Consider the following 144,179-nt stretch of genomic DNA (forward strand, 5'->3'; position numbering starts at 1 on the left):
CCGCCCAGCCAACTTCAGTGCCGACTAACTATAAGTGCAGATTTAACTACAACACATACATATGTATATATGTAGTACAGACAATGTTCTCGAGTTCTATACGTGAACTTTTATATTTTATTTATTTTTGCAAATAGTTTTTGACATTCTTTTTATTTTGTTTCTTCGTTAAGTCATTCCATATTAACTGCGTTGCTAAAGAGAGAGAGAGAGAGAGAGAGAGAGTGAAGTTCTTGCCTTGTTTGCTGCTTACACTTATATAACAATTGGTGTGAATGGGTTAAAAAGTAGAAACTTTAGACTGTCTGCTGCCAATTCAGCAATGCGTTCATACAAACATAACGCATATTCATATCTACGTGCATGTGTATATGTGTACATGTAGTCTGCAGCGCTTGAAGGCATAATGAGACCGCCTTCGCACCTTTTCCTTGAGTCAAATACCATTTTTGTTGCATTAGCCAATACATTGCGCGACTTTAAGCGGTGTTTTATTGTTATATTGTTGATGTCGCACTTGTTCGCGTGACGCTTGTTGCTTTCTCTTTAAAGGGTTGCATACTTAACAGTTGAATTTTATTTAGTGAATGGTTAAGGGCGTGCAGATGCATATGTATGAGCATACATATTTATGTAATCATAAACATAAATACAGTACGAACTCGGTAATCGCAACTAATAGAAATCTCGGTAGTTGCACTTATTGAGGTTGTTGCACCCAGCGAGGAAAAATATTTAACAAGAAATATGACAAATGAAAATAGTTTTATGATATAGAAAGCTTATTTTTTTATTAAAAATTTTATTTTTTTAACATATCGGGTATTGTTGTCTGCACTTTCTTCTTATTAAGGGTATTTATTGTAGCCCTTTCACGAAGCTCCTTCAGAAATATAGTGTCTTTTATTGGAATATCGTTTTCCTCAGCCCACTGAATGCATGTGTTAAAAGATTGCATAGCAACTGATCCTTTCATTTTAGGAGGTGGAATAACATCCGCTCCGCTATTATCAGAATTTTCAATTTCTACGGCTTTTTTATCCACTTCTTTATAAGCAACACTTTCGTGCATCCATTCATTTAGCTCTTCATTTGTGAACGAATCATTTGGTGCAAGTTCTTGGAGCATTGATGCAAGGATTGCGCGTTCATATTAAATTTATCTTTTTAGAATGCTGAAAGGAATATCGTCCTCTTCACTCCACTCAACATCTGGTTTAATTAACATATTTCAGCACTTGCGCATGGAGCTTGCTGACACTTTTTCCCATGAACTTGCAAGAAGACAGATAGCATGTCTTAAGTTGAATTCCTTTAACTTTTCTTCCAGATGAGTGGTTTTATTCCAACCAAAAGACTTTTTTGTAATCTACTTTTGTTAAGTTAATAGCGTTTCGGTCCATTGGTTGGAGAATCGCGGTACAGTTAGGTGGAAGACACATAACGGTTATTATTCCATCATCACTTATCATCTCATTGTCTTTAGGATGACACGGGGCGTTATCCAAGACCAATAGGGCTTTTTTAGGAAGTCCCTTGGATTCTAGAAATTCGCGTACCTATAACAATCCAAATAACAATACAAAAACTCAATACATTTCGTATTTTTCACCTCAGAAACAAACGTATGATGAAACCAGTCTTCGAAAAACAAATAAGTCATCCACGAGTTCTTGTTAGCTTTGTAGACAACGGGCATTTTTTGAAAATTTTTGACTGCTCTAGGGTTTTTTGCTTTTCCAATGACAAAGAGCTTAATTTTGTGCGTACCTAAAGCATTTGTGCATGCGAGAAATGTTACTCTCTTCTTACAAGCTCCTTGATTTTATGTCTAAAACGTATTACAAATGGGTCGACGGACGCTGTCTTATTGGAAGGCTTCTCTCCACAAATTTTCAAGTGGCGGAGGCCATATCGCTTTTTGAAATTGGAAACCCAACCATTGGAGCTTGCGAGCTTTTGCTTTGACGATATCGATGGATATAGGCACATTTTCACTCCTTTGTTTCAAAAACCACTTGTAGAAAGCCTTTTCCATTCTTGGGTATTCACAAGATTTTAAGGTTTGCCGTTGTCCTGGCCCAGCTTCCATATTTGTGGCATATTTAAGTACACAATCTTTTTTCTTCTTTATTTTCGTTATTGTCGACTTGTGAACTTTATAATCAATACAAAGAGCTTTTGTCGATAATTGTAAGTTTTATAAATTTTTTTGTGACCACCATGACTTTTACACGTAAAACACAACTGGCGTGTTGCAAAATAAACTGATAATGAAAGTCATTTGTTGACAATTGCTCTTAACACACACACAAAAACAGCAAAGTCGACAGAGCAACGGTAAAATAACGATCAGTTTGTGAATACATAACAAAAGAAATGTCATAAGAAGAAAACGACAAAAAAAGAACTGAAGCAAAACATATTTAGATGTAAAGTTGCAGTTATTGAGGTCAATATTTTTGAGTAGTTGCACTTATAAAGTTTACAATGCTATGTTTTATAGTGTTGCAAGAATCGAGGAGTTGCGTGTATCGAGGGTTGCGGTTACCGAGTTTATACTGTACTTATGCCAATTTATTGTATGTATGTATGTATGTACATACACATCCGCTTGCAAGTCAGAAAACAAGGCATTCTTTTTGAATTTGTTAGACAAGGATTTTTTAAACAAATAAATAAAAAATAGTAAATTTTTATAGAACTGTACTTTGAAAATCTCCGATTCATTTCGAAAAATTCGGATTCCTTTGACATCATAGTCAATCTGGAGCAGCATAATTATTCTAAAAAGTTTCTTAAGATTTCTATAGTCTAGGCTCACATTATCGGAAAGACTGAGCCCAAAATATGTCATTGTAGGCATTTTTGACTTATGTAAATGAGTGAGAAAAATTAAAAATATCGTTGCTATCTACCCCAAGAGCCCATATCCTTATTTGTACTGTGAAGAAGAAAGGGGGAGATCTGGGTCAATTCCTCCTATGCTCGGAGGGTCCCGTTCTTAACAATAATTTCTTGCATTTCTTTTTCTCCAATAATTCACTACCCCAATTCCGAGCCCCGGTTTTCTGTCTATGGTCCTATATATGTACATATGTATGTATGTACACTAAATTAAGCCGATAAGCAATTAAATCAGGGTCCAAAATTACTAGCACTTCTAAGGCATTGAAGTACAATGGTTTTAACCGCCCCTGAACCACACCTTCTCAATTTGTAGGTTACGTTACTATCTGTAAATTTCAATTATTTTATTTTTCTTATTTATTTGTTTATTGAGTGAATTGCATATAAAATAATATATACACATATCTCGAAAGCTATGAGTCTGAGGAGGGTATACATATGCGTATACACTTCTTAATTCTGAGGACCTCCTCTATCCATCCGTACCATCAAATCGCGGCGCCAAGAGAATCCTAATATTGCCCATCTTTTCATATTTAATTTATAACAATTTTTTTTTTATTTTTTAACAATATTTTCAAAAATCAATCAAAAAAAATAAAATAGAATAGCAATAGACTAACTTTTTTGTCATCTACCTAAAAAAAAATATCTCACTCACTACAACAAGAAATGGAAAAAAAATATTCTCTTCAAAATCAACATAAATAAGTCGGTTCGTGTAACCGGAAATCGAAATTTATTACGCTAAAACGAAGCACTACTGTCGAACAGCAGCCAAACCAATTGACTATTGATTTCTTTTAATCCGAGCAAATGTAAATGTCTATTAAAATGAATAATGCTCGACATGTTTGGTGACATTTTAAATTTATGCGGGAACATTTTATTTAAAGCTCATTTGCATTTACAACAATTTTAAGCGCGGGTCGGCAAACAAGAAAGAAGAAGAACACACACAGAAGCCTTTGTGGATATATACAGACGTACATATGTACACACATGTATACATACACACGAAGTAATTTCACTCAAAAGAGGAATAGAGTTGGAGCAGAAGAGACAAGAAAATTCAGTGTCAACGCTAAAGCGCAAGCAGACCTCCAGCGTAGATCTTCAACTGTACATGCATATGAATGTACATATGAGTGAAAATATTTGAGCATTAAAGCCATTTTTATTGGAAATAAACGAAAATTGAATAACATCTTTAAATGTTCTTTCAAACTATTTTTGTTTTATTGATTACCTACATACATATGTATATAAAATTGGATTAAGAGTGGCATGTCAGTCCGGTTCAAATTTGATCAGATGGTATGTACAATTTGTATAATTTTGAAATGTTTGTATTGCTCAGGAATCACTTTTGAAGTGAATAACAAATATTCGTGTTGATCGTTTTTTCAGTTCATGTCAATTTTGATCAGACGGCATATGAATTTGTATTTAGCGTGAGCATATTTGTATTGACTTAGAAGTCCATTTTGAAGTTGATAACAAAGATTTGTATTAAGTCCGGGTCAATTTTGATCAGATGAAAATGTACCCTCCAATAAATTATATCCACTTGATGATGGACCTGAAATCCGAACTTAACCTTGTACTTTAAGCAATAAATATTTATGACAAACAAAAAATTTAATAAAATTTAAAAAATATTTGAAAATTGCGTAAAACAAATACAAATCAGCATTACTAATTGTCCACCATACCTATTTGACTAACATACATACATACATATGTACATATAAATAAAAAAATACGATAATTTAAATGAAAAGGCAGCTAAAGCTGTGTAAGGACGACCGAATGACATTTAAATGCTATAATTTAGGGAAAAGTGTCACTATGTCACAATTTAGGAGTTTCGATGGTGGCTCGTTGCAGCGGCGTAAAACTAATCATAGCGCATACCAAGTGCCACACATGAGAATATGAAGGTGCATATAAAGTAGGCGTAAACCCGCATTGTCTGCGCTTGTTTTCCACTCGATAAGCAGACGGACAGTTTAACTAACTAGTTGTTACCGAACACTTGTTGCTGCCACCGACTGCTGGCTACCGACCGAATAGGCCGGCGCACCTGATCCTTTTTTCTCCAACAACATCTACCTTTCAAATGCTACCACAAACAAATAGGAAGGGGCAAATGCTCGGTTGACCCAAAGCAGCAACAGTAGAGCCACTTGTCAGACTCACTGTGGATGCGCTCGCCTTTTTGTGTATTTGGAGGTGATGAAGGCATTTTTGGTTAACTTGCTCCCAGTATCTCTTTTTACATCTTGTCAGTTGTTGTTGTTGCTGCAGCGGGTTTCTATGTCTACGTCAGCAAGGAATGTTGGTTGAAAGGTCAGCAGGTTCAATTACAAGCACACACATTTTCTTTTTACTCTTGATCACATACCACGTGTATGTGCATGTGCGTGCGGGTGCGTGTGTGTACCAGCATCACAGCATGTGCAGCAATTTTTCCTTTATGCCACATGTGTGCCTGTGGTTTATGTGGCACATTTTATCTGTTGCGCTTTAGTCTTTCGTAGATATACATACAATGTATGTCATACATATGTATGTATCTACATATTTTATTGATATGCTTTTTCTATTTCTTGCTTACCAACAAGCAGCAGCGAATAAATTAAGCCATCGTTTTCTAGCTAACGGCGCTTCCTCGAGCACTTGCGGCAGCATTTTTTGACGAATTTTTGTATTTTGCTTTCAATTATTATTTATGCACGTACATATGTTTTTATACATATGTGTATATACTGTTGTGTTTTGTAATTTTTTCTCACGATTTATTCAGGATGCTATGATTAGTTTTGTATATACCAGGGGTGAACGCAGGGGGGGGAGGGGGTTTTGGGGTGTTAAAACCCCCCCCAAAGTAATTGAATTTTTAAATAATTGAATTTAATTCTTCATAGTCATTTGAAAAATTGTAATCTGTTGTTTTCAAAGCAATCTTTCTGCCGACGATGTATGAATATGTAAAATAAATGATTACATTAGTCACTAACAGCGTTGCCGTTTTGATACAATTGTATCTTTTTTGATACTTTTTTTTCTAAGTTTTGTGATTTGATAATTTTTTGTTCAATTTTGTGTTTGATCTTTTTGCTGATAGAATTTTTTTTTGAAACTATGAAGTTTTGTGATTTGATAATTTTTTCAGAAAAATATAAACTGGACAGAGACATTTTTTTAATTTGCTTCAAAGTAATTAGTTTGCCTTATAACTCTGTGGCTGCTGAACTGGATTTTTTTAGATTTCAAGGGAATTGTGATTAGAAAATGGACTTCTTTTGAAAATTAGTTCTGAACTGAAAAGTCACCAATAAGGTTTCTATTATGTTTTTTAGAGTTTATTGTTAATCATAATACAGGAAAAATAAAAACTCATTATGACTTTCAGTTTTCGTTCCATGAGCAAACTGTAGTGAAATAAATTTAAATTAAATAAAATTATGCTATTTGCAAAAAAATACTTGAATGTCTTTACTAAAATGTCTATATTTTTAATAAAAACAACCAGAAAAAACTGGTCTGAATTAGATACACAACTTTACTTATTATTTGTTTTTCAAATGAAAATTTTTAAAACAACGGTTGTGCTTTTGATACTTTTTGATACTTTTTTTGCTTGGCAACGACTTGCAAAATACCTGCTATAAGAAATTGTATTGGCTCCATGAAAGAGACCGTAAATCTTTTTCGGATGTCAACTAAAGTGGACACACTGCTCAAAAATCTTATTCTTGAATCTTTTCCAAACTCAAAGCAAGTGAGGTTACTTAAATTCTGCGAAACACGTTGGGTGGAGCATTTAGAATCTCTTTCTTTATTTAACGATTTATTCCCATTGATCTGTACAGCGTTGGAAGAGCTTGATACTGAAAATTTAAGAAGTGATTTATCAAAGCAACATGCTTTGTTGACTGCAATCCAATCACCTCAATTTGTGATTGCTATGGCGATACTAAAGCCAATTTTTGCATTATCAAAACACATAAGCCTATGTTTGCAGCAAATAGACTGTGATTTGAGCAGCTGCGTTGCTTATGCAAATAATTTGGATGCTGAGATTAGTGAAATGCGTAAGGATTCTGAACAATCGTTTAAACTAATTTTTGAATAAGTTAAAACAATAGCCGCAGAATTAGATTTAGAAATCAAAATTCCGCGTTTGGCGAAACGGCAAACTAATCGCGACAATTATGAAGGCGAACCGGAAGAATATTACCGCAGATCAATTTATATACCGTTTTTAGATTATTTTTTGGACCAAATCAATGAACGGTTTTTAAAACATATAAATACATAAATCTTGACGCTATTGAGATGCTGTTCGTGTTTTAGAAAAGCAATGGTCCGCTGATGTAGAAGATCCCGATGATTTCGTTGCTGAATTTAGAATGTGGAAAAGGTTAAAAATCTTTTCTTCAGATTATATTTTCTAACTAAAATTTTGAATATATTTTCAGGAACTGGTTAAATCAAACAAAGAGATCCAAAACTTTTTTAGACGCGTTGAATTGTTGCGATGCAAAAATTTTCAAAACAGTGCATCGTTTTTTAAAGATTGGAGCAACAATCCCTATATCTGTCGCTTCAAGTGAACGCTCGTTTTCCTCACTTCGCAGGCTTAAAACATATTTAAGAAATAAAACTGGAGAAGCACGCCTTAACGGAATGGCTCTCTTGAATATCCATAGAGATATAGACGTGACGGAGGAAGAGATTTTAAATGTTATGGCCCAAAATAAAAGAAGATTAGACTTCAATTTGTGAATAAAATAATGAAACATTGTCTTTTTACCTAAACCCCCCCAAATTTTTTTCCTGCGTTCGCCACTGGTATATACCTACATACGTATAGTATTTGTATGTATACAACACAAGAGTTTGAGTTATCGAGAACTTTGAGTTATAGAAGTTCAACTGTATTTATTAAATATATTGCCTTGAAAGTTGATTTGAAAAAGAATTTTTATGGCCATGGCCATTAATTTAAATTTATAAATGCTACTTTACTTATTAACTAATAGTAGAAAACATAATATTATCTTAATTATAATGTATGAACTGGTGATTAAATGTATGGAAGCAAAGAAAAAATGTTTCATTAATTTTGAAAATTATTATAAATTTGTTTTTTTAATTTATTTTAAATTATTTACATTTTCAGATATTTTTTATATTGCTTAAGGGGTTGTATCCAATTGGGAAGAAAAATCTATTTTTTGCTTATATATTGAAAATATTCTCCGAAATTTTTTTAAGCAAATTTTGAAGATTTTTTAATGTAGTGTATTCGGCTTCCAAAAAATTCTACGCGTTTTTCGAAACAATGACTACTCTTCGATCAGTTCCTGTATTTTTCTTTAATTTAATAAGGTTTTTTTTTGAGTTTTGGATTTGAGATTGTTTTAAACAGAATAATCTTCTTCATCGCAAGACAGCCTTTTTCGAAGGTAATCCCAGAGATCGCTTACGGGAACAAGGGAATCAGAAAAATTTCAAAATTGTTCGAATTTTAAAGTCCATTAAGTTCTGTAATTGCATAACATACGTTTGGTAAATAAAATCTCTCTTTAAAAATATTACCCAAAAAATTGCATGTGAATATTTCCCTATACAATATTCCTCCTTGGTGCACAGTTAACCGTGCAATGAGACAGACATGTGCAAAAAATCTGATTTTCATATCAAATTCACTATTAGAACAATTTTAAAAAATCATCCGTGCAAAAATAGAATAAATCTATGTATCTATTCGTACTATGAGATTTCATATAGCATTATATATGTACATACATATGTATTACGGTTAAATGAGACAAACCAAAAATATTTTGGGAATGGTAAAATAATAGAGAAATTCAAATTAAATTATTACAATTAAATAGCGTATTCAACCAGTTATAATGCCAGCCCTTATTAGGTTTAAGGAAAACATTTTCACCTTAATTTCATTAAAATATCTCATATATTGACCGACATATTCGAAATAAAGTCAGAAGAAAAACTTTATCTTCGGTTGTATCTAAACTGTAATATCTTTCACAAAGATAAAAGATTCATTACAACAACTTTGATCGATCAGTTTGTTCGGCAGCTTTATAATATAGTAACTCGATCTGAAGAATTTCTGCGCAGATTGCACTTCAGCTTTAAGCATTAAGCTAAATCGACACAGCTCGTCACGCTGATAATTTATATATTGTATACAGTTTATAGGACCTCTGACGTCTCCTTTTGGGAGTTACATACATTGTGGAAACCTAATAGTTTACACTGTTCAGAGTATAAAAAATCCATACCGATTTCCTCTCTGTTTCGTATTAACATAATTAATTCACGGATCGATTCCATTCGACTTCGACGAAAATTAAGATAATAGATTGGGGGCTAATGGAATTTTTTAATAATTTTATTCTTATTTTAGCAATATACCAGTCAGAAGTGAGGGAAAGAAAGACACGAATTATTACACAATGAATAATAAAACTGTTCATAATATGTAATATAATATAAATAATTTTTAATTTCACATATTTAGGAACACAATCGCAGAATTTAATAAACATAACTAAATATTATTATCATGTCAGACTTTGGTCTTCACAAACAAAAGAAAAAATGAAAGTTCCGATTGTAGTTCGTCACAGGATATTTCTCTGACGCGGTAAAAAAGCAATAATCTCCATTTGATGAAGACATTAATGAGTGTAAAAATATACAAAATAAGAAATTTAAAAACCCGAAGAAATAAATACGTGACACACTGTGTTTGAAATCAATAAAAGAGACTTCAAATATTTTTGCTACCAATTGGACATGTTATTGGGTTCGAAATGAGCGCTACAAATTCCATCTTATTAGAAATTAAACACAAAATTTTTTATTACCAAAAAATGTTTTCTAGGCTTTGACTGGTGTGTTAAATTTGTTTCTGTCTAATAACCGAAAAGAACACGTACCACTGCAAAATGGTTTTATAGCCATAAAATATGAGCAATAATTTTTCATTGTTCCGCTGATGAGACTGGAGAAACACATACATACATATGCATATGTACACACAACGATATACAGGCAATATCTATATTAGTACGCGAGCACATGTCCAAAGCATCACTTACCGTTCGCAGTAGTTCATTTTGCCAGTGCCGCTCATCTCATTTTTGACTTATAACATCGACTAATTGCCCGACAGCTAGCCAAGCAGCCAGCCAATCTAACTCTTATGCGTCTAACTGCCAGCGCCACAAAAAAACGAGCGAAATAAAATACAAGGAAAAATTACCTGCTGCACAACCACTCTTTCCTCTGCTGTTGCTTGTGTGTGTGTGTGTACGAGTGTGTGTGCCTTCCACCTTCCTGAATACTCGAGCATGTTACCGCAATAAAGATGTTTAGCCAAGTGACGTTTTGATGGCTCAATTCCCATAAATAATCTGCACTCGAACATTTGTTTTATTTTCATTATTACCGCATTTGTTTTTGTTGTTGGCTACAGGTTTTGTTGCTCTGCTGCTCTCCTCATGGCACTGCATAATAATTCAATATTTCAGCTTAGCGCCCCATGAATTGCCGAGGTCTTTCTTGTTTTGTTTTTATTTTATTGTGGTTGTTTTTGTTTTTGCTTTCAATATTTTTTGTTTTATTTGCTTAGCATTGGCTCATTTGCGTGCTCTTTTGGGGGCAAGTTATGTTTGTATTTCCCAGCATAAGCTCCACATATTACGCTAAAGCAGGCATTAAGCATATTTTTCTTTCAATATTGACTTGGCGTACTTTTTTTATGGCCCTTCTGCCTTCAAGGCAACCCGCACATTCATCACACATACACATACGTATGTATGTATATGTGAGTGTATAAAAATGGGATGGGACGGGCGTTTAGTAGGCTTTAGGCTAGCATGCTGTTCATTGGTTTGACAGCAATATTTGGAATTAATAAAAACGCCTTAAATGAAAATTTCTCTATGCTTGTGTAAATTGCCAAAAAAAAAAGAAAATTTTAATGAAAAGCAAATTTAAAACAACATTTCAAAAAAGTGGCACATGTTGCATTTCGAAAATAGATTTAAAACAAATTGCCAATATGACTGCACCAACCATCGAGACAATAATACATTCCCTCACACACACACATATGTACGTGCATACTCACAAACCGCATTTACATTGTTGCCTAATGCGATTTCATTGGCTCGTAAATCATTCGCTCGCATATAACCTCAATTCGCCGTGTTTACGTGCGTTTTTATTGTTATTGGTAGTGTTGTAGCACTTTTTTATATTTACCTAATGACTTTTGCTGTGTGTGTGTGCAAAAGTCATTAAGTAAATATAATAATATTTATGTATTTTTGTTATATTTTTTATTTTGTCGCCCAGCACCGCTTGTGTTTTACCAGCTTGTTTATTTGTTGGTTTGTTTTCCCTGCTCGACCGACCGTCTCTGTTGGCTCATTATATACAAAATTAATATGTGTACTTATTTACTCGCGACACAATGCCATGTGCTTATTTATGTGTGCATGTATGCACATTTATTTGCATACATTTGGCCGGCAGCTATTTGTCCGATGTTATCTTTTATTTTATATGCCTAATTGGACGTCATAATTTGTCAGTCAAGCGTCTCAATTACTGTTATGCGGTTGTTTATTGAATACGAGCAAAATATACTGTATCCGAGTCACTTGTGTGGCTAAATATACATAGATGAGTTTATAGGTATATTCTCCAGTACTTGGCTAAAAAGATAGAGAGACATGCATGAAGTTATGAAAAGCTTTTAAGGATATTTCTACTGAATCGGTATACATGTATATAGGTACATACATACATGTGGACGGGAAAAAAATTTGTCTTTTTTTCCTAAATACCATGAAAATATCCTCCGAAAGGACGAAAAACAAGAAAAATGTTAACTTCGGTAGCACCAAAGCTATAATCCCCATCACTACTATAAAAGCGATCATTCAGTTTGTATAAGAACGGGTGCAGAGTTTCAGATCGATGACTTAAAAACTGAAAGATTTGAAATATGGCAATGACAGCTTATCATTGTAGGAAATTCAAATATCTACCAAAAAGGTCTAATAAGATTTGTCGACTTGTTCAAAAGTTATTGAAGGTCAAAGTTCAAGATTTACCTGGCTTTAGTCCTTGCAAGTTGCAAACGTATGAAATGTTCGGTTATTCCCGAATTTAGCTCTTCCTTACTTGTTAATATATATTATTTCACAAAATAATACCTCAAATGCTTTTTTTTTGTCAATTCAACAAATCGGAAATTTTGTGTGATTTATAGGCTTCTTTGTCTTCAAATAATTTCTACATATACATACATATGTGTTTATTGCTTGTTAATAATAAATTCATGAATATACCCATTTCAAAGCATACTCATAGGCGCAGTAAATGTTCTTTGCAATTGCCTTGAAATTTGAAGTAAGCAAATCAGAAACATTTTCCCACAGATAGTTTCAGAAACGTTATTGATTATGACGATTGAAACAGAGATTACAGTAAGATGCTCTTTGGAAAATGTTAGAGCTCTGAGAGCGCACTGAGAAAGAGACAACGTGCCGTACGAAGTGTGTTCTGAAAATAGCTGGAATTTTTAAATTTTATACTTCGCGGGTTTGGAAAGTCAAATTGGCAAAATCTTTTTTTATTTTGTTGACATACATGACACTTAAGGGCACAGTAGACCTAAGGTCGCGGTGCAATCCTCGTCTATTTATCTTTGCATGCTACTGAAGTACGATTCAATATTTACCGGTATTCATAGCTTGCTTTGTCCGTAGCAGCCAAAGGTTTGATATGTTTGTATGAGCTTGTTTTTTGCCCCAGCCTCCATATTCGTCAGCGATGACTTCGTGTGACTTCTTCCAATTCTATAAATGAAGGAAAACTTAAAGAGCCGTCCGTTTACAAGATAGATGAAAATCGCCGAATGAGCGACACGCTTTCCCAAAAATCGAGTTTTAGAAGTGTTTCGACGGTTGGAAGAAGCGCTGGCATAAGGGATTATTTATAAGACAAGAACATTAATATTGATTCGCTTTTTGAATAAGTAATTTTTCAAAAAGCGAAATTCGAAAACAATTTGGTTATAGTTGTCGTTAGTTGAAATTGGTTTATTATTTATGGAAGGCTACAGAAACCAGTCTACTTGAATTGACAAATTTTGAAAACACTTTTTGAAGTGTTTGCCAACATTGCCAAGTTTTTGAAAGAAATCGTAAATGGAAACATAAGGAAATCGCAAAATTATGTAACAAATGCTCTTGAGGTGTGACACTTCTTCCAACTATACTAAAGGTTGATGGTATTCGATAATATACACACGACGACTCAATTGGATATTCTCTTCTAAAATAGAAATTGGTATTCTTTCGGCGAACGGCAGCTCGATTTAGATATTTCAATAATTTATTGAAAAAAATTAAATATATTTAGTAGTACTACCTTCTCACTTCTTCATCGCTCATTTTTTTGCCAAAAAGAAATTAAACGCAATTTAAAATTCACTTAATTAATATGTATATATATTTTTATCTCTCTAGTGTATATAAATTAAAATAAATAATTACATTATATTCAATATTTTTTAGATATATATATATTTTTTTTTTGCTTTTTATTTCTTTGTGTAATCATTTTTACCTTTTTATAATTAATTGTCATTATAAGTTGTTGTGTTGTTTTGTTTTTGTTTGCATTATGAATAGCTTTAATTGCATACTTCTTCACTATCATTATTATTTGTATTTTATATTATTTCCATATACTGTTATTAAGTTTTTTCTCATTATGCTCCAATGAGATGATTCCCTTTATTTCTCACATTAGTTTTCTTGTATTTCATCATGATTTCGCACCGATCATTTTTGCGGCTCTTCTTAGTTTTAAGTATACGAGTATTGCAGTTATGTAATTGTGTGTATATACTTGATTTAGGTTCTTATATACGTAAATATGTACTCATATGTATATGTGTGTATAAGTCCACCCGTTGCTCCCTCAACTTGCTTTTGCCTTGATACTAATTTATTTATAGTACTTTTTTCCGTCCGCTTTTTCACTTTTCTTTTAGTTGCTTCCTTGCTTCATCACTTCTTCCCTATTTCCAGCATGTCCACTAATCATCCATCTACATATACATACATACATTCATCAATCACTTAATAACTTATTCAATAACTACAATATTTAGGTTTATTTAATTCTTCTTAGGTAGATAGCAAGGTTAATTAATTAACAGAAAATTTGAGATAGTTAACGAGAACAAAAACAGAAAAGTGCTAACAGTATGGAGTATTTATTTCGATTTGAGTATTCAGTAGTAACTTGACGCCGAGTCACACATACATAGAGACACGCAGGCACACGCACTCATGTATGTGTGCGTGTATGTCGATATTTGTATGTGTGTGTATGTGAGTGTGTAACAATCACTGCCATTTTATTGAAACTTCAGTTGGCATCCATCGATTCTGTGTGGATAGGCAGTTTTTTGTTTGGTTACTTTGTGAAAGGCCCTCAGGGTGTCGAAGGCATAAGATCCCTATAATTTGTGATATCTTCATCTTTTTCACTGCCACTATCGGTTTAGTTATTGTTTTAACGGTTTAACGGCAACTTAAAATTGGCTATGGTTGCATTTTGATTCGATTCGGTTTTATTCTCTTTCTCTCTCTCTCTCTCACACTTACTCATTAACGGTTTGCTGTTGCTAATTTTTGTATTGCTCGTAGTTTGCATGGCAAATTGTCATAAGAATCGTAAATTGTTTAGAAGTAGAAGTTACAGTAGATAATTGAAGATTATGGAGAAAAATATGTGTACTGTTATGTATTGTTCGTTAGTTAGAAATTCGGTAAGCTTACGTTTCACATGTGATTTATTGACTTCCCATATGTATGCGGTATTATGTTCTATCCTACAATTTTCATATAAGAGTTAAAATCATTATGGAATTTTCTTTTTGTTGCTTTTGTTCGTATGACATTAATAATTGATATATCATAGTTTTTTAGTTTTGTATTTCTGGCTATGTGAATGCGTTCCACTAGTGTGCTCTTGTATACTTTCCATGCATTTCGCGTTGTTTCCACTTAATATTGTACATACATACATTTTTGCTATTTATTTATTAACATATACTACATATGTACTTGGCTTGTAGATAACTGTACGAGTATGTAAATTATTGTATTTACATTTAGACATACAAATATTATGTACAATGCATACATACATACATTATACACTGATTTATGGAGGATTTGGTATGCGTGTTGCTTCAAACAAGCGTTCAATCCATGCCAGGTTTCAGAAAACCATGAGACCATTGTTTGTGCGAAGGACAAACAAGGATGTAAATGAAAGTAAAATTTATTAAATCGTTGGAACTAAGAAAAGAAATATCAGCTCAGATTGTTTTCGGTTCAAGCATTAAAACTGAGCAAAAATTAGGTTTACTTAAATTAGCAAGCCGAATTTGGATTTAGTTTTTCAATTAATTTATTATAAATCTCATATATTTCAAATAAAACTGAAACATACATACATCTGCACATATGACGATAAATTATAACGCTTAAAAAATTTTTAGCATTCTAAAAAATTGAAAATTTCTAAATTTTTTTAATTAGTTCACACTGTTGATAATTCACGAAGTTTTTATATACATACATATGTATATTAATTAGGGTAATGATTATTTTAACTACGAAATTTTTAAAATCTATGTTCTCAATACCGATTTGAGATTTGAAAATGCAGTTTTTAATTTAATTGCAGAATCGGAATTAAAAAATTAAAACTTAATGTTTAGAATTTGAAAATTTAATTTTCAATTCCGAATCAGAACTGAAAATTGAAAAATATTTTTTAATCCAAATTTTTTTGTCAAAGTATTTCAAAATGTGGGGTTTTAATATTAAAATTTCATTTTTAATTGCAATATCGGAATTAAAAATTGAAATATTTAAACTTTCAAACCAATATTAGAATTAACAAGTAAGGAAGGGCTAAGTTCGGGTGTCACCGAACATTTTATACTCTCGCATGGTAAAGTGATAATCGAGATTTCATAATACGTCATTTACATATTTTTTAAATACCGTATTTTTGTAAAGTTTTATTCCGCTATCATCATTGGTTCCTAATGTTTATACTCGTATTATACAAAGAAGGCATCAGATGGAATTCAAAATAGCTTTATATTGGAAGAAGGCGTGGTTGTGAACCGATTTCAGCCATATTTCGTACATGTCATCAGGGTGTTAAGAAAACATTATATACCGAATTTCATTGAAATCGGTCTAGTAGCTCCTGAGATATGGTTCTTGGTCCATAAGTGGGCGGCGCCACGCCCATTTTCAATTTTTAAAAAAAGCCTGGGTGCAGCTTCCTTCTGCCACTTCTTCCGTAAAATTTAGTGTTTCTGACGTTTTTTGTTAGTCGGTTAACGCACTTTTAGTGATTTTGAACATAACCTTTGTATGGGAGGTGGGCGTGGTTATTATCCGATTTCTTCCATTTTTGAACTGTATATGGAAATACTTGAAGAAAACGACTCTGTAGAGTTTGGTTGACATATCTATAATAGTTTCCGAGATATGCACAAAAAACTTAGTAGGGGGCGGGGCCACGCCCACTTTTCCAAAAAAATTACTTCAAAATATGTCCCTCCCTAATGCGATCCTTTGTGCCAAATTTCACTTTAATATCTTTATTTATGGCTTAGTTATGACACTTTATAAGTTTTCGGTTTCCGCCATTTTGTGGGCGTGGCAGTGGGCCGATTTTGCCCATCTTCGAACTTAACCTTCTTATGGAGCCAAGGAATACGTGTACCAACGTACGTGTACGGACGGACGGACAGACAGACATCCGGATTTCGACTCTACTCGTCGCCCTGATCACTTTGGTATATATAACCCTATATCTGACTCTTTTAGTTTTAGGACTTACAAACAACCGTTATGTGAACAAAACTATAATACTCTCCTTAGCAACTTTGTTGCGAGAGTATAAAAATCGATAAAATGTAAATCGTTTGAATGTATAAGCTTGCCGACCACTGCTCCAGATTATTGAAAATCGTAGCACATGAAAATATATAAATTCAAAAATAATTTTTAATTCTTAATTATAAACTTGGGATTAACATTAGTTTTTACTTTTAATTTTTTCAATTCAGTATTTGTGACAAAAATTTGTTTTTATTTTTTCAACTTGTCATTTGGAATTACAAATCTGAAAATTATTATTACTTAATATTTTAGGGATTATAAAATAAAAAAAAATAAATAATGTAAATGTTAATTAAATTTTTTTTCGTTGCATTATTTGCAAACCTAATATTAAGGTTAACAAATTACTGAAAAATATTAATTTTTAAGGATAGCAACTCTTGGTATAGGTCTGCCAGTAAAATTTCATTAAGTAAAATTGTGTAAGAAAAAACTTGTTCAGTTTTTTATGGTAATAAAATTTATATGGAAGCTATATTAAGCTCTTTGTATTTCGAAACTCTTCTTGAAAACTAGTTTTCAAAAAATAATGTTGGTTTTTTTAACTTTCTTAAATGATGAGAATTCACAACATTTTCTCATGATTGTTTGTTCTTTTCTTTCACCTGAGAAAAATCCATTGCTTTCAGTACATTAAAAATGCAAAAAATAAAACACAAAGTGTAATAATTTGATAATTTTGAATTACGAAAGGAAATTAATGATAAATGTTTACGTATTTAAGAAAACAACAACTGTTTGAAAAATTATCGATTTCGAATATTGAAATTAAATATATTTGAAACTTATTTTTTTTTGTAATTTTTTAAAATTATGAATGTTTTTTAATTAAAACCGTGATTTCAGAATGTGGGTTTCGGAATTTGAAGAAACTGAACTATATATGTCATAAAAATATTAGTGAAAATTTACATATACATAGATATTTCAATCAAAGTGGGAGAAAATGTAAAATTTCTCGAGTGGAAACATTATGAAATCAATAAATTAAGCATTAATTGTTTTCAAATCGCCAGAACACCAGAAATAAATTACAACTCACGCGTGCCACGCCAAATTTTTCCTGATTGCCTCAATTTAGATAGTATGTAACGCAGTAAAACAACCTGATTAAGTGTAGAAAATGTCAATTGTTTCGAAACTACCTAAAAGTATGCAAGCGAATTTTCAACTTTCTCACATTTTGCTATAATTTAATTCATTAATTTAATTATCAAGTGTGTGTATTTGTTTTCCAATATTAATAGTTTATTTAAATAAATTTCATAGCAATAAACATAAATAATAATAACATATTCACTAATATTGGACTTTCATTGTGTTTTTGTTGCTTTTTTTTTATATACTTGCGTATATATGTATGTTTATATTATTAAATAATTATTTATATGTAATTTTAATTAATATAAATAAAGTATATAGCTTATATGGTAAACTATACGAGTATGTGTAGCTGTCGGTATGCCAATCGGTATGCGAATTTCGTCAGCAGTCGGTTTGGAGCTATTGGTGTCTGTGTTGCCAACTGTGCTTGTTAAACTAAAGAATTTCTACACAGGCAGTCAATCGAAAATTTCATTTATACTTAAAAAAATTAAAAACTTAAAAAGAAAAAAAAAACAACAAAAAAATATTACTTCCTCAACCGCAGCGCACTTTCGGGCGTTTAAATTTAGGCAGGCGTTACCCATGCGGGCGGCAGTTATTCTAAATATAGTCTATCACTTTTTGTTTTCGAAACTATGAAACATTTTTAGAATTCGCATACATTTATAATAATGAATAAAACTTTCAAAGTTTACTTTTTTCGTTTCCCATTTGCCAGATGTGTAAAATTCTTAATAATAATATATTTTAGTTAGAAAACAATCTATAAGCTAGTAATTTTCTTTTGAATAGAATTTATTGTTCTCAACGCGTTTACTGTACATTTATTAAAGCTTTCGTACAACTTACAAACCGTTACACAGGCAACGCCTACGCATTACTTATGAAGCCTACGCATGCACCCTGTATTGCGCTGTAGTTTTGGTGGAGAATTTTTTTTAGCATTTTCCTCGTTTAGTTCATTGGTTTTTAATTGAAAGTTTCGATTTTGATTTGTTTGTGTCTGTTGTAGAAAACTGTGAATGTGTGTGTGTAAGAGTTGTAGTCAGCCGATTCACATACGTACGTTTATGCTCTATGAATTTAGATTTATGTATTACAGGTTTTTGCTTCGTTTTAAGTTTAATTTAGTACACGTTTTCGTCTTTCATTATTTACTAGGTGTTTACACAGCTCCTTCTTCTTCTTCTTTTATGTTAGTCTACCTTTAGGATTATTATTATTATTATTATTATTATGTATAGTAAAATTGTTTACATACTATAAAATTATTATTACTTTATCGTGTAATTATATTTATATATATATATATATGTATATACATATATAAATGAATATACATATATTGTTTAAAAAGACACTGACTGTTTGACTGACTGCTGCGGTTGAATTGGCGTCGTTCAAATTTCGTTTCAGTGCATGCGCACTCGGTAGTCTTCGTCTATTGGATGCGTTCGGGAAATGTGCGTTTAGTACCACTTCAAGAACTTTAAATTCAAGCAATTTTAATTCAGTTTTGTTTATTTTTTAAGGACATGCTGCGTGAAAACTTAAATTTTACTTTGGAATTTAACAAAATTTTTTATAATAAACATAAAAATAATTAATTTTAATTCATTTATATAAAAATAAAACAAAAACACAAAAAACAGTTAAAAAAAAAAATAAATATTTTTTTAATTTTGAAAATCATAGGCATGAATTTTTAATTATTAATTTATCCCCCATACACACTCCCCTCGTTCAAGCGCGCACTGCCAATTTGCAACTCAAGTCAGTCAGTCTCTTTTTATGTGTGTCATTTTCACTTTTTGTTTTTGTTTTTAGCTATGGTTTCGTGTTTTTACCTTGTATTCGTTTTTGCTTGTATGTATGTATGTATTTAATTTTATATTTTTGCATCTTTCAGCAATGGCACGACATATTTCAGTATACGATGTACTCCATTTCGAATTCTTCACCGTTATGCTTGTGGAAGATTCTTAGTTTGTATGATGCAATGCTTTTGAATTGGCTATTGGCTGTTGAAGTTTGTCTTTTTGTGTTCTTTTTTCTCGAAAATTTCCTCCTTGTATATGTATGCCAAAATTGTGTATGTGATTGTTTTCGATTTGCTTTGTTTAATTTTTGTAAAATGGCCCGGAAAATATTTTTCAAAATTTCGCTTTCCTGTCTTATTGCAGCTATCTTTCTTCATCTTGTTGTTGCCTTTCTTTCTTATTTGCTGCTACTGTATGTATATTACTCTGCCTTATGTCTTTGTTTTTCACTAATACGCTCATTTATGTTTAAATTATTGTTTATCTACGCATATGTTTTACTAGGTTAGGGTACTTTTTTTAGCTTAAACTTAGTTTTAGGTTTTGGTATAGCGTCATCGTTTTCATATATCCCTCCAGTTCAGCAGCTTGCAGCGTTGGTCCTCATGCTTGCACTGAATTTGTGGTTTTGCTGTTGTTGTGGATAGTGTCTTGCATTCAGCGCAGTGTCTAGCGTGGCCGGTTGCCTTTGTAGTTGGGATTGGGATGACGTCCTTGCGTGTGCCGTGGAGCAGCTGAAATGTTTTTTATTAGGTTTTAAACAAATTTCGGGTCTTAAAGAAATTATTCGTTTACCTGGTATCATCATGGTTGGATACATGCCAGCTACGGGCGCCATTGCAGGCCGCAACTCGGTCGAGGGCGATCGGCGACTGTTCGGTAGGGCAACTGAGGGCTGAAAGTAGGATAAAAATAGTGATATAGTGAGGAGTTTCCATGAAATAACTTCGTTTTCAACGCTTCGGTTGTATGACAGTTAATACCTAAAACTCTACGTGAACTAGCAAATAAAGGTAGGCAGACTGACAGAGGGACTTTCAAAATAGGAGATTTGCTATTCGAGACGGACGAGGGCACTCAGAGCAACACTATCTCCAGTGGAGTACCGCAAGGCTTGGTTTTAGGCCCGCTGCTATGAAACCTGATCTACGACGGGGTTTTAAGAATACCGCAACCAAAAAATGTGAAAACAATCGCATATGCGGATGACCTCATAGTGGTAGCTGTAGCTAAACATCTGGATGACCTCCGGATCAAAGTGGTTTGTGCCGATGGTTTGCTACCATGAGTCTAGAGCTGGCTGAGTAGAAAACAGTAGTCCTGCTCATAAGCTCCAGGAAAATTAAGCAGAAAATATCGCTGACCATAGGAGAATGTGAGATTACTTCACGTAAAGCAAATAAAATATATAATGCGTTATCTAGAATGATGTCAAATAAAGGCTAGATGCGTTCCAGCCGACGATGTTTAATAGCTAAGGTAATAAGTTCAGTTATCCTGTATGCGGCTCCAGTATGGATACAGGCGCTAGAAATAAAATCATATGCTAGACTAATTAACACAGTGCATAGGCTTTCAGCAATACGCGTGATAAGTACTTTCCGAACTATTCAGAGACGTCTACCACAGCAAAAAGAGAGGAGAGAATTAAAAGCATTGCCATGTGGCAGCAAAGGTGGCAGACTGCAAAGGACGGTGGACCTACCGACTGATTTCGGACATACATTCGTGGATAGGTAGACAACATGGGCACCTGGATTTCCACCTTACCCAAATACTCAGTGGACATGGTTGTTCCAGAAGCTACCTATTCAAATGTCGTCATGACACTTGTCCATACTGTTCGACGTGTACAGAGTGTATAGAAGACTCTGAACACGTGATCTTTTATTACCCTCGGTTTTCAGGTATAAGGGAAAAGCTGAAAACCACCCTTGGAGGTAGTATCGCGGTGGAAAATTTTACAGCACTTTTGTGCGAGTCCTCTGTAAAGTGGAAAGCTGTCAGCGGAGCGGCAAACCTAATTATGACAAGATTGAGACATTTAGAAAAGATTACGCGTCAGTCAGTCCGTACAATAGAGGAGACTTAAATGTCTTCTTCTCTCCCATGAAGTAATACTTTGTCCAGTGGTTCCGTGGGAGAGACATGGGATGGGAGTAGCTTAGGTTTAGTGGATTATAGTCCCGCACTCCGGCTTTCGATGCTTCCTCCTACTATAAAAAAAAGACTGACAGACGGACATGCTTAATATTCAGCTTGTCACTCTGATGTTTTTTACGTGGTATTTAAGACATTTAAATGAGGTTCAAAGTAATATAACCTTTCCATACACACAACTAAGCTGGTCATTTAAAATATATCCTAACCTTATGAACATATAAATTGGCTGTCTCCTCGTAAACTACTAACTAACGGATGCACAGAATTGGCACCGTATGTATGTCTCCGTATTAACTTACATGCGCATAATAGGTTTGACCGTATTTGATGTAGACACCCGATGCACCCGGTTGATAAGCGCTCAATAGCGGCTGGTGATGCGCGACAGTCGCCGCCACGGCGGCAGCAGCCGCATTCGCCACCTCCGCCGCTGCAGCACCACCTAACACCGCGGCTGTCGTGGCTTGTTGAGTGCCCGCGAGACCGGCTGCCGTGCCGCCAGCAGCAGCGGCGGCCGCCACCATACCGCCGTGTTGCAGTTGTGGTGGAATGTGTGCGCCACGCGCTGGTGTAATGTACAATGGTGTGCCGGTTGCGGTTGCAACTGTCTGATGATCACCACCACCGACCATACCGCTGTTGGCTATGCCGATGCCAGTGTTTATGTAGCCGCTCGCTGCTGTGGCGGCATAGCAATTGGGTGTGTTGGCCCCACCACCGCCACTCGAACCGACTATACTATTCGGCGATGTATTGTTGCTATTGTCGTTGCTGCTGGAGTTGCCAGTGCCTGGCGAGTTACGTTGTGAAGCGCTGCGCCTGTATTCATAGGACATACCACCACCGCTACCTTTCTGACGGAACGTGGCTGCGCCTGCATTCAAGCGTATTGGTGGCTTGGCATCAGATGGCGAGTTACTGTGGTGTACGTGGTAGCCGCTGTTGTTGTTGCTGTTTACGGCAGACATGCTTGGTCCGCTGCCGTAACTGGGTGGACCGCTGAGCAATGGCGTTTGTGGCTTATCGCCGCCGCCACCCCGCTTATTCATGCCATGCGGACGTGAGCCTTGGTAGCCGCTATTTGGTGAGGCACGCGTATCGTTATTGCCGCCCAGTAGAGGCGGTTTGCCATTGGCGGTGCCATTGTAGGACGTTGAGTTCTGGCGACTCAATGAATTGCTTGGATACGCTGGCGGTTTTTTGCTGCCACTCATATTTGAATTGTTGTTGCGCTTTTCGTGTTGCACATATGAGTGGCCATGTGGACTGCTCATAAGCGTTGTACCACCATCTGCTCCACCGCTGACCGTGTAGTACTGCGGTGTGGAACTGCCACTGTAGCCACCGTTGTTGTTACCGCCATTTGAGTTCATAATGGGCGGTGTGGAGAAGAGTGGCGGATTGCGCTGTGCAGTTTGAGTAGGTACAGAATGTGGAGTGCTAGGCGCGGACTGTGAAGCGCTACCGCCGCCACTGTAGGCGGGCGTCACGTTGTTTGAACTGTTTGCACCGGTTGGTGTTGGGTGCGAGATGGCCGTCAGTGTGCTGGGGTCGACAATCGGTATGGCAGCTGGTCCAGGCGTGTGTACGGTGGAGCTGCCGTGCGTGGGATGTGCGGCAGCTGTAATGGGCGGGTGATGAGCATAGAATGGGGTGATCACAGCATTTGTTTGTTGTGCATGAGCTGCTGCGCCAGCCATGCTAGCTGCAGCTATTTGTGGCGCAGCCGTTGGCGGAACGCCAGGTGCGTGTACTGATGGTGTGCCGGCCGCAACACCTGCAGCGGCAGCGGCGGCGGCAGCAGCAGTGGCAGGCGCATAGGGAAAGATATTCGCATGCAATAGGGCCGCATGTTGGGGCAGCGTATACATGGCTGTGGCTGGAGCCGCTCCATTGCCAACGTTGAGATCGGTTGTTGTATTCACTGCTGCTGCTGCTGCTGCTGCCGCTGCGGCTGCTGCACTACCTGGTGCCGGCGCCAGCGTGAGTGTGGGCATTGCGTGTCCCAATTGATATGTGGTAGTTGCACTGCCGTTGCTTGGAATGGCGGCCGTTACCAGCTGATGACCGCTGCTCTGATGATTGGTGTAATGTGAAGATGTCGGCCGCTTTACACGCCCCGTACCGAAATACGTTGTACCGCTGTGTGTTTGATAGCTGTTCGTAGCCGCCGTGGTGTTAACAACGTGATGGCCACTAACACCAACATTGCTACCGCCACTGCCTAAAGCTCCAACGGTGGCGTTCGACGACGGTCCAGCCGCCGCCGTGGCTGCTACAAGGCCATTCGCGATGTTGATACCGCTAGTAATGTGTGGTCCTGCCACGGGTTGGGCGGTTGCAGTTGTAGGTGGTTGTGACTGTGGTGGTGCTGGTAGGAGTGGCGTTGCTGCGACAGCGTTCGTGAGCGCTTGCTGTGGCACGTAGTATGTCATCGGTTGACCCCAGTAGCCTGGAAGTAAATTTATAAATAAGTATTTTCTGATATTACGAAAAAGCTTTTGCTTATATTTCGTATAAAAATTAACAGCTTTGCTTTGCATGTACTGTTAGTTTTATATTCACATAACCCCTTCTATTCGACTCCATCTTCATCAATATTTATCAACACTTACTATTATAGGCATATGGATGTCCGATTGGATAGGTGGTCATCGGTATCTGTTGCAGTTGACCATTCGCTGGTGCTGCTGCAGCGACTGTAGCTGCGCCCGTTACAAATTGATCACTCGAATAAATCAATTGACTCGGATAGATGGGCGTACCATTGGCCGTGGCGAATTGTGCGGTTGGATAAGCGGCTGCGACGGGTACCATTGTAGCTGTACTGCCTGCTGCCGCTGCAGCCGGATATATGGCCTGTGCTCCAGCTGGTATGAGACCGGTGGCATCGGTGCGCGGTTGATTCGGATCAAATACAGGCATAAAATAGCTCTGCACTTCGCCCTCCTGTAAAACAGACAACGAATTGAATTGACATTTCAACTGTTTCTGTGGGGCGTGGCTTACAACTGGCGGTGGATAGGCATAGACCATGCCTTGTGGAATGGCATAAACGCTACCATCAGGCTGTGGAGTTTTAAATCAACGTAAATATAATCAGTTTTAAAGTTACAGTTAAACTAGAAAATTCGCGCTTACCCCTTGCTGATATGTCGTGGTGCAGTACGGCGTACCACTCGGTGTGGTGGTGGTGTGAAAGACTGTAGAACCATCGGGTGCCTGGTAGCTTTGCGTGTATGTCCACGTTGTGGGCTTGGATTCTTCGGAAGCGCGATTTTTTGCTTGCGTCGACTCGCTGGTACTGAAGGGTGTTGAGCGCGCCGATTGTGGCGTCTCGCGTTGCACCTGCACATTGACACTACTTGTTGGCGTTTGACTGGGTGGTGGTGGTTGTGCTGGTGGCTGTGTTACCGTTGTCGGCTGCTGTTCACGAACACTTGGCGCATCCAAAGTTGTTGCATTCTGTGGTGTGGAGATAAAGTAACATATTTTATGGGCAATTTTAGCAATATATTGCATTGGCCTACCTCACGCTTCGGCAGCTCATCCTTTTCCGCTGGTATATTCGGACTGGTGGCTTGATTTTTGAACTTTTGTACCTCGATTCGGTCATAACTTTTGGTGGAAGTTGTGGTGGTGATGCTCAAACAACCCGTGGCCGAGTTGTTGTCGCATTCATCAGCACCCGATTGCGTGGATGCTTCTGAAAAGTACGGAAAACATTTAATTTTTTTTTCAACGCATCATCAACACGCTTACCTTCGGTGGCGTTGATCGCCATATCCAAGTCAATGCCGTCGCAGTTGACGTCGCCGCACATGGATACCGTTTGTGTGGAGGATTCAGCCACAGACTCTGCCAGCGGTACGGTGGCGGCGTTTTCATTGCAGGCGACGCTCTTGCAATGCGTCTGCGTTTGGGGTGTTGGCGTAGCTGCTGGCGATTCTGCTGGCGAAGGCGTGGACATTTGTTGTGTGCTTTTATTCTTCTTTGTGGTGCTATCCTGCACTTGTTGATGTTGTTGTTGTGACAACTGTTGTGGCGATTGTTGTTGTGCATAATTGGCGGTGTTGTTGCCCTGATTTGGATGGTATGTGCCCTGTTGGTTGGGTGGCAGATTGGACGGGTCAAAGTGATAAATTGAACTAAAAAAGAATATTAAATATAGGTTAGGTACGGTTAAAGAGGTTATGTACATACTTGTAAAAAGCGTAAGAAGCAGTGTAAATGTTTTTGAAAACTTATATTTTAACAAGGAGAATTCTTTTATGAATTTATTGCATGGCTTAGATTTAGATTCCATTTTTGTTACTATTGCACACACATATAAACAAATACATATATATTGACAAAGACGAGAAGTTGTAGCGGTGCTTGCGAGGCAACTAACACAAATAAATACAGTTATGAATACAAATATGACATAAAATTAAAATGTATTTGCATTCAGAGAATTTAATTACACAATTCTTTAGCTTTATTTCTATAAAATATATATTTATTACATTTTTCTTGTGAACAAAAGTTAAGCTGTAAAATACATTTTAATTTTTTTCTCAATAGGAATGTGTGTGCTTGTTCGATGATGCCTCCAATTTTTGAAATCTTTTTTAAACATATACACAAGAAACTGCCTTATATAAGCCAAATATTTACAAAAAATGCTTTAAAACTTAATTAATATAGTTTAATGTAAGTAAAATATTTTTTATTTTATAAATTTGCATTATTATTTATAACAATTAAATTAACAAAAAAAAATATGCTGCAGTCTGTCTGAAGCGTTGCCGAGTGCTTGCACAGTTAGGATGGTTTTGATGCGTTGGTGTTGACTCTGAGATTAATTTTTGATTACTGTTATTATTGGCAGATAATTTACGAAAACAATTTCAGCATATCAAGTGTAGCTAAGAGTTTATGCAAATTAATTTCGGCAGAGCAGAAATGAGTTTTAATATAGAGTTTGCAAAATGTTTGGAAGCGGTGTGGCATGTGTGGATGATAAGCTTCATAGGCCATGAAAAAAGTAAATAAAAATTCACAACACGAATACAGAGTAGTCTCGAAATTCACAAAGAGCACAAAGTTCGTCCATCAATCAGACGTAAATCAAACAATAACACTGTGTAGCTATCGGCTAGGTATTGGACCAAACCATTTCTTCGAGAGATTCAATCATAAGTTAACAGAAAATTTCTTTGTTTTTCGAAGTTATTCTCCAAAGTATTTGATCTCGAAGTAATATATGGGTTCACTTTTCTATCACTTCTTATTTCAATGAGATCTGGATATTCGAAAATATAAAACTTTATATTTCGAAATTACTTTTTTCTTTATTACTCACTCACTTTCTCGAAAAACTGGTTTGGCGCGATACCCAGAAAATGTCGTTTTGCAGTGTAGTGTTATACTGAATAAACACAACGACAAAATCTGAGAAAACACTTTGATCAATGAATACGAATGAATGTGATTTTCAAAAAAGTGTCAGGTCAAGAAATACCATTTCAGCAAAATATCTTATTTGCAGAATATCAGTTACTTATTTTATATATACATATTGTGATCAAATTGAAAGGTATACATACTTCGCGTGTTTTTCGAATCGGTAAATTTTTTTTCCTGTAAGCTGGTAGTACTGTAAGTGACATCTGTGCTAAATTTCGTCAAAATATTTATTAGCATTTGTGATACGCGTCGTTTTGTGAGGCTCTAAAAGTGAATTCTTCGATTTTTACTGAAATCTCTGAATTATTGAACCAAAAAGTGCGTTAATGCACCATCTCATACTGCGTTTGTTATTCGTGATCATTTCACCACATTTTCAACTAATATCGTGTCGCAACCACCGCATTCGCCTAATTTACCTCTGTGTAAATTCTGGCTTTTCAGCAAATTCACATGACCACTCCGAGGACACCGTTTTGACTCAACTGAGGATATAAAAGCTGAATCGAAGAAGGTTCTGATGGCCATCATGACGAAGGATTTTTCCAAGTGCTATGATGACTGGAAAATTCGTTGGCATAAGTGTATTGCAGCGGGAGGGGATTACTTTGAAGGAGATGAAATGGACAAAATTCACGACTCAATTTGATCACAGAGTATAAGTATATGAAAACAGTTTGTTTATTGCCCTAGGCAAAGTCGAAAGTCGAAAACACAAAGAACGAGTTTATAGAAAAATTTTTCCAAAGTTACTTAAAAATATTTGTTGTTTTAGCAACCGAAATTAAACTCGACTATTATAAGTTTGGGTTATTTTATCTTATTATGTAGTTATTTATTATTCCCTTTTCACGCTTCTTTCATTAGATACAGTCAAACGCTTGCTTATTCCACATAAAACTCATAACGTTCTTATATGGACCTATCCCTTTTTCGATATGTTGAAAATTAGAAAGATGTGCATATGTTTATTTACACAATGAGTATGAATTGCCTTAATTTAGAGCTTTGAAAAATTCCGTTATAAATGTAGCGTGCGCATAAGCTGAGAACATTTTGCAAACTTTACATATTCAACAGAAAGCTGACGCACAATCACAGAAGATTTGAAATGCTTTCTTCTTTATTCTTTCTTTAATTGACTTTCGAGTTCGAAATTGAGAGTGTAACACCAAATTAGAATATTATTTTTAACAGAAAATTTGAAAATGAAAACTCGCTGGCTACATTTTCACCCATATTTACCATATGATCAAATTTGACACGGATAAAAAAAAAAAAAATTAAGTATAATAATACAAATCTTTATTGTCGTTTTGGCTGGACGATGACTTTCGTTTCGTATTTGGCCAAAAAGTCGGCCGTAACCATGCTAGAATGTGACGGCGCGCTTTATAGTGGTGAAAAATTTAGTATAGTAATGAGTTTAGTACTTAATACCCAAACACTGTGTTGGTTGAAGCTGATCGCCTTCAAAATGAGCTTATTTTGAGCTAGCAAAAGCCTTGCTTAATTCAATTTCAGATACACTTCTTAAAAGCTGTTGGACATTTTCTACGTCATATTCATAAATACACGTCTTATCACCAGGAATGATTTTTACTGCGAACTCCATGATTTTCAAGCACTATTTCTTTAATATTTTCAAAGTATCGCCATTAAATTAAAAAAACTGGATGTCGCAAATTTAGTGTGTTGGCTGACTACGACATTTCGTATGATTCCAATGGCCAAATGTACATACATACATATTTTTGATTATTCAAGATAGACAACAAACATAACATAACCTAAAATTCATTAAATTTTTTCATGTGATTTAAAAAAGATAACAAATATATTGATTTCTTTAAGTAAATTAAGAGAGTCCAATTAAAGACTCTTTTGCTCTAACTAAAAGCACAATGTAAACAGGGATGTAGCTAGCGGTACATATACAAGCTGGTGCAATTCGGCACTCAACTATGAGTTTATTTTCGACTGTGATTGTGCGCCCGCGAACATTCCTTCTTGCACAGGAAGGTTAATAATTAAAAAAAAGAATTAAAAACTTCAAATCTTGTTTTGCTTTGTAAATTACCCGTCTTGGTTAACAAAAGGTTGCAATGTTTGCGGATTGATTAGCACGCTGCCCTTGGGCACACTTGAAATGTCGGTGACGGCCCACACCAGACCGCGCCTGGGTAGCGGCATGCCGTCCTCCAGGGATGGCGTCGGCGTTGGCGCCAACGCAGCGTCAGCGCAATGCGCCGGCATAACGCCAGCACTGCACAATAGCGTCGGCTGCAGATGCAGGTGTGGCGGCATATGGTGAACTGGTGATTGCAGATGACACACGGTCATTCTGTCCGTTGTCAATATGTACGGCTCCGTCGCGGCTTGATCCTCACTACAATAACCATTTGGTGAAGGTGTTACCGAATCGGAATACAACGATTGTGTTTGAGTTTTATAACTAAGTTTGTTGTTGTGGCAGTTGTTGGTATAGTTGCAATATATCATATAATATAATACAATAATAATAGTGGTAATAATAATAATCATATAATAATAATTTCAGTACTATAAAGTATGGAGCTCAGAAGCTTTTCAATTTGAGCTTTTACTATTAGCGAAACTTTAACTCCATACGGCGCGTGTATTAAACTTACCCGCTGCTGGATGGTGACAAACGCCATGGCGTGTTTGTGCTGCCAGCCGAATCCTGCTTCGAGAAACAACGGGCGCCACCGCCGCCATTTTTGGCCGAGTTCGCCGAGTCACCGCGCATCATGGGTGGGCCACCACCTTGTGTCGAGCCACCACCGTAATTATTGTAATTGTGTGATTTGGGAACTGCGCCGCCACCGGAACGACCATCACGTGATTCGTTTGACTGCCAAGAAATCAAAGAAATGTTAGTTGAAAGTAATGCCTTGGTCGAAATGTTGCTTTATTTTACATTTTGCATCTTCATCATTTTGCCATTGGGGCGTGGACGATGTTGTTGCTGCTGCTGCTGCTGTTGTTGTTCCACTGACTGCGTCCAGCTGACATTCATGTAGCCATCGTCCATGCCGTCGCCGTTGTCATTTTGGCTGCGATTGAAAATACGACTGCGCGCGCGCTCATAATCCTCCTCGCGCTCTTCGAAGCTCTTGGCTTTGCGGTCAAGCATGCTGCCGCGATCCGGACACAAGTAGCTACTCTGACGCGCCTCATCGAAACTGTGCGTATCGCGCTTCAGTATTGACTTGCGTGAGTCGTCGCGATGATCGCGCACCAGCGACTTGAAGCGTATCTGCAAGTGAGTGGAATTAATGAGAATAACGGAATATAACGGTATTGTTTGCTAGACTTACCTCTGGTATGCGCGTGTTCTTCGTAGCTGCCACAATAACGCACTGTTGCGTTTCGGTGTCGACATTGTGTTCCATGCCGAAGAAGGCCGCTGTGCGATGTATCAACATGCGATTGTATGATGAAGCCGGTGGGAAGCGCAACTCACCGCGACTGTGTAGAGAAATCAAAATTGCATTTAAATGTATAAGAAGTGATTTGGTTAACTCACCTTTTTTCCAACACGAATTCGGTTAGATCCTTTTCCACTTTCAGGAGGAAATGCCGATCCTTTGGATGCTTATTGAGCGTCTCTTTGAAGAAACTGAACAAATCGGTGCCGCCATGATCTGTGAATTGCTCGCTCGAGTTCTCTGAGTTGTTGAAAACTAAAAATTATGAATAGATTAAATTGATTAAATACATTCCCATTACGCACCTCTTGATATGAATCCCGATGTATTGTTGCTAATCGAGTTGCCACCGTCTACGCTGCCCGACGAGGAGCCACCAATATTCTTCAAACGCGGCTTATTGCCTTTCGAATTGGAATTGGTGCGGTGTTTCTTGCCGCCTCCTCCACCGCTGCCACCGCCACCCTGTCGCTCATAATGTTGCTGTTGCTGTTGTTGCGCATCGTCATCGTGCATATTCGACATGCTGCTATTCTGGCTGTCATTGCGTGGGCAACGATTTTCCTTGTCGTAGGCGATCTGGTGATGCGACTGCTGTGGGCTGTCGTTGGCGTTCAGCTGATAGTTCATGCCGGAATTGTGTAGCGTTGCGCCAGCTCCGCCGCCACCACCGCTGCCACCGCCACGCGCCGCGCTCTCGCCAACGCTCAGCGCCTGATGCAGTGCGTTGCTTGCATTGTATTGCTGATGTTTGTTGTTGCTATTGTTATTATTATTTGTGGCTGCACTCTTGGTTGAATCATAGTTGGTCGCGCCACCGCCACACCCACCGCCGCCGCCATTGCTGTTTGCAATTTTTCTTCCATTATTGTTGTTATATTCCAGTTTGTTGTTGCCATCGGTTACACCGTTGCTATTATTGCTATTGTTGTTGCTGTTGTTATTATTGCTGTTTCTTTGGCCAGCGCCTCCACCGCCGAGACCACCTTTAGTCGACTTCGGCGGTGTCAGTTTGGGGAACTCAGCTTCATTGCAGAGCGCAACGTTCGGTTGTTGTTGTTGCTGTTGCTGTTGCTGCTGCTGCTGACTATGCTGGCTGGTCACTATGACGGCAGGCGCTTCGATGATCGGTGAATTGCCACGCGCCACATTTGATTGTGCATGCAATTTGTTGCTGTTGTTGTTGTTGTTATTATTATTGCTGCCATTGCTATTATTACAGTGTGCATTTTCATTGCCATCCATATGCTGTTGCTGCTGCGCTTGATGATGATGCTGCTGCTGGTAATTGTTAGAGGATTGACCGTTCGGTGACACCTGTCCGTGCTCGGCACGAGGTGTTGGAGTGCGCGGTGGCGATGTGGCCTCACGCATGGCGTGGCTGCGCGTCAAATGCTTACCCTTCATGTTACCCTGTAACAAGTAAAAAAAAATAGTTACAGTTAGGGTTAAATATAAATTTTTTTGAGGTTAGAGTCAGAAAAGGAACATTCAGAGAATTGGCAAATCTATTTTTAGGGTGGATATCTTAAATTTCAAAATCTGGAAATAAATATGGCTCGTGCCCATTAAAAAAGCTTTAACACATTTAAGGCTCGGTAAAGCCTGCACCCTCGGTAGAAGCGGCTGTAAATGAAAAAATTGGTTGACAATCATCATAAATTTAGTAAGTACTAATAATTAGCATCTGATCAAAATTGACCCGGTCTGGTTTATTTAGCCTAGGTTGGTGAATTGATCGTGGGAAGTTTGAACTTCATGGGAAAAAAATAATCAACGAGTTTGGTTAAAATTCCCAATGAAATCACGGAATTGCGGAAAATGCTACAGAAGTCTTTGGGAGTCTAATTTATGGTGAACACAAGTACTTGAATGGCGCACAGCATTTAGTGCAGGTTGTGAAGTCTTCGAAAATTTGTCTTATGCAAATCGTTCATCCACTCACATCTGGTAATGACGATAACAGTTAAAGAAAAAATGCTAAAAATTGGTTTGATATCACAGAGATATTAGGGGATGTTAACATATCTTATGGATCAATGCATTCTGTTTAATGTTTTGGGTATGAAGCTGAAGATACTATATTCGTCGAACGCATTATTGCCGGTGACAAGACGTGGGTTTATGAATATAATGGCGAAACTGTTTACCGAATGGCGTCAAAAAAAGAGCCAAAACCGAAAAAAACAAATTCGGTGAAGGCCATTCCATCCGAGGCTTATACAAGTTATAGAGAGCACCTTATGCTTGGATTGCGTCAGGTACTCATATTAAAATTGATAATAAAGATTTGCTAAAAGGCATGCAAATATGTGTCCGGGTCAAATTTGATCATCCTCGGTTATCCAACTGAAAATAATCAAAATACTAAGGGTTTCTTCTGTCCATCTGATGAGAAAAAATCTTCAGTACCGAAGCATTACTGGACATACATATATATTTTTACCAATGCCGAACTATCTCTCGCACTATCTCCCTACTGCCTAATGTTGGAAACCTTTGTAGCAAATCTCATATAAAATCGCGATAAAACCAGCTAAGGGCTCATAAAAGTAATATTGTGGTAAGAAGATTTTAATTCAAGTGGTTCAAATATTTTTCGCTGGGGAGATGAGACACACGCACACACTCTAAGTTACAATATGACCTTGATAAAGCAAAGCACTAGCAAATTGAAAGCCAAATGACTCCACACAGCGAAAATCAAAAACAAGCTTCACGCGCTCCCGAAGGCCTTTTTATATTAATTCGCAAAAAAAACAACAACCAAAATCATGCAGCGGGTTTTATTATGCATGGGTAGGAGGCCTGCGTGTAAATATATGTATATGTACATACACCAACCTATAGATATGTATTGTATGTAGTAATAATTATGTGAGTTGCGGGTAGCAGCACATTAACCCATTTCCGTCCCAAGCCATGACTAGCCTGACCGTCTGCCCTTCTGGCTGCGACGACTACTCGCCAGGCGACCTGTTTACGCGTGGGCAGCACGGTGTTTTAATATGTGCAAATGTTTACGCGAAATTCCTGGAAATCTGTGGTGTCGTGCACTGGGACACATTTGCTTGCTGACGTCAAATGACTTTTGACATTATAAATGCCGCATTTCACCATTGTGCAGCAAAGCACGCACGCACATACAAATATATATGCAAATTTGCATATGTATTAGCAGTACAATTACATAGTTTGGTTGCTGATGTTTATATCGTTTAGTTACTCATGAGTATTAATAATATTTAGTGATGACATCATGAACCGCCATTAGTTGACTAAGCCAACCTTTTGAAATTAAACTTCGATTTTCGACCATTTTATGATAGTTTGCCATATCAAGTGAAAACATTGGATTTTATAGGGAATTATGGGAATTAAAGTCAGCCGAGAATTTACTTTCGGTATGTGAACAAATAGGATAATTAAACTTAAATTTTGCCTACACTTAGGCGCAAAGTCATCTTATATGCTTAAGCTCACATATTACTTTGAGCGGTTAAAATATCGAATCGAGTTGTCGAATATTTATGAAAACTATGTAAAATTTATAAAATAAAACTGATTACATGGACGCAGAAGTCTTTTGGTTGACGAAATATCTCCCCACAAACTTATTTGTGCAGAGAGTTTTAGAATACTGTAAAAGTGTTTGGTATTTCTTTCAGCTCGTCACGGTCTCCGACTCTTTTCTAGGTGTTACAAACTGACGTTGAGCAATGCCAAAAGGTCTGTTAGGATCGGGAAGGACCTCTTCGAGTCGTTCGATACCTAACGAAGTTTCAGACAAGGGGACTCCCTATCATACGACTTCTTCAATCTGCGGCTGGAGAAAATAATTTAAGCTGCAGAATTTAATCGAGCAGGTACAATATTCAGTAGGAATGAATAACTGCTGTCGTTGCTGGCGATTCTGCTTTCTCCCGACTGGATAAGGACGGGTCCGGTAGTGAATGAGGGCAAGACGAAATATCTCCTGTCACCAACCAAACAGTCGTCACACTCGCGACTTGGCTCCTACGCCACTGTTGACAGGCATAACTTCGAAGTTGTACATAATTTCGTCTATCTTGGAACTAGTATTAACTCTACCAACTATAGTATATGTCAGCCTCGAAATCCAACGCAGAATAACTCTTGCCAACAGGTGCTCCTTCAGACTGAATAGGCAATTGAGAAGTAAAGTCTTCTCTCGACGAACAAAGACCAAACTCCAAGTGACTCATTATTCCCGTCCTGCTATATGGTGCACAGGCATGGATGATGACGACATCTGATGAGTCGACGTTACGAGGTCTACGCAAGATTTTTGGTCCTTTGAGTACAATCGGTAGTCCCCTGACTCAATAGTCGTCCATAATGCTAGTTAATACAATTGGCGGTTTAACCAGTATTTCTCGGGATTTATAGTACATTGAATTATTTTCGTGAACTGCCTCGTTCAAGGTTAAAAAAACAAGAAAGAATATTACGGTGCTTTATTTGATCGATAGGGTGTCTAGACCAGTGTTTGACCAAAGACTTCTGAACTCCGTATGTTTGGCTAATATCTAAACTTTTGCTCAATTTAACTGCCGTACATTTCTTTAACGTTTTTCCTCGATTCCCTGGTCTTCAAAAAAAAAAAATCAGAATTCCTATTCTAATTCCAAAATATTTATTCTCCCTCCAAAAAAAAGCCTTAAAATTGGACAAAGAAATAAATTTGCACTAAATAGAATGTTCGATTAGCCAGCAATCATATGATGGTTCGAGTAACTCTTTAACATTTGCGTGTGATTTGGCGTTTCAAATGTTAAGTACATATATTAGCCACAATAATTCAGTTGGCTTTGAACTTGAACCATCACCAAATAACACGAGCTCAACTGTTCTATTGCACCTGTGCCCTTTGGCGGAATTTCGCCAAGGCGTTCAAGTGGGCGTGTAAGGTGTAGACTTAATGTGCCAAACAATAGGTGGCATAGCACACTCACATATTCGTTAAACCAAACACACCACACACATACATACCTAAACTTTTGTATACAAATGCGGCAGTTGGAACCTCAATCGGGTCTTAGGCACTTGAGTATGCATGCGCACATGTGTGTGTGTGTTTGATTTCTGCAATCAACAAACATGCAATAAACCACTCAAATACACCTCAAGCCAAGTGATTGTTGTTGTTGTTTGCGTGCCCCTTAAGGATGTGGAACATGCATGTCGTACTGTTCGGTTCGATTTCCTTTGCTCTTCTTTTGTATTTTTCACACTTTAATTGTATTTTGCATGCGCCTAGGCACCTGTGTATATACATATATGTATATATGTTTTATATACCAATGCTCATATACTATATGCTCGAGTGCTGCTCAAGTAATGACGTACATAGGCGCGCCAATGTAATGCTTTTAGTTGTATTCGCTGAGAATCTGACACTTTTTGAGTGTTGTTGACAAATATTATTTACTCAGCAAGTATCGAGGCAATCGTTCCCTCGGTTATTAATGCGAAATAGGTGAATAATATTTATCTGAATTGAAGGACCAGAGGCAGGACTTATAGTACTTATACTCAAACATACATATAAATGCATGGCAGGTAATTTTTTTAATTTTTAACATAACTTCAAATTAATTATAAATTTTTCGCGACAATATTTGCATCTAGGATGTCAGTCAAAATGGTTGAGGGCTTAAAAACTATTCATAGAATTTAAATGCAAATATTGAAATCAGAATTTTGAAAGTATTTTTTATTTAGAAGTAGAGGACCCGTCCACGCTTCACTGTGGCTGACGCATAGATAATACGAGTACTACTGCTACTATCTATGTGATTTCTAATGGTTGGATTATAACTATTATTGCGTTAGTTTAAAAAAAATTGATCATAAAACATTTCGTGTGTTAATAAAGCATTGCTTTTTGTGGGAAAATACTGTTGAATTTTGTTTCAGGGAAATCCATCGTTGAAAAGATATTTGCTAAGCTGAAAACAGGCGAAATGAGCACCCAGGACAATGATGCTCTAAAGAGGCGAAAGCTCTGTGCAAAGTGGGTGCCTTGCAAGTTCATAATTCAAAAAAACATCGCATAAGTTATTCTGAGAAGTGTTTGAGTGCTCTTTAATCGTAATAAAACAGAATTCTTGCATCGGTGTGTGACAATAGAAACATAGCTCCATCATTTCCCACTGGAGTCCAATCGACAGTCATTCTAGTCGACTGCACATACTGAAGCGGTTCCCAGGCGTGGAAAGACGAAAAAGTCGGCTGGAAAGGTTATGACATCAGCCTTTTGGGATTTACGTGGTATAATACATACTCAACGACTAATTACTGAGACAGTTATAATCTTTTTCGCTGCGTATTTGGTTGCAGTTCTTTTCTACTATTCCAAATACTAAGCAATTGTATTATGTTTGAAGAAGAATCTGTTTAAATTTGTATGCGTATATTCAAATGATTCCTAAAAATATGAATTTTGAACAGATGCTTATTATTTGGAATATAATTTTTGTATTTATGAGTTGTATTAAATTTTGACACAAAAAGATAAAAAGTATCCTATGTCCTTACCCTGGATGCAAGCTACCTCCCTACCAAATTTCAGCCAAATCGGTTCAGCCATTCTTGAGTTATAAATGGTGTAACTAACACAACTTTCTTTTATATATGTATGTATATAGATTAAAAGCATTTTTCATAACACACTGTCTTGGCAATCGGCTGAGTCTTTTGGGCGAAAAATAGTAAGACTTTTTAAGTTTTCTTTTTTCTTATCAACATTAACTGATGATCAAGACGTCGTTAAAATAAAGGAATTGGTTCAGAATCGGTTGATTGAGATCTTACTGGCATCGTTGGAATATCGAAAGTTCAGTGAAAATTAGTTTGAAAGATCATTCGGGCTTAAGAAAAGAGAAAGTACGACTGGTTCCAAAATCACTAATTGTTTTTGAAAAACAGCGTCGCGTTAACGTCTGTGAAACTATGCTTTCCGACTACCAAGATGTCATGAAACGTATTAGTACTGGCGATGAGTCATGGATATTTACGACCCGGACACAGACGATCAATTGGCCGAATATCATGAGCCGAAGCCGAAAAAACCACTTCAAAGCAGGTCAAAAATCAAGGTTATATAACAATCTTCTTCGTTTATTGAGATGGGGTGCACTCCGAATTCCTTCCGACCGGCCAAACTGTCAATAAAGAATATTATTAGAGTGTTATGCGTAGTTTGCGCGAAGCTATTCGTAAAAGAAGGCCGGAATTATAAGCCGACAACTCTTGGTTTTTGCACCACGATAATGCACCGTTGCATACTGCGGTGATTCTTTGTGAGTTTTTCACCAAATTTTCGGCCAATATACTCGAATGATTTAGCTCCGTGTGAATTCTGGCTATTCAGCAAACTCAAACGACCTCTCCGGGGGAACCGTTTTGAGACATTAAACGTGAATCGTTACACACATTGAAGTATATTCTGAAAATTTACTTTAACAAGTGTTTCGAAGACTGGAAAAAACGTTGACACGAGGATATTGGGGCAAAGTGGGATTACTATGAGGGGAATAACATAGATTTTGAAGAATAAATTAAGAGTTTTAAAATTATGAACAAAGTCTTACTATTGTTTGCTCATAGTCGTGTGAGGGTATTAAACAATGATGAATTCTTAAAAAACGTTGCCTACATTTAGGATTAATAGGATAATTAGGCGCCTAAGGCCCGATTAATCACAAGGAATATTACGTCAATGATACTAATAACTACGACGTAATTTTGACAGCTCGTGGCGGCATTTTTGTTTTCGGATTTTTGTCATATTTTGTCAGTGTGTTCAGTAAGGTTAGCCACTTCATCACTGAAAATTGTGGCTATTTCACAGTTGAGTCTCTCTTCGGAGACAACATTGGCGTATTTCGCTGCTGGATGTGGCTTCGCTAGAAATGATGGAAGCCAACGACAAACCTCGTGTGGAAAAGAAAAAAGTTACATTAAGTTTAAAAAAGTTTACCATGTCTTGTTAATCGATGTGAACAGTAAAGTTTTGGTGAAAAGTGGCTGCAGGCTATGATTTGAGCACAACCCTGTCGGAAGAACCTAACAATTTTGAAATGCCTAACTTTGACGATTTACTCTGAGAGTAGCGAAAAAAGAATCAAATGTCTCTTTTTCATTGTTTGTTAACATGTATGTATTTGAGTATAGAGTAAATATTGTAATGAAATTTTGATAGAAAATTGCGACTATTGGGTCAATCTTCGACATCAGCATTTCCAAGAGAAGGTGGTTCTAGGAACATGTGCTATCAGAAATAAAATTAAAAACGGGACGTACGTAAAACTTGCTAGTACAGCCGCGGAAAGCCAATGCAAAAGGTTCAGCGGCTCGCTGTGCTGTGCACTATGGGAGCTCTAACAACCACTGCATCGATGGCTTTTAAAATATTACCAAACCTTTCACACACATATGTATGGATCTCTTCGCTGAAAACCACTGGCAGCAGGTGAATTTATATAGAAAATCTACTACATGAACCCACCTTTTAATTGGGAAAGAAGATTAAGAAAAATCGTTAAAAAGAGATAGTTGGCGTAAAGGTAAGGTAGCTGCACGCAACCTATTTAACATCAACAAGGATGGCTCCAACAATGAGGACTGAGTGCCTTTCGAAGCAGGGCAGCAGCGAAGAGTGTCGCCAGAGCAAGCGAGGGCAATGAGATAGTGAACCTGGACGCCATATTTTATTATTACTGTGTTCGAATAAATAAAAATTGAGGAAAATATTCATACCATGTTTAATATAAAACAAATTTGTAAAAATATTTAAAATTTAGACAATTTTAATTGAACGAATTGAAAGCGTGCCTGTTTTTTTAAGACTTTCGGTGGTATGAATCGATGTTATTTGATTTTATGAAAAACTTTCTTTTAGAAAGAAACTATTAACGACGCAGCAGTTTCGCTAATATTGCGAAACAAAACATTTTTAAATCAAAGCTAGCAGTACACAATCGTAGTCAATAAAACTCTTAGAAATCAATTTTAAATCAATAAGGACCCTGGATATTACGAAGAAATAGTAATTTAATCTCAACTGCCACTCCCTCTTGTGTAAATCCATTTAATTGCCAAGTAATAACATAATAATTTCAATAATTAAACAAATATCATAAATACATTTACAGTGACCTGATTTCAGAGGAAACTTCCGGCGGAAAAAACGTGATACAGACTTTGTTAACGAAGTGAAATCAACTCGTTTTCAGTACAGCATCGTCACTACGGATATGATGAGCAGTATTTATTGTAGGCTCTTGTTGACTGTCACACACACACACACACACATGCAAGAACAACGGAACAACGATGACTGCTTTACAATTTCGACAAATGGCAGTCATGGCTAAGGGTTTGCTCGCATATGCTCGTGCTTTGCAGCTGTGGCTGCTGCTGCTGCTCTTGCTGCCGAGAGTGGAAAAATCAATAAATCGACCTTGAGCGTTTTTCGAACTTGCAAATCTAGTAGTAAAGAGAAAATCATATGCGAATACGGCAAAATGTAATCGAGCCTACACACACACAAAAACAGGCACACATACAAATATACTTATATGTATAGTATGTTCACGCTTCGTGCGCATCTTCTTTATGGCCAACATTGTTGTTGCACTTTTTTCGGTATACTAAGTATGGATAAACAAGCGACACAGGTAAGGCACATGCCACATAAAATAACGGTTTTCTAACCGTAAAGTGGCTGCTAGAGTTGAGTAAAGTTTGGCCGGAGTGAAAAAACAATTTGTTGCTGTCACTTTGGTGGAGCCGCTGGAAATGTGTCAGAGGAGCGTCGGAAAAAGAAAGAAATAACAACATAAAACAAGCAACAACAGGCAGCAGGGAGCTGAGGGGCGGCGGAAGTTAAGAGCGACTTTGGTATTTATGCAGATTATCTATGTGATTTCTATGCAAACTTGTGTTCCTTCAGCGCTTAGCTGTTTGCGCTAGTTTTTGAACCTTGAACTTTAAACGCTAAGCAAAGGAATATGGCGCAATTACTTTGCAACAACCAACACAAACACACAGAACAATTATAAATGCATGGGAGTTTATTATTCAAAACGCAGGGCATGTGTAAACCACGAATGGCATTATTTCTGCGAAAATGTTCGAATGACATGAAATTAATTCCAAGAAGTGATTGAGTGCAGTGCGGAAGTTCTCATCTACACAAAGATATACCGTTAACGTTTAACGGTTTAACGGTATGCACAAATGTTTTTGTGTGTGCCTGCATGAATGATTAAATTATTATTACTCTATTACAAAGGTTATGGCAAATTGTTTCCAACGAAATGTCAATTGTGTAAAATATTGGACTATTAGAGTGTTGTTGTTCAGATTTACTAATTGAAAATATAACGATAAGCGTAATTAATATTATATTATTATTTTTTATACTTTAACTAATGGTGGGGCTGCGTATACGCGAACTAGTCCGTTAGTTTTTGAGATATCGCTCTGAAACTTTGCACACCTTTTTTCTCCACAGGGAGCAGCTTATTTGTAGGAACCGCTAATATTGGAGCCCTATAGCGTGTAGCTGCCGTGCAAACTAATCGTTCTAAATCAAGTCCTTGTAAGAAAAAAATTTATTTGACGAGATATTTTCATGAAATTTGTCCGGTGCAGTGCTACATTCTCCAAGCAAATTGTTCAGATTGGATCACGACAGAATATAGCTGCCATACAAACTGACCGATACAAATCGAATCATTGTATGGAAAAATCATTTATTTGACAAGTTGCCTTCTGGAAGCTTGGCAGAGTTTATTGACCGAAGAGGCGCTGCAACCTTCTCACAAATTGATAAGATCGGATGACTATACCATATTATTGTAGCATTCAAACTCAAGATAAATTAACTTTTAAAAACGCACTTGCGAACATTATTGTAGTTTTGAACAAGATACCGCTTTCCTGTGGCTTAAATAAATTCCATATAATGTTAGTTATTTTTATAACCTGTAATGTAGACAAATTTTTTTATTAGCATTGAATTTTCTAGAAATAAATATTGCCTATATTTAGGCTCATGAATAATGGAAAGTCGAAAGACTTTATTTTAATAAAACTGGATTTTTTCTAATGAAATATAATAATTTATTTTAAGCTATAAATGGTTGGCGTCGCAGTACACAACAAATTTATATATGTGGCAGTAATAGTATGTACTATATGGTTATGACTTCAATAATATTATTACATAACTGATAGTTATATATATGTATGTGTATGGTAAATCTGGGAGTATGGACAGCATGGTTGTGAAGGGAAAATATATGTTAATGTACCTATGTACGACTAAATATATGACTAAATTCAATTTGCTTTTCAAAGGATATTCATCAACTATTCACGTATGACAAATATCAAAGGTTAAACTACAATAAATACATGCTATTTATGATGAATTATTAAACAGCCCTTGTAAAAGCGACTAATAAATGAAATACAATAATTACTGATTATAGATTGATTGATTATTAATAGGAAAAACAAATAATGGAATACCATACTCGTATGTGTTTAGTACACGCTGCCTATATTAAAAATAAACACACACAAATGCAACCGATTATTCATCTATGTATGAAGCCAACACATTTTGAATGCGAAAATTTCATTTCTCTCAACAAGTCTCAATCGATAATTTAGCTTTGTAGAGAGGATTACAGCAAACTTCACATGTGGTTTTATCCAATAAGCGAAAGAACAAAAAAAGCTTAAATAAATAAGCAAAAAATGTAATGTATTTTTGTGATATTACCGCAATAAAAATATGAGTGTATGTAAGTATGTATATCGCAAGTAAGAATAGGTATAACACAGCGTATACGCAACTTACCTTCGATCAATGCTCAGTGATGCTGCTACGAGACTTACATATTCACTGCTGCTTGTTGCTATAGGCTCAGCGATTTTCGAGTATGTGCTGTATATACATATGTGACGCTGTGCACATACGCATACATATATGCTGGCAGTCATATATACATACTTGTGAAGTACATAATATATTCCAAGCACTTCTATGCTCCGTTGACCTGACCTACTTTTAAGACGACTCCTATAGCCGATTTTGCCGTTGAATGGCAACAACAGCCGCATTGCCAATGGCGAAAATTCGTGTTTAACTTTTGGTTCATATAATTAGGCAAACCAACACATACGTATTCCTATGTAGATACATATAGCAATATATATTCGCCTGTATGCATTCATAGAAAGCAGCTTACTCCCTTATTTCCTTTAATTATATGCAATTTTGTTTAACCTCTTTCACATTTCAAGCTACTTAAGCTATCGAGTGCATGCTTGAATATTGGATTTTGGGTTTTAATTCGCTTTTTGATGTCATCACGCCCTTAAGGAGTTACAAGTACCTTTTCCACAAGACGCAGTCTTTCGAATTTCGTTGAATTCTGCTACGTCATACAGTGTTTTGAGGATGTATGTACATATATAACACGGCAATGTATTTATTAAAAATGTAGTACCTTTCGGTAAACATATCAGTTACTTTAAATTTTTTAAACCTCAAAACCATAGAAAAAAAATGAGAAAGTGCGAGTCAACACTTCATCAGAAGAAAGCTTCAGAAAGAAGAACAGGTGGAAAGAATGATTACTCAAATGTTATAAACTGAAAGGAATTAAACATATATTTCAACTCCATAAAATAAAGGAAATAAGGCTGTTACGCCATACTTATACTTTAGTATATAAGGTATACGCCTTATAACACGTCAACGATTTTTGCGAACTTTGATACGTTAATTATTCCTTAAACTGCGAAGCCCATATATACATATCTATTAGCCTTGACAGACGGCAGCGTTAATCCGGATTAACTGCGCACTTAATCAGATCCAAATTTGTAGGTGACAGACGGCAGCTATGCGAGTTTGAAACTCTCATAAACAGCTCATTGTCCTTTTTATATATTCAATGAAAATTGATAGAAGATAAACATTACGGTTGTTAGCCGACCAATTTTTACCAAACCATTTTTTATTACAAAAACATATAAACACATTATTTTTAAAAGTGCATCATAACATAGAAGTTTTATTGATATTATATTGAGAATTTGATAAACAGCTGTCAGGGTTGCTTGTATTTCATTCACAATAGATGAAAATTGGCCATTTTTAACAATGTTGCCAACGAAAATCTCACAAACTCCCAAAAATTTTGAGAGTTAGTTTTGGATTCAGTAACGGAGTTAGCTGTGGTAACTCCTGAATTAATCCCGAAAAATGCAATTAATCTGGTTTAACGCTGCCGTCTGTCAATGCTATAAGGCAAGTTCTAGATAAGGTTGAACAGAAGCAGTGGCAGAAGTTCCAGCGTCTTTCTCATTCCTATTTTCATGCAATTTTTGCATGTGTCGTCCTTAGTAATGCCCATCCGACTGGCATGTGATGCGGGTAAGTTGTGACCTGTCATTTCGAGACCGTGTGAGTTGAAAGCATGCATGGCTATAAGGCCATAGATTCCGGCGTCCACTCTGGTCGCGTGCCCCTCTATCAAGCAATCCCTTTAACGTCACTTGAAACCCTCCCTTCCAAGTAAAATGTGGATGCATGAGGTATAAATTATCCATACACCCCTGCTTATCGAGCTACGCCCAGAGACCCTTTGACAGAATTCACATTACACCGGCAATATTTCAGCTGATTTTACTGCAGAGCTGTTCATTGGAATTTCGATTGGTGGTAGGTTCAGTAACCTTTCTAGTTCAGTCTTTGGAATGGTTCATAGCGCTTCCTTTATACATAGTACAGCGCAATATTCACTCCAAAGATTTTCTGTATGAGATTTTGCTGACAGCGGTCCACCACACCAGGGCACCGTAAAACAAGATTGGATTGACTACCAGCCATAAAGCAATCAATGGGACGCGGTGATAGCCCCATGTAGACCCTAGCATCTTATTTCATGCAAAGAGTGGCCTTTTCACTATCCCTTCTGCATTCTATATCCGTATACTTATCTGTATATTGTAATTGTCACTTGGCTACTCATTGAACTATTACTTATATCTATGTGTATATCTCAATTTGAGTTAAACAGTTTTGCAAATCAAATACTCACTCTGCGGTTATTGCCAAAACTATTTTGTCGACCCAGAGACTCTTCAGTGCTGTACTCTTTTTGAGTTTGTGATGATGATGATAGACTTGGAATATTTGTAGCGACTGCTACTTGCGATTTTGTGGAACTCATAATCACAGTTCATTTATTTAAATTCTGTAAGAAACGAGAAAATTGGAAATTACAATACTTCAATTTGAAAAAAAATTAAAATTGCAAAAATAAAAATAAACTAAACAAACAAAATTTGCGCTTATAGCCGAATAACAATAAACATTGGAAATTACCTCAGGATAAATTATTGAATTGCTACGACTATTAAACGCATTTGACTGTTCGATATTGTTTGTGGCAATAAAAACGAATTTTCACGTATTTTACTGTGCAACACCGTCACACCCATTGTTCTGTGTACGCTTTGCAGTTGCTATTTTGAACTTAGAGGATTTGGATTTAAGCTGTTTTACGTATGGACTTCACTTTCCCTTTGCTTTTAACGTACACGGATTTGTGGAAATTCTCTGGAGTTTAAAATCATTTTTCGCAATTAGTTGGCAGTGCAGCAAAGATTTGACAGGATGATTTTTTTCTTAGAGATTTAGATTGTGCTTTCGGGGATTGGGTTGTGGTTTTATGGTTGCTTTTACGCTTTTTGTTGTGGGTTTTTTGGTCTTTTAACTCACTGGAGTTGCTCCAAAATCACAATTTTCTCAAAAACATATTCGAAAGTTTAGCGAATTCCAAAAATGAACACAAGTCGAAAACTACTTTTCTGTACAGGAATTTGGAAATCGGTTTTCGTTCTTCACGGAGTGACCAATTAGTAAAAAAGTTACCGTTAAAGTCTAGTAAGTAACTGCTACACTAAATATATATGTATGTATATATATTTTTTCTTTTTATTGTGGGTAATACTTTCGTCTGTGCTTTTTTTGTATTGATTTTTTTTTTATTCTTTTTGTGCTTAGGATTGGGGAAAAATCTTATCACAATAGTGCATCACTACAAATTACAACAAATACATTTACGTATACAAGTTTTCGGCGTTGTAATTTCACTTTATTAAAGCTTCTTGTTGTATTATAGATTTATTCACACTATTTTTTAACTTTCACATCTAATTTGGCTTCCTTTAAGCATTTCTCTTATTGTACATGCACCGACACACTTTCCTTTTTGGCTTTGACTGAAAATCCCTTATGCAATCTGGAATTTCACAATGAGTAAACCATATATTTTACCGTTAGGGTTTTTTATATTACGTATATTTGCCATACAACAACAACAGCACATCAGCTGGGCTGGCAGGTTGGCCATTAAGCAGCGCAACAACAATTAAATCTCGCTTTCAATTCGTTGTTGGGTCCAAATCGCCGCTAAAATCAAATGAATGACCTGTTTTCACTAAACTCGCGCAGGGAAATGAGAGAACATAAAAATTTAATTCAAACGCGTCCAACGTAAACATTCGCCGACGCCAGAGTGTCTATTGTAATTAAGCGTGCGCTGGCGAGTTGAAGGGCCACACGCCAATCATTACAGGTGGAACTGTTCTCCATGATTTTTGTGTATTTCTTCCTTGACGATTAACGGTGTTTTCTCTGGCGTGTGTGTGTTCTGCCATTCAAAACACGTTTGTGGTCGTGATTTCCACGAAATCGCAAAGTGCCGCGCAAACAAGCAACCAAATCGATACTTGTTTGTAAGTCAATAAATTTGAAAATTGTGCGCATAAACCAAAAGTTCCGAACACACACAAAGGCTGCCTTAAGTTGTGTGCGCCTTTTGTTGATATGTGGGGGAATGTGTGGCAAGGCATAAATAAATTTGAATACTTCCGTTGGCAATAAACAAAACGAAATTGAAGGAAATCGAAATCAGTATAAACATTGAATGAGTGAGCATTTTTCTGTAAGGTGTGTTGGTGTTGAAACAGCATATTAAATTAAAATATTTTATATATGGATTGGATTGCTCTATTCGTAATTATTTAATGTAATTTGCATTTTTAATTAAGAAAATTATTAAAATTATGTGCTCTGAAATGAATAGCAGAAACAGCGAACAACGTAAATTCGATTCAGCTGATACGACCTATCTTATGAGAGCGCAATGTAAATGATCAGCCAACACCGCTTTTTCCCGTAGAAACGAGTCAGCTGATTGCTCTCTCACAAAGCATGGTTGCCAATCTCGATATACTATAGTAATTATAAAAATTGTCTTCAATATGTTTGAAATTTTCTTAAACTAACTCAAAATCAGAGTCGAATGCTATTATTGATAAATATATAAACTATTTTTATTAATTTTATTTCAGTTTTGATTTTTTATATTATGAAAAATTATAATTGAAAAGTTAGATGTGTACAAAACTATATACATATGCGTATTGAGTAATGGCAACATTGTTCAAATGAAAACAAAAGAAAATGACTGATTTCTACGTTGCTACTACGGGCTCAACTTTTGACAAATTTTGCTCGGTCCGACTGAGGAAGGGAGGAGCGGAATTCGCTGTTTCTGCTATAAGGCTGGCTCAATAGGGGTTATGAACTCCTAGAGTCCAATGTGAAATGAGATCGAAATAATTTAAACTTTTGAATTAGAAGACTTTCTTCTGATATTCCACCGTTGCCTTAAGCAATAGTCCATGCCAAATTTCGTGAAGCCAAATTAAAAAGCTTTCTATACAAGAACTTGATTCCGACCGTTCCGTTTTCATACGACTATATGCTATAGTAGTGCGATATCGCCCTTTCCGATAAATGACCAGCTTCTTGGTGCGAAAAGAACGAATGCAAAATTTCAGATCGGTATCTCAAAAATTCCGTCTATTTACAGAGGGACAGATGGACATATGGGAAATTTCAAGTCAGAATGAATGAAATGAATTGACATATTTTATTATGTATACTATAGCAAATCATCAGGCAGGCTGAATCTGTTAGAAGAAGTCAATATAGTTAAGTGCATATGAATAGAATGGTGTTTATGAGATAGCTGGCACCCATACATATATACTATAAATTTGTGTGAGAAAAATTATGGAAACTTTATGAAAAATGAGTGCCACGCGAGATTACAATTGACAGCTTATCCTTGTCCAAAATTAATGGAAACTATGGTAAGACTTCGAATTCATCATTAAAAATTTAATTCACCGTATTCTTCGCATCTGGCCTTCAGTGACATTTTCTCACGACTGAATGAGAATGATCATTGGAAAAAAATCGCCCAGAAAGAGGCTTGCAAAAGGTAATTATACTGCAAAATGGCATTGAAAAGTTAGAAACCTGGTTGCACTTCAGCTGAATAAGGTGAAGTCGAGCTTGAAAAAATGCAATGTCTATATACGAATTTCCTATGGAACTTAATTCAGTTCTGATTTCTTCAAAAACACACAAAAAAAAATATTATAAAACTCATATTATTTATTCTTGTATTTCTTTTTAAGATTTTGTTAATATATTCACTTTCGAGAAATTCTAATCGTAATTTTATCTATTAAGTTACATAAAAAAATTAAAAGAAATGCTAACTTCCATTGCATCCTTCACTAATTCACCAATGAGTCAACCAATCGCAATATATTCCGGATACTCATTCCTTCCAACGTATTTACACGGATTATTTAGGCAACGGACATACATAAGTACATAATTAGGTAGTGTGAGCTGCATTTGTTCTCCACTCTATTCTATATTAAACACACATTAAAGTGGTTTCCCAATATTTGTGCAATCGAGTTTGTGTCCAAATTATGGAATTCTTAGAATAGTCAGATAATGGATAAAAATGCTTAATACAAATTAGTAACAAATGCCCTCTAAACCGTACTAATATCATTTTTCGATATTATGTATGTATGTATTATATATAAAAGTGTATGTAATGTATGGCCCACGTAGCAATGCCATACAAGACGATTGTTGTTAATAGTTCAATAATTTGGTCAAACAATTCATTCAATATTAATGAAAACGCTACATTTCTCATTTCTGTGGCATAGGGTGAGATGCCCAACAACAACAATGGCAACAATGAAGACGCGTGCGAAATATACGAACGCCAAAACGTGCCAATTCACGGGGAAATACCCATAAACACCTGAGTATGCCAAAGAAAGGTACACAGGTACATACATACACAAACGTACATATACATACATACTATATATTGTGTCCCGCTAAAAGTGTTCGAATTTGTGTGTGTGAATGTGATTGTAAATGCTTCCTATGAATTGATAGAAGCTAAATTGTATTTACACGAAGAACAACAAGTCATACATATCTACAGATAGGTGTATTTACGCAGTATCGGTAAATAAATAAGTGCATATGTATGTACATATACGCTATACACGCTTGCCTTTGTGGTGCCACCAATTTAGTATATGCCACACATACATACATGCATATGTTGCATATATTAGATGGTTTACAAAAGCAAAATATACAGTAAAAGCCAACTTATTGGCAATGTAAACAACAAAAACAACAACATCATAAATAACAAACCGACGACACTGATTAGCAACAACAGCTGCAAGCAAGCGGAAATAGTGAGAGCAACGAGCAACGGATGCTTCGGGCTATATTCGAAACACGCACACATGCATACAAGTAAACATTTTCCACAAACATACACATACATATGTATACTTGTATACACTCACACATAAACTACCGAAAGCGTAGTTTTTAGTTCGATAGCCAACAGCGTCGGCAGCAAAATAAAAAAGGTGAAGTTCGAGAAATTTGGGGCAAAAATGTTGTACCCGAGAGTGGCGACACTCTTTGTTGCTGTCGATGTTGTTGTATTGGGCGCACACAGAAAAATAGCAAAATTTACAAACGAGCTTGCGTATTGCGGGTTTCGTTGAAGAGCGCCAAAGAGAGTGTGTGTGCGTGTGTGTTTACGAAAGCACGACAAGAAATTGGAATAGAAAGATGGAAATACGAAATAATGTGGAAGCTAAATATATGTTGTGTACATATGCATTTATGTGTATACAATTGATATCATATATAATTCATTTACACATCATTTATTAACTTTAATGCTGTACGCCGACACACATACCTGAAGGATTAGTAATCTCTTCCGAAATAACAGAGAAGCATTTTTTGAATGCGGATATGAATTACAGAAAATTTGAAAAACCCTGCTGGGTTTATAGTACGTTTTTATTCACCTCGTAATTTCGATTTTGAAGCAAAGAATTATGCAGCATTCTGAAATAAGATGATTGGTCCGATATAGTTAAACCAATTTCGATTTGTCTTAAAACTATTAAGAGATCATTAAGGAGACCACCGAGGGCTTTTTTGAAATTTAATCTCGCTAGATGCCGCTGTGACGAGAAAAGAGATTAATATCTCATCGAAGTTGACCCAGACTGGTACATATTTAAAGCACGCGCAAATCGAATCGATAATTTCTCTTTTTATTTTTTGGTACAAAAAAGTGTATGTTCGTGTGAAGTTTGAGCTCCATACTCGTAAATGGCATTAAGTAGTGTTTCTTAGACGGTTAAAACAAAAAATGAAAAAATTATTCAAATTCAATATACCTGAATCTGTTGCAAAACATCGAGTAGAGGTCACAATAGAAATGCTTGACGATTGACGACACTTATGAAATTACTGGTGACAGCACGTGTGTTTATGAATGTAGCATCAAATCTATCCAAAATCTAACGAATGGCGAAATGAGACGAATCCGATAAAACCTATAACCGCTGAAAGCACTGAAGGTCCTTCTATGCGTTGGCAGGCTTGTATAGGCTCAAGAACCTATTTTGATGGCCCATTAAAATTTGTATTAAACGAAATTTTTTGTCACTCCGGGTCAAATTTGATCAGATCATCCGTTTTCGCTAATATGCAAAGAATTAACTGGCAAGGATTTAATCAATAATATTCAGAGCAAGATTAGGAATTTTGTGGATGCATCAAAATTGGGATATTTATGTATATTTATACAACATGAATACTAGAAATTTTGCTTTACAAAACTATGATCACAACCAACCTTTTAACTAAGTGCTCAATTTGGACAAATTATGGAAAAAAGTAAAAACAGAAGATAGTTTATGAGTTCCGAAATAACATAAAAAAAGTTCGCCTTTATCATTCGCTTTACTTTTGAGGAAATAATTTCCAAAATTTTCAATTCACCTTTGTCCTCAAATGAACTTTTTAGAAAATAATTCAAAAATATTCAATTACCTCTATGCTCTCCTAGTTCTGTCATTCCTAAATAAACCAATTTCGATTTACTCTAAATGTGTGAGTGAATACCCTTGACAAAGGCACAAGTTTACCACTGAGACGATAATATTCGCATGAAATATTCAAATATTATTCCATTTTGCACGACACTCATTTTAAACCCTCATTTATGAACTTGATATGCAACAAAATATTTTCTACTACTCCGGAAAGTCTTGCAGTTAGCTGTTCAGAAGTAACATATCCGCACGAACACACACACAGATACGCTTTTATGCGCGTATACGCATTTTTACAGCTGGTGGTTGCTGCTCGCTTGTCTGGCCTGCCTCATGCAAAAAATGCTTACGCCAAAAAAATTCAATCGTTGGCAGTGGGGCACTTCGTCATATCGACACACATTCTCACACACATGCATACGTAATACGCGACAGCAGTGTGCGTGTGTGTGTTCGCGCCCCTACCACCGTGCTTTTGTTAGTCTTCTTTGTGACTCGGAAAATTCTCTACAACGTCATTATCAATTCACTTTGCGAGCACATTTCGTAGCGTGTGGAGAGTTCTACAACGCACCCTTCGGAAGACGTCCCGTATGTGTGAGTATGTGAGAAAACACGCAACAAAGAGTAAATTTTCTTGACATAGTGATTGCCATACCTCGCTGATAGAACTGCGTATATGAGAAGTCAATGGCAATCACTAATAGCCCTGACAGACGACAGCGCTAATTTGCATTAGCGGGCTTAATTTACATTTACTTGCGCGTTTGACCCATGTTAATGCAAATTTGTAATGCACAAGAATTTCGTGCATTTAGCTGAATTTACTAAATTTGAGTAGGCAACACTGCTCAAAAATTACCGATTTTTGCTATTTTTTGACAGATGTCGCTTGAAGTCTGCCGCCTTTGCGTTTGCAGCATCAGAGGTAAGCAGTTCTATATTGCTAATTAAATTATGGGCAAGTATATTAACAAAAACAAATTTTAATATTTTTAGATGGCAGAAAATCAACAACGCACAGTTTGCTATCCATTTTTCCAATATTCTTAACTTTTTCGCACACTTTTTTCGCATTACAATCAATTATTGCTTTTAATTTAACTCTATTATCTTTGAACGTAGTTAATGATAAACGTAGTTTTTCGTTAAATTTATATTGATTTTCCAAAAATACCAAAATTTCTATTAATAATTGCCCTTATTCATTTTTATTTTACTTTTTTTAAATAAATAAACAAATTTCACAATCAGCTGTCTAAATGCACAAGTCTGCCGTTTGTCACCATACAATTTCAATGCGCATTAGCGTTGCTTAATGCGTATTAATTTTGCTCGTCTGTCAGGGCTATAAGCTCCTTGGCACTAAGAAAATCAAAGTACAGATCTGCATATTCTATATTTTGCGATTAATGAAATATGCATTTGAGTTTATCGCCTAAAAATTTGCATCCGGTTGCAACAACAAAGGTATATTAGGAAATTAAATTCAAGAGACTCGTGACTTAAGAGTGTTTTTTCTTCGATTCACATAATTTAAAACGGATTAAATTACGGATTTAAACAGTTTCTGTGATGTAAACAGTAATATTCAATTCGACGAATGTTTATTTTGAATTCACTTAACACAATTTACCTCAAAACAGGCAGAAACCTCAACCACCGGTTAAGAGTACCGAAGTTTGATGGTGTTTCTGATTTATGGTAAGTGTTCTCGCATACATATATTCGTATTGTAAACATAGATTTTAGGTGAAGTTACTGGTTTAGGTACGGATATTCATTACTTCACTTCACTCAAAGACCTATGGTGAGCAGTTAACAAATCCTGCCTTCGAAAATGGTAAAAATGGTAAAAATGAAAAAAGTAATAGTAAGTGACGAAAACAGAAGAAAAAATAATTTAAGGGAGATATGAGCTCGGAAAAATGAAGAATGTTTTAGTTTTCAATATTGCGGAAATAATTTAATGGTACAACATTTTTCAAATTACTACTACTACTAAGATTTAGACAATTTATCCATATAAATAAGTAGAGGCAAAATTTCTAATTATGCTTTAAAGTTCCCTGCTTGCTCAAAGACTATACATTTCCATTTTCTCATTTAAAAAGCGAGTATTTTGTAAAGAGAATGTTTTTTTCTTTGTGTCAATTGCACATCTTCCTTTCATTGTGTTTTTCTCCAAGCCAGCTGACAGTTGCATTGCTTTATACCACTTATACTATGTATGTATGTATGTATGTATGAACGCTATGAGTATGTGAATTGTGGAATCGGTATGTGTGGGTGGGTGGTGAAATTTTCGGGAGCCGAGAGCGCGCACATATATTTGGCTAGTAAACTAATTTTCGAAAGTCTCTCACACGATTGCGCTCATTCACTAGCTTATTTTGCGCCCGAACACTTTTCATGGCGATTGCTTTGTGCGAATGCAGAATGCTTTGTTGTTGTGTTATAGTTGTTAGTGCTGCTGGTTAGCTCGTGCAGAAGCACAGTTGGCTTGTCATTTTATGTTGGCTATTATATTTTTGTAGTTTTTCAAATGTTGTCTATTGACACGAGGAATATGATGCATTTCCGGATATTATTTGGGGAGCTTGTGCGAAGAATTTTTTGTTTAAGTTTGCTTTTATTCACGATTTCATACTATCACTTCGCACAGGCAAATTGATCGGAAATTTCAAAATTTAGAAACATTTTCCGCGCATTTTGAATTTGTGTCACTTTTTGAAATTTCAAATAATATTGATTTATATTATTTTTTTATTGAGTATCAACATTTTTTAAGTTTCCTACAAAATGCACTTTACAGCACCGAACCTGCATAAATACAAGATACACTAAATAATTTATAGAGATTTTTCCTTTTCATATTACTTGAAGTGCCCTTCCGTAGGGGTGCTCCAGTCGAGCAGAATCGTTAACTGCCTGTCCGTCTGTCTGTCTAACGACAACACTACTACGCTGAAGACGACAGCAATGACGACCGTCACAACAACAAGGTTGCAATAGTGAGCTATTCGCTCGGCCTGGTGCTTGCCTGCCTGCCTGCAATTAACGACGTTGAAAACGCCAACGAGCACGTCTTCGACGACGACAACGAAGTTGTGAAAAATGTGTGCTTGTGCCTTTACACTTGTGTGCGTGCGTATGTACGTGCTCATGTGTGCGTGTGTGTATGGATGGCAAAAGAAGAAAAAATTTTCGTACGATAAAAAGCAAAATAATTTTTCCCATTTAATTCATAACTTTTAACTAAGTTTATAGGTAGTTTTTCACATGGATTTTTGTTCAAAATGATGTACCACACTTTTCGCTTACTTTGCTCACACTATTTTCCGCTCTATATTCGAGCACTTTGTGACGATTTTCGTTTTAAACATACATATTTCGTTTTCGATTTTACATACATTTTTTAGACATTCTCTGAAGGTTTCGCGTAAAATTGTGCAAAATTTTGTAGAAAAACAAGACGATTTCCTCAAAGCTTTTCACTACTTTTGGTGCATTTTGTACATTCTTTTCTTTTTCCTTAGATATATGTGTACATATATGTATACATACATATATATGTATATTCTTTTTTCTTTGCTACATTCACTATTGCATAGAACACTGAGCCTTTGAATTCCTGCTTCTACTGATTTGCTTCCGTACACGGCGACCACGACGTATCCACTATTATGGCAGACATTATGGGGAACGTACGAATTGATACTGGGCCAAGCAGTTCTGGGTTGATTTATTTCAACTCAGTTTATTCAGTTATTCTTGCATACACCTTTCGCTCTTTCATTATATTCATCCTTGCTGCGTTGGGTGGCGCGTGAGTGAATTTGTGCTAGCCGACTGCTGGCGAGAGAGCCACTACCACTCGCCGCTACCCATTGCCCATGCTATCGCCACTCCACTACGCTATATTATGCATGCTTTCCGAACCCAAATCGTTAAACTTATAAGTTCAATGTGGTAGGCATATTGTACAATAAGTGAGAGAAAGAGAGAGGTTTTTCAAAACAAAAGAATAAATAAATACAGCAAACTTAAGCGCCAGCGCAAAATCAAGTATGTGAGAGCCCAGAAAAAGGAGATGAGAATAAATGAAAAACGTGTCGTACCAGCAGGCTCTTCTTCGTGAAACAGGTTAAAACTGGGAAACTTTATAATGGGGTGATTTTCTGTGCTGTTTCAGGCATTTTATTGTTGTTACTGTAATCATCATAACATACATACAAAGTTTTAGATAAATACATATGTATATACATACGAACATATTTACATATGTAATATAAATTTATGTGGGTAAAAATTAATAGTTTTGTTTTACTTCCATATTTATACTAGTTTAAGGATTTCTTGTGGAAGAAGAAGAGATCAGAAAAATTATTTATTGTGTAGACAAAAAAAATTGAAAAGTGAAAAGGATCTATCGCGGACAGCTCACGTCAGTCCGAACAGTGGTTTCGCGTCCTGTAGGACAACAACGCACTTACTAAGGTACACTTATGGGCCACACGAAAAGCAAGGTCACTGGCGCAACAAAGCATGATGTTGTTGTTCAACGTTAAAGAAATGTATGTACATACAATATTTAGAAGCTGAAAATATACTATCACTCTGCAATGATTTTACAGGGCTTTATAAGTCCTTATAAATTAAGAAATAATTAAAAAAATAAATTTTCAATTAAAATTAAATTAATTATGTTATTTATGTTATGTTAATTGTGCTCTAAACCATTTTAGTAAGAAGAATGTGGATATGGATTATGAAAACTGGTTTAGAAACTGTAGGTCTTCCGCACGAAACATCTATTTGGATTTCAAAAGTTTTTGCGAAGAATCCACTAATCACAGATTCAAGTTTAAATTTGTTTTTATACGATGAAATTGTTGTATAAAATTTTTCACGAAGTTTGTAACAACCAGAAGGAAACGTCGGAGACCGCCAATTTAATATACATACATATGTATGTGTGTATATCTGATGCATATATGTACATATGTATGTATGTATATCTATAAATGATCAACGTCTGCCTATATGTTATATCTGTCTGTCTATATATACGCGAACTAGTAACTCAGTTTTTGAGATACCACTGAAATTTTGCACATAAGGGTTTAAAGGATATTACCCAAGAATCTTGTAAAGAAAACTTTTTATTTGACAAGGTATCTTTTCGAAACTTAGCACAGATACAGTTCAAGCCAGGGCTACAATTTCCGAACAAATTGTTCAGAGTGGACCACTATATCATATAGGTCCCATACAAACTCAGCGATCAAAATCAAGATAAAAGCCTTTTCATACCCTTTTATACTATGAGAAATAAGCCAGGAAAGGGTAACAAGTTAGGAACGGCTTAAGTTATCTTTTTTTCTTGTTCTTAATAAAAATACGAAAATATTATGTTTTTCTCTCAAAAATGAAAGATTTATAAAAAAAAATAGGATTTAGAAGTTTTCGTTTTTTTTAATAAGCTTACTTATTATTACTTTATAGCTTTAAAATCATACTTTTACTTTTCAACAAATTTAACTTCTTGGACGCGCATGATGTTCTACCTGTTTTCAATTCGGACAGTTCATTGCATTTATACCAGTTGTTTGTTCGATTCGAATTTAACACTGTTAACAAAACGAAATAAAAGGATTTCTGCAATGCATTTATGTGAATAATATTTATTATTTGGGACATTTAAGAAGTTTGTGCATATATGTACATATATTACGAGGAGAGGTATAGCTCAATAACAATGTGGAGAAAAATCCTCGTCAAGCCCTAAAATCTTGTATTGCAATTTTCTCAAACATCATGCCAAGCACGAATAGTTTTATGACCCGAAAATAGCTCCATTTACTTCATTTTCGATTTAATAAATTGTTATGAATTTTCAACTTTCCAGCCAATATATAAGTATTAATTTGGAAAGTAATCTAAAAATGTGGTGAATATTTTAATCTCACATGGTTTTCTTTATGAACGTGACATAGATATAGTTTATTGATTTTGAAAAAAAAAAATCGAATCCGAAAATACTAACACATGCACATGTACGGATGATTTTATATTAACATTTCGATGACAAATGAAATGCAGCACATACATATGCACATATTCACCATACAGATGATTCACCCTAATACTCTACGCACGGAGATAGAAATAATTCATTTTCATGAGAGTTGTGAGTTATGAGTTATGGGAGATTGAGAAGGGACATTAAGGATACTATGGACTCCCGTCGAATAAAACTCCATTAACATGTATGCGCTTCGAATGAATGTCCCAGATTTCCAAACATTACTACAACGGACATGAACGCTGCAATACGCGCGCGTATGCAAGGAGCAGTGAGCAGTAAGTAGCAGCAGAAGCAGTACAAATGAAAGAGTAGTTTTTATTGGCAATTTGAGATGCGAGACGCAACAACACAAAAGTCATTTAAATACACGCATCAACACACACACACACGCTCAAGCACACAGGCAGCTTAGAAGTCCGCACGTGAATTGCTGAGGCAGTGAGCAGCGTGCGCCTGGCCGCACTGAAGACCAATATCAACACAAGCAGCAACAATAACAACAGCAACAACACTGTTGTGTTTGTGGAATGCGTTATTTTTACTGCCTCCGTGTCTGTCGACCGAGTGCATGTAAACGTCATATGTGTCATATACACATTATTAGTAAGTATATGGTACATGTGCATAAAAGGCACGAACGACCACTGAGCACGCCACTGTTAAGTCACATAATGCACCAGAGGGGTGGCTGTCTGCAGGCGTACACACACTCACCGCACTGTGAGGCACTCGTCGTGGAGGCCTGCGTAAATGCGTTACTAAGTGCGTAGCAATATTTCACACAAAGCTTCTGAGGCGCTGTCGAAGCCCCCGCAAAGCGCTTGAGACTATTAACACAGCTGCTGTCGGCCGTCTACACTTCGGACATGTCGAACAAATGTACTTATGTGTTGTTGTTGTAGTTGTACTTATTGCTTGTAGTACTTGTATTGTTTAAATTTATTTTATGCCACCGGAACAAGACAGACTAGCACTTGCCTTGTGCGATCCGGTATTTGCATTTCCATTTCCATAAAACCTTAAGGGGCGAGCTTTCATTGGCGTTATTTCAAAGAAATCCCTCGACGTCTGCAGCCTAACTCCTTGCATCAGCGTTGCATTCTGTGCAACATGGCAACTTCAAGAACATCAGCTCACTCACTTGTGCTTAGCTTGCTGGCTTTTGTCAAGCGTGAACTTATCTAACTGTTTATTCTCATGCGCTCAAATTAACACAAACATACATAACTACTTGCAAATAAATAATCTTAGCAAATGTTTGTTTCCGGCAAAAAGAAACAACAACAAGTAGTTGTGTTTGTATTGTTGGTTGTGTGTAATGGTCAAAGTAATCTTGTAAAAGTGCTAAAATTTTTTAATAATTACTTATGGAACACTATGAGCAAAAAATAGTAAGACTTTGTTCACAATTTTAAAATTCTTAATTTGTTCTTCAAATTCTATGTCGGTCTCCTCAACGTAGTCCCCCTTGGCCCCAATACACTTGGGCCAACGTTTTTCCAATCCTTGAAACAGTTGTTAAAGTCAATTTCCGGAAAAGCTTTCAATGCGCGTAGCGATTCACGTTTAATGTTTTCAATTGACTCAAAGCGGTTTCTCCGGAGCGGTCGTTTGAGTTTGCTGAATAGCTGAGGGTCACACGGAGCTAAATCAGGTGCATTTGGTGGTTTCGGCACGATATTGGTTGAAAATTTGGCGAAAATTCAAGTTCACGAAGAATCAATGAAGTATGCAACGGTGATTTATCGTTGTGTAAAAAGCAAAAGTTCTCGGCCTATAATTTCGGCTTTTTTTACGAATAGATTCGTGCAAACGACGCTTAACACTCAAATAGGATTCCTTCTTGACAACTTGCTCGGAAGGAAGTAGGAGTGCGTAACATCTAGATAACCGAAGAAAACTGTCAACATAACCTTGATTTTTGGCTTACTCTGATATGTTTTTTGGCTTCGGCTCACCTGTGACACGAGTTTGAAAACGACTGTGGTTTAGCAAACAATATAGAACTTTTAAACGTTCTCTTATTATAGATTATAAAAGCTTTAACCTTCAAAGGTGCATTTATTCTAACAAGTATCTGAAAAGGTATCCGAATCCAACGGAAAACTTTTTGTTAGCTCTTTCTAGCCTTGTTTGATATAAAAACCGTTAAGTCGAATAAAGAAAAATATGTTTTATGAAGATTTTTATATTAATTTTGATCGGTCAGTTTGTAGGATTTCCGAAGTTTTCGGCTGGGTGTTTCAAACTTAATAGCAAACATAATATATCGTATTCTAGGTCATTGATATATGTATCTTCCATCTAAACGCAAATAATTGAATTAAATTGGATTCAATACGTTTTCACAGCTTTTAAGTTGGTTTCCAATTAATTGATGTACAAAAATTGTTTAACAACTTAAAAGAAAAGTCCGATGTTATACCAAAATATCTGCATATATGTATGTAGACACCATATACGCCCATCCAAGTAACTACTGCACTAACACAAACTGAAATTGCATCTTCCTTCTTTAATATTCAGCCATGTATGTACATATGTGAATGTACATATATGTGCATGTGTGTGTGTTGGCATGACAATTTCCAAAATGGATGCTGCACCGTTTGTGGATGCGATGTCATTCGAAAGACTGCTGCTCGTTAAGGATATTACTCAATGGTCTCACAGTTAAAGTAGAGAGTCATATGCTCAGCGTTGCGTTCGGTGTTCGGATGTTATGCCATCGAATTTAGGTCACACGACTCACACAATAACAAAAGTCGAGAAAACTGATGTCAACAATATAAATATATACATATATATGTGTAAGTGAGAGCATGTTAGATACACTATAAAAGCGGATACACACACACACTTACACACATATACGAAGTAACGTGACAGCGCATAGCGGTCCGTGCAGCACGCTTCCGACAAAGTATCCGTGATTTCTAAAGAAGTAGAGAACAAACATTGAAATCCTGGAAAAGGAGACGAGGTTGAAGCTTAGATGGCTGTGTCGAGGCCGCAGTCGCTGCAACAACACACACACATAGACACATAGGTGACGAAGCGTACTGAAACAAAGCCAAGCAACCAGCATTGCAACTTCTGGCGCTAACACGCTTCTCACATACACACACAGACACACACACTTGAATTTATGCGAAAGTGCACAATAAAAAGCTTGCTTTTGCAGTGTTAGTGGCAGCATGTGGCATTAAGCCGGTGGCATGGTGCACTACATCGCACAGTGGATGTGGATGTGGCTGAGTGCAGCCGATGCTGTTCGGCGCCTTGGCGAGACATTAACTTGACTAGACTCGAGTGCAGCGTGAGCATGATTTCATTTGAATTTAACGCTGCTCTGTGCGTGTATGTGTGTGTATGTGTGCGACAGAATGCTTGTGCATTTGCATTTGAAGGCAGGGGGTGTGGCTAGGTTGTCACTATCAATGTACCTACATACATACATATATTATATTAGAACAATGAGCGCGCGACAATGGTCGTGAATTTTGGACTATGACACGAGCACTAACGACGTACACTCACACGAACATTATTTTCCTCGCCCGTGTATGTGTGTGTGGTATTTGCAATTGTATAGCAGCATCCTTTGTCGTTTATCATTCAATCATGCATATTTGTCATTCGCTTTTAACTACTTGTACTCTACTAAGCGTTTTGTGGTGCTCAGCAGTTTATATTGACTTTGTTTGGCGCTCAATGCTTTATCAAAGAGTAGAAGGCAATAGAAAATGCTAAGAATTGATGTCAGTAATTTCACTCTGATTTACATAGGATTTGGAATGCTCACACTGTGAGTAAAAAATAGTAAGACTGTTTAATTTAAATTTCGCGCGAAAACCCATTCGTCGAAGTTCCGCGTTTCCGCGAGTTTTACGATGAATGTAATTAATCAACAATTCCAGTTCGATTAAATTTTGTGTTCGGAATCAACCTTCTGGTGCCGAAACTTTCAGGTTGTTGGAAAAGCCTCTCGGTGATAATTGTTTGTCGTTTTTGATTAATAAAATTCAAAGAGGGTCGACCACGTCCAGGACGACTATCAACAACAACCGATGATCAAAACAGAGATCTTACTGGTATCGTTGGAATATCGGAAGGATCAATGAAAACCATTTTGAAAGATCATTTGGGCCTCAGAAAAGTGAAAGCAGGATTGTTTCCAAAATCACTCAATGTTTTCGAAAAACAGACTTGCATTAAAGTCTGTAAAACAGTGTCATGAAACGTATTATTACAGGCGATTAGTCTAGGATATATGCTTACGACCCGGAAACAGACGATCAATCGGCCGAATATCGTGGCAAAGGTGAGCCAAAGCCGAAAAAACCACGTCAAAGCAGGTTAAAAATTAAGGTTATGTTGACAGTTTTCTTCGATTATCGAGGTGTGGCGCACTCCGAATTCATTATAGCCGGCTAAACTGTCCACAAGATATACTATTTGTATGCGTCGTTTGCGTTTGAATTATTTATATTCAGGAACACTGCAGCTTTCATCTCCGTTCACAAACAGTGAGCTTTTCCACAGATGAATTGAAGCTTAAACGGAAAATGGGAGGAAAAGTCTTTTGTCGGCTGATCTCCATCAATTCCAGCTTCAGACTACCGGACGACTGTAGCGGTAGGTGTACTACTATGAAGTGTAGGTTCCTTCATGAAAGTATTCATTTCCTCCGATTGTAGTATGGCTAGTAACATTTGTGAAGGGGTGTATATCCTCTTTATCAAAAACGGATCTATGGACCTTCCGAGTATTGGGCAAACGCTGGTAAACAACTAAAACCTGTGCGGCTCTGAGATCTTTCAAACATGGAATGAAGCGTAAGTGGCAAGGGGCCAATTGTTTGCTCTTAGCAAAGTCCATGTAGCCGAAATTGCAGATCTTCTGACTAGACAATGTCCTATAGGCTGCTCGGATTTTTTAATCTCTACTGCCGAGATTTTGTCAGGCAGGCCTTCGGCGTACCTAGTGAAGAACTTGGTGATACATATGTAGAAGTTTGGTCGGATGAATACATACCCAGTGATTGGAACATGACAACTCACTCTGCCCTATCTACAAGAAGGGAGATACCGCAGTCTGCGCTAATTATAGCGATAAGTCTTCTTAACATTGCATATAAGGTTATTTCGACAGTATTCTGTGAAAGACAAGCCCATTGTAAATAAACTGATTGGACATTATCTGTGTGGCTTCAGACCTGGCAAATCCAGCATAGAGAAGACTTTCACAATAATCTAATATCCCAAACAACACTAATCAGGCAGACAACAAGAAAACAATATATAAACTATATCAGTAGGATAACTAGGTTTGTTAGTAACAGATTACGGAAGGCAAATCCCGATTTACCCGAACAAATTCGAATACATAATAACACAAGTGTGTGTAAGGACAATGGAAAATGAGACTAAACTCGCGCATTCTCACCACATAAAAAGCAAAAACGCCATAACTTAAATGCCTCATAATAAATCCCTTGTTGTTATATAATGATGATGTTGTTTTATTATTCAATTAAACCGATGTCAACAAAATGTTTTAATTAATTCGTTTAAACGCGATGCAAAGGAGACGACAAAAGAGCCAACGACACAGGCGACTGTGAAGGAGTGCGAAAGCAGCTAAGGCCAAAGGATAACGCTTGAGGGATACACGAGAAAATGAAGCAAAAACAGCATGGGTGCTGCTCAGCAATGACAATGTAACTGTAAGTACAAGTAAGTAGTATCCTTTTAAGGGCGAGGCGCTGCTGCTGGCTGCTGAGTGTTGCGAGCAAAGCGCGGATTTATGCAATTTGCTTGTGTGTATGTGAGTATGCTGCTGATGGTTACATGTTGCGCTGCAGCTCCACAGCTGGACGGGAGTTGCGCGTCTGTATGTATGGGTGTGTGCGTTTGTGTGGATGTGACCTTGTTTGGTGCTTTGTGGTGCATTACACGTAATTGCGATAATGGGCGAGAAAAGTGTAATTGTGCCGTCGCAAATGCGACTTGGCGGCTGGGAAGCAGTGCAGTGGAGTAGTTGTGTTTTGCCAGAGTAACAGTAAACGGAGTGCAAGAGCATAAATGTGCGAGATAAAAAAAATCATGAGTGAGTGATTGAGCTGTATCATCTGTATATGTATTTTATGCATTTTCATATTTCACGAACTGACGAAAATTCATTTTTTATTTTAAATATCTTATATTTTTATACACATTTGATGTGTAGAGTTTAATTACAGTCCTGGCAGCCGACAGCGCTTGTGTATGTACATATGTATATCCATAAGCTTCCATGTACTAAATCGATTTACATACCAATATGTACAGTTGGATGTTGGCATATACACATGCTCCAATTAAACTATTTACGTAACTAGCCCACATGACCTGACAGCATTGCATTTGGCACACACACACAACAAAAAGAAACAACTTTGGATGTGAGTTTGGAATAAGCTGTGCGCGTTTAGGCCGATAGCGGGTGAGTGGGAAGAATGCGCGATTACAGTAGCGTGCAAGTAAGTAGTACTGTTGGAAACATTTATCTTGATATCGTCAGAAAACAAGTGAGAACAGTTCACAGAAGCTTGAAAAAACTTTTTGTTTCAAATCATTTTCTACATTTAACTAAAATCTGCCGGTTGTTGAAGAAAATTCAATGTAAAAAAAAATCGTTTTTTATGTCTAAGTGCGTCTAAATAATGGAGAACATAGTTAAAATATTACTTCATTTTTAATATCTCTTCAGCAGGAGGCCCATTAAAGCATGAAAATTAATAAAACGGCAAATAAATGTACCGAATTATTGTGGATGTATTCCATATTTGTATATAACATTATCTACGAAAATTACCTCGAAACTCTTCACAAAAATTTCCGAATTCATTCGAAAAGTAAAATAATAAAATTTCGAATTATTTTAAGAATTTATAATTTCCCTTAAAGATTTCTAAAAGAACACTTATATGTTAAAATCTCATTACTATAATTCCGACACTAGCAGTTCTGAATTATACTCTATTTCCCTTGTAGCTACAACCCGAAACTAATTTTAAAAACAGAAATATCGATGATATAATATTGATATCGATAATATAATATTGATATCGATGTTCACAATGAACGGTCCTTGCGGAGCTATTTTTGTGGGTATGTCTCTTAAAATGTAATGGATCTTCGAACTAAAGATGTACATTAAAAAAACATTAATATTTTGAGTAATCAAATGCATATTTAGTAGCAATTTTTTCACCCTAACTGTAAAAACTCAAACCTCTAAGGATATAATAGTCATGTGCACGAGCTTATCATGTGTGTATATGTATGAATGTATGTACAACATGTGAGTTTTAATTGAAGTAAGATTACATCAAATCAATAACAGCCGCCACCATCAGCAGTAATGCGAGTAAAATTGATGGTGAACCAGTTTTGACTGAAAGCCATTCACACAAGCATAAAGTACATATATATGTACATATGTACATACATATGTATCTTTACGAAGTGTGATAGTTAACTTACGGAAAAATTATCAGTGGTCAAAAAAAGTTGTGAATTAAAGTTAAAGTTCTGATAATATAAGAATATTTTATATTTAAAAATGCGACATGATATGTACATTCGATTTTAGATTACAAAAAATATATATAAGTACTAGGGGATCTGGCCACTCGTTGCCGTGGTATACATACATATATACATTTTATACTATTGTCCATATAATAAACTATTCAATACAATGACATTTTTTTTTTTACGAATAAAGGCGAAAACGTTTTTGTCGGTATAATAATCCAAGGGATTGTACTTGAGGTTTAATTTTGAATATGTTCATACAAATAAATTTCATTGGAAAAAATAACGAATTTAAGGCTGCTTTCTCAATGTCTGTTTACCAGCCTTTCTGTCCAGTTAATAGAGTTGTCCGCTTAATATGGCGTCCATTTAATAAAGCTTTCACTATATTATTTATTTAGGAATTGTTTTTACTATCCTTCTCTTCTTCTAAATTGGTTCGAACTGGACACAGTGTGCTAAATTTTACTAAAATCGATTCAGTAGTTTAAGAGTCCGTCGCGGACCAACAACATGACAAGTACTTTTTATATATAAAGATAAACCAGCAAAAAAAAAATTTGCTTACAAATTAAAGACAATCAGATTTATTGTTAACTTCGGCCATAAGACCCTTCACAAATACAAAATAATCTTTACAAAAATGTTGATCTGTCAGCTATATGTTGTATGGCAGCTATATGCCATCTCGAACTGAACAATTTTTTCGCAGATTGCATCATTACCATAAACAATACACCCTGCCGAATTTGGTGAAGATATCTCATCAAATAAAATAGTTTTCCACACAAGCACTTGATTCCGACCGTTCAGTTTGTGTGACAGCTATATGCTACAGTGGTTCGCAGCTATCTCAAAATCTGAGGAAATATGTCCAGTGTATACACAAGATGGACAGACATACGAATATGGCTAAGTCGAGTATATATTTTATGGCGTCTCCGACGTTTCCTTTTGGGTGTTACAAACTTCGTGGTAAACTTATTTACCCCGTTCAGGATATAATAAAAATATGATCCATACGCCAATATTGTTTGGTTGAAAATATTGAGGAAAAAAGCATCAGAATTTTTTTTTTTCTAATACAGGCATGTGTTCGTGCTTTTATGACTTCCAATACCCACTTAGCTTAATATTTTTAAGGCTGAATTGTAAGAAAAATTTTCAGAGCAAAATGATGTAATTTACGGCAGCAACTACTTAACATTTTTTCCACAGTCATGTCATCTGAAATTTCGGCAGAAAAATAAAATATTGCATTTGCAATTGATTAATCCGTGTTTGTGTGCGTGTGTCGTGGATTCACTCGAAAAACTGACATGGCACACGTTTTTGCAAAACTATGCCAAAGCAAAGTGAATGGGATTGGATTTTCGTGTTTTCCTAAACACACACGCCGTACACAAATACACACACTCGCGCAGACAAAACCGCCTGAAAAGACTCATCATATTTGAAATTACAAATTGCATGCGCCAATGTGCTTGCAACCACAGCGACGGCGGCAGCGGCAGCGGCAGCAGTTACACAGCACCCAAATTTTATGTGATTTTGCTCGCGAAAATGGCTTATCAATTCCGCTTTGCTTGCGTCCGCCAGCGCTGCGCCCTACATGAAGCACACAATAAAGCTTCGGAGGAGCACAAAGCAAAAGTAATATTCGATGACGTCGCCGAATGTGAGTGCGTGTGTGCAGCTGCGGTCGACCACTTGTAAAAAGAAATTCTCGAAATAGCGGCGCGCACAAAACCCGCAAATGAATCGAAAAAATTCGAAATATGTACAAAATAACCACTCACTTTTGAAATTATTTATATTTTTATTGTATTTTATCTTTTTTCTTTTCAAGATTTTCTATTTTCTTAATTTTCCGCCCTGCCGCAGCAACTTGCCGCTTTTGTGTGCACTAAATATATACATACATATGTACATATATTACTGTGTGTGTGTGTGTTCCACGGCGTGTCAGGCGAGCGAAAGCATAGGCAGCAGAAGCCAAAATGGCAATAAAAGTGAGCCACTTGATCAAATAGAATGAAACAATTTTTACTTTTAGTGTAAACAAGTCGACGTTTTGTCCATGCGTGTGGGTGTGTATGTTCGTATGAGTGCGTGTGTGTTTGTGTGCGCGTACATATGTCTGTTTGTATCATGCTTGTTGTACAGCATTGTGATTTCTGTGAATTGCTTAGCTGTTGCCCGATGCCATCACTGTTGCCAACACGCTTGCTGGTTGGTGGCATCGTCGCCTTTGCTTGTGCTTACATATATATATACATATGTATGTATGTACAGCGCTTGGCTGTTTGTTGGCTTTGTTGGATTTTAGTATTTGGCCACACGCCAAAAGTAATGCAAACCGAAGTAAACTTATCGCACAATCGCAACCATATTTCCCCGGGCCGAGAGCGCTGATACGGAACGCTCCCCATATCAACAGCAGCCGCAACCCCAACAACAACTAGCTAAATTAATATAATATACAATATTATACAAATCGAGTAACATTTAGTAATCCAAGTAGTGTGTATCCATCAGCAGGCAGCGTCAAAACAACCAGGCGTAAAAGGGTGAGTGGATAAGTGGTGTGCGCGCAAATTGTCAACATACTGCAAATTAAGTGGCGGAATAGCCCCTGTAGGGCAGGAAAGAATTTTAAAAAATGAAAGAAAAAAATGGAAACGTCGGAGATCGTATAAAGTATATATGTATGTATATAAATGGTCAGCGTAACGAGCTGAGTCGATTTAGCCATGCCCGTCCGTCCGTATATCTGTACATGAGCGAACTAGTCCTTCAGTTTTTGAGAGATCGATCTGCTTGTATAGAACACTTTTTCATTCGACGAGACCCATATGATAATATTCCTCAATAAATATTTCTAACGAACTTTTTACATTTAATTTTTCGAAGTATTACATCGAGGACAAAAAATGCGATCATGACGAAATTTTGCTGCATAACCCATTTACGTTGCAGTTTATTTATTTGACTGACCAAGATCAATACGTTTTACTCTAAAATCCAATTTATGGATATATTCAACTTTTTTAGGGATACTTACAACTTTTTTTTGATAGGGAAAGCCCCCATATTTTTTCTCGCTTTTTCGACATTTCTCTTCAGTAAGGTTTGCCATTTCATCATGGAAAGATATACAATCCAACAACGAGTCGAAATTATTAAAATTTCCTACCGAAATGCGGAGTCAGTGGCCTCAACCTTAAAAGCGGGTTTTTCAATAAGAGTACTACAAACGTTTTTTTTTAATAAAACAAAAACGGTTTAGGATATCAATGAAATTCGTTTTTTTCCTGTGAAAGTACATTCGAGGCCATTATGTATGGAACTCAATTTCTTTTGCATGACCACCACGGGCACGCATGTAGAAGTCCAAACTTTTGTAGCGCTCTTATTGAAAAACACTTTACATATACCGTATCAATTACCAAACAGCTAATATTTAACGAATCGTAAACTCAATAAGTCGTTGGAATGCGGTAATCTGCTTCAGAACTTCCGTTATATTTCGTATGTCGATCCTTTTTCCTTTCATAAAAGCTTGCTGAGGTTTAGTTAAGAATTAAAAAATATATTATTACTACATAGATTAAAACCTCTCCAGAATTTTATTATTCTCCAGAAAAGACAAGGATGTCAAAAGAACTATTTTCAGAGTCTTCAAAACCAGCGATGTGCTTGATTTCCTCACGGGGATGCAAGTTCGCAAGCGAGTAGCACCTAAGCTCAAGCGAAAAGTGAATATCTCATATAGTGAAATTGGAAGCAGGTTAGCGTAAAAATAGCCACTCAAAATGTGAACACACAAAACGGCGTTAGGACAATAGCCAAATGAAAATGGGTGAAGAATGTACTAATAATGCGAAATTGTTGCGTAAATGAGGAAAACAATCAGGGAAAATAAATTGAATCGAATCAATCAAAATAATAGGGAGATTTGAGCGATGTTCCCTCAAGGCAACCTTTGCGAATACATTCATAAGTAAACCCACATATACATACATATACATATATTCACATACGATAAAGATCATCGAAATTGCCAGCTTACTTAGTCAGCGAAAGCGTCGCCACGAGATGGATTTGCGACACAGGTGAGCGTGACAGCTAATCAAAGCGTACGGTTGGTGCCTAGTAAGAGAATGTCATCAAATGGTCACGCTACTAACACCAGACACAGTGATGGCCAAACGAGTGTCTCACTTTCTGCCCCATACCATTAATTATGCACGGTTGTGTGCATAAATTCATAATAAACAAATTATGAATCATAGAATGGCAGCAAATATTTATTTGGCTTAGTTAATTGCCTAGAAAAGAAGATGTTTCAAAACTTACTCACTACTAAGGGCACAGGTGCGTATGATGAACATTACAAGTAGACATTTACTCAACATTGTCGCATGAGGTCTTATAGAGGAGCAGAGCTATTGATTAAGAAATCTAATAAAGAAGAACGGAACAATATTTCGGATTTATACTAGCTATCTGTATTTTTGTGTTCAGAGAACAAGTTCCTCAGTTTTTTTGCTCCAGAAGTGTCACATTTTTCGACACCACCAATATTGGCACTATAGGATATAGCTGCCAAGCCTTTGTACGAAAAACTTTTTTATATGACACGATATCTTCAAGAAGCTTGCCTCAGATTACTGTCCAAGGCAGTGCTACAGTCTCCGAAAAAATTCTTCAGATCGGATAATTATAGCATATAGCTGCCATACAACTGACCGATCAAATTCATGATAAAGATATTTTAATACTCTTTATGCTAGAGAATTTTAACTCCGGTTCAACGGAAGTCTTTTAGTTTTTTACTGTTTTCTATGAAGTAAAATTACATTCTCTTTAAATATTTCGAATCCAAATTCTTTATCTTGTCGCTACTGTATACTGCAATTTTTTGCCTTAGTCCTCCAACTATTTTGGGAGCCACCATAGTATATTAACATGTATTATATTTCCATTATTCCAATTTTAATTTTTCTACCCTGGAAGCTTCAGAGGCATATAATCTATTAAGACTCACGCGATCACACTGATCACGATCAACTCAACGATCATTCGATTTTTTTATTTTGCTGTGCTCATTTGTTATGATTAAGACTAAATAGATGTTTGTAAATTTTTCGTCTGCACGAACATTTGAGGTACGAATAACTCGAAGAATATGGAGCTAATAAAATGCGATATCGTGGGATGGCGTTAAATATTTTGATTTTTATGTGTTTTATTTTGACGTGTGTGTGTACGTGTGTTCTATACAAATGTGTGTGGTATATTTATCGGCAGTTCATTGGCTTCAACAGGGTTGCAACAAATTGAATGTATGAAATATTTTTCGATAAAAGTAATTGAAAACGCTAAATAACAAGCGACAAGCAGATCATCTTCATAAGAAGTTATTTCGCAGCTGATATCCAAGGTCTGTCGCAAAAGAAACAGAACGTTTTAAATATAACTGTTTCTGGTGGCGCCACCTATTGGTGGGTACATGAAATAAAAAGTTTGATCTCTTGTTGACATTTCGTAAAAATTTTAAGACAATTGGATAACTATAATCGATGTTATCGGTCAAAAAGTGACAGCAGCTTTTGGTCATCGGTCGTAAAATGCATTTTGAACAAAGAGCAAATATTAAATTTTGTTTTAAACTTGGGAAAACGTTTACCGAAACATTTCAAATGATGAAAAAAGTTTATGGTGATCAGTGCCTATCCCGTAGTAATGTGCACGAGTGGTTTAAGCGATTCCAAGAAGGTCGTGAGGACCTCTGTGACGATCAGAAGTCGGGCCAGCCAAAATCAGTGATTACCCAAAACAATATTGAAAAAGTGCAGGAATTTATTAAGGATGAGCCGAAAGTTCGTCCCACCTGGCCAAACGATTAATGCTGTGTTTTACTTTGGCGTTATGAAGCGTCTTTTGTCACGCATTCGTCGTGCTCGACCACAATACCGTGAGGCAGGGTCCTGGCGCCTGTTGCACGATAATGCGCCGTGTCATCGGTCGACGCTTGTCACTGATTTTTTGACAAAAAACTCCATATTAACCATTAATCACTCACCCTACTCACCTGATCTGGCACCCTGTGATTTTTACTTCATTTGCCCATGAAAGGAAATGGTTTCAGAACATTTAAGCTATCCAAAAGGCAACGACCGATATTCTCAAGAGCCGGGCTAAACGCTGTATCGAAGCACAAGGAAACTACTTTGAATAAACAATATTACTTTTGAAAAATACTAATTTTTTGTTGTTTTTTAACAGTCCTGTTTTTTTTGCGACAGACCTTCTATATCTGTAAGGGGTTTTCAGACATACATACATAATATACACCTTCTGCTGACTTTTGCTTCGCGGTGTACGCAAGAAAAAATTTCAGAGGGGTTTTCTGTTTAAATTTCAGTCTACGAAGAGTCGAAAACGATCTTTCCCTGGGAGAAGTAGAGTTGCTGCGATCTGTAGATATTAAAGCACTGTTAAGTCGAAATTTGGTCACAAATATTTAGGGTCTCAATGAGTGTTTTTGGTTCTTTACCATCTAATAACCTCGAGCAGAATCGGAAATCGCTAGAAGTTTTACTTGAGCACCTAGAATACTTAACATTTATTCTTTACAATGTCGAAGGATGTTTGAAACCCTTAAACCGCCCTCTATGAACTCCCCTAATTTTGGTACGAGAATTAGTACACCATATTTTGTAAATTTTCTTCCTCCATCGACTGGGCTCTCTAGCTACCCAGTTTACAAATATTTGATTTAAAAGATAATATTTTTTCTCATTAAACTACTCAAACTTCTTACTTAACATGCTCTATTACAACATACTCGATTTGCGAGTCTATCAAATTATGTTTGACATACTATTTCCGCCTTTCTTGCTATAATTTTTCAGTTTCTGAAAATCAATTTTGGAATTCGTTCGAAAAAATAATTTGTCTTCATTTTCATTTTTTTTTTAATTTCTCGCGGAATTGATTTAAAGACTACTATTTGGAAAAACAATAGCAAGAACAAACGAGCAAAATGGTTGGCGTAATATGTTCGGCAATACCACCGGTGGATGCTGCTTCCAGGTTATCCTTTATCAAACCCAATAAACCCTATAGTTCCTGCACACTAATCGGCAATTGGTACAATGACCGCATAAACAACGAAGTAAAGAAATATAATCCAATCAACACTTCACCCAACCCCACAGAACCGAGATCGACCGATCAGTCCAGTTATCAGGTACACTACGCTCATCCAAAAGAAATATCTCGCCCAGACGCACCCACTTTTGAGCAGCAAAGGGCGCGCTATAAGATTAATGTGCACAAAGGCAAGGATAGTAGTGTGTTGATAATGGACTCGGAAAAATATTTGTCCAATTACACCACGCTGAATGATATCAAGTACAGACTGCAGCCGCCGCAAGACAATTGGTCCATGATCACAGATCGGCCGGTGAAGGTGCTGCCGAAAGAGAATTTGCTGCAAAGTTATGGTAATGAGACCAACTTCGGCTTGCGCCATTGGTTAAGACAAATACGAAATCAAGCCAAATTGTATCGCTCGGATGACACGACTTATGCGGATGAATTTCGGCATCCAAAACAACCGAAAAGAAAGGATGTGCGCTATTGCAAATGAACTGAGTCACGGTGTGATATTAATCTATGGGCGTGGATTGTTAGTGTGAAAGTGCTAAAGTTATTGTTTACAACGAAAATTAATCAAAAATTATAAAAATCTACGAACAAGATTGAAACCACAAAAAATTATAAAACATAAAATTTTTATGAAAAAATTAAACAAAATTCAAATAAATAAAAATTACAAAATTTATAAAAATCAACGAAAAATAACAATAAATTATCAAAAATTTTACATTAAAGAAAAATTTACAAAAAATATTAAATTGAAAATTCGCATTCAAAACAAAAGAAAAAAAATTGGGTCGGCATATAATAATAACAATGTCATCTAAACCAAAAATATTTAGGAAGTGTGGTTATAAGGCAAGAATGTTTAATATATAAGTCAATAATGTGTAAAGAAATATATTTGTTTGTAGAACGCTTTGTAGACTTGTACATTAACTGTTTCTGCTTTTTAAACTAAATAAATCTGCACTTTTTTCCAAATGTTTTTTGTTACTTTATTTAAGGGAGAGGCCTCAAAAAATAGATTTTTTTGAAGATTTTTTTGGAAGGGAAAGAAATAAGTGATTAAAGCGAAATTTCTAAGGTTTATAGTTACATATTTAAACATCATTCACACATTTTTTGGATACGAAATCTTTGATATTCTGCCTTTGGGAAGCAATTGCCCGATGCCTCTCGCAAGTGCTTTTGTCGGACGGCGGGCAGGATGCAGGTCGCAATTTCTATCGGAAACAAAAAATTCAAAGAGATTCATATTTTTTAATAATTTATCTTCTAGTTAAACTAAAATAATTCCAAAAAAGTGTACAATTTTAAAAATTGAAACAGAAGTGGTTTTTGACCAAAAAAATTTTACTTTATGAATAGGAGAATGAGAATAGGAGTGATATGATTTTGACAGCTTGAGCCGGCCTTGTTTACGGATTTGAGTAAAATTTTGTCAGTGTGCTTAGTAAGGTTTGCTATTTCAATATGTTACGTTTCACTTTGGTAAAAGGCTTGAAAGTTGTCCAAGATTATTACGCAAATTCAAGTTCTCTCTTGGTTACTAAAATAGCTCTTCGCGCAAACGATAGGGCCCATTTCGGGCTTCATGGCTTCGTCGACAAACACGTCGTCACATCGTTCTTGTTGGTGGACCATATATAAATGGTTAGGTACACGAGACGAGTTGAAATCCGGGTCACTGTTCTTCCGTCCGTCTGTCCGTGCAAGCGATAACTTAAGAAAAATTGGATGATACTACGTACACATATTCCTTGACACCTAAGGGAGGTTGGCGATTAAGATACAAAACTGTAATTTGGTGCTGGAGACCACAGTAGCAAGGAACACTTGGGACTAAAAATTGTTTAAAAGTGGACATGGCCGCTCCCCTAAATAATTTAATATAAGTACAATTGACAGTCAGCCGAGCGGACTTTTAGGATTATATTGAGACTAAAGGCAAATTTTATAAAACAAATAAATAGTTTTCTGTGCTGTCAATGATTCACGTTGAAAAAATGCATAAGAATGTGAAAATGTCACCGGCCGGATTATATTATGTTTTAGAACTGAAAGTTGTTATAAAACAGTGGTCGGCATTTCTTAGCACAATTGTGCAAACTAACTTCACACGTACGCTTTCGCTCTATCGTTCAGTCGTTGTCGAGCCAGCAACGAATTAACATCACGCAAGACTATAGCGCAAAACCAAATATGCCCTGCAAGAAATATTTTATGATTCTAAATGCCTTTGGTGCCATGCAATGGCTTTTATGTTCCAAGTCTTTTAAATATAATAGGGAATATATCCTTAGAAGACATTTTGTTAATTTTCATTATACTATTAATTATTTAGATTAGATGCTTAATTTTCATTCCAATTTCTCACTGGGCTACTTTGTTTTCGTGCTCACCAACACAGTGACAGATCCTCTCATGCCGACCACTGTTATAAAAAAATAATGCTTTGTAATCCCGATTGATCCTCGCACAACTAAAGTAAGTTCCGAAACATCTTGAATACTCTATTTTGCTTGAATTTAATTATAACAGTAAAAATATATTATCGACTTACCAATATTATGGCCGCTTGAAGACGATAGTTGCTTACTTGATTTCGAATATTTTTCACTAATAATTATGTTTGGTTTCAAGCATGAAACACTACCAATAGTAATTCACAAACAGCGCATTAATATTGCGCTATAAACACGCTTAAGTACGTGAAATGGAAGAATTCGCAGCGAGTTCAGCTGAAAATAGAGCAGAAGGCGCCAAAATATATAAATTTATATTTGAATTAAAAAGGTTCTGTCAACGTTTGCTCTACTCACCTGAGCTATGCGGATGTTCCCAAGCCTCGCGCCAATGCGTCGCCTCCCTTAATGTCTTACTTTTCGGCAGCACGCGAACCCCGGCGTTGCAGGCGAGAAGCACAAGGCATTGGTGCAAATGATAGCATTGTCGTAATCCTCTTTTCTGGCGTAATACGCGAAGTTTGGAGCAAAGAATGCACGCAAGGCGAAGGTGACAAATTGGCGTGCGAAGAGGAAAACGCTTGTAAAGTCATTATTTAGTGTTTGGCGCTAACTTTAAAGATATATGTATGTATATTTACACATACATATATACAAATGCACATACATATGCAATTAATTTTCTTGCATTCACTCTCTTCCCTTGCGTTTCTTTCGTAGACGTTTCAGTTTAACACTTATACTCTACTCCCGTCTTTGACTAGATGCAATTTAGCTTTTTAGCGTGCACTCTGTAACGAAAAAAATAAATAATATATATTTTAGTGCCTTTTAATGGCTTTTCCAATTCATGGCATTTAGAAATGTTGTTTTTAGTATTGCATTAGCTGGCTGCATCATATAAAGCGAGTCACTGTGAAATGGACACTAAGCTTGTTGTCTTTGCTCGTTATTGCAGCGCTGCTAACATTTCTGCTTTGCCTTGCTTTTATTTGCATATTTATGTGTGTCGTGTAGTAATATTATTGCCTTTTAGCCTGCGATGTGTTTAGCCATTAATGGGTGCATTGACAAGGCGCGTGCAGCGCCGCTGAAGGTCGACGCGCAATCATCCATCCGCTCGCTCGCTCACTTATGGTACTCACTCTGTATTTTATACGTAGAAACATACATATAGCCTGGCTTTGAAATGCATATAAAGAGCAAATATGCAAATGCAGTTACCCAACGTGCTCTTCAATAAATGCTTTTGCCTTTAAGTGATTCAGAAGCAAGTACCAAGAAACATGAAATATTAAGTAGAAAAGTCATTCAGTAAGGATATACATATGTATGATCGATTGTAGCTGTAGTAACAGCTTATTAGCTGCTTCCCACGAAGTGCTATACATTTTGTATCAATAATTTTAAAGATGGTTATTCACTGCTTATGGAATTTTTCGAAAGTCGGTAGATTTATTTATCGATAAAATTACTGGCAGATTATTCACCTCTTTCGAAATTTAATGGAGCTACTTCTAAAGCTTTGGAAAATTTTAGGAATGTGTTTGAATATTCTTTATTTATTATACATTATTTTTTATCGATAACTTTTATAGCGGGTTGCTATATATTTTTGGTATATTTGGAAATTATACAAATGCGTTTGATTATCGTTAATTTTTTTTACTCCTGGTATTTTCGGAAATTCCAGGAATGTTTTTGATTATTTTTTTATTTACCGATACTTTGATATTTTTTGGAATTCGATAAACGTGCTTGACGATTTGTTATTGATTACCTTGAGTTGCTAACTATTTTGTCTGATATTTTTCGAAATTCGATAAACTAATCAGTAGCCAAAGTGGTATTTTGTTCGAGATCTCCTCCGACATCAATAAATTTTTGTCATCATATGTACTTATTTAAGGTTAAAATTTTACATAAAATATTTAACAAAAAATATTGACTACGGTTGCTGATCGTGGTTTGACGTTAAAGCATTTTGAACTTTTTTTATATAATGAAGTAGAAGATGAAAAACTAAATTTGGTAGCATTGATGATAACGGTTAAGCAATTTAACTTCATACTCTTTTGTATAGAATTCAATTCGTTAGCAGTGCTTTTGCTTTTACAAGTAAAGCTTTAGAAGCAAGGATGAAACAGAGAATGGCGAATCGAAGACAGCTATAGATATACAATTTTTATATTTCTTCATACTCTCAGCGCTAACTGGGTAGCCAAGCTAACTTCCTATCAGTTTGTACCCAACAATGGCATTGACAAACGGCACCAACACCAACCAGTATTTCCCTCACCATGAATTCGTACAGTTTACTGCATTTACTCGTAATCATTCAAGTGGCAAGGTCTAACCAGTGATGGCGGAAGACGTATACTAGTCCTTGCCTCTTCCACGAAGGATTCACTTTGCATATTGTCTACGCAAATATAAAACTATCGGTATTTAACGCCTGATGCGATAAAGGTTGGAAATGTATACGCTGGGACATGCCGATATATGGGTGCATATGTAACGGTATTGTAGTATATGGTAGGTACTTTTAATTACTTTGAACGGCATTAATTGTGAGGCGTGAAAATGCGTCTAGCAAGTGGCTAATATAGTACATACACACCTGAATACACTCGTACTTTTTGTGCTTCGTTTCCGATATCTTGATTTAACACCAATAATGAAAACGGGGTTGTGGACAAGTGAAACACTTGTAAACATATAGTAATAATAATAAATGCCATCTCTTTAATATTGAATTTCACTTTTTGATATTTGTAAGTATTTAACATTGACTGAAAGTTAACGGGCCGTTCATATTTTAAAAATTATTTCATAATTAGTTTGGGTAATTTTTGTTGAAGTTATAATTATTGACCCAATTTTAAAGTCAATTTAGAGCTTTTCTCTGGGGTTGAGGTCAACACACGATGCTGGTTAGTGCCAGAACTTAACTGCGTTAACTCTGAACTACTTCTCCGCAGATTTTTTTGAAACGTTGGAAAATATTTACCTGTTTATGCCATCTCTTTATCTTCTGCCTACTTCAAATGTCATGAAGCTAAATTATATAAAAAGCTAAGTCATGAAACGTGTAACACGTTTTTTTTTTTCAAATGTTTAGTGCTCAATGGGTGTTGCACAAATTTTATAGATTTTGCTTTGTGCAAAATAAATTTAACTTGGGCTTGTCTGATTAGGAAAAGATTCGGTGCATGTTCTTTGTAAAGTTTTGATTTCTTATTAAAATTTTTGGCGAACATTTTTGCACTAATTGTCCACTTATGAATTTCAAAAAAATGTCTCGTAGGATTACAAGAATTTTGAGAATAACTTCGATTTTTTAAATTATTCTTAAGAGTTAATGTCTTCACAATAAACGACATTTTTCGGAAACAACTACTTAAAAACCCAAATTTTGACTAGTCCTTTGATCATTAGTTGTATTTATTTATTATAACGAAAAGTAGTGTTAAATGAAAAGTTTGGTTTTTTAACATTATTACAAGAGAGCATGTGGCGATTGTGGGCATATTTTACTTCATTTTAATTTTTATTCTATTTTATGCATGTGGCTAACAAGGAGTACGACAGAAGTTTGCCTGGGATCATCAAATGATCTCACATTTAAAATTATGACTAACTTTAGGTATACAGTAGCGTGCAAATAATTACAACTTTGAAATTTACAATTATAAACGATTGTTTTGTATTACTGAATTTGAAAAAATCAGTTTCCCAGTTTCGGGATTAAAAGGGGTATGTAAGGATAGAGAATATTCCCCAGATTAAAAAAAATATATATACATACATATATGTACATATCGTCACCTAAAATGCAAAATAACGTATCATCAAAAAATTCGAAATTGAGTATCTTAGTTATTACGATTCACTACCTCAAATTACATATGTATGTCCAACATTTTCAGGTTCTGTGCTTAAATATAAATCAGTTTTAACCAATATTAAAATTTTTTTTAACTCTTGTTCCATTTTATTTCGTGTTTCATTCACGCCACTGTTAATTTTCGAAAATGTTGTTACGTTATTTTGCATTTTAGGTGACGATATGTACATCTTTATGGTTGCCACTGATATACGGTTTTTGAGATATTTGCATTTAAAGTTAAAAAATTTAACTAATTAAGGTGAGTGGTTTTTAATGAATTTTACACTTATATTTTTAACTTTTATAATCACTAAAACTTCACTAATTCGTTTCTATCTATTTATATTATATTACATAGTGTAAAAACATCTTTTATTCAATATTTACCTTTTGTTGAATTTTTTTGGTTCACACACTAACAAAAGATTTATATTCTAACAAATAACCAGTGTTACCTTGTCTATAAATTTTTAAAAGGAACCAAAGAAATACAGAAAACAAATAATATCCCAATGGCAGGAAACAAAAACACACTATTAGTTGTACTCGCACATTTTCTCGTGCCTCTAAAAATAACCCTGATCGGACCGATACCGAGACGTCTTCAGTTTTTTCGCCTTGATCTCCGCTATTCGTACCCCTGAAATGTATTTTTGTTATATTTTCATTTACTTTTTCATGCAATTTGTAATTTTTTGTGTATATGAATATTTAAACCAAATCTTTTTCTACTATAACAACTAATAAGCCATTTAGTAAATTTATTATCTACACTATTTTTTTCGTCAGTGTATGTTTTGAGCAGTATTTCGGGACAATATACGGCACGATTCCGATTACTTTGGCGGAGGGGTAAAAAACCGAATTTCCGTATAAATGGGGTATGTGCGGATAGGGGAGCTTCTCCAGAGAAGGAATATCCAAAAATAATATAAAAATAACTTTTAGTTTTTATGCAATTAAAAGTTCAAAAATTTTTTGTGTATATGAATATTTAATTTAAATATACTACTACTTATTATATACTTCTAAACATTGAAATAAGTTCACATTTCACTTTAATTTTGGTATATTTTACCTAAATTTATTAATTTACTTAGCACACTCATCGTTGAAAAGGTTAGATTGTTTACAATTATGAGGAAAACAAGCCTTGCCACATCTTAAACAGCAAACGTTTACGTTTTTTTGTATATTAGGTGACAATATATATAATATTATATAATATTACTATATAATATTACTTATTTGTTTATTAAATTAAATAAAGAACATATCCATTTTTTGGGAAAAAATTTATTATCTACACTCACATGATTTTTTTTTAAAATAAAGATCTTCGGTAAAATGACTGTAAAAGTGTAAAATGTTTTATTTTAAAGCAGTATTTTTGAAATGAAAAATGACAATGTGTATAATGTGGTAAAATAGTTTGTTGAAATGTTCGTTGTTGAATATCTCGTAAACTAAGCGTTTGCGGTACCTATGACCCTATATATTTTTTAATCAGGAGGACTTCCTCTTTCCAACGGTACCTTCAAATTGCGGCGCCAAAGAAATCGGAATTGTGCCCAATATACAACACTTTTCGCACAACTATGCTTTAATACCGTACATCACTGTATTAACCACATATTTTTTTGTTTTACTCATTTTCAATACAAATGCTACTCAAAGCTTTAGAAAAACAACGAAAACACTAGCAAAGAAAAGCAAACAAACAAATTATTTAATATCAAGGCATTGCTTTAAATAGGTGTAGGTGCAGTCATAAATGCTTTCCCGCTACCAATGTTTGATAATGTTGCGCCACAATATTTACGAACATATTTTTGATAAATTGTGATAAGAAACGATTTCCCAACAACATTTGATGGAATAGTAAATAAATGTTTTCTTTTATATTTTTGTTTTGTGTTTTTCACCAAACTCACTTTTTTGTTTTTGTAAATTGTAAGTGCTGTCGCAGTTGGCGCAGCCGCCACCACCGGAACAACAACGAAAATCAGCTGCTTCACCGCGCTGCCACAGTTCCTCCTTCACGTCTTTGCCTACTCGACGCTACTGCACTGCCAGCGTCGTTGCTTTACCATTGTCTATCGCTCAACTTTTGATATTTCTTTCACTGTTCTAACTAGATACAAATTTTGCTCAAAATAAGCCGTGAAGTCGGTGGCTTAATAGATATTTGGACATATTTTCCGCAACCAATTTCACAATTTGCAACAATTTTTATTTCACTTCAACATATCGTTTCTATTCATTTAAGCACTTAATGCAACTTTGCTGCCTAATATTTCACTATACACTGCTGCCCAATGCACCACACTCATCTTTTTTCGTTAAGCTTTTCGTTGTTGCTGTTTTTTTTAGGAAATTTTTTCACAACCTTTTGTAGTTTGCATATTTTCGACGTAAAATGGAGAAACTTCAGAACATTTGCCGTTTACACCGGTATTTCTATTTCTTAGAGGTTGGACAAAGTTTTCGCAACTTTGCAATGTTTCTTTGTATTTATTTTTACAAATTAGCACAAAAATTACGCTATTTTCACTATTAGCTCCGCAAGAACCGAAAAGTGATTTTGCACTGCAAAACTAGAATGGAACAAAATCTACACAAAGAATGAAGGAGAAGTGCAAAAGTACGTAAGGGAGAATTTCGACAGCAAACGGAGAACAGAGAACGAATATTTATAGAGAAGGCCCAACAACGGACAAGCGTGTGCACTGTCAAAAGCTAACAAAATGCGATGAGTGAATTTCACCACAGCTGGCTCAGAAGGAGAAATTTTAACAGTGGCGCGTGAATAGAGCTGAGCATTCAATGAAAATTACGCTCAGAAATATACATTGCTATTACAGAAGTATGTTGGCCTTTTGCATATAATTTTATACGTTCACATGCAATCATATTAATTGATATGATTATCATTTTGTGTATTTTTAGGAATACATAAATATACATTCTCTGGTACGAAAGGGAGAATTTCGACAGCAAACGGAGAATGTCAAATACATACATATTTACATATATTTGACGTTCTCTGGGCTCACTGTCAGCGGCTATCGGTCGGCAGATGGCGCTGTTAATACAGTGGATGTGCTGTTTTAAGTAGTTCCGAACTTGTCTAAAGTACTCGAGCGACCTCTAGTGGCATTTTCTCGTTGTTCTTATATTAGCGCAGGTGCGGTTCAGAAATTGAAAAGAATGGTTAACAGGCGGTATATTATTGAATTTAGTTGAAGTTCCTCCTGTACTGAAGTGAAATGAGTGTTTTGCAGCTCGCCCATCGTTCGTGTACATTGGTTCTTGAGTCAATAAATATCAATTGTATTCAATTATTGTACTTATTTTCAACGTATGGTTGCGTTCCTTTTTTGTTTTTTTGTTGTTTTATTCGGTAGGCTTTTGTTTCTGAGTGCTACTCTGACATGAGGAGTCATAGTGTAATTGAGAGCGACTCAAAATCCTTTTTAGTCTCGGATTATATGTATAAGCATAATCAATCAAATTTAGCTGGTAAGAGATTTCCTATCCTTTAAAACATTCTCGATGCCTATATAACAATAACTTCATTCTTAGCGATAGTCAAGCGGCATGCAACCCGCCCGCTGAAATCAACAATGGAACTGAAGTGCTTAACTGGGCTGCCACTTAAAATAGCATCTTACTGGCATGGATCCCTTGGGAAGATGAATCAATAGAAATGAGTTAGTTGATTTCCTTGCGAAAAAGACAAGAATCGTCACTGGCAATAAGCGCCTGGTCCTCGACAGTCGAGACTGTTTCTATGAGAGTTCGACACCAAATGGAATAAAAAACTAATCGTTCTCCCCAGAAACAAATTAAAGCAGCGTGAGAGATTTTGTATTTTTTAAAATGTCATATTATCATGAAATTTCCTAATCAACAAGTATATAAGTATATGGTAATTCTACATACAATGACTGAATCGGTGTTTGATCCGATCAAAACTCGGATATTGGCAGGCCCGTTTTTGACAAAAATTTGGCGTAAAATTCAAATACTTTAAACGTCGCCATTTGGTCAAGTTTTGATCATAGGTCATTGTACGTGTAATAATTTCAAGTTTAAGGAGACTTTTTTTTTTTGGTTCATCACCTTTTTTAGCTCTTAAATAAGAATAATTATTTATCAAATATTTGAAAACAATCGGCAGGGTAGTTTTCGTTTTAATCTCAAAAATCGACGGTTTTTAGGCTGTTATGCAGTGGCCCCTTAATCGTGTCAAAATGGCATTCTCGCATTTTCCTTTTGGGCCTGTAAATAGCACGACACCAAATCAGGCGAATACGGTGTTGACTGAACGACATGAGTCGAGTTTTTTTGAAACAAAAAAATCGTGAAGAACCAATGCAGTATGGCTATATTATAGTGTTGAAAGAACCAAGACTTGATACAGAGATAGTCAAAATTATTGACACATTGCGAATTATCATTATTTCCTGAATTTGATTTGCTTCTAAGTAGCATAAAGAAATTGTCGACTGAAAGTCGCTCAGAGATTGTTACCAAGTTTAAAAGTGGCGTTTCAGCTTCGGAATTCGTAAATTGCTGCTAAAATTCGAGGAAAACGGATTACAATTTAGTTAAAAAACAAAACATTTGATCAATCACGACACCACACTATTTAGGAGAACTGTGAAAACATTTCAATAAGATCGTTCATTAGTTTCTGTTAAATCATGTCCACCCACTTTGAAAACGATACTTCGAGAAAAACACAATCAAAGACTGAAACAGCTGACCGGGCCAGGCTGACGGGTCGCTCTCCCAAGAAGCAAGATGCAGATCAGCCGCTAAACAGATTCTAAAGTGGCACGGTGATGTATGTCTTTTTACTGCTTTGTCCGGATATATCACAATTTTATACTACTACACCTTTGTATCCGGCAATCGGCCTTTCCCTACTGTCGACAGGATTTTACAACACGACAACGCTCCTTATCATAAAGGATGGTTACCTACGAAACTTTGAAATGAAACAAATCAAGTTGTATTTCCATGGCCTCCGCAGAGCCCCGACCTTAACATTATTGAAAATGTTTGGGCCCCGTTCAGGGGAAAACTGATAAGGAACGAAAACGTAATGACACAATTACTGAAATATTCGAAATTTGGTCAAAATTGTCAGCGAAAGGCGATGTAAGCAATTACTAATTCACATCCTTATTACAGTGAGTTAGGCTAATAAGGCTAAATATTATACAAAATTTGAAAATTTTCGATAAAAAATACAAGAAACTAAAGTTTAAGCTTTGTGTAAGTCCTTTTGACTACCGTTAATCATTAGATAACTTGTTCTTTATTCGATCCTATGGTATGTAACGCTCTCCTTACGAAATTTACTTGTGTAGCTTCAGCATATGTTTGGGTCTACAACAACATATAATGTTTTTTTCACAGCAACAACAACGACAGCAAGAAAATACGATTTCTGTGGAATGTGCAAAAAAGTTCGTTGTGAAAATACTTTTGACCACCTCTGTATATATTGTATGCTATATCTTAAATCTAGGTATGTATGTATGTATGTATGTAAATACGCACTTATTTATGTATGCAATTCGTACATTGATTAGCGCCGTTGTAAAACAGTTACAATTTGAAGCGCGTAAGCTCGCTCATGGCAATGCTTGTGGGCCCAGTTCGCTGTGGGACGGCATGAGGCCGTGAGTGAAAATGGAAATTTGACAGTTGACATTTGGAGCAACTTCAGTTTTAATGGAGGAAAATCCACAAATGTATACCGCTACATACACACAAATACACATATGCGCATTAACACATCTACATACATATGTACGTATGTATGCATTGTATGTAGATCGAGGCCAACTTTTACTTTTTCCTCACAGACTGGCAAGCCCAACCAGTTCGGGCTGATTGCCGATCTACAAGCGCAAGCAAAAATAGCTTAATACAATAGCTCGCGTAGTTATTTTTAAATGCGATGCAATTCGCATTCGCTCGTTGCAAGGAGCAAATTATGCGCGAGAATGACTTAGCCGCTAATTTGCACATGCGCTGAATCACAATTACATTTCAATTGCATTTTTTTTCATTTGAGTGTGGTTTTTGCGGCTGCAGGACGTTCTTTGTTCGCGGTAGCCAGCTTTCGTTTCCTTAAATTACCGAGGCGAGGAAGAAGCAGGCGAAGCACAATTCAAATGCATTTCATAATCGCTTTGCGTAATCGTGCAGCTGTTGACGCGCGAGATTCGCCAATTCATTTTGTGGATATTTTTAAGGTTTTCTCACTCGGGTGGGTCGGCGGTCATTGGCAATAACTTATTACGTTCGTACGTATGTGTGTGTGAGCGCGTGCAATATATACTTGTATGTATGTATATTCGAGCATGTACTTCCTGGGATGCTATTATTGGCTGTTTTGTTAAGTGTTGCTGCAAAATGAATGTCAATGAACTTGTCGAATAAAGCAAAATAATTGTGCGCATTAATTACAATCTTACACATATGCATGCAGGCACTGACAGGGTTATACATACATACATATGTACATACACAAACAGCCACAAATGAACTTTGGTGCAGCAGAGAATGCACAATGAACGCAATTTGTGTTTGAAAGCTTTGTTCGTACGCATAACCTTACACATACATACATTAAATATCGCATAATTACCATTAAAACCACATAAATTTAAATTATTAAATGTAATTTTGAGTTATGACCTTTTTCAAGTTAGCGTGCATTTTGTAAAATATGAAAAAATATGTTTTAAAGGCAAAAAAAAGGATACATTTGTGTTTTTTTTTGCGGCGACTTGAGTAATATAATTTTATTAAATTTAATGAAATATTATTGTACAACTTTTGAAGTATATTAAAAAAATTTTCAATGAAAAATGTTAATAAATAAGCCAGTGACGGTGAATCTCCAGAAGCGCCTCCTTAAAGTAAAAACTGATATTTCCACTAAACACGAGAGAAACACGCGTCTAAAATTTATAAACTAAAAAAGTGACAAAAAAATTTCCCTATATATGCTCAATAATGTACAAAAGGTCCGAATAAAATTACTCAATTTCAAGAAATAAATTCGAAATTTTTTTTTTACCATGAAAACTTTAAACTCCCTTCAAGCGACTGTTGTTGCTAAAAATTCTCCGCGAGTCTTGCATTGTCCTCATAAATACCCAACATTATTGGCTTTATTTCATTCATGTTAAGCTGATAAGTATCTCAGTCCTTAAAATTTTGATTTTAAAACTAAATAAACTATATACAGAGTTCAATTAGCTGGTTGCGTCATTTAATCTAACATAACTGTGTACTCGAAATCAATGAAGTTCCAAGCTAGTTCATACTGTGATCACAGATCCATCAAAAATATAGCAACTGACCAGTAGTAGCTAACCAAATATTAAAAATATCGAAAAAACAGTGATTGAGAGCTTTCCTCAACTCGTCATATTAACTCTTAACAGTTCTTTTTTTTTTTTTGGGTTTTTTTTTTTTTTTTTTTGCATCGAAAGCCGGAGTGCGGAACTTTAATCCGCTAAACCTAACCTACTCCCAACTCATGGCTCTCCCACGGAACCACCGATTAAGTATTACTTCGTGGGAGGGACAGGACATTTAAGTCTCCTCTATTGTGCGGACTGACGGACGCCTAATTTGTTCAAAAAGTCTCAGTTTTGTCATTATGGATGCTGACGCTTCGCTGACAGCTTTCCAATTATCAGTCGACTGACACATGAGTGTCGTTCAATTATCGACCGTAAAACCACCACCGAGTGTGGTTTTTAGTTTTCCCCTTGTATTTGAAAATCGAGGGCAATAAAATAGTACATGCTCAGAGTCTTCTATATGCTCTGTACATGTCGGACAGTTCGGACTAATGTCATTGTGGAATCTGAAAAGGTAGCTTCTAAAGCACCCATGTCCACTAAGTATTTGAGTCAGATAAAAGTCTAGGTCTCCATGTCGTCTGTCTATCCACGAGTGGATGTCCGGTATCAGTCGGTGGGTCCAACGCCCTTTAGATGAGGAATTCCACCGCTCCTGCCACATTTTAATGCTTTTGTTCCTCTCCTCTGTCTTTGCCGATACTGATTTAGGCGCTGATAGATGATATAAACGCTCGAGTTCATCTCCCTGGATGGCAATGGGCGGCATGCTGGCTAATACTTCAGCAGCGTCGGTTGATGTTGTCCGGAAAGCACTTATTACTCGAATTGCAGAAAGCCTATGCACGGCAATTATTTGTTTAGCATACGCTTTTATATCCATTGCCTGTATCCATACTGGTGCTGCGTACAGTATTACGGAGCTCATTGCTTTCGCTAGTAAGAATCGCCGGCTGGAACGCACGCAGCCTGCATTGGTCATCATTCTCGATAGAGCATTGTAAATTTTGTTTGATTTACTGGAGGAATACTCCAGGTGTTCTTTAAATTTTAATTTAGAATCTAATATTACTCCCAGATACTTCAGCTGCGGCTGCGAGGTTATCTCGCACTCCCCTATGGTGACCTCTATTTGTTCTTCTACCTTCCTGGTGCTTATGAGCAAAACTTCAGTTTTTTGCTCCGCCAGTTCCAGACTCATAGAAGAGAACCAATGCCGTAGACCATTTAAGCACTCATTGCATTTGTTTCTTAGGTCGGCTAATTGTTTGGCCACTGCTACCACCATGAGATCGTCCGCATACGCTATTAGCTTCACGTCTGTTGGTTGCTGTCTTTTTAGCACCCCGTCATACATGAGGTTCCATAATAGTGGGCCTAACACTGACCCTTGAGGTACTCCACTCGAGATAGAGTAACTCTTGGTACCTTCGTCTGTATCAAAAAGCAGCCTTCTGTTTTTAAAATAGCTCAATATAATGTTTATGAGGTATTCAGGGGCGCGTATTTCATCCAGGGCTTTGATTATGTGTGCCAATTTTGCCGAGTTGAACGCATTCTTGACATCCAGGGTAATCAGCGCGCAGTACTTTTTTGTGACACCTTTCCATCTTTTGCCACTTACTGCACATTTCGCAGTATCAACGACTTCTCGTAGTGCGTCAATCGTGGATCTCTTTTTTATAAAGCCGTATTGTCTCTCTGATAGTCCGCCGGCTTTCTGGATTGCTAACTCCAAGCGGTTTCTTATTATATTTTCGTACACTTTACCCATTGTGTCGAGCATACACAGTGGTCGGTACGATGAGGGTTCTTCAGGTGGTTTCTTTGGTTTTGGGAGCAGAACCAATCGCTGTACTTTCCACGCCTCGGGGAACATCTCTTCCTTTATGTACATTTTAGCGAATAGTTGAGGCTTTGAGCTTATAGCTTCCTTCAGGGCCCTGTTGGGTATCCCATCCAACCCAGGCGCTTTGGTGTTTTTGATTTTCTTAGCTATGGCCAATAGCTCATCTTCCGTGACTAACGGGGGTGAAACTGCAGCTTCGTTTCGTCGCTTAGCATAGGAAATCTGGTCGTGTCTCGGGAACAATGTTTCGACGACTTTTCCCATAAAAGAGGCATCTTTAGGTTGCTGCTGCTTATTTTTAAATCTCGACATACAGATTTTGTAAGCAGTTCCCCATGGGTCAATGTTTGCTTCCTCACAGAGCTTCTCAAATCATGATTTTTTGCTCCGGGTAATTGCCGACTTTAGGAGCTTCTTGAGGCTTTTATATTCATCTCTAAGGCGGTTTTGGTTTGATTCACTCCGGTTACGCTGCAGACGCCGTCTGGCTGAGTGACAAAGCTTTCTCAGCGTGGAAATTTCCTCATTCCACCAATACACAGGCCGCCGCTTATTGCGATGTGATATTCTACGCATTGTTGCATCACATGCTGCGACCAGTTCATTTCGCACTGTCGATACCAAGTGGGCGGTGTCGTCACCTGATACTTTTGATGCACTCCAGACTAGCTCAAACAAGTCTGGGTCGAACTCCTGTTGCTTCCAGCTTCGCTTTCGGAAAGTGTTTCTGCTAAGAAGTTCGGGCTCTCGGGAGTACGAGATTTGTGCCATAATTGCCATATGATCGCTGTTTGTGTACATGTTTGACACCGCCCACTTAATGTGCCTACTAAGCGAAACATTTGCAAACATAATGTCAATAATAGATCCTTTATTCCCTTTTTGGTACGTATTTTGTGTTCCGGTGTTCACTATTGTTAGGTGCGTTTGACTCAGGTATTCTTGAATTAGCCGCCCTCGATGGTTTGTGCATCTGCTGCCCCATGCAGTTGACCAAGCATTAAAATCACCCGCTATTATAATCGGTGTTTTGCCTCTGGTTTCTAACGAAAGTCTTAAAAGGAAATCTTCGAATTCGGTGATTGCTGCGCTGGGACGAGCATAGCAACTTACAAAATATATCCCATGTATATTGGCCCATGTGAAGCAGTTATGAGCTTCTCTGGAGCAGGTCTTAAAAGGTTGACCTTTGCAGGACCATATTGCTGCTTTGCCAGATTTGTCTGCAATCCATGTACTTTCCGGACGCTGGGAGTATTGTTCACTTAGTATGGCGACATCAATGTTCTCTTCTATGACTGTCTGTTCTAGCAGATCCTGGGCCGCTGCACAATGGTTAAGGTTTAACTGTAGTATCCTCATTTACTTAGAGACTTCATCATCTCGAGATACTTTGGGCAAGTCGTGCTCAATACTGAGTGCTCCCCTTTGCAGAGCATGCAGCTAGGGACGTTTGTGCATACCTTCGCTAAATGTCCCGCGGTTCCACAGCGTGTACAATGGGAAGATCTGTCTGTCGAGCTGCAGCAATTTCGCGCCATGTGACCCAGGTGGAAACACTTATAGCATCTAGGAACAGGCGAATATTCTCGAAGCCGACAGATCGACCACCCAATCTTTATTTTCCCAATTTTAAGTGCGGCCTTGGCATCTTGAGCACGCAGGCATACAAGTGCTATTTGCTTTTCACACTCGATATCTCCAGATTTTCGATTCCGCACTCCCTTTTTAGTGCTGCGCAGATTTCTTCAGGAGTTGTAATTTCATCGAGATCTTTGCACGTAATCGTGACGTTGTGGGTCTTGGGCTGTATCTTAACCATTTCGCCAACCACCCCCTCCAGGGCGCTTTGGAAAGATTCGGCTTTCGTCTCTCCACGATTTTTTAGTTCAATAAGTAAATCTCCTTTTAGCGTTTTACGAATATGGGTTACATTTGAACCCAGTACTTCAAGCCCGCTGTCGCTTTTAATTTTTCGCAGAATATCTGCATATGACGCACCATCCTTCTTTGTTATGATTATGGCATCTGGTTTTGTTCTGATCTTCCTTTCCAAAGGTTTTTTCTTTTTTACAACGTCTACCCATCTTTCACTTGTGTTTAGACTAGTCGTATTTTCCTCTTGGGTTAATTTTGCTGCTCCACTGTACCACAATTGCGGCTTTTCGTTTACATTTTTTTTGCTTTTTTGTAGGTGGTTGATAGCCTGTTGCCTCTCGCATTCTTTTAGGGGTATTTGCATCTCTTCCAATGGTGGGTACTTGCGATGGTTTCCCTATCAAAACTCTTCTCGCTTGATTTCCCAAATTTTCCGTTTTGGCATGTAATATCACTATGCTGCTTACTAATTCGCGCATAGCTTGATTAATATGCCTTTGGCCGGACATCATCATTTCTAGTTCTTTGATTTTTTTTAACTCTTAACAGTTCTGTGCTTATAAAAATGTTTAATAAATTCTCTCTAAGTAAAGTACCTGCTAGAAATGCCAAATAAAATCTCTTATAATAGCATATGATCAAATTTGACTTGGACTGGCCCATTTGAGATCTGTCCGCAAGCAGAATGGTTACAAAATTTTTTTTTCTTAATTGGTAGTATTAAGTTTGCTCTCCACATGTAGCCAATTATTACGCGTTTGGCAACTGTTTGTTTGTGACGTGAAATGCTTGTCTGAGGTTTTTTTATGAAAAAGAAAAAAGCAAGACTACGGAATAGTTGAAGAAGTTATTTGGGAAGCCTACTTTACATTGAAAGTTAAAAATAAATTCTTGAAAATCGTAAGAAAAACTGCTTGGTCATTTGAGGTGTCTAGGTGAAAATATGTATGAACAGAAAATTCATGAATTTTTCACCACGTAAGGCGCCGTCATATTCTAGCTTAGCCACAGCATTCGTTCGACTTGACTCCCTGAAACCTTTTTCCGTTTTCAAAATTGTAAAATCAGCTTCCGAGAACTCGCCAAGATTCCATTAAACTATTAAAAGTAATTCGCTGAAGACACTAAAGGTCCTGCCTGCGGAGCCTTAAAAATTGTATGGAAAATTGGTGTGCCTGTATTTACTCAAAAAGTCCTATTTTGAAGGCAATAATAATGATTTGAGTGTATAAAAATATATGCAAATATTATGTTATTTTTTAGTCCGGATAGTAACGGATAATGTAGATAATTCATTAGAACGGAATAGCGGTTGAAGTAAAAGCAACAAGCCCAAAACGTGAGATTACGAGAGACGAGGAACCGATATAAAATTGACATAGAAATAGAGAGTTATAGTTACTTATATGTTTTTTTTTTATAGAAAGCGAAGTATCACTTACGCTCTCCTTGTAAATGTTAACTTTTTCAAGGTTTCCGAGTAGAGCACAACTTCAAAATATATAAGGATGCTACTCACAAGTTGTGCATGAACTCATGTGTGGATCTTTGGCAATATACTAAATTTAACCCGAGGGCGTCAGGGCATTTCCTTTGTGATCACGCAGGTTCATTAACTTGTCTCGCACACATTTATTACCTTAAACCACATTAACATGTATACATACAAACGTATGGATTCAAGTAAGACTTGTTGTGTTCTGCAACTGGGCTTCGCAAAACGTCTGCCAAATGTCTGGTGAACGTGTAAATAATCCTTGCTTGCAACGAGCTTCAGTTTCCATTTATTTGGGATAAGTATATATGTATGTACATACATATGTATGTACATATTAGTTGAACTCGGTTGATATCGCATGCCTATGAGTGTGTCTATATCTAAAGAAGTTAAATGTATGTGTGGACATCTGCGAGCAAGCGTGTGTGTGTACATCTACCCGCACACAAACACACACGTGTCTTCCAGCGTGCAGACGTATCAGTAGGTCGGTGCCAATGTCTCCTCACATCGCTTTGGATCATCGATCAATGACCAACCGAAATGTGTAGGCACTACGATCACAATATAACGCTCACATATGCACGAACATACATTTGTACGTCTGTGAAGCTGGTCAGCGGCCGCCAACTCATGATGATTACTTTGTTTTTGTGCAACACAATTAATGTAGTTGTTTTTGGTTTGGCGTTATACTCGCGAAAAAGGTAGCCAGGCGTCCGACTTGAATGATCGCGAGCATTTGGAAAGTCAGGCGACTTAGGTCTGCTGTCTCGTCGGTTTTGGGAAAGGGTTGCTCTTAAGGTATGCGGCACTACACGGGCTCACAGTCGCTGCCACAGCATTCATATTCACACTCGTCTGACCGAACCGAAGAATGGCTGGCCGGCCGGCTGACTGGCTGGGCTGATATCGATGAATTTCATTGGAATTTTTATGTGTATTGTATTTGCGTATCAACGTTTGCCAATATATCGTTCAAATATACATGCATACCTACTTGTACATATGTATGTATACGAATATATGTGTGTGTATGCGTTGCCTGTGTTTGTGATTTAATTGCCGCACCCAAAGTTTCGTTTCGCTTCGTTCTTCGAAGCCATTTAGTTATAAAAGAACGCAAAGGATGCTGCACACATGAACACACACAAATGCATATGTATGTATGTACCCACATTATACAGCACATAAGTGTACGCATTCTAAGAGCACATTTATCGAAAACTAGCGCTGAAGCTTAAGCCGCTGCCCTAACTGAACTGTTGAAACTCGTTTTCATTTTAGCGATTTTCTTCCATGTCTTCTTCTTCTTGTGCGGATTTTTAGGGCTCCATCATCTATATGTATACGGCTAAACTTTTTTTATTTTGTGCTTTGACTTAAATTTAGACCCGTGTACAAGGGTGTACGTATGCACATATATGTACATATGTATGTGTTGTTATGCGTTGATGAAATTTCAAATTCCATGCTTTTCGACTCGTCTACATGGTCCATGACTTGTCGAATGCTACATATTACACACATACATGTACATATGCTTACATACACATATCCAAATTCGATCTCATTTACATGCATAGTTCGCACACTCCCTCTGGTGTTCCGATGAACTCGAAGAATTAGTTCATATGGGTGTGGCTGTACGAAGGAAAAAAACGGCTTGATAACAGAAATACGGGAAATTCTCAGTGCTTTTAAATATTTAAATGAATTTATTTAAGACTTTCGTTATAATAACAATATACAAGCACACTCAAATTTATTCTTAATTCTTGAATAAAAATACATATGTATCTAGTATTACGTTTTTGAAGATTACATCAAACACCGAGTTGAGAAAGAACTACTAAACGTTTTCCGTTGGTTGCAAACCCTTGATCGGTTAGGTTATCATATAAATTTCCATGTTCATATATTTAGTTGGTATATGTGTAATAAATGCTCTTGTAAAGGTTATTTTTCACAGCAATAAAATATTGGTATTTAAAGTTCAATGTTTCAACATTCCAATTCGAAAAGTTCCAATTTCCAAATCGATGGCTTATCTGAGTCCAGGAAACTAAAACCAACTACGGAGTCCAAGTTAATTTCTTTAAATTTTGCACATTTCATGGTTACAAAGTCCCTGAGTTACCATTTTCTCTATGCCAAAATGAAGACAGTACAAAGGTGTGGCACTCGGCGACAAAGGTTCAATAAGGAGAACACGGTCGGGTGGATGGACGATGTTTCGAAGCGGTTGGAACTTAAGTGGAACGAATATGATTTCTTTTTCCAATAAAGTCAACGAGACTGAGATAAATTAAATATCAACTACAAAAAACTTCAATTATTTAGGTCTTTTGGACATTATGTTTGTTGGCGTACTAAAGTAAGTAAGGTAAAAGGGTAACATGTGTATTGTCTGTATGCAGCTAGAACCCTTTGTCCACCGTTTTGGGATTTTGAGAATCACAACCCAAAAGAATTGAGCCGGCTTGGCGCCCAAGAATGAATGAAGGCTCTTCTGATGTGAACCGTATTCCAATGTGGAAATGCCCTCGACCGGAATAAATGGTAAACAGAAGGGGCATGGTCTGGGCTTTTGGGCAGTTGAACTTCCCAGCAACTATTTTTAACCGGTCTTGCAACATGTCTTAGAGAAGACATTGCGCTTTCTCTATAAAATTAGAAAATAAACGTTGTAAGATCTTTTGATAAGCCCATGGAATGTCTGTTACTCAGGCGTGTATTTCTTTTCACGAAATCTGTTTAAGACCTTGACAATTAGTTGACTTTGAAATTTAGTGTTGGTTTGCAGATTAAAACCGATAATCATTTTCATTTTCAGTTATACGAATCCTAATATTTATTACACGATGAGACAATGAAGCTTGATGTTCATCATCAGAATCTCTTCTAAGCGAGTCTGAGTGTTCTTATTGGATAACAGTTCACCTGTTCTTTATAAGTAAGGCTAGGAATAGGTAGTTAAAATAAATAAATATCTTCAAATAAATTTCTTCATTATGATAATTACCAAAAAAAATTGAAAAACTACGAGACTGACTACGAGAACCGACTATGTGTGTTCTTTTCAAGCTGTTGGTACAAAATATTTTAATAATCAACCCGACGCTGGTCACAATTCAGCGAATTCGCATGTTTTCAGCCAGACATTGACAGCAGCCGCCAACTATTAACTGATGACAACAAATACAGGTCCAGCAACAACAAGGGCAACACATGCATATGCGGTGACGTTCCTTGTGCCGCTGTAGCAAGTTCCACTATCCGCGGCAACAACTACACAGAGTTATAAAGCACGAAAACTACCCGTTGGTGAACCGTATGGGCGTTCCGACATCAAAAAAGTATGGTTGTTGCCGTTGCGACGGGAAGTTAAATTCGCGAAGCTCCACATATGTATTTGTATGTATGTATATGTACTGCAAGCAACTTCAAAAAAAGAATAGAACGGCAGATAAGAGCAACAATAAACACAACAAAACTTCAAAAGGCCAGCCAACTTCAACTGTCATTTGCAGTTCAACAGCATTTTTTCGCAAAAGTGCAAAACGACAGCTTTCATATCATAACCCCCGCCATATCTCCCCAATGCGAAAACAAAAACCAAAAAACGATTTGAAAAAGCTGAAAAAACTGCAGCAACGAAACTGGTTCTACTTCTTGATTACTCTCGAATGGATGCAATCTGCCTGCCATCTAAGCAAGCCAACAAACAGTCAGGTTCACTGCTTGCCCGACTGACTGAATAAATTGGTCGTTGGTCGACCAGCACATTGGCAGATTGGCAAGGTTGAGGTTGAGGTTGAATTGCCGGCTTTGGCGTTGGTGTTGGCATTATGTGCTGGTCAGTTGGCGATTGGATCACTCGATAGCGCCGAAGCACTGTTCAAATATTTTATTGTTGATATTTGAACTCACGTCTTTAAATTAAGCAAATATGTGTCCATGTGTACATTAGGGATGCACTTATTTTTGGCCAAAAAAAATTAACATAACATAGGTTCGGCTTCACATGTCCTTATTAATCTGCACAATAGTCAAAGTACGCGAACAAGCGAGACCTTCAAGGGGCACATCTGCTGTGATTGCCTGGATGAGGCGATTTTTGGGAATTAAGAAAACTACTGTATCAATTTTGAGGGAATATTTATGTATGTTATAAAAAAATACAGAAAAATTTTTAAGAGAAATTACTGGAACTCAAAAACTATTTAAGAGATCGATTTAAAATTTTAATGAATATGAAAATGTCTTTTTTTTAATCTCAAACTAGATGTCCCTCTGAAATCTTTAGCTCTTGCAATTATGTTCAATCTTCAAAAATTGTACTATGGATCAACATTTTTTGACCAATTTTTATGACTTTACGGTTATATTACTCATGAACTGTAAGTGGTGCTGTCACTTTTTTTCATACTCAAAATTATCAAAATTGAATTGGTACTGAGCAATGCTTAAATATGCCCTCAAAACTTTTGATGTTTTCTCGTTCTCTTGAACTCTTCTTTACATAATAACTCTCTTTTCAATAAAAAAATATAATTTTTTGGTGGATTTTGACAATTTTCTGGCACTCTTTATCTTTATCTCTTTACTGAGATGTCTGGGGGATACTCTGTAGTTGGAATGTAAACTAATTACTGTAAAATAATGAATGATCTTCCTCAAAAAGAGAAGATCTCTGATAAAATAAAGAAAAATTTACAAAAATGCCATATGACAATAAAATTGCATACAGAGCAGAACACCCCTAATATGACTTCTCTTTGCTCTATTTAGCACAGGCTGGATAGAAATCAACACTCGCACACACACATTTGTGCAAAGATAATCTGCGAACATGTTAGTGTCTTCAGATGCGAGTGAGCTTTGCTTGCACTTGATTTCATGTTGTTTCGCTAGAACAGCATTTCTGCTAAGAGTACCAGAATATTTCAAATAGTGTGCCATTAAGCTACGAGCACACACACACACGCACACAAATACATAAATATGCACGTAAAACGCTTGTTGAGCATTTTTAGCAGTTCTCTCTATGAATAAAAGTTTCTAATTGTTTACTATTTTTACGTACTCACGATGTACTCGCACACACTTACACACACCCATGCAGACATGCTTGCCTACATGCACATAACTGTGAGCATTTGAAGCGACGGCAGTCGACCTTGACCATGGAAAGAAATTCGCTTTGTTGTGCGCTAGAAGTTAGCAGGTAAGTTAATTGGTTATCAAAAAAAAAACAAAAATAAAAAAATAAAGACGAAAATATAGTGATAAGTGGCATATACTGAGAATATATACATATGTATGTATGTACATAAACATATAATATATGAAATCATTTGTGAGCATTTGCATGCAAGCACATTTTGGAAACTTGCTTGGAATTTATTATTCGTTTGCTTATAAATAGATTCATGATTTTTGCGTAATTTTGGGAAAATTTCCTGTATTGTTCAGACATTTATATGTCTGCTTAAGCGGTATTTTTGGTCGTAAAAAGCACATGCATTCGAGACATTTATATACTAAAATAGTTGTCCTCAGTTACTGCAAGTCACAATTTTAGATCAAAAATAGCAATCTTTCGTTTGACTGCTATTTCTTCTTCAAAAAAAGAAAAGAGGGCTAACATTGACTATCTACATATGCTCGCAGTGAAGGAACGTGAGTCGATATTTTCTTTCAGGATCCATTATAGTACATATTTACTGACATTTTGGTACAAAATGGTGGCTATTGAGCCAATTTTTGGAGGGACTCGAAGAGCGACGGTCATTCTGGAAACTGGTTGCATCTTTAGCTATACATACATATATGGTTAGCTAGTAAAACATATATGTTTTTAATTATATATATACATATATTTTATTATTATACATTTTTGGCAGAATAGCGGACTCGCTCGATTTGAAAAATGCAGTTTTTCAATCTGACAGACCAACATGCTTCAACGCTCCAGCGGATTTGACAGAAATTTTTTTATGTCTTCAAACTCGGAATAAGCCAGCAAGAATGTAACAAACGCTAAGCACAAAATTTATTCGAATTATTATTAACAAAAACACAAAATTTAATTCGAAGAGCAAGTTGAGAATATTTCTTTGCTATTTAATTTATATTTCAACAGGAAGTACATTTCGATTGTTGAAGACAGTATACGTATTTTGAATTGTTTTTGAAATCTGGAATTGTTTTTATTCGAGTTTTACCGGCCAGTTTGTATGGTAGCTACATGCTACAGTGGTCCGATAGCGGTGGTTCAGCCAAATAAGTAGCTTTTTGCCGAGAAACGGACGTGTAAAAAATTTTAAATATGTTGACGAGTCCTTCGATCATTACTTGGGAGATGCTTTAAAAATTCTCAAAATTAAGCAAAGAGTATTTCTTGGACCTGCAGGTGCATATGAACCCTTAAGTGCCAAATAAAAGCTCCTGAGCTAGCAGCACTAGCCGCTTAGCGCTAGCATTTGCCCTTACCGCCTTATAAAGATGAAATTTTCGAAGTTACTGACGTTGCTGTTGCTATCGCTTTTGCTATTGATCTGTATATAGTTGTATGTGTATGTATGTATGTGCTATGTAGAACCGTCCAAAGTTATCCACGTATTTTGATATTTGTGTTATTGTATGACAACAACAATAATGTGTTGATTATTATTTAGCTGCGAGTGCATTGAAATTTGTGAGCATTTTTTGTGCTTTGCTTAGCATCAAGGACAAATGACGTCAGTGCCAAACATCGTATCGCATATACGTGCATATGTGTGTGTGTGTGTGCATGCGCTTACCCACCTTTTGAACATATCTGCGAATGACCGTATGTTGTTCGCTGTTTTTGCATCGAATTTGCGAACGCTCCAAACGTTTTCTTAATAATTCTATTCGCCGCTGCTCGTCTAATGTCATATTCGCATTGCTTTCTTCTCTTTTCGCGCTTCTATTTCCAAAAGCTGGTATGTTTTTGCAATGCGATTGCCATTTTTGTTGCTATTTTGCCGTTTTTTGTTTTTATTTGTTTCTCTTTTTGTTAATGGCTTTTTTCGCTGCTGTTGGCTGTTTTCAGAAATAGAATTATTGATAAAAGCGAAATGACATTTTCTTATGTTTAAGTGCCTGCAATGAATGCGAGACACGTAGCTTGTTTGCTGGTGTGCATGTGTGTGCATGTTTGTGTACGTGTATTTATGCGTAATTTATTGTTGTTATGTTTGGCGTTGCTGATAATTTATTAAACAAATATGTATAAAGAAATCAAATAAAAATTGTGAAATGTCAACGTACATTTCAACGACTCTGATTGCCCCTGATCGCCTCTCTTCGCCGCCGACAATGAAAATTCGCTCAAAGTGGAAACATCAAGGTGGTGTCTCTGAATTTTCTATGGGGGTGTAGTGCGCTTGTATGGTGTTCTACAGCACATTTCGAAATGCAGTGATGCAACTGACCTTTAAAAATCACGCTCGAGATGGCATCTAAATTTATATTTTACGTTATTTAGAATGTTCGCCATCAACTCCATGAATGTGCAGTCGCGCCGAAAAAGGAAAGCTTTAGCATTCCGGTTTATAAGTCATTAGTAGTAGTGGAGTAGAGAAATTCAGGCTTTACTTTCTCATTAAAACATTCAGTTTTCGAGTTTTCGAACTGATCATGCAATTAATATAACTTCGAATTACCTCACATTTCTTCTATTCATTATTCAACAGTCGGTGAAGGACTAAATACACAGTTAATAGCAAAATAATGTCTCGCAGCTTCCAACTTTGAAATTCATTTCATATTGATTTACTTTGGTTTCTTCAGCTTGCGATCCTTTCTTAATCATTTTTTGTTATACTACACATTTATAATTGACATATTCCGTATCCAAATATTGATATTTCTATATATGTATACCAAATATGTACATATGTACATATATCTGAGTATTCCACAGTATGTTCGAAAAATGAGATTTCAGAAGAATAACGGATATCGTGGCAAAGATGAGTCGAAACCGAAAAAACCACGTCAAAGCAGGTCAAAAATCAAGGTTATGTGGTAATTTTTTTTCTTATATTGAGGTAAATTCATGACTTTCAGCGCGTGCCCACATTTGGGAAAGGGTCTACAAAACCACCTGGCACCTTCTTTGTGGAATTGACCGCCATAACTGTTGGAATATTTTGCATATTAGACTTAAACTGCCGTCTAACTTCCATATCTGTTTAAAATCCATAGCTACATGCAATAATTTTCACTGTCTAGTTGTGTGAGCGCTTACGCCTAGCAATCACAACAATAGCAACAATAGTGCCAACATGCAACAGCAGCAGAAGCAGTTATGCGCCTTGAATTATAATGAAATGAGGACTTTTGTGCAAACGCATTCGGAACTGACAGTGTCGCCACAGGAGCGATAACCCTTGCCGGGGGTTATTTAGAGCCATTCGGACATGGGACTTTAATTCGCGTTGGCATTCAGTTTAGCACTTTGTGCGCTGTTGCGCTGTTGCTGGCGGCAAAATGCGCACTTCTCTTCTGTTTATCTGCGCGGTTAACACCGATTTCCATGAGCGCACTTGCGAATATTATACGTCTTGAGTGGCCATTCAATATGAAGCAGGCATGAGTGTGTGTGTGTATGCACACATCACTTTTTATTTTTATTTCATTTCGGATTTTTATTTCTTCCAGCTTGCCTTGCACAACAACTCAACAACCGTACACTCGGGCGCTCGACGAGAATGAAATGCAAGCAGCGGCCGTAGATGCTTCCGCTGTGCCGCCACATTTCATGGTGACGCACCGTCATCGCGCGACGACGCGTTCAATGCAAATACTGCGACGGCGCGGCATACAGGGTCATTGGTTCGTTGATTCCAATGTCGTCTTCTGCATCGCCGTCATCGGTAGTTTCGGAGTCGTCGTGGTCGGAATTGGAATTGGAAGCGTAATCGGTTTCGTCGACGGCAGGACAGTTCAATCACATTTCAAAAAAGGTTCGAGGTCAATGCGCGTGCGTGCAACTGAGCACATACCCCTCAACCATGTATTGAATCGCGAGTGCATTTGTATGTGTGCTGATATGCGCTGGTTGATTGTGACAGTTCGAAGTCTCTTAGCTGGCGCGCGCTTTTTAACCATTGCAAGATGCTGCACCATCGGCAGCTGCAATATTTTACAGTTTTGCATCGTTTGACACATAAAATTATTACTATTTTATTGTTTTCATACAATTTACTATTTCTTTATGTTAAGATCAGTGGCCCCTGACGTTTAGTAAATGTCTAGCTTCAAATATCTGATAGGTTATCAGAGTAGATGAAAACGAAACACAGTTCACAGTTTGATACAATATATTTTCCAGTACTTTTATCCCTTTTTGGCTTAGGACAAGTCTGGTTAACATGAATATCTGATCAAAAAGAATCGGACTGACGAAAAACAAACTGCATTTTCAGGTATTTTACAACAAATTTTTAATATACACTTCAAACGGCCTCTTGAGCTAATTCTAGCATGTCAGGGCTTAGTCCTCGACTGATATGGCAACTACGTTGTAAAGTATCTTTTCTTGACGGTGTTTTTGCAAAAGATACAGATATTTTGGTACGAGCATTAACACGCTTTATACCCTAAACATTACTAAACATTAACCAAAACGTATTGAGTCGATTCATAAGAGATCCTCTGCTATCTCTCTGATGTTAACGCGACTATTTTAAAGCATTGTTTCTGTATCTTTTTCGATGTTATCGTCATTAACATATCCTTCCAAATAGGGCGTTTTTGCTTTGTGCCACAATTTAATTGATTCCGTAGTGGGGATTCCATTTGAAACACAACACTTCAAGCAAACTAGTTGTTAGTTTCTTTTTTCCTTTTTACAAATTGTTACACAAAAAGTTTACACTTCTTGCACACTTATTGACGTATAAAGATCGAGCTTCTCACAAACATAAAAAAGTTCTCTCAATTTAGAAAAAAAAGGTTTTACCGATTCAGTGTGCGCGCACCGGACCAAATTTTCAGATGGTACTTCTGAAAATGCAAGGTCTCTTTGCCAGCGGTTCTATAAATAGAGATAACACGAACTTCGAAGCTGACGAAACCTCAATTTTCATTGAAGTTATCAATTGTCGCTTTTCCATTCGCATTCAAACTCTAACATCGCGCATGAAAAAACATTGAAGCTTCGTTGGGAACGATACGTAGATATTCGATATACTAGATCTTCCGCCCATCAGAAGAACCCATATAGATGACATATTTGAATACAAGAAGTGAAGAAAAGTTTAATATCATCTATAAAGGAACGGCCATCATTAGAAAATCATCTCCAAAACTTTATATTTCCTTTCCAGCGGCATTTGAGCCCAAGCGTCTCTAAATGTTTCTTTTATAAGTAAGGAACACGACTGGGGAGCAGAAAAATGTATGAATTTGCTCCAAAGATTATCTAAGTTTTAGCTCTTAAATATTTTTATTAAAAAGCGGAGGCATTATAACGCTTACCTCATAAGGAAAAAGATAAGAAAGTTCACTTAGATTGAAATTTGATAATTATCTATCCTAAACAAATTGTTTCACAAATCAAACAAAAAAACTATAATAATGTAAAGAATTTGAATAATATGATCCCAATAAATTTACCTCAATTGAATTATCAAACAACTAATGCTAAACACAATACATGTGCTTAAGCAGCTAACAATCGATTCTAATTGATTGGCTTTCGAGTTAAAAAATAAACATTCTCTGACATTTAACGATCTCTGGACGCACTATTCGCTGTGAAACCAAGCCATTGCTCATCATCATCAACTTCTTCCACTTGCGCCGTGGCATGCAATGCATTACAGCAATTTGGCCTTTGTCACGTTCCTACAATAAAAATTCGTTCCAAGGATAATAATCATCCACACAAGTGAGTGAGCGATTGTCGAACGATCGAATGCATGAATGAGTATCGTCTCTGCTGCTGCCTCTAGCCCAAAAGCAAGAAAATAATATGTGAGCAAATGGATGTAAGTCTAGCAAAAACTAAAGTGAACCGCTTTCGAAGCATATGTGTAATTGATGGCTACAAAGACACACACACACACAAGTGTATATTTTGAAGACAACACAGTGGAGAGCCCAAACCGCAAACCGCAACGAGCTATATTTTAGTACAAGAACAACAAAAAAGATAAACTCACAGCAAACAAGCAACATTGATGTCAGCCAAATAGCAGCAAGAGCAGCCGCAACAACAACGACAATAACTGTAGTAATAGCTTTGGGGTCTTACTGCAACTGCAACAACACCGGCAACGGCATTGGCAGTGCGATGGAAGCGCAACATATGTTGCCCCTTATTTTTGCCATTTTGTTCGCTGAAATGCAAGTGTTGCGCTGATGTGTTGGTGGCAAAAATGCATTCGTGACACATAAATGTGGAATTCAGATGACTTCCTGTCGGCGATCAGCAGCCACCAATGGGGCTATAAAGATCCGCAACCAAACTCCAGCAGCGATCCATCTTCAGTTGAGCGAGTTGTTGTTGGCTTGAAATTCATAACTATTTAATTAGATAATTGACTTTTTCTTAAATAATATTATTTGGCATTGTTAAAAAGTTCATATATCAAATGTCGGCTACAAATTGTAATACTGTGCATTGTCTTCTATTACGTTAACTACATTTCGGATGATATTGATTGAATAGAGGGGTTAGTATTCAAACGGTCAAAACCATAAAGAGGATGCAAAAGCCGGTTTCAGATAAGATCTGCATAAACCTTTATTATAATATAATTCCAAGTAAAAAACGGCGTATTTGAGAAGAGACTGCATATAGACAGCGACAAGATATCCTTACCTTGTGCATTTCAATCTCTACAGTCACTAATTGTTAGCATATCATATCATAGCATTAGGTGTATTAAAAAATAATCCGTTATTTGGTAATCTGTATCTCTCGTTATATAAGAGCGATCGGGCTAAGCTATATGTACTGATGTGTCTTCAAAATATACACTTGTGTGTATGTGTGTTTGTAGCCATCAATTAATCATATGCTAACGGTTCACATTAGTTTTTGATAGATTTATAGTACATACATACATATGTATATCCATTTGTTCACATCTTCTTTTCATAATTCTTTAGAACAGAATTTAAATCCGGTATCCAATACTGCGTTCCTTTCCAGAGAGGAGTGAGAAAACGGGGATGTTGACAGGGACGCAGAGCTATACGGATGGGTCCAAACTAGATAATCATGTGAGAGATGGAGTTTTCTCAGCAAAAGTAGACATCAAAATCGAAATACGTCTACTAGACCACTGCACTCTTTTATAAACCGAAATCACAGCAACTAAAGAAAACCTTCTTGTTTTGATAAGGAGTGTGCAAGAAATATATACATATATATATACTAGCTGTTTCCGCAGGCGTTGTCCTGCATGAAATTATGTGTTTTAAAATGAAAAGATAGTTGAATTTATGTTCTGTTAAAAATCATTTATTTTCGATTTTTCTAAATTTGTTTCAATGTAACGCAGCTTGATAAACAATATTTTTTGTTTTCTTTTCTGATGCGTAAATGTTCCATCTCGTGAACACGCCACGTCCTATATCTGGCCGTGTGAAAAACATAGCATTTCCAGATTTATGCCACACTCTTCTAGCGACTATCCTTGTGTCCTGTTGATTGTCATCGCAAGTGCAATTTTTCCTGGAAACTGAATACGGTTGACCTGAAATGGCTGTCGGGTTCCATTAAACAGTTTCGGCGCATGAAGATTGTGAAACATAATAATGACAGATCCAACTTTGAGACGCAAATGATGTGGTGGCATACCAAACCTCTTCAAAGAATTTAGAAATTCCACTGGAGAATTCACGGCGTCGTCTTCATTGTCAAGACGATCGATCGATTTGTATGAGCGCAAGTCTCCCGGAATTTGACTTTGAATCTTCCAGTTTAAGTCAACAACATCGGTATTTTTGGCAGCTAAATTTGCTCGTTCTCTCAAACAATAGCAGTTACGATAATTTGGCCAATGTTCGGATAAGTTTATTTTTCAATGAAGTGAATTGAAACAAGAAAAAACGTTAACTTCGGTTGCACCGAAGCTAAATACCCTTCACAGGTGCATTTCTGTCAGTAACTATGTATTCAGTTTGTATGGAAGCTATATGCTATAGTAATCCGTTCTGAACAAGTTTTTTAGAGATTACATTGTTGCCTTAAAAAATAATCTATACCAAATTTCGGGAATATATCTTGTAAAATGTGAAAGTTTTCCATACAAGCATTTGATTCCGATCGTTCAGTTTGTATGGCAGCTATATGTTATAGTGGTCCGATATCGGCCGTTCCGACAAATGAGCAGCTTCTTGAAGAGAAAATGACGTTTGCAAAATTTCAAAACGATATCTTGAAAACTGAGGGACTAGTTCGTATATATACAGACAGACGGACGGAAAGACGGACATGGCTAAATCGACTCAGCTCAATATACTGATCATTTATATATGTATATACTTTATAGGGTCTCTGACGATTCCTTCTGGGTGTTACAAACTTCGTGACAAACTTAATATACCCTGTTCAGGGTATAAAAAGGCAGGTGAAATTGATATCAAACCACCGGAGGTATCAACAGAAATTTGCCCATCCCCATGTTGCTTTCTTTGGTGACTTATTTGCAAACGTATTTGATCAATTTCACCAAACTGCAATACTCAACATTGACATGAGTTTTGAATGTGAATTAGACAACACTGGCGAATATGGTACAATCTATGTGTTGTCAACTTCGATATTCCCTCCACTAAATTGAATGCTAAATGTTCTGTCTGGTGAGTGACGCCGATCATTTCTAGTTTGTGTTTCCGAAAGAAAAGCACGTGGATAGTGTTTGGTGCATTTATTTTCAGACATACAAACCGAAGTGGGATTGTGGTGTCCGCAAGGCCCATGAACCATATTGGTTTTCATCACTTCGTATAATACTGGATTTTTCTCTGCATCAGCAATTTCCGCAGAAATGTTTTAATCAATTCGATCTGGTGTAACCACCATCTCCATCCAAAGAAGAATGTGTGCGTGTGGCTAACCTCATTTTTGCTACTCATATATCCAGCATCTAACAGAACCATATATACCATACGTTGCTTCAATATAAAGTCCATCAAACATCACTGCTGTTGATTGAAAAGTCGTGCTGTGACATAGTGACGATCGCTTGCTGATTGACCGCGATCCATAATTCCACACGTATGTCATCGCATCCTGGGAGTACTTTTTGCCTTGCCTTGCCTTGGACTGCCATACGTTGATGGCAAAAAGAACGCCGACCGATATTAACTCGACCTCTTCGTGGCTTCGTATTAAATTTCAATCTGTAATTAATCACTTCGTGTGAAACACACATAAAGTTTTCACTGAATAATTTTCAATAATTTTTCTTTTGAATAGCCGGAATAAAAAAGTAAGCGACCGAAATTGAACGATTCAAATAATTTACAAATCAAAATATTGAAACACAAAACAAACAAAACTTCAATTGTATGGAAAAAAGTTATTTTTTGGAATTGCCCAATTTTCCGACTTTTCCTCATGAAAAGTATAAGATATTTTTATTTCTAAATCTTTCCCGATCCACAACGAACAATCTCTTAAAATTTCATTAAGATTGGTGCAGCCGTTCTCTTAGAGTTACTAACAAACAAACATTAATTTTTATATAACGTTTGTATGGGAACAAGAAAACGGCTGTTGTTAGGGGTATTTATTATTTGAATTATTTGAATTTTTTTCGCCATAAAAACCATTTTTGAACTTCAGCGAACATTTAAAAAAAAGAATTGGCCAAATTGGTCCAGGCGTTGTTGAGTTATGCGCTTTGCAACACATTTTGGGATTCATTTTTATATTTAAGATATATACATATGTACTATGTATATAAGTATGTACATATGTACATACTATATACATATGTATATATGTATAGTACATAGCTAAGCAGCTTTAGAATCACTGAAGTCTCTTTGGGTTTTGTAAAAAATAGTGAAGGAATACCTTGATCTCTTAGTGGATCTAATATCCTATTTCATCACGATAAACTTGACGTAGTGATATTCTTGGTAAAAGTGAAGCAGGTGAATAATCACCACTCTACAAGTAGAATATGCCCCTGGCTACTAATATATAGTTGCACATGCCGACTATTAAAACTCCAAAGGAATGACATAAGAAATCTAGTAGGAGTACTAACAGGTCACTGTCTAATTAGTAGGCATGTTAGGAGACTAGGAACGAAATATAAAGACTATTATAGAATCTGTCAGCTGGTAAAGGAAGACGAGACTATAAAACATCTTCTATGCGAATGTAAAGCGCTTTATATAAAATAACCGTTTAAAAAACGGTAATAAAAGCTTGATGAATGGGTGTCACATAAGTTAAGGCTCAGAAACAGAATTTTCATCTGCGAATCGCTGCTGAATTGCAAGAAAACCGATACATTTCTGCAGCGGTTAGATGCTGGTGATGAAAAGTGGTTGATTTATGACAACGTGAACTGAAAACGGTAGTGAGCGAATCGTGGTGAGCCAGTGGAAACAGTGGCCAACATAGGATTGACGATCAAGAAGGCTTTGTTATGCGTTTGGCAGGCAAGCATCTACCATGATGAATACTGTCAGAATTGGACCAATCGCTCAGGAGCGCCCAGCTTTGGCCAATAAGAGAGGAAGCTCCGAAGGTTTTTATGCATCCATCTTATAGTTCTCGAACACGAAACTACTTGCATATTTCAGCAAGTTACCGCGGAATTAAAACATGAAAGAGCTCTCTGAAAGCAATATACTTGTAAATAAGTTCGCATATTCATTTACATATAATTTATCTTTCTCTGAAGGATATTGTGGCAACAAAGCAGCTAGTCTTACCACTTACTAGATGTATTTATTTTTTCACTTAACCATTTGTCACTGTTTCCTTCGATTATTCAGTTTTAATCGTTCTGGGAGTTTTGCAAAGCGCTGTCGGTTCGTCGCCTAGTTACCCATCTCGCCATTGTTGTTGCTCTGAAAACTCTTCACGCTTCCCACACATCTCGAGAAATAGGCGCGTTAACTCACAACACCAGCAACAACAGCTATAACATCAATGGTGTTCGTAAGCGACGGAGTGCGGAATCGTCGCAGTCGACACCACACAGACGCCATTACAACAAAAGTGAAATAAAATAAAATAAATGAAATGAAATAAAACAAAAGGAAGGAAGAAGTAGTCACAACATTCAACTGCACAAAAAAATTCCAGATGCGCGCAATATGGTGCATTCGAAAAGGCTTTTTTGCAGTCTGTTATAAGTTTAGCACTTCAATTTTGTAATCTACTTATACCCAGTACTTTATTTGGAGGCGATAGTTTTGACTTTGTTTTTGTCCTTTACTCTCATACGAATTGAGGAAGTGCGAGCATACTTCCTTTTGATTTTCTGGTTCAAAACTAAAGTCGGAAGTTGTATGGTAACGAAGGAGGAACTGAGAACCCCTGAGAAGAGTTCAAAGAAATTACGTATATTATATATATTGTACATCGATGCTCTTAGACTATTTCGTTTTGTATCGCTGTGCCTTGGGAGTCAAGTTAATTAAACATTACCCTAAATACAGGCAGCACTTTCAAAGTTAACAACTTATTTCATACGGAGGGAATATAAAACGGAAGAAAGAAGGTTTTTATCGCTAGGTTAAAGTAATCCTTATATCTCTCTATCGAAATCTCTAATCGCGTGAATGGTCGTTTTTCGATTTTCCTATGCTTATGTGATATAATATCTCGCTGGCTTCAAGACCAAGGCGAAATTTCCTCTGGTTATTTCGGACAATTGCTGTTCCGCTCAAATCTGAGGCAGAGCTTAAATCCATATGGTTTTGCAAGTAGTTTAATTTGAATAATATATGAATAATTTAGAGGAAAAGGTTATACAACCTAGGCCTACGAAACATGTTGCCTACATTTAGAAGGTTTTCTATTAAATATAATTTTAGGATATATAAATGAAACACACATATATGTACATAAGAGTGCAATTTGTTGCATAATTTATAATCTTCACAACCTTTAAGGAAGGCATTTCAAAAATATACCACATTATTATTTAGCCCGTGGGTATAAAAATTTCAGTTTCACTCGAACTTAAAAATATATATTTTTTGTTGTAATATGCATTTTCATGGTTGCAGTCGCATTGTTAATCGTCTTGACAGCCAACTTCAAGGCCATTGCAATATTTTACTTAGCGTGCATACACACAGGATGAGGATCAGCCAGTGCGCTATCACCCTCACCGCTATCGTCGCAAAAGCCGTGCATTTGTCACGACGCCCGCGCCGCAGAACGCGCTATGGACTGACAACCGCCGTCGCATATCTCGCAGATCGCTTAGCACCTCAGCGACCCGCTTTGTGCTTGGCTCTTTGCTGATTTTCTGCTTAATACTTCGCTCCTTGAATGTTGGTTCAGCTGGGGCCTGCCTTTTGGAATATTAAGATTGTTTTTGCAGTTTTTTCGGTTGCCTCCATCAGCACCGCAGTCTTATCCGACCACTCACGCACTAAATGCACGCAAAATGCCGTCGCTGGTTTTTTGCTTTTTATTTTTTATTGTTGCTTTGTGTGTTTTGAGTTCCTAACTACACAGTCGCCACGTCATTCAAAATACGCGTAGTCGCCTATGAATCATGCGTAGTTTCAATGGAACAAGCAAAGTCTACATTTTAGTCATGACCATGAGAAATTAACATCTTCCGTTGACTTTTCCACTGGTCATTTCCATTTCGAAATTTACATTGTATTCTGTTTAATGACTTCTTGACGGAGGTGGGGATAGATTTTGAAAACTTATGATTATTAATTGCTGAAGAAAGTGTGTTATGCATGTGTGTATGAGTTTATGGTATTTTCGTGAAATAAATTTGTTGTCACGTACAGTCATGCGAAAGCGGATTCCTTATAATATATACATGTACTTCAAATATGTTTAAAGTTGAATTCTGTATTTACTGTGTTTAGTTTAAGATGTAGGGGGGTATTATAGTTTAGAGTCCCACACCACTTCCATGTAGAAACCACTCCCAATGAGAAAGAAACAACAGCCTCGGATGAAAGATCCCTCTTTTGATAACGACCACAGCAAACGTAACAAGGACTATGAATAAAGGGCATTCAGCTAAAATGTACGGTTCCCAAATTTGGAAAGTGCGCATTCCAGTTGTTTGATGTCCTCGCAAAAGTAAAGGTTGACATCACAGCTGTCCATGAAATGCGATCGACGGGACAAGGACGGAAACGAATGGAGTAGGCCCTTTCGATATTTAATGCAGCGGCCATATAAAGGGGCGCAAATTCAAAGTGTAAACACAATGGCTACGACAGACTGCAAACTACATCTGTCAAATATTAAAATACACACGGTCTTATGGGCGTTATTTTGACAGCTGCACGACTACATCAGGCCGACATTGTCGTTCTCGCTAACTTCAATATCCTCCTATTTTTGCCAACGACAGTAGGACGACAGTAGAGTTGACAGTAGAATGAAAGATAGAAAAAGGAGGTAGAGTGGTGATGCCACTAATATGTAAAATGTAAAATGATTCACAGCTCTAACAAACTTGACGTAATTTTACAAATAAAAGCATAAAATAGCTTTATTATAGCTCTATTATATCATTTATAATAACAATTGATAATTTAAAGCAAAAATATTGACCTATTTACTTATTTTTCGCATAAAAAATTTCATTTTGAACAAAATATTAAAATTTCATTGAAGTGAAAGAAATTAGTATGGCCACAACGAAATTGTGTACATACAAAATGGACAACTGCGTTGTTTTGTGTACATGCCGGCCGTTGTGTTGTTGTTGCTTCTCAAAATGTACATGTAGTAAGATGAACAACGACGTTTTCAGTTCACTGTCGTGCCACTGCAGTCTGTCGTAGCCATTGTGTTTACACTTTCAGTGTACGATCCGTGGTGAAAGAAAAACTTAGTCATCGAGTCCTAGCATTCTCTCCGGTGGATGGGCGTCCAACCACAATCCGCATCAGAGTAAAATTTTTCAACATAACCGAATATGTGCTGCGACTAACGAAAGGTTTTAAGACCGGAGCATACTCTTTTAGGACCCCCCAGAGGTAATCTAGTGGCTGATGTTTGAGCATACTGAAGTTATGGTGGGAAAACACTTATCCAGCCTGCTGAACGGCAGTGAAATTGTAACATCTGGATATGGCGAACCCGATTCCCCAATTGATGACGGTGGAATAGATGTTCCATTACCCGACTATGATGAGGTTCGAATATCAATTACCCGTCTGAAGAACAACAAAGCAGCAGGGGCCGATGGATTACCAGGCGAGTTATTCAATCACGGCGGCGAAGAACTGACAAGGTACATGCATCTGCCTCTTTGTAAGTTATAGTCGGATGAAAATATGCCTGACGATTAGAACCGAAGTATGATCTAACTAATCCACGAAAATCTGCGCCAATTATCGTGGGATAATCCTTTATATTGCATATAAGGTCTTATCGAGATTGCATATAAGGCGTATCGAGATCTTATCAGTATGACTTTAGACCTGGAAAATCTACTATCGACCACATGTTTACCATGCGTTAAATTTTAGAAAAGACCCGCCTTCGGCAGCACGAAAAGAAACTGCTTCTATGCCGCTTTGTCTGAATTTGATATCCCACGAAGCTAATACGTGATCGGGAAGGAATTCTCCGAGCTGTTCAATGCCAAAATATCTGCTCTCATTAAATAAAACGTTATCTTATTCGCGACTTGGCTCGCACGTCGCTGTTGACAGTCATAACTTTGAAGTCGTAGATAATTTCGTCTATCTTGGAACCAGTATGAGCATCAACACCAATATCAGTTTTGAAATCTAACGCAGAATCACTCTTGACTACAGGTACTAATTGGACTGAGTAGGTAATTGAGAATTAAAGTCCTCTCTCGGCGAACGGAGTCGGCTTTAGGAGGGACCGAGATAAAGGTTTTGCGGAAGATTTATGGTCCGCTGCGCTTTGGCAACGGCGAGTACCGTACCGTTTGGCGCCAAATAGCGACTGGCTTGCCGTGTTTGCATAACACTCACGTATGTACATAACTCAGGTCGCAGCAATATTGTATAATTCGGCCGTGTTTGTGCTGCGAATATGAGCTGCCACAACTTGGTGATTTCATATGGAATGCTGCCGTATATATACATATGTATGTGTGCGTGTGTGTGTAAATATATATTTTTATTGCAGTAAGCATGCTTATTTGTGTGTTGTTGTCGACATTGCTGCTGCTTTTGGAATAATCTCGCTGTGTGTTTGTATGCAGAGATGTTCTGCTATCTCTGTCATATAAATACATATAGCATGCGTTTGTTGTTGGTCTCGTGCTTTTGTTTTTGTTTTCGCCGAGCTTTATTTATACATGCATATTTTCCTGCTTTCTTTGAGCGCTGAATGCAAAATAAATTGCGCATAAAGTTTAATCACATCGACTTTGCATTAACAAAAAACAACAACAAGAAATGCAGAACGATACAGCAGCAAACGACAAAAATAACAATAGGAGAGATAAAAAAAACAAAAAATAACAAAAACAACAGCGAAATGCGTTGAGATTCTTTCTTTTTTTGTTCTTTCGCGCTTTGCTGTTCAAAACACAACAACACAACAACACTTTCACATATCAAGCAATACATTTATGCAAGTGTGAGTGAGTGTTTGTGTGTGTGTTTAGACAATGGACGAGTGTGCGTTCGCAATAACAACGAAGTCAACAACCTCGCTGCATTACTCATTTGCCAAGACTGTGTGTGTCCTTCAAAAAATTATCTTATATAATTAAACAAAGCGCAGCGAACGCTCGGAGCCGGAGTCGGAGTCGGAGTCGGAGCAGCAAGCGAACGAGTGAGCTTAACGGTTGGGCGAGGGGGTGCTTGCGGGGCCAGGTGCGGAAACGAGAGCGGGAGCAAGTAATTTTGACAATGTGCGTGTGGACGTGTGCGGGTAGTGGTGAGGTGGGCGTGTGTGCGTAAATGCATTGGAATGACTGGCTCCTGCCCGGTGTGAGTGAGCGTGTGCGCATGTGTGCGGCTTAAAAAGTGCTGCGCTGATTTCTGCGGGTGAGTTTGCGTTGAAACGCTTTATGTAAATGTTATGCTTTGAAGCTTTGTATGTGTGTATTTGTGTGTATTTATAGGGTGTTCAAAGTTTTTTCAGCTGTTGCTGCGCACAAACACTACTACGAAACAGGAATTGTATTGACATTTTTGAGAAGTTAAGCAAACAACTCGAACACGGATGCGTGGCTAAATGCTGCTGATTTCATTGTTCTCTCGCTTTCACTGGTTTTTTCGGCATTTTTTCTCACTCCATGTTGTTGTTGTAGCTACCCTCTGCACTCGTTTTCGTCGCTGTCACCATAAGCGATCAATCGATTGCTAAAGATAAAGGGAGCGGAGTTTCAAATTTAGTTTAACGAAAGCTTACCTTTTAGTAATCGGTTTTGCATAGCTTTCGGGGTATTTTTTGCTTTTAAGAGATTTTGTGAACCTATTTTTGAGAATACAAACATTAGGTAATCTTTTCTGATGAACTCTATCTAGCTAAGAAAAGGGTTTTCAAAAGTTTCTGTTTAAGGGATGCTTAAATCTTATGTGATGCAATACCATTTATTTGACAAAAAACGAAAAAGTTTAAAAAGAATAATAATCCCATTGGAATCATCCGCAGCCACTATCTATATACTACAAGGTTGAGATTCTTGGTTCTTTTTCATCTTTAAATCACAAAATATGTTTGTAAGCAAAACCATCTGACGGTCCATATAAATTACGCCGAATCGATAAACATTTTTTTCCCTATATTTTTTTCGAATCGTTCCCCATCGTTCTAATATACTTGTAACTGATTTTGTGGTCAAACACGAATCAGAGAGTCATCGTTCAGCTACCTTGTTGATGTATGTTCAATGTATGACATTTTCTGTTTTCGAAACAAGAAAATGCGCTTCGGGGACCGCACCAAGAGTCCATTAGAAGTCGTTCGCTGAGGGCATTGAAGATCGGGCCAGCCGAGGCCTAAAACAAGTGCTTGGAAAATTGAATTAATCGTTGATCTGCTTGTATTGGCTCAAAAGCAGTCTTTAATGAAAGTGTTAATAAATATTTGTGCTAAAATATTTAATAATGTTTTTCTTTTGTCGAATTTGATCAAATGTATTTATAAGGACTTTATTAAAAATTTGGTGTGAACAGAACACAAATATTTGTGTTTATTCCAACTGTTGTGTCTGTGTTGGAATATTTTTCTCTTGTGTTCAAGGCGCTCTCGCCTTCTTAAGTTTCCGATATAAAGCGTCTTAATTAATTTCACCTGCACTTAATAGGATTATAACATACCTGCATTAAATATATCTGGTAAAGATCTCGAGAAGGACATCCGAAAAAAGATGTTTGGCAATTAAGAAGATTTTTTCCTTATAATAAACTCAAATCCAAAAATAATGTATAATTAAATAAAACAGAAAATTATCGAAGAACTTTTCTAAGATTTGTTTCAAATAAACATACATACATAGGTACATATGTGTATTATAGATATAAATCAAAAATTAGTCTTTTTGAAATTTGCAAGTGGATATAACCTCTAAAGGACAACTATTGAGGGAATAAGGTTGCTTAAGTGTTATGACGTCACATTAGCATTAAGATGGTAGATAAGTCATCTGTTGCTTTATAGATATGAAGTACTTTAAGGTAAGTTAATGACCATTAAATACTTATTTTCATGAAATGAAAATCTCCTGTTTGAGAATAAGAAATCTGTTGTTTGAATACTGAGTGCACACAAATCTCTGTTTATAAAAATTTTTCTGGCGATACGCATTTCCAAAATCCATTTACGGACTAAATAAAATTGCAAGTCTTATCTTCAAGCGTTTATAACATCATTACAATCCGGAACTCGATAAAATTGTGCAATATAACGACCCCGAATTTGCGCTTGAACCCTGCAACACCAGTGGAGGAAGTCCTACACCAAAATTATAGCCTTGATTGTTACGTGACGTCTTCCAAAAGTCATTGACTGCACTTTGCTAAAAAGTCAACAGCCGCAAAGAATAACAACAATACAAAAAGTGAAAAACAAAAACAAGAAAGTCAAAAAGAGAAAAACTGAAATAATCAGATTGTAAAAATACACGAACGCGCGCTGTTGAATGTCGTGTGGCCTACGCTCAGCGTATCCTCAGGAGTGGAGCGCGCGGCGCGAAAGCTTTGCGGGCGGTTCGCCTGACGTGTGTGCATGTGCGCGTCTGAAAAGTTGTTGACCTTCTGCAGCCTTACGCAACCCCCTCACCCCCACCACAATGCAGTTGCCTGTGCTGGCCGAGCGAAGATTTTTGTGTGCAAAGTGGAAGCGAGCGGAGATGCGCCAGCCGCAACAAATCACCGAAGTGTATGCGGAATTATGATCAATTCGCTACTCCTGCTAATATCTTACGAAATTAGGTGTATGTGTGTGCTGGCACTTGCCGAAAATATTCGGTTGTAAAAAAGTGACTTTTTCTGAACGGGATTTTTAGAAATATCCAAAGCAAGTCGCAAAAAACGAGTTCATTGTATTCGAAATAATAACGAGTTCGCGTTGCGCCACAGTAAATTCTTGCTGCATGCCTGCCCGCGCTGTAATCAATTGAAACCCTCACACACTCACTCACGCACATTCATACATATGTATATCGAAATACGTTGCTTGTGCTTCCAATTATCAAGTGGTGTTTATGTACGAGTACACTGACTGCATTGAGTAATTTTATTAAATTTTTTTTTATGTTTTTTTAAATATATTTTGAATCAGTTCGTTTATTTCTTTTACGCTTGTATTTTTGGTCACAATGTAGCGTTTAATACGCAGTACCTGTATTGAACGATAAAATTGTATGCATATGATGCAAACCTTCTCTCTGGAGGGGTGTACAAATAATTTTTGTAAATTCTACTTTCTCTCTCTCTCTCTTTCTCACTTTGTCAGCTGGAAACTAGAGACATTCAATAGAAAAGACATTCGACTTTTCAAGCAAAATCGGACAAGTTGTTCACATTGCTAATATTTTGGTATGATATTCTTTTACCGCAGCTAAGAATCTCTTCAATGAAGTCCAATTCGAATCTAATACATTTGAGACAAATTTCTTTTGGCCGGTTTTTCGAACAACTTTTGTGGTTGAAGCTCAAGCTTGTGTGGTAAACTTAAAAGTTCTTTGTAGGTCTGGTAATCCACATCTACAAATTTACTACTATCAAGAGCAACTAGTCTTCGCAACAACTAGCCGCACAAGTTTTTATGTCATCGATCGGAGTCAAATGCAAACCTATCACTGAAGTTTTTATACTCTTGTAACATGTTGCTTCAGAGCATAATAGTTTTGTTCATCTAATGGTTGTACGTATCACTTAAAACTAAGCGAGATTGATATAGTGTTATATGTCTATATATATGATCAGGATGACGAAATAAGTTGAAATCCGGTTGAATGTCTGTCTGTCCGTCGGACCACCGCCACGCTCACAAAACAGCATTAACCGAAAACCTATAAAGTGCCATAACTGTGTAATAAATTAAGATATAAAACTGTATTTTGGCAAAGTCGATCGCAATAGAAATTTTGAAAAAGTGGGCGTGGTCCCGTCCTCTAATAAAAATTCACCTAACGCACATATTATAAGAACTCCTACCGACAGTGTGAAAATTGATGAAAGAGACCTCATACATATAACTAAGAAGTCTTACGTACCTTTGTGTTCTTTCCTGGCTTGAAACGTTGCAAGTTGCTAGAGTATGAAATGATCGGTTATACCCGAACTCTTCGCTACCTGTTGTTCAACCGAGGATAACGATGCTTCTTGTTAGAATAGGAAACGGATTCAGCGAATCTAATTAGTTGAGTACTAAGACTGACGCACACGTATTGCCCTTTTAATCTTTTGAATATTACATCGGTTAGGTATAACTCTTCTGTTGTGTGATAGCTAGATTTTCCATTCAAATCCAATAAGGCGGAAAGATTTAGTCACGTATGTTAGATTATTCAATACTTGATTAGTTTAATTTTAATGAAGACTCCTTTGAAGATAGGAGTGTTTTTGTGTCGAGTGTCGAGGTATCGCAGACTGGTTTATGCATTATACAAAGTGTGTTTCAAAGTAAACAGGACTTTTTGAATCTAGCAACCCCTGGTGACAACTTCTATATGTAGACTCGTGCATTACAATCTGCTAACTTTATCGATTGCCTTGACGTTTCATCGATTGGAAGTGAAGTTATTGCGTTTTAAGTGTCAGTGTGTTTGTGCAAAGAGAACAAAGAGCCAACATTAAATTTTGTTTTAAAATTGGTAAAACTTTTACCGAAACGTTTCAATTGATGCAACACGTTTTTGGCGATGATTACCTATCCCGTAGCAGAGTGCACGAGTGGTTTCAACGTTTTCAAAGGGTCGTGAGGACATAAATGACGATCAACATGTGGACCAATCAAAATCCGTGTTCACCGGCAATTTCATCGCAACTGTGCGTGAATTCATCAAAAATCAGCCGAAATCATTATTGAAATTCATGGAAATGGAATTGAACATCTCCAAAACATCGATTTATTGCATTTTGGCCGAACTTTTGGGCTTATGAGAGGTGTGTGCACAGTTTGTTCCGCACAAATTGACTGACTACCAAAAATTGCTCAGAATCGAACATTCGAAGGACGATTATTTGACCAAAACTCACATTTTAACCATTAACCACTCTCCGTGTTCACCTGATATGGCTCCGTGCGACTTTTTCCTTTTCGGAAAAATGCATTTGCCCATGAAAGGAAACCGTTAACTATGTAGACGTAGAGGCCATTCAAAAGGCTTGCACCGGCATACTGGCAGCCATACCGGCCAACGAGCTAAAACACTCGTTCGACATGCTTTTGGACCATGAAAAAAGCTGTATTGAAGCAGAAGGAGACTATTTTGAATAAAATAAATTGATTTAGCCGAAAAAACCATTTGTTCTATTTTTTTTAAGTCCTGTTTACTTTGGAACGCACCTTGTAGTGGGGTTTTTCTCAAACGATGCGTAGTTACTCTTTACCATTCCTTAATTTTTGCTAGAGTGTAGCTAGATTGATTCAATCGGATTGGAGCCATTATTCGCACAAACTTTGGTAAACGTTTAGAATTTAATATATTATCTTTGAATTATTGACCTGTCATGAAGTTCTTGAGAATTTTGCACAATGCCCACACTTCTATTAGATCAGAATGTTCAATTGGCCTAGAACTTGAAAGCATTGACTGAGCTCAGGTCAGCGAACGCCAAGAATCTATGAAATGCGAACAAAAAGAAGAAGGCGGGTGATTCAAAACTTTCAGATGTTGTTTCCGAAAGATTCTTAATCGCTCTTGAAATATAAGACATGTTTTCATGATGGAAAATTATTGCCTCGTGTTTGGTCGTCGATTCCGGGCGTTTTTTGGAAAACGCCAATTTAATTCCTTTCGAATGTATTTGGAATGTATTTCGTTTTGAAATGGCTGCTTGAGTGACTTCCACAGATTTTGCGAGCTCTTCTTGTGTTCGGAAACAGTCTTTATAGTAATACTTTCAGTTGCTCATCTTCAAACTTGTTTAGCTTTTCAACGAATACTCGGAGTATTGGATTAAAAGAAGATCAAGTCACGCCTTCTCTTGGCAAATCGTACAAATATAGTTCTATTCATATAAATTAAAAGTATAAGTCCAAAGGCTTAAAAGCTTATAGGAACAGAATGTAAAACTATGAACTACAAGTAAGACCCACAAATTTTACTAAAAAGCTGCCAACATTTTTGCACTATCAATACCAGAAAGTTTCCAAAAATACTGCTAAATGATCTGCTTATGTTAGTAATAAAAACATGACACCAAAAACAGATTACAAGATATGGTTATTTATCTAATAAAATCTTTGACTCATGCTGGCCTTTAATTGATGTTACAAGTATATTAAACTGCTTACTGCTAAATCAATGTTAAATCAGCCTAGCGGTTTCTAAACGTGTCAGGTATTAAATATGATAACTGTAATGCCAATGTTAACACTGTTAGAAAATAAAGGAAGTACTTTACATTGGAAGCTGGGAAAAAGGCATTTGAATAATAATAATAGTATTTCACTGCAAGCTCATCGCCGCTATACTAAAATGTAGTAAACGATATTTATGAGCGGGCATGTACATATGTACATAAATATGAACATTAATATTTAAGAGGACTGCCTAAATACTTGAAATTTGCTTTACGCGCAAATAACGGCTTTCACTACAAAATCACGAAGCCGGTTTGCAACGAAAATCGCACGAGAAAACTGAATAAAAGAAAAAAGTAGAAGAAAAACAAGAAAGAAATTATTAAAATGAAAACAAAAACATGAAAATGAAAAAGTACGAAAATATTAAAATCGAAAAGCAGTAGTAAAAGTATGGCGCCGAGTAGTTTAAGTCCGCAATTTTGGCGAAACTGGAGCAAATACGTATGAAGAAAGTGTTTGTGAAAAACTTGTGCAGCTGCGAATTAAGAAAAATATACATATGTACATATATAACTATTATATACAAACATATAAATAAATGCATTAAAAATATGGTTAGCAAATAATATGTGTGTTTGTATGTATGTATGTATGACGGTTTAAGTGCAATAAAATTTCGTAAGAAAAATATATGCGTAATAAAAATGCGTATGAAGAGAGATTAAAAAATTATATTTTTCCAATTCGCACTAAAAAATAAAAAAGGTGATCAATCGGGAGGGACGCGCGGTGGTATGAGTAACCTCTGCCTCAATGGACTCAACGAGCTGCGTAAGCAAAATATGCGATAAGGTTTAGCGTTGCAGCAACATGTATGCGATGGCAGATAGCCGTTAACAACACAAAAACGAGCAACAACAACAAACGCAAACGAGTGATTGAGCGATCGGCCGAGTGAAAGTGCGGATGTGTGCGTGCGTTTATTGCACTCACAGCGACGATAAGCGGGGCAGCTGTAACAGCAACAAAAACAACAAAAATGTACACGCAAAAAGAAGTGAAAGAAGAAATTGCATACGCACACACACGCACACAAACGCACGTGCAGCGGCGCTGTTCTTTAACGCACACAAACACATATATGTACGTACCAATACTGCCTATGTATTCATGTACCAATGTATTTGTGTGTAGGTTTGAATGCGAGTATGTCCGTAAGTAAGCAAAAAGACACTTAACGAAAGGCAATAACTGAAGCAGCAACAACACCATAAAATAAATGAGAACTCAACTGTGTGGAGGGCGCTGCTGCCGCGACGAGGGCAAACACAATCATGGGCATAAAGCATAAAGGAATTGTAAGAGCAAAAACAACAACAAAAACACTCAGTCAGTCAGTCAGCCAGTCAATTAAAAAGTGCAAAAGGTAAAGCAAATGACAGGCGAAGAAAGAACTGAAGCGAGCGCTTACGCGGCGCAGAGGCTTTGCTGGAAGAACGAAAGCCAGCGAGCAGATCGACACGATCGCAATGCAACAGCAGTAGCAGCAGTCACGGCGCTGGGCTGCGCGACCGCGTTAATGGCAGCGGAGACGGCAGCACGGGCGTTAACTGCGAGCGACGGCGGCGCTGATGATGACGGCAACGGAGAACTAAAGACCCAAAGAAGAAAGAAAAGGCGAAAAAAAGTTCAACTACCAACAGCGGCGACTGCCGTATCAATGGTGGTTGTAGCGGCCACAACAACAACAACAACAACAACAACAACGAACAGCACACACACATTGACGCGCGATGCGAGAACTGTGCATTCGCTGCGAGAATATTTCACTTTCCAAGCCTATAAAAGCTAAAGATCTATACGAACTCGAGTTTATTAAAACGAGCGCTGTGCGCGTGCTAAGATCGTTTGTTCGTCCGCCGTCTGCTGTCCGCTGTGGAGCTGAGAACTCATAAAGACATTTCAATAATTTGCAAATTAAAGGAGCTGCAATTCAAAGTGAAAATATTTATGCAATAACTGGAGGATAAACTGATTGTTTATGAGAAAAGTGCGTTAACGAGGACTAAGCAGTGTGTAGCGAGTTGTTCATTGAATTGCCAAAATAATGTACTTGTTTAAGGAAAATGGCCAATAAGATCGGTAGTGCAAAAGAACAAAATGAATTTGAATTTTTTGGAGCAAAAAATATTGGAATATTTTAAAGTGAGTGCGCGAAATTTGAAAGAAAATGATGCAAAATCAACAGGACTAAACTTTTGAAAAAGAAAATTATCGACACTGCAGATTCTGCGCATAAATGTAATGACTTTTGCATGCTGTTGAGTCAAACCAATAAATTAAGTATTCTTTCTATTAAAATTTTGCGTATAAAACATTACCAGTGCTTTATTAAAAATTAAAAAAAAAAAATAAAATCATAACATTAAAAAAATTATTAAAAAAAATATACCATTAATTTTAAAATTAAAAAATGAAATCTTAAAATTCTAAAATAAAAAATACATCTTAAAATTTAAAATGTTATTCTTAAAATTTTATAATTAAATTTTAATCCAAAAAATCCGCTTTTGGTTGGAATGTTAAAGACAAACTTTGGTCATTTGGACATCTCTTCCAAAGTACCGTATACTCAACATGGTTTTAATGCAATCTTGAAGATCTGGATACCAGATTCTTGAACTGTCGTTGAACATTATCGATTATTAGCTAATAATAGACATAAGGATTTGCTAAGACAGTGGGAGTGGCTACAAACGCACGTATTTTTAAAATATGTAATAAAAATATTTTTAGAGTTATCACTTGGTAAATTCAAGCCATTATAGGAGAGGCACGACTGTTTTTCTGTCCTTTCCATTCATTCCTAACTCATTCATGGTTTACTGACTAAAATGGTAATAAATGTAAGCTTGTCCAACATCCACGTATTAAAAAACATGATTTTTAAATTTCATATCAAAAAATGAGCGTGATTTTCAAAATAATAAAATATTTTTTGACAGTTTCCATGCTTCAGCTGGTTTTTTTAGACAAGAAGCTAATTTTTTTTAGTAATACTACGGAAACGAATTAAGTTTCACTTAGAGACACGTTTATCTTTATTTATACCATATATATATGTATGTGTCTGTATATGATTATTTTTCTTCCTTTAAATATTGCAACCAGAAAGTAAAAATGTCATTATCAATCCCTTTTCGATTGTTTTTCAACTCGAAGGAAGGACAAATTTATATATTTGTGATTGGTAAGAAACGCTCGGCTTAACTCAATTAAGTCCAAATCAAAAAGTTGCCTTATTGTCAGACTTTGCCAACAAAAAAATCTCAAAATAAAGTATTTACCAGATTTTTGTGTCTCAAAAATCGTATTTCCACCACTGAAGGCTTTTGGTTGGAATACCATGAGTCGCGCTTTTCGCTTTAAGAGGTGTGAAAATAATCTAATAATAGCTGCCCTCAAAATTTATTATATGCATAGAAACTCTCAAATAATTTATTTAAATAGACCCTCAAGTCATCGAAAGAATTCTTCATTCAATTATCACGATCGAAAATGAATAATGCAAATCGAGATTAATTTCTTGTAGATATGTAAATTGGTAAATAGCTAGAAAAATCACAATACGTGTCAACGTAACGAATATATGCACATAAGTACATGTGTATATACCAAATACATATATATGTACATGTATGTATGTACTCATGCCGTGAATGAATATCTGAATAATGAAGTTCTCATATCAGGCCAGTTGGCAAGAAAGCAACGTCAGCGCAATCGCATGAAATTTAAATGTCGCTCGCATAATAAATGCATGGAAACATAATGTACAAACATGCTTATAAGAAAATACATAAGCACAAAAACTAACAGATGTACATATTTAAGAATATAGTATACATATGTATGTGCAAAGTGGCGCCGGCAACCAACGTCCACAAAACACAGATACTCGCTTATCAACGCCGAAAACGAAAGCAAATCGACAACAACAAACAAGCTTATAAATAGAACAAACAAAATTCTAACTCTACATACAAACAATTGTATATTAGCTTCAGGAATGACACACATACAACCTCGTACTATATATGTATATGCGAAGAGGAGGCGCAGTCAAGCAAACGGGAAGGTCGCTCCAACAAAACTGAGAGTGTTCTACTGACACGGATTAGTTTTTGCCAACGCTAGACGAGTGCTCTAGCCCATCATGCTGACGGCAACGACTACGCCAAGCAGCAGCACAACAACCACAGAGAAACCGAAAAAATAGCAACTTAATAGGACAAGCCGGTCCACGAAGTGTCTAACATGCAGTAGCACTGGTAGCAAGAGGCGTCAGCGCTAGCGGCGGCGTCAACGTCAATGCTTGGGACCGCGCAATCAACAGAAAAGCGCTTAAAAACCTTGAAATTGAAAAGTAGAGAAAACTACTTGATCTATTAGGAAAAACTAGCGGCAATGGAGAGAAGAATTTGAGAGAGTGCAAGACCAAGAGAGCCAACAACTCAATGAGCTTTATGGCAATGAGCACTTTTGAGTGAGTCTTTGAGGGAGTTTTCAAAAAAACAGAAAACAAATAATTGCTGATCTACGGCAAGGTGAAAAGGAATCGGATTGGGTGTGGACGTCATAATTTGCTAGCGCTAGATTTGCGTAAAATGAGCGAACGCGCGAGTTTAAAGATCACGTAAATGTAAATAAACAGTTAGCGATAGTTGACGATTAGCAACAATAAATCATCAACATACTAATTTATTAGATTAGCGAAATCCTGAGACGGCTAAACTTTGCTCTAAAAGTGTATGTGGTACACACGGTCGTCTGTGTATATTTTCGGCTGCACTCTTAAGTTTTCAGAGCGTTAAGTCAACGTCTACTAGATCGGCTAGACCACTTTCTTTCGCTTATACTCGTAGTATGTAAGCGTGTAGGCCAAAAAGCCGTTTAGCGCCATTTAAGCGGCGATCGCTTGGCGCAGTTGGCTTTGTGTCATGGTGTTGAGCGGATACATTGGAGAAAAGCGCTGCGCGCAATACAGAAAAGTAACGGCTAACGATAAAAACAAAATATTTTATTCAACGACTGCATAGTTGGTTCGTGATAAATTCGTGCGCTGAATTTGGTGGCGCAGAAATAATAGCAAAATCTTATCAGCACGACGCTAGCGTTTGATTTGGCGAGAGAACGCGAGTGAGCTGTGCGCGCATTAGATTAGTGTTTGCGACTGTGTGTGTGTGTGTGTGTGAGCGCGTTGGGTATGGAAATTAGCGCTGTTGTTTACTGATTGCGTCCGTTTGCCCATTTTATATACGGGCTTTGGTGTGTTTATTTATGTGCATGTGCATATTGTATTATTAATTCCTTTTAATTTATTTTTAAATGTTCTCAAATTAGCTTTGCTTTGAACTTGAACTTTTTGTGGTCACTCAAAAAAATATAAATTAAAAATATTGCGAATATGCAAACAGATAATCAACAGTTGTTAATGTGTCTTGCTGAGCTTTTGAATTCTACTTTATCTTAGGATTTACTTTCAAAATAATTTTGCCAATTATTTGAACATTAATTTTTTTTATTGTACCAAGGTCTTTTATGGAGTAAAATAATTAAATCTAAATAGTTTTTGATATCGAAATTATGCGTTAATCATTGACATTAGACATCTTAAGCAATTTCAATGGAAATACTTTAATTAAATTATTGTTAATGTTTTTAAAGTAAGCTTAACAGTTTTCACGAAATTTTTCCTACAAAATCGTAAATAAAATTATTAATAATTTTCTTTTAAGCAATTCTAACTAAGTTTAAAACAATTTCAGCTCTTATACATTTTTTCAGAAGTTTTTAAATTAAATTATAATAAATATTTTTTGAAAAAATTTCTTTTCAGTTTTCACTAACCTTTTTCAAAACTTTTTTAGTTTAATTATAATTCTTCAACTAATTTAGAATTTATTTTTATTTAAATTTTTTTCTTTCAGTTTTTACAAAATTCCTTTTTTGAAATACTTGTCGTAAAAAAAAGATTTAGATATTCAAATTTTCAAGTATTAATTAAACATTACAAAATTTATTGATTGTGCATTGGCATTTTATAATATAATTATATTCTTTATATTTTCATAAAAATTAATGTGGTTTTGGCTAACAATAGTTAATTCAGGTTTCACCATTAACTCGAGTCAAAGACTACATTCAGACATACATATGTATGTTTGTGTTAAGTACATTAATCAAATTTTTTAATTGTGGCGTTTAAGAAACACGGAGTTTAATTAAATTTTTGGTATATATGGAATGGTTAACGGGGAAAGAGCCAACAGTGCTACCAGATTTTTCAGTATTGTGACCAAATTTGACTACGTAATTTTCTTCGCATTGCAAACCTGATATTTCTGAGCTGTTTTTCAAGCTAAACAGTTTAAAACCAAATATGATTAAAAATAATTTTAAAATTAGATATAAACTACTTTCATTGCCCACAATTTTGTACTGTGCAGTTTGCTTAACAAATTATTTATAAAAACTTTTTATTGCATGTTTATTTTTTCATTGCTTATAATATTTGTTCTATAAATATTCGATTACTTGTTTGTTTTTTGTTTTTGTTAAATTGTCGCCGGCTAAATGCTGCGCAATTACAATCGTCGATATACCTACATACATGTGTTCTCAACGGAGAATTTATAATATTATACCTATGTATGTCCATATGTAAATGCAAAGATTTTGTTTATTGCAAATTGTTTGTTATTGCTACGTGTATTTTGATTCAATTTATATACTGCACACTTCTCTAGGTACATAAATATGTATATAATCTACAAAGCCATAATCTTGTATGTTGTTTCCATTGCAAAAATGCTCAAACAGCATTTTCTGTTTTATATACTATACATAAAGATATGTAAATTTATAATATACATATATGCATACAAATAATAAATATGCATGTACCTCCAACGGCATCCAGCCAGCCTTCCATTCGTCATGTACGCGTCAGCGCGACATTTGCTACAACAACGAGCTTTTCTGTCACAATTTGGCTTTCTTCTCGGCGTGCAAAGATGAAAACAAATTTGACAGCTGCTAACTTGCTGCTACAGCTGGTTGTTGTTGTTGTTTAATTAGTTTTTTGGTTTTTATTGCTATTTTATAGTACTTTGTTTTTTGACTGATGTCGATGTTAATTGGTGTGGTCCACTTGGCCGTCGGTACAAGCGTACCGACGCTCATGCAATGCCACGAACGGAGCAATTTCGCCGCGCACAGTGGTGTGAGGTGTCGTTTTTAGCAATTCCCAAAAAATAAAAAAACAACAAAAACGTTATATTGCTTCACAAATTAAAAAAATTCCATACAAGAACTGGATTTTGATGGGAGAGGTTGTCTGGCAGCTAAACGCTATAGTAGTCAGATCTGAAAAGTTTTACAGATATTGTATTGTTGTTGTTGGCAAATAATTCATGCTTAATTTTGATACAGTTCTTCGATATCAGCAGCTATGACATATGAGCAACTTCTTGTAGAAAAAAGAACTTATACCAATTTCAAATATGTATATATCTCAAAGAACTGAGGAATTGCAGACAGACCCTGTTCAGGGTAAAAAACAAAACTTTTGTAATTTATTTTTAATATTTCAAATTTTTGCCCACAATTTTTACACCATCGCACCACTGTGTCGGCACTTGGCGCACGAGCCAACATTGAAGTGTTGCCATTTTCTGACGTCGTTGTTGTTGCTGTTTTCTTGTTTTGTTATTGCCGCGAAATGCTCTTTGTAGTACGTGTGCATTCGCATTGCACCGCTGCTACTTGTTGTTGGAAAGTGAAAGTGCTGCGCGTGCACGAAGAGCACATTGCGCATAGAGCGTTGAAGCGGGCGGGCGGGCGCTGCAGCGGGGCGATCAGTGAAGTGCAATATCGGCGCCAGCACAGCTGCCGGTTGACTTTTGCACACCACTACAAGCGCACCATACACACACACCTATATACTTGCGTTGTTTGCTGTTATTTTTCGCGCTGACCGACTTGCAGTGGGCGTTGCTCGACCTGATTTTTGCTTTCTATTACAAATGAAAAGCAACAATGAATTTATTAACTTACCATTACATACATACATACATACTGCTGCTAAAAGCTGATTGCCTACTGAAGCGCTTCACTTTTGCTTTTTTCGCCGATTTAGTGTTTCTTTCCTTAAACACCTTTCAATGAATAGTTGATTTTTTCGTTTTGTGCACTCAAGCGTTGCTCAATTAACTTATTGCTGATTTTTGTTCACTATTTCACTTTTTTAATACTTTTTTCTGCATTTTTCTTGGTTTCGAGTACACCTCATACACTTTCTACTTTCTTCATTTGCGCAATTGTTGTTGTTGTTGTTTATATTTATTTCTAGGCTGTGGATCGCTACTGCGTTTTGCGCGTGTGTGCCAATTTTTGTTGCTGTAACGTTTAAAGTGCGTGACCGCGTAACGCTTGAGTTGATAAGTCAGCGAGCAAAAGCAAATAAGAGGCGAGGTATGTATGTATGTACTTGTGTACATATGTATACATGTAAGTATAATTTTATGAAATGTTTCAGTTATTATTTTAACACTTCCGTTCGATGTGCTTGAAGAAAAGAAATTCTTGGTCTGAATCTAGCCTCTACTAGGCTTTGTCTGTGTGAGCTCAAAGAATATCAGACATAGCCTAAAAGAGGTTAGGTGAAACAGGAACAATTGCAACACTATCGTCCGTTCACTAAATATACAACAACAACAATACTAACATATACATCTTAATACATAACTAAAGATAACTGAAATGAAAGCGGAAAGTAAAAACCAACAAATATGCTCTGAAAGCTGGTAAAATGTACTTTTTTGGAAATGTGCTTTATCTAATAGCAATTTCGAAAGTAATTGTGGAAAGATTAAGTTAGTGAAGTGATGAAACTCGGTGAAAAGTGTAATGTATTGTACAGGGTGAGTGTTTCTTTATTGTAAAAACTTTTATTATTTAATGATTTTAAGAAAAACTAATGAGCTCAGCACCCTTTGATATATTTTATTGAAATATAAATCTTCCTCATCTAAGAATTTTCTTTTAAAGATTGCTCCGATATATGACTTGTCAATGGCGCTTCCAGTCGTAAAGGCACTTTCTGGCAAACAAGCGACTTCACATAAACCCACAAAAAATATGTAGTCACACGTTTTTGGAGGCCACGCTTCAAGCCCTCGACGCAAGACCACCAAATTTATTGTTTCGCTGGCTGTATGGCATGTAGTGCCACTTTGTCAGAGCGAAATGTCGTCCACATCAACATTCTCCAATTTAGCCAGTCGTTATTAGCGGCCCTATATCAATCAAGAATTATGGGTGGCTTCATTTTTGAAAAAATATGATTACCTCTGCTCTTACAGCATACCAAACAGTGACCTTTTGAGGAGCTTGAGCTTGTGGATTATTATCACTCCAAATATTAGAATTTTTGTTATTAACCAAAAGTGACACATTAAGCTGAACGATTTATTTTTCTTTTGGGTTCCTTCAACGAACGTGCGGCGCGGAGATTGATTCAATTCTTACACGAGGTGAATTTTTTAAGCCCGCAAACTATGATCCTTCTACGAAATCTTCCATAAATTAGATGAGCACAGCTCCAGTTATTGAGCGCGATAGCGGATGGATTCATTCGAGTCTTCGATATACTGCTCCACAGCAGCAACAGCATTTTCGTTGCGTACTGTAAAGCAGCTCTGCGGGTACGCATTATCTACTGGGGGAAATGTCGTGCGAAAGCGGTTCTTCGATGGTCAAATTACCAACTTTGTTGGGTGATTATGTGGACCGAATTTTGGAAGCCGCCCGCAATACATTATTTTAGTATTAAGTTTGCACGATCTTTAACTGTTGTTTCGGAGTAAGTTTGTTTATTATTTTATGGCAAACCATACTAAGTGTAAATCGTGTAACAGCAGACAAAAATATCAACTCCGAAAAAAGTATTGCCTTATCGACCGCACGTCTATGAAAACGCTTCTTACCTCTAATTTGTATAGAGTTGTAACTTTCTCAGTACATGGGGATCAACATTAATAGTTCTTCAGGACGAAATTAAACATTTTAGGAATAAGCTCGCCTGACACATCCCTCATGGTCATAACGTCATTAGCAGATACTGTCTTTTTTTGAACACATCTCTTAAATTCAACTCTAGAAGATTTTGTACTATTAGTCCATGACTCAGTTTTACTTTTCTGTGTTAAAATACATCGAGAGAGGGTCTGTGTATATGAAGAGGCATACTTCTTGTAATGACTGACTGATTTATTGATTTACTTTTGATGTGAAATTGAAACTAAATTATATGCGTTCTATGAGTCGAGAAAAAGTGTTCAGCTTCGGATTATATTGTATGAATATATCTTTTGGAGTACTCTAACGCTGCATTTTTTTGTATGTGTCTGCATTTAAGTTGCAAATTTACGAACGTGTTTTTATTAGAGTTGTTTCGAGTACAAAACGTCAAGTCAGCAAGGTATTTATATTGAAAAAACATAAACAACAACAAATAAGCCGGATGAATTCATTTATTTGAAAAAACTGTTATTAATTTCTAAACAAACACCGTTGGTCGGATGAGTCATGAGGATTGAAAAGTGTTGCTTTTCTGCTTTTTTATCCAACCGTTGGTCACTTGCGCGTTGACAATGAAATTAATACGAAACGTTTTACCCGAATGAATCATGCGAACTACAAAATTATCAAACAACTTGTTTTTGATATCCGTACGGTACTAATATTTGCATGAGCAAACAGATAAAGTAAATTTGCGGAAACATTATGCGATAACGGTATACATTACGTAATTACTTCACTTTAATCTCACTTTGTTTTACCAAAAACAGTAATTGAAGTTGTAGATTGTCACTTTGAATCGCTTGTCTGATAATATTGGTGAGATCCGAATATTAGATATGGGAATTATTGAGTTTTGAGTGTAACTTCATCTCGGAAAAGAAGGCTGCATGGAAAGCGGTTACATGAAAACTCTCCTATCAGGGAACTAAAGAGGCTCCTTTAAATTGCTCAAATTATTATAATGAAGTGATAATGAAACGTGTATTATAACGGAACCGCCAGTTAACAGTTAGGCAGCTTTAAATAGCTTCTGAAATGAGTTTAACTAAATCTTATTAAGAAAAGCCAGCTTGTGGTTATTCGAAGCTGTGTTTTAAAGAACAATGCTTTTAAATAGAATCACATATACCGAGGAACCTATAAATAGAGCCGAATTATTTGTTAGTAAAACACAGTTCTCAATAAATTCTGGTTGAAGTTTTCCTCTTCTATGGTAAGTTTCTTGAAAGCTTGGTAGCCTTAAAAAATTTTCCAACCACTAACTTCTTGAGAACACCGTCATAAAGGTTATCGTGAAGTTATGAAATAGTTTAGAACTCAAAATCGGAAATAATGTACATTAATAATACATATATCTAGAGGGTTCATATAGTCTCATAAGATATACATAAGTTATAACGAACCGAAAACATAGCGTTGAGAATTGCAATTGCTTAAACTCTTTATGTATGGAACTCAAAAACGATTTTTTAAACAAGTGACAAGTTGTAAGCACCCCTATAGTTAAGGAATGAGTTGTAATAATCAAATATTTAAAAGCAAGTGACTGAAAAACAAATGTGTGTCCAGACAGACTTTTGATTTAGCAAAAAAATAAAAAATGATGAAATTAAATTAATTTTCTCAGAATCAAAAGTAAGTATGCTTATGACTTCCAATATACTGACTCACGTAAGTAATGTCAAACATACATACCGACACACAACAAGTGAATAAAATACAGCTATGGTCAGTGAAATAGGAACAACTTATACACTTTTAGGATACCAAAAGCCTGTTTTGAGTGAATGATTCCAAATCATCAAGTTTAGAAGACCATTAATTTTATAAATAAAATTAGCTTTTCAATATCATACTTGAAAATCGCTATTTGCTTGCAATTTCCGGGTAATACATTAACCAATCGTTTCAGGAACTTGATTTTTCCTTCTCAGTAATATTTAAATTTCGAATTTGAATATTCGTCTATACTCGGGAAAATCATTTCGTTAATTAAATTATGTTAATTTAATAGAAAACGTAGAGTTTTGGGTTATTTGCAAACTAAGAAAGTTTTAAAGAGATCCCAGAAGTATTATTAACATTCTTTAATAGGAAAATATTTTCAGTTATTTACAAGTCTGGATGTGGGATTTTGAATTCTATTCATCAAATTCCAACATTGTAAGCTTATATATGCATTTTAAGCCTTTTAGTGTGGAAACTTAATTAAAAATGTAAAATTTGATTTATTACCGAAATTTTACCTTGATAATTTGATTAAAAAATTAATATAAAAGGTTCTCTCATACCTATTTTAATGTCTATAGGTGTATACGCCATGTTTGACAGCATGTATTTGTTTGACCTCGATTTGCTATGAGCGACGCTGCTCCGCAACAGCTGACAAATTGACAAGCGAACAGTCAAAATAGCAATTTCTCGTCAGTTGTTGCTAACCAAAAGAAAAAGTGCACATAAATGAAACTCAACAAAGGCACACACAGACATAAGTCCAAAAACGTCAAAATTAGATAACCAAACAAAAAAACGCAATTAAGCTCGGATTTTGATTTAGTATATAAGCACACATATATGATTTTCAGCTGTAGCTTCAATTTTGATTGAGTTATCTATGCATTTAAAAAGTTATTATATTTGGTGTATGATTAATTTATTTAAGAATTAATGCAATGCTTTCGTGCTTGCTGCCAGCGGGCTTTAACAGCTCTGGCGCCTTTGAAGCCATATTTTTATCAAACAAATGCCGGCGATTATTCAAATAGAACTGAAAGCGATTACTGCGCTCATTCGAGGAGCGTCCGCTGCCGGATTTTTGCAAATTGCTGCTGTAGAAGGTTTCTGATTATGTAATTCAAAATGCAAAACGCGTTTTATATGCCAACAAATTAGAGAATTAAATTTATTTCCAAACATTTTGCTGTTTTTCAGTGGGCGCTTTCGTTAAGCTTACGTATTGAATGAATTGATATAAGGAATTGAGAAGGAAGTGCACGCACTGACGTAATAATACTTAGAAAATACTTATCTACATATGGAGTGGCAAAGAAAAATGCATCTGAGCCATGTATGAGGAATAAAATATAATAAAGAAAATAAATCTTATAAGCATAAAGATACACATACCAGTTTTTATACCCTGAACAGGGTGCCTCAGATAAAGATCTAAAATGATGCATGACTCCCTCGCTCTCCTAAAAGCTGCTCATTTGTCGAAACCACCGATATCGGACAACTATAACATATGCTATCATACTAACTCAACGACTCAACTCAGGCTCTTGTATGGAAAACTTAATTATTTGATGAAGTATCTTCAAGAAATTTGACAGAAATTATAATCCATCCAAGATTGGAACACTATGGCATATAGCTGACATATAAACTGACCGATCAATATGAAGAAAAATATCCTGTTATACCCTTGTATGCTATAAAAAATGTACCTGTCAAGGGTATAACTATAGCTTCGATGCACCGAAGTTAAGGCTTTTAATTGGTTTTGTTTTTATATTTAGGTACGGAGTATGTATGTACGTACCTATATTATTACTATAATATTCATATCACGTTTGAGTTAAATCAGCATCTTTATTCAAATCACTGTCAAATTTCTCGGAAATAATACTGATCTTTTGATTCCGATTCATTGACGATGATTGTGCTTCGTTTATTAGTAAACTATTTTGTCGTCAGCAGCGGAAATAGAAAAGTGAAATAGTTTATGACAAATTCATTACTTCCATCACATTTCGTGTAAATTGGTTTAAAAATTTTGTGGATTTCCAATGTATGAATTACATTTGAGGTCTGTGATTCATAAAATCTTGAGGTCTCTTCCACAGTTGCTAATTAATTTGTATTGTGGTGTTGGTTGTAGTTGGCATTTATTATAATATGGTATGTAATAGAGATTTTTTTTGTTATTTTAAGCAGTGAAAATTAATTATTTATAAAAATGTTAAAATTGTAATCATAATGATAAAAATATGCTTAAAAATAGCAAAATTATAAGTTTTATACTTACATATATGTAAGTATATAGAAAGCTTTTTAAAAAACAATATCTTTTTATATTTTATGAATGTGTGTTTTTTCTGTTCCAAAACCTAATTCCTAAATTGCTATTATTTCACAGAAAAAAAATAGGCTTTTAATTGTGACCTACATTTCATTCAGAAACCATAAAAAAGAAAATTAGCGAAAGGCTGGTTTAAATTTAGAATTTTGATAAAAAATCGTCTTTCGTCAAAAATTGTCATGAAAAATCGTATTCCTTCGATCAAATATATTTTAAGAAGGTCCAAGTCGATCAGTCCAGCCGTTTCGAAGAAACTTTGGGAGCTGATTACACTTAATGAAAGATCTCTTACCAAAATGCTTCCATCTCTGAAACTAACTGTCAGATCGGCTGAACATTTTTAGAGAATATTTTCAAATATATGTAAACGAAGTTTGTATATGTGTATGGAAATCAAACAAATAAAATTTTTGAAATACAAATGTGGACATAATCCTTTAATACGATTTATATTTAGTAGAGAGGATCGTTAATTTCTTAGATGTCATTTGTGGGTCCAAAGATTTGTCGGAACGACTGATCACTTTCCGTATTACCATCAGATATTTATGTGAGGCTAAATACTTTTAAAAATATTTAAATGTCCTTGCAGAGTTACTTTATCTCTTCAATGTATAGTATAACTATGACTAAATTATACACATGTCTTTATGGCAGAAAAAGGTATTTAATAATTCCTATATGTGTAATATTACAATATTTGTTACGCTAAACGGTTATCATGAAAAATTACAGGAAATTGCAATAAAATTGTTTTATGAGTCATTAATATTTCTTCAGCCATATATTATTTTCAAAAATGCTGCATGTTTCAGCAGTCAAGTTCAGTTCAATGTTTCTTTGCCGCCTAAAAGTATGCTACATTTTATACATAGTAATCGGAATATCGCACATATCTTTCAAAGAGGTTCACTCGTAGCATATCTTAAGGCGCACATATTGCTCTGATTGAACAGTTGGAAATTTTGGGCTTTTTACTAAAAATCTCGCATGCGATTTATTTGCCCTTCAATTGCAGTAAAGAAATTGCTTGAAGCTGAGTGGCAATATTTGTCGTTGCATTTACACTTCACTTCAGCATGACAATGAAATGAAATTATTGCAGGCAAAGATACATGCATACATACATATATGCACTACACATATCCACACAAGCGTTCGCACCCCACGTTGCCAACATAATTGCCAGCAAATTTGACTCACATTTGAACCTGCCTATAACTACGTACTTATTCGCTAAGCACCGAAGCCATTGATGAGCGACAGCATGCTGATGATGTGACGTGCGCGCCGAAACATTAATAAATTAACATTGTGTGGCGCTGTTGCAAAATTTCCGCCAGCGGCCGAAGGTAATCAGAAAATTCCCATTGCTGCAGATATATCGAAGCTACGAGCGGTGCAGCAGTGCGAGCGTGATGGAAATTGCTAGCAGCAGCAGCGGCTACAATTAAGTAGGGGGAAATAATTTAAGTAAGAAAACCGCAGTTACAAAAACACCAACACTGCGTTGGTAATTACCTATTGGAAATTTACAAGACACAATCAGTTGGCCATTGAAACGAGCACGGACCAACCCAAAGCAACAGCCATGAAGCCAAATGAATGAAGGCTCCCTCTCCATGTATTTATGTGTGTATGTGCTTATGCATGTGAAACATGTGTATGTGTGTGCGTTCGTGTACTGTATCCCGCTGTGATGCAGCAACGTCCAGCGCATCTTCAGCCTCACCTTCCGTGGCTGCCCGCAACGCTTAATTTTTACGCTTTACTTAATTTTATGGTCAATGTATTTATTTTGCGTGATTTGAGTTTATTTCTGAAATAACAACATTTTTCTGCGGTTACTTGTGGTTTTTTCTGCTTGTTTTTTATAGAGTCATCATTGTCAGCAGCAACATTTGCCGCAATGCTGGCCGTAATGATGCTCGTCTGAGTTGTGGCTATCGTGCGGATCGTTATGTCTGTCCGTTCGGCTGGTGTTAACATTCGCGCTGGCGCATATGCAGATGGGCTGCGGAGATCTCCTGCTGATCGGCTGGCCCAGCACTGCACGCAGCTTAGTTGTAGCACTTACTGTAACTGTATAGTGTAGATATATATGTACATATATACATATATTAGTATATAGTAAATAAACGAACTTGCCACCACTGCCGCCTTCTTGCTGTTGCTGTTCGGTTGCTGCGTCTTGCTGGTTAAAGGTCACATGGGTAACACAATATTTTCGAGTTCGATACCGAGTGCCCACAATGTTATGGCATTACACTTACATTTCGTAAAACTTGATAAATGGATATTGCTGTAAACGGACACTTCAATAATGGAGTTGAACAGATGTTGCAATATTCTATAAATAACTGCGAATTTTCCATTTCAGTTGCTGATTACATTGCCTTTTCAAGGAATTAAGATACAAAGATGAGTCTACCAAAAGATGTTTTTTTTATTTGTAACTTTTATGCAGTGTGTAGGAAAGCATAAATATTTGAGGTTATGTTATATAAGCTCGGGGTAAACAATTTAAATGCCAAAGTATTGGAAAGTATAAATGAGGGAATTGTGGGTATTATTATTTATTATTTTAGCCTGGAGTAATTCTGTAACGGTGAAAATCTAGAGTGATCGATCGATTCTTCATTTCAGTAAGTTACACAATTTTCTCCCAATATTATAAAATTAAGATAAATATAAGGATCATCAGGGGCGTGTGAGGTTATATCAAATTAAAAGTCAACAACTGCAACATAAGTGACACTCCGCGAAGGAAAATACTTGGAGTTGTAAGTACAAAATTATATAGTTCCCTCCCCAAAATTCTACTATGGATCCGCCCCTCAGTCAATGGTTCAGAAATTCAATAATTCATATCTCTCTTAACGAATTTCTCAAAATGCACATTTTTTCAAAGCTGTACCCGTTTCAGTGTTGTGACAGCTAGTTCAGTTTGAGTGGATAACGAAACTTCTTCGCTTTTTCGGTCGCATTACTTGAATTTTTCTTTAAATAAATCTCCGTTATGTGAAGCAACAAAATAAGGAAAATTGAAATTGATAATATTTCTCAATATTCGATAAAGTTGAAAAGTTAGTGAAAAAATCGACTTTAATTTTTGAGAAGCTGCGTTTTTTACAGTTTTGTAACTTCTTGAAATAGCGACGTTCGTCCGAATCAAGAATACATCATTGTTTTATTTTTCAGATTCAGTTTTGTGTACTCTTCAAATACAAATAACCAAATGATAAAAATTTGATAATAAAACTATCAAATATCGGGACTAATTTCTATGAAACTGATCTATTTGATGGCAATTTTCCCAAACCTTGTTAAATGAGCAATATTTACTCATTAAATATTACTTTATTTATTTTTATTTCAATAATTTTAATTTAAACTTCAATAAATGCCAAAACTATCAAATAAAGTTACTACAAATTGGCTTAATTTACTCAAAATATATCACTTCCTGCCTAACAATATATCTCCATGGGCAGATATATAATTGTGGAAAATATTTGCATTAGAAAGTCTCAGGGAAACACATTTTGTGCTATGAAGAAGCTAGCCATTAAGCATTCCCAGCATAAGCCGCCACAAAAATAAAATAAAAAAATAAAAAAATACTAGCCATAAATCCAAATTTAACTAAAAGCAGCGAACTCTTCTGTGACAAAATAATTTGGCGAAGATTGCAAACTCTCACAAACGCCAAATCAATCAAGCAGAGCGAACCCCACTCTGCTTACGGCACAAACGAAAGACTCAAGCGACGAACTCGTTTGTGCATTTACTGCCACAAGATCATCAGCGCACCAAGCAACGCATCACGGTGCATCGGATATTTATGTCAGGTGTCAACTATAAAAATCCGCCATAAGGAAGCAACACTGCGGCGCAGTTGTTGACTAAACTCAATGGACTGCCTAATGCTGCATCGGCGAGCGCATGAGTGACAAGCTGAGCTGAAAGCGAATCGTATCAAAGTCTTCTGCGCAGGCGTCGATTGTATTGATATTCACGAGTTATTTGCAGTTAATTTAGCGATGCTTTGTTTCGATGCTCACTTTGCCAGACTTCAAGCAGATAACATAAAGCACCAGTGAGAGCACTTACAGTTATTTCAATGCAGTTTATATACAAAGTAGGTAATTGCCAGCTTCTCACGTTGAAATTTATGCGCGCATATCAAAATGCCAAATTGGCGGACAGAGACGCCACCGGTTGTGAGGCGCAATGTAGAAAACAAAAACAATAGCAATCACAAAAAAGATGCGTGCAGTGTATTCGAATTGTCAAAGCGAAATTTGTGTAGTGAATTTTGGTTTGCACCGAAACGGATATCAAATCGATTGGCGGCAATAAATGGCTTGCTAACTCACTGGCTGGCTGACTAGCTGACTGGCTGACTGGCTTATGTAACTCACAAAAACAACAAACAAACACAGAAAATGAATAAAAGCACATGAAATGGCAAGAAGGGCAGCAGCTGACTGCGGCCGCGGAAAGATGCGCCACTCCAGCGAATGCAATGCTCATTCAAACGAATTGCTGCAATTACGCTTATTGTTGTTGTTGTAAATTTTGGCAGCGTCAGCCTGCTGGCCGACTGTGTTCGATGGCGCCAATGCAGCTTGCAGGGGGAGGTTCAGCCGCCGCCGAGGTGCACTTTGCTCTCTGTGTCAGTGTGTCGTAGACAACTTATGGCAAAAAAATATATACACAATAAATATATATGTATATGTATTTGTAGTTATGGACTTGTATTATACGCAGCAGCAATGTTCAAATCGTCATGTAATATTTAACCGACATCTCAGTGGCTCTGTGACTAAAAGGTCAGGCGGCTTTGTGCACTTCGCAGCGTTCGGAAAATGAAAAATTTGTTTTTTTTGTTGTTGTGGGTTTTTAGTGCATAATAAAATATGTTTTAATGCTTGTATTTAGTTGTAAAATGATTGATATGCTCATGCTTTTGCTTGGGCTTACTATTTCTTTAATATTATGTTGTAGGTCTAATGAACTGTTTTTCATATTTTTATTATTAAAGAAATGAGTTTGGATTGCAATTTTAGCTATATTCTTTTTTATATTCAATTAAATAGGGATTTGTGACTACAGTCAATTTAAGTACCAATTTTTATTTGTGGGAAAACTTTAGTGAGATATTTTGTGATGAAGGTATTGACAGTGTATATATGCAATTGAGCGGTGCATTCTGTCACTCTGCGCCATTAACGCAACGATGTAGAAAGTCTAATAGTTCAATGACTTTTAGAAGCAAAAATTCTCAAAATATGAAGAGCTCAAAACTATATATTATGGACATATCATATCAAATAAAGCTCAAAGTTTTCGAAAGATAAAAGATAAAAAAATCATATAGAATATTTAATAATCTTTAAAATGAATAACTTGGGCCATATGAGTATAACCACATCTGCATATCCCATAGGCATTCTGCATATTGTAGAAACTCTGTGGAAATAGAAAAAAAGTGTAAATATACATACATATGTATGCCATACATTAGGATACTTCCAAATTTTTTTCGGCTTTTGCCTTCTGAAATGCTGCCATTTGATGTAAAAAAAATTCACCAAATTTGTTCAAATCCAATTAACGCAATGTTTGGAAAATAATACTATATTCTTAAAGTTAAGTTAAAGTTAAAACAGAATAAGAGTTGAAAAAAGAAAAATATTTCGAAAACAGACTGCTACATGTCCCACATGTTATCTGGTAAAGGTTTGTTAAATCCTGCCTTTTTGGATCGATAAGCTGAAAACAAGTATTGTAGTTATTGAACAGAAAAAATGTTGGTTAGTATAAAAATAAATTAATACTCGTATTTATGTAAATATTTTGCAGTTATCGACTGGAGAATTAATAATATGATGAATAGAAACAGAATTTGACGTTAAATTTCCTTTTGCCCATTAAATATTTATTAATAACACATTTGTGCTCAAGTGCTCATAATATGAAAATTTCGTTCATTTCGAATTCTGATTTGAGGGACTGAATTGCGAAATAGTCAAGCTTGCCCTAAACTTTATCACAAGATGAACTTACAAATCCAAATGTTCATTTGACTATTTCACATATGCATTAGTGACCATAATTTGGAGCATTCTCAAATTAACTGGTGATTATGTTGATGATATGTGATACATCAAACGGTTAACGCATCACCACCGTTTTAAACTTAATATGCCCTAAAACACTTAATGCAAATGGTGTAAATTTAGATGCAATTAATTCTCGAGGGAAGCTAAAAATAACACAAAACAGAAGCAGAGTGCAACAAAACCGAAAGTAAAAAACTGACCCACTTTCGAATTTGCAATTCAAGCCAACTATCAAACACCAGACGAACACCACAGACATATGTGTGCGTGTATAGCAAGCGCGCAGGCAATGAACGGCAAGCAGCTCAGCGGCGGCAACAAACATAAAGCACAGTTAGCGTGTAGCAAGTAAGAGTAATAAAACACCGGCAGCTTTAAAACAAAATCAAAGTGTATGTACTTCACAGCAATCGTAAGACAAAATGTTGTGTGTGTGTCCACACATACAAAATATGTAATCCTTTTAATAGAAGCAAGACAGTTGAGAACGTGAAAACTTGGATACTTGGGTGCAGCAAGAGGACGAGGTGAAGGAGATGTTTTTCGGGTTGTAACATTTAAGATCGATTCCCTTGAGTACTTTCTGAAGACCATGTTTTGGAAGTCTTCCCTATCTATACCAAAGACCATTATAAAACCAAAACAACTGTCTGTCCGTACATGTAGCAACTTGAGTAAAAGTAGAGGTATCTCGATGAAACCATGCCCATAGACCAATATCAAGTTCATAAAATGTGTTAAATTGAATAAATTTGAAGTGCTATAATTCAATTTACCATTCAGTTATAAGATTTGCACAATGGATTCCAATGTTAAGCTGCAAAAGTGGACTTCAAAGTTTTGATAAGTGAGAAAAGTCCAATTTTTTAATAGTTTTACTGACCATGTCTGATAAAGTACTGGGGAGCCATGTTAAGGAAACTAGGTTGACATTTCACTTCAAAACTTCATACAAAAGCGTTGTCACCTCAAGTCTCTCTGTTATTTTGGAACATTTCATGTGGAACACACTAGACGGATATTTTTGTTTTATTTAACTTTACTATAAATGACTCAAACATTAAGAAATCAAGCCTTAAGATAACGTTGATACTAGACTGGTAAAAACTTGTCGATTATTGTGTTTGGCAGCTGTTTGTTTGTACTTGAAAATTACTAGAAAAAAAAGCCTACATAAAAAAAAGAGTAGGGGAGGGGTTGCATTTTTAAGGGGTAGGTAATTTTGTATATATACTTTTTTCACATAACCTAAAGGGTTTTTTCTTTACCGAATTTTGGGGAAACGTACCTTTTTATCTCAAACATACCGCATTTTTTTAATAAAAATATTAAGGAGGAAACCTTATTTCGACTTCAAACCGACAAAACCCTCGTTTTCGGTCAAAAATTCTCAAGTCATCATTTAAAATTTTTTAAAAAAGTCAGGTTATAATTTATTTATATTTGTTAAAATCTCTTCTTTCTGAAGGTATAGAAAATATGCAAACTTTGCTCAGAAACTGGAAAAAAGACTCCACTAGAAAGTAGAAACAATTGAAGGCTGCTTAATTATTTCATTTTCTATTTTCTAGTCTATTTTGAACATGAGAGTAAAGATTTGTATTGACATACGAAAAAATGTATTTTTTTCCTTTTTAATCCGGGTCAAATTTGATCGACCACTGTAATGTAACCGTTATAGTTAATACAATGCCTGTGCTACTCAGCTACGTTCTTGTGACACTTTAACAAACATACATACATACATGCATTTTAAACCCAAACAATTTGACTTTTATCTTGTTTATAGTTTAGTAGTTTAGTGTTGCAGTTTGGTTAGGAAATTGTGCAATAGCTGTCATGGAAACAACTCAGCGAGCTGCCAGCTTCACAAACCACAAACAAACGACAACCAGTCATAGGTGCTTGCATATTTCGTTGCATACTAAATTGGTTTAGCGGGTTTCATAAACTTCTTACCGCATTCTGGTTTCATTATACGAGCACGTTCACTGCGGAGTGTCGCCAACGTTGATACGCGCCCAAAAATCTCATCTTAATTACAATGATTAAGATAATATGACACTGCTGCTTGGTTAGCGCTGCCACAAACAAACAAAAAATAAATAAAAGAATAAAAATTGAAAAATATCGTTTTAATAACCGAAATGAGCGCACTCAAACTGCTGGCACATTCGTAAATCGAAACTAATGCATAAACATATATACATATATAGGTATCTATTAATACATATTTATACCTCTGTCGCATATTCGAGTCCAGCTACTTCTGCTATTGGCATTTGAATTATGGTCACGGTACAATGCTCAAGAATTTTCACTTTTACTTAAACAGCGACTCATATTTATTCTAAAAATTCAGAAAAAATTCAATGAAATCGAATTTCAGATTCAATTTCAAGCCGTTCAAACACGCAGTTATGTGCGCGGTGGCGCGTAGTGGCCTCACAGCTGACATAAAAGTAGCGCCTTTGCTGCCTTAAATGCTTTATTTGCCACGAAAATGGTGCGCGCGGCATGTGTGTAAGTCATATTTTTTGTTGTAACTACAAATATTAAAACTGCAATGCCGTTAAAGCCATTCACTAAGTAAGTTGCTGCTTTGCTCCGTTCGTGTTCTTTGTGGACAACACGCAATGTCCCTAGACGGTTAATGAAAACGTTTATCATTTCATAAAAAAATTTGTCACCGATACTTATACACAGGCAAACACATATGTGTGTGTATGTGAATATGACTGAATTTGTTAAAAAAATTTGTTTGACTTTTTTGCTTCATTAGCTTAAGTTGATATTACTCTGATATTTGTCATTTAACATTTCAATTATAATTTACACTGTGCGAAATTGGCTGTGAAAGTCAACTGAACATACCTAAAGTTGAGGTTGGAGCGGTATAATCTTTGTTGATTTTTTGGAAAACTTGTTCTTTTTCTATATAATTTAAACGATTTTGGACTGAAAAAAACTACATTTTCTCGTTTTTCAATAGAAATTATTATTACCGTCTTAAATATAAGCTCATAAGCCAATACGAGTATTCCAACGCTGGCTATAAGCCTCGGCTTTATTGGCCTTCAGAGAATGGCTTTTGGCTTCGGATCATTTTTGGAGCACCATTCGATAAAAAGTTTGCAGTTTGGACAAAATATCTATTAACCCACGTCTCGTCACCACAAATGATGCCTTTGGTGAATGAAGGGTCTTCAGTTACGTTGTCAAGCTTCAGGTCTTCTGGTACGAGGCTAGCATTGACTCATTGCAAACCCAAAACATTAACCAAAATATGTTGATTAATCGATCTATAAGAGAAGTTGAGATCCTCTGTTATCTCTCTGATATAAATACGACGATTTTCAAGCTCTATTTCTTTCAAATGGTCGTACAACTGCAACTGGGAAGAAGTGTTTATCGATTCGGTTTACGCGCGCAGTTTAGATGGACCAGTCCGGGTAGGCTGGTTTATGTTTCAGTATGGATTCCTAACACTCTTTCCAATGATTTTCCTTAGTGTATTTCCTACCATCACTCTGCAATGGTCAATGGGAGTGCCGATCATATTGGTGGAATATTGTTAAATTATACTTTTTCATGTTGCTAATAGGCACAAATCAGCAACCGAATTTACGAAATAATAAATATGCACAGAAGTTTGATTAAATCAGTGTGCTAACACAAGTATTAATTAACGAATATTTGCCACGCAAAGCCAGAATTACCAATAGTATATAAGCATGCGCCTACCTAGGGACAAATGGGAAAACAATTTTTTAACACTATAGTTTTGAGCTACCTATTAATATACTTGTATACATTGATATCTTATTATACGATTATAATATATATATACATACATATTATTATTTTAATCTTAAAATATTGAAAAATTCATTTACTCAATTCAATTTTTTTTCAACATATAAATTCGTGTATCTGTAAGCCTGTGTGCGTATATGTGCAGCGTATTTTGTCTGCTTTTATGAATGTGATGCCATACTTGTTGTAACGGGGCTAGCGTGCACAAGGTTAACTCCTTTCCTTTTCATTCAAACTGTCCAAAGCCACATAGGCAGCAACGTTGGCTAATGCTTGTAAGGCTGGCTCAGCCAAAGTAGCCGAAAGCCAATCTATCAGTCAGCTAATCGACCAGCCAACAGAGAGTCAATTACCTATAAGATTACGAATTACATACATATGCATGAATGTGTGTATGTGTGTACACATGCAACTAGTCGTGTGGAAGTCTGCAAGTACTTTTTATCGTTGTCAGTCAGTATTTGGTCAGATTAGCGGGCACACACCGAAGCAGTCGGAAGAGTGTTTCGCGGTTTTCGTTATTGCCGAGGGAATGCATGGAGGAAGTTTGAACTACAAATTCATGACGAATTCATAAAATGTTAGATGTTGTTGTTATTATATACACTCTTGAAAATTATAAAATTATAAAATACTAAAAAGGAAACGAGATCAATCCACCAAATGTATTTTTAGTTACATTCCTGAATTCACAAAAAATAAAAATAAAATTTTTATTATAAATACTAATGATTTTTTTTAAATAAAATAAAACATTTTTAAAAAATAAATTTGGGAAAAGAAAAATGTTGTAAAAAAAATAATAATAATTTAAAATTAGTACGATAGATTGAAATTGGTGAGGTTAGGTTAATCTGGTAGGCCAATAAGTTACGCATAGACCAGTTTGGTCCTTTGCGATACCAGATGGAGTTCACTTGCTAAGTCCAAGAGCAGTAGTTATCGTTTTGGATGCCTGTATTTGACGCGAATTTTAACATTCTCTACGGGCTCTCTATAGATACCTCTTCCAGTGTATCATGCCGCGGGGACCCCAGATGCTTACAGCGTCGTCTTACCAATATGGGACAAGTGCACAAGAGATGCTCCATTGTTTCCCCTGTGCCATGCTCGTCTTGCAGTCTTCTCTAACTGGTTGAAATTGGTTAAGTTGTTACTATAATCCTTATATCTCCATAAATAATTAATATTTTGAAAAAAGAAATAATATTTTTGATTTTTTTTTGGACTTTTTCTGTAAAATTGAATGGTAAATTATGAATTGCTTTTTTTACGAAATTTCAAACATCAACTGAAATGCATGGCTCTTCACTAAAATATTTCATTAAATACAACAAAAGTCCAGTCCAATCAACATTTTAAGCAATTTACTTTATACCTCTATTATAGCTAACATTTTGACCTCCCCTCGTAAATGTACTTTTTATTATGGCAATTAAGTTAGTGCTGTCTGAATGTTCCATAAAACCACTTCACCTACTTTTTGAATTAATTCAGACTTTGTTTGCTTAGCAAAGAGATAAAAGAATATTTTCAGCAAAATTGCATTAAAAAAGAAGATGAATGAAGTGGTTTAGAGAGAAAACTTGTTTCAAACGATTCATGAAAGAATTAATATGCATTAAAGAGGTTGAAAATATTATGTTAAAATCCGTTCATCAAATTTCGCCGAGCTGGCATATTAAC

The 144,179-nt window shown here is 36.3% G+C and overlaps 1 protein-coding gene and 1 long non-coding RNA gene across 13 annotated transcripts; one reads left to right on the forward strand and one right to left on the reverse strand.

Annotated features, from left to right (window-relative positions):
* Positions 1–13,462: 13,462 nt before the first annotated feature.
* Positions 13,463–81,162, reverse strand: LOC126762932 (protein encore). Of its 12 annotated transcripts, XM_050479998.1 has the most exons (18): positions 80,493–81,162; positions 75,027–75,460; positions 74,768–74,945; positions 45,123–45,278; positions 31,278–32,385; positions 31,071–31,227; positions 30,862–31,012; positions 30,462–30,800; positions 30,172–30,395; positions 29,601–29,975; positions 25,832–26,217; positions 25,600–25,775; positions 25,211–25,534; positions 25,079–25,138; positions 24,685–25,018; positions 22,369–24,521; positions 20,702–20,801; positions 13,463–20,640 (listed from the first exon to the last, which is right to left on the reverse strand). In XM_050479998.1, the coding sequence occupies exons 4-18, from the start codon at positions 45,252–45,254 to the stop codon at positions 20,576–20,578; spliced, it is 6,084 nt and encodes a 2,027-aa protein (XP_050335955.1). In that variant the 5' UTR covers positions 45,255–45,278; positions 74,768–74,945; positions 75,027–75,460; positions 80,493–81,162; the 3' UTR covers positions 13,463–20,575. The 12 variants fall into 12 exon arrangements, with proteins under 12 accessions (XP_050335955.1, XP_050335954.1, XP_050335956.1 ...); XM_050479997.1 differs by having other exon boundaries at positions 24,685–25,138; positions 31,071–31,212; XM_050479999.1 differs by having other exon boundaries at positions 24,685–25,138; positions 29,601–29,909.
* A 3,599-nt stretch (positions 81,163–84,761) lies between these two features.
* Positions 84,762–97,382, forward strand: LOC126762940 (uncharacterized). Its single transcript, XR_007667537.1, has 4 exons — positions 84,762–84,847; positions 96,309–96,410; positions 96,888–97,018; positions 97,095–97,382. It is a non-coding gene; the product is annotated as an uncharacterized LOC126762940 (long non-coding RNA).
* The last annotated feature ends 46,797 nt before the right edge of the window (positions 97,383–144,179 follow it).

This window comes from Bactrocera neohumeralis, chromosome 6, assembly GCF_024586455.1.
Source record: "Bactrocera neohumeralis isolate Rockhampton chromosome 6, APGP_CSIRO_Bneo_wtdbg2-racon-allhic-juicebox.fasta_v2, whole genome shotgun sequence".
Taxonomy (NCBI): Eukaryota; Metazoa; Arthropoda; class Insecta; order Diptera; family Tephritidae; genus Bactrocera; species Bactrocera neohumeralis.

Coding starts and splice junctions, on each gene's coding strand:
- LOC126762932 (XM_050479989.1), bottom strand. CDS start 45,254: ATGAGTTCCACAAAATCGCAAGTAGCAGTCGCTACAAATATTCCAAGT. Junction 32,386..45,122: donor GTTTTGGCAATAACCGCAGA/GTGAGTATTTGA, acceptor TACTTGTTACAG/GGTAACATGAAGGGTAAGCA. Junction 29,976..30,171: donor TTGTCACCATCCAGCAGCGG/GTAAGTTTAATA, acceptor CAACAAACTTAG/TTATAAAACTCAAACACAAT.